The 144,179-nt window shown below is 45.0% G+C and overlaps 1 protein-coding gene across 3 annotated transcripts; it reads right to left on the bottom strand.

The window, feature by feature from the left end:
• Nucleotides 1–31,468: 31,468 nt before the first annotated feature.
• On the bottom strand, nucleotides 31,469–137,930 carry LOC144674167 (EVI5-like protein). Of its 3 annotated transcripts, XR_013574481.1 has the most exons (8): nucleotides 137,828–137,930; nucleotides 69,183–69,354; nucleotides 65,559–65,748; nucleotides 58,774–58,998; nucleotides 54,641–54,715; nucleotides 52,489–52,614; nucleotides 39,203–39,385; nucleotides 31,469–31,571 (listed from the first exon to the last, which is right to left on the bottom strand). XR_013574481.1 is itself a non-coding variant. In XM_078535655.1 (7 exons), exons 2-7 carry the CDS (start codon nucleotides 69,308–69,310, stop codon nucleotides 31,554–31,556), a joined length of 762 nt encoding a protein of 253 aa, XP_078391781.1. In that variant the 5' UTR covers nucleotides 69,311–69,354; nucleotides 137,828–137,930; the 3' UTR covers nucleotides 31,469–31,553. The 3 variants fall into 3 exon arrangements, 2 of the variants coding, with proteins under 2 accessions (XP_078391781.1, XP_078391780.1); XM_078535655.1 differs by lacking the exon at nucleotides 39,203–39,385; XM_078535654.1 differs by lacking the exons at nucleotides 31,469–31,571; nucleotides 39,203–39,385 and adding an exon at nucleotides 39,663–40,150.
• Between the last annotated feature and the right edge of the window lie 6,249 nt (nucleotides 137,931–144,179).

Below are 144,179 nucleotides of genomic sequence, written 5' to 3'. Positions count from 1 at the left end.
TATGAGGAGAGATTGAGTCGATTAAGATTATATTCTCTGGAGTTCAGAAGAATGAGGGGGGCTCTCATAGAAACCTATATAATTCTAACAGGGCTAGATATGGTGGATGCAGGAAGGATGTTCCTGATGGTGGGGGAGTCCGGAACCAGGGGTCACAGTCTGAGGATACGGGGTGGACCATTTAGGACTGAGGCGAGGAGAAATTTCTTCACCTAGAGAGTGGTGAGCCTGTGAAATTTGCTACTACAGAAAGTAGTTCAGGCCAAAATATTGTATGTTTTCAAGAAGGAGTTAGATCTATCACTTGGGGAGAAAGGGATCAAAGCATATGGGGAGAAAGCGGGAGCAGGGTTGGATGATCAGCCATGATCATAATGAATGGTGGGGCAGGCTCGAAGGGCCGAATGGCCTACTCCTGCTCCTATTTTCAATGTTTCTATGTTTCTATGACCCAGACCTTCCTGTCGCTTGCCATTTCAACACACCATCCAGCTCTCATGTCCACATGTCTCTCCGTAGCCTGCTGCAATGTTCCAGTGAAGCTCAACGCAAACTGGAGGAAAATCACCTCATCTTCTGATTAGGCACTTTACAGCCTTCCGGACTGAACATTGAGTTCAACAACTTCAGACCATAAACTCTCTCAACCATCTCTAATCCTTTATTAATCCCACTTTCTTTATTTCAATTTAATTAAAATTTTTCTTCTTATTTATTTTCATTTTTAGTTTTATATATTTATTTTTATTTATTTATTTTTATTTATTCATTGATTTTTCCCCCCACCCCTGCTCCCACAGGGCTTTCTGTCACTTGTTTCTATGTTGTGCTTTCACAGAGCGCTGACCCTTGTTCTGCTATTAACACATTCTGCCGCTATCAGCACCTCCTTTAGTCCTCACAAAAAAAGCAGCTCTGAAGAAGAGTCACACGGACTCGAAACGTTAACTCTGCTCCTTGCTCCACAGGTGCTGCCGGGTCTGCGGAGCTTTTCCAGCAGTTTTTGTTTTTATTTCAGATTTCCAGCATCTGCAGCATTTTGCTGTCATTTCATTGAAATGATTGTACCTGAAAGAACAAATGTTCTTTCAAAGGGAAGGTCTATGATATGATGGAAGGCAGGACAGATTAAATGCTAAAAGGATGATACTGAAATTGTTGATGATGTCAGTGTTGATCCAAATGCTCCTCTCCAGCCTTTCAATGTCTGGCTAAAATAATTAAAATTCCCCAAGCGCCCCCGGTAATGATGTAGATCCATGGACCGGAAACATTAGCTCTGTTTCTCGCTCCATAGTTTCTTCCAGCCATGCTGACTATTTCAACAACAATAACATGTTTACACAGCACTTTCAGTGTATTAAAACATTCCAAGACTCTTAACAGGAGCATTATAAAACAAAAGGTGACACTGGAGCCACACAAGGAGTCCACAGCATTAAGCTTTGTCTGAGTGCAGCGAGTTTAAGTGTTTAGCTCCGGGAATTTGGGAAGTGAAAGAATTTTAAGGATTGATTCCTTTCTAAAATCTAGTTGAGTTTGCATTTTATGTTTAACTTAAGTGTAACAGTAAATTGTAGTTTCTTTCAGTGTTAGTCATTTATTCTTTCATGGGATGTGGGCATCACTGGCTGGATCACCATTTATTGCCCTTCCCTAATTGTCCTTGAGAAGGTGGTGTTGAGCTGCCTTCTTGAACCGCTGCAGTCCATGTGGTGTAGCTTCACCCACTGTACTATAAGGAAGGGAGTTCCAGGATTTTGACCCAGCAATAGTGAAGGAACAGCAATATAGTTCCAAATCTTAATTGTGTGTAGCTTAGAGGGGAACTTGAAGATGGTGGTGTTTCTACGCATCTACTGCCCTTGTCCGTCAAGGTGGGAGTGGCTGTGGGTTTGGAAGGTGCTGTCGAAGGAGCCTTGGTGAGTTTGTGCAGTGCATCCTGTAGATGGTACACACTGCGGGCACTGTGCATTGGTGGTGGGGGGAGTGGATGTTGATGGTGGCGAATGGGGTGCCAATCAAGCCGGCTGCTTTGTCCTGGATGGTGTCCAGCTTCTTGAGTGTTGTTGGAGCTGCACTCACTTCGGGAAGTGCAGAGTATTCCATCACACTCCGGACATGTGCTTTGTGGATGGTACAGGCTTTGAGGAATCAGGTGATGAGTAACTCACTGCAGAATTCCGAGACCCTGACCTGTTCTTGTAGCCACAGTATGTTTTTGGCTGGTCCAGTTCAATTTCTAGTCAATGGTCAGCCCCCATGGGGTGGAATTTTCCATGCCCGCTGGCACTGGGCGTGATCGGTGGCATGAGCGGACAATATGGCCACGATGGCGGGAAACCAGTTCTCGACCGTCCGCTCAGCCTGCCGACAGCGGCCGTGTTTCCCGCCATCGGACATCGGGAACCTCATTGTCATACATCAGCCCATCATTTTCCGGCCAGGCCGCTGGAATCACCCTTCCCCCAACACCTCTCCCGCTGGATTGTGTGTCCAGGTCGGTGGGAAAGCACGCCGACGTGTTTCACAACAGCACAGAAACGACCTGCACTTGGCGGCTGCACTTTGAGGGGAATTCGGAGTTGAATACCTCGTATTAGGGAAACCTGTATGAAGTGACCATTCCTCTGAAATTCAGACAGTTCAGGCACAGCCACATTGATATGATTGGGGTCGGGCTCCGAGCTTATCTGCCCACTCAAGCAACGCAGAGGCATCAAAGAGCCACCAAGTTCTCCAGAGCTCCCCCCAGCACAGACTGCACATTCAGGAGCACTTTAGTGGACTGCAGAGCAGTTGGACTGCACACGTTGTACAATCTCCTCGCTAAAGCTGGCCATGGAGCAGTCACTGCTGGAGGTGTTCACAGCCTCTTGCAATGTAAACATCCCGGTTTGGACCAGCCTCCCCCATGGTTCAAGCTAACAGGGCAGCCATGCAGCGCACTAATCTCTGGCCATCCAAGTGGGGATCAGCTCTCTCCGGGAAATGTTAAGGGGCCGTCACACTTAACCAGGACAGGTTCTTAGTACACCCATGCTAACCAGGTGTCTCTCTCTTTAACCCAGCAGGAGGAGTACATTAGGATCAGGGAGCCTGGTGAACTAGCTGTATGCCTGATGGCCTACAGAGAGCGAAGACGACGGAGGAGAGAGTGACTGAGGCTCCTGGCTGCGCAGAGGAGGGGACCAGCAACCTCAGGAAGAAGTGGGGCTGTGGCTCCCGCACACGCAGCCCAAGAGCCAGAGCGAGCCCTGGCTGGTTGGCGCCTAGTGACACCCAGGGTCTATAGACGCCGCCTTTCATTCCTGCAGATGACCAAGAACCAATGTCTCCGCAGACTGTGCATTTCTAGGGAACTGGTTGGTCACATCTGCCAGCTACTGCAGGATTTGGCACCACGGGGACATGGAGGGCACCCACTGCCAGTGGCCATGAAAGTGACCACAGCGCTCAATTTCGACGCCAGTGGCTCCTTTAAGAGCTGCACAGGTGACCTCTGTGGGACATCACAAGCCTCCACCCATAAATGCATCCATGAGGTCACGGATGCCATCTTTTCGAGGGCACACAACTTTGTGCATTTTGCCCGGGACCAGGAAAGCCAGGATGCAAGAGTGATTGGATTTGCCCAGACCTCGGGTTTCCCACTGGTGCAGGATGCGATCGACTGCACTCGTGGTGCTCAGATATCCGTCACAACACATGGTGGACTACATCAACCGCAAGGGGTTCCATTCGCTGAATGTGCAGCTGGTGTGCGACCACCAGAAACACATCCTGCAGGTGTGTGCTCGGTTTCCAGGGAGTGTGCACGATGCCTACATCCTCAGTCGGTCACAGATCCCTGGAGACTTCCAGGATCCACTGAGGCTGCAGGGATGCTCCTCGGGGACAAGGGCTCCCCGCAGAGTCCATGGCTGATGATGCCGAGCGGCAGCCTCAGACTGCAGCAGAGCGACGGTATAATGAGGCTCATGCTGCAGCTCGCAACTTGCTGGAGGTAACCATCGGGATGCTGAAGGTGAGGCTCCGGTGCCTGGAGTGGTCTGGTGGAGCCCTGCAATACAGTCCACAGAGGATGTCACACATCGTCATCGTTTGCTGTGCCCTTTACAACCTGGCGCTCCAACAGGGAGACGAGCTGGCTGAGGAGGAGCTGGAGGAGCTGCAGATCTCCTCCGATGAGGAGGACGCTGAAGGGGATGAGACTGAGGAGGTCCTCGGAGGCGATGATGACGGGGATGAAGACCTCGCACAGGCTAGACGAGGCAGGCACGCTCGGGAGGCCCTCATAGTTGCTAGATTTGTGGAGGATGATGACGACATGCAGTGAGGAGACACCATAGTCCCTCACATCACACTTGTGAACGTTTGACTCCCGTCTGGCTTATGGCAGAATGTGAGAATGCTCCTGTCATGGAGACGCAGGGGAGGCCCTAATAGTCACTCAATTGCAGGAAGATGATGATGACCATGCACTGCGCACACTCCATAAATCTTCACACAGCCTCTAAGAATGTCTGACTCCTGTCTGGCCGAGGGCAGCTCACTTGTTCTTTGTGATCAGGGTCATATCATAGAGACGCAGCCATAAAACTGTTAAAGTATCTGATCCTTTATCCACCTTCAGCACCTGTTGCTGTTGCTGTCCATCCTGCGGCCAGAGCGGGCGTAGAGGACATCCTGGCAGGTCTCTACGGCATCCAAAAGGTTCTCGAGGAACGTGTGGCTGAATCTGGGGCTGCAGTTCTCTTTAGTTTCAGGGCCATGTCTTCCATGCAGCAGTGGTGGTCTGGATGAACTGAGATATGTGCTTGTGGCTGGACTTTAAACATGGCGCCTGGCGAGATGCAGCGGCTGGGTGATGGCAGGCGGGTGAATGGGAGCCCGTTCGCCATGGAAACGGCAGGTTTCCCAGGAATGCAGAAATAATGTGCCGGGTTTGGGATGATACAGTGTGAAAACCCGACATCGAGGCCCATGGGTAAAACATCATTTTACCCACCCGCTACCGCACTTAGTGCCATCCTGGGAAAATTCCACCCATGATGTTGATAGAGGGGGGCGGGGGGTGCAGTGATGGTAATGCCATTGAATATCAAGGGGGGATGGTTAGATTCTCTCTTGGTGAAGATGGTGGGCATTTGTGTGGAGTGAATGTTACAAGCTCTCTACTAAGAGGTAGCTTTACATACGAACATACAAGTTAGGAGCAGGAGTAGGCCACTCAGCCCCTCGAGCCTGCTCTACCATTCAATAAGGTCATGACTGATCTGATTGTAACCTCAACCCCACATTCCTTCCTACCCCTGATAACCTTTCACCCCTTGTTAATCAAGAATCCAGCTAGCTCTGCCTTAAAAATATTCAGACTCTTCTTCCACCGCCTTTTGAAGAAGAGCGTTCCAAAGACTCCCTACCCTCTGACAGAAAAACATTCTCCTCATCTCTATCTTAAATGAGCGACCTCTTATTTTCAAACAGTGACTCCTAGTTCTAGATTCTCCCACATGAGGAAACACCATCTCCACATCCACCCTGTCTAGACCCATCAGGGTCTTAAAGGTTTCAAGCAAATCGCCTTTTACTCTTCGAAATTACAACCTTTCCTCATAAGACAACCCACCCATTCCCAGTACTAATCTAGTAAACCTTCTCAGAACTGCTCCTAATGCATTTACATCTTTCTTTGGATAAGGAGACCAGTACTGTACACAATGCTCCAGATGTGGTCCCTCCAATGCCCTGTACAACTGAAGCATAACCCCCCTACTTTAGTGATCAATTTCCCTCACAATAAATGATAACATAGTATTAGCTTTCCTAATTACCTGCTGTACCTGCACACTAAGCTTTTGTGATCCATGTGCTAGGATTCCAAGATCCCTCTGAATCTCAGAGCTCTACCCTCTCTCACCATTTAGTTAATAAGCTTCCTTTTTATTCTTCCTGCCAAAATGAACAATTTCACATTTGCTCACATTCTAGCCCATTCGCCAGATCTTTTCCCACCCACATAACCGATCTATGTCACTTTGTAGCCTCATGTCCTCTTCATAATTTACATTCTTACCTATCTTTGTGTCATCAGTAAATTTAGCAACCATTCCTTTGGTCCTTTCATCCAAGCCATTTATATAAATTGTAAAAAGTTGAGGCCCAGCACTGATCCCTGGCACACCACTCGTCATATCCTGCCAACCACAAAAAGACCCATTTATGCCTACTCTCTGCTTCCGGTTAGTCAGCCAATCTTCTATCCATGTCAATATGTTACCCCCTACCCCATGAGCTTTTATTTTCCACAATAACATTTGATGTGGCACTTTATCAAATGCCTTCTGGAAATCTAAGTTAAGTTCATCCACTGGCTACCCTTTATTCACAGCATATGTGACTCCTCCAAAGTGCTCCAATAAATTGGTGAAACATGATTTCCCTTTTACAAAATCATGTTGACTCTGCCTGATTGCCTTGATTTTTTTCTAAGTGCCCTGCTGTAACATCTTTAATAATAGCTTCTAACATTTTCCCTATGACAGATGTTAACTGGCCTGTAGTTTCCTGCCTTCTGTCTCCCTCCCTTTTTGAATAAGATAAATAAATAACCTTTGTTATTTTGCAGTCTAATGGAACCTTCCCCAAATCTTGGGAATTTTGGAAAATTAAAACCAATGTATCAATTATCTCACTAGCCACTTCGTTCAAGACCTTAGGCTGAAGTCCATCTGGACATGTGGATTTGTCATCCTGCATTCCAACAATTTGCTTAATATCACTTCCCTGGTGATTGTAATTTTCCCAAGTTCCTCCCTCCCTTCCATTTCCTGATTCACAGCTATTTCTGGGATGTTACTTGTCTTATCTACAGTGAAGACTGAAGCAAAATGCCTGTTTAATTCATCCACCATCCATTATTTTCCACTAGCAATTCCTCAGACGCACTTTCTATAGGACCAATGCTCACTTTGTTAACTCTTTTCTTATTTAAATACCTATTGAAGCTCTTACTATCTGTCTTTATGTTACTAGCTAGCTTTCTCTCATACTCAAATTTTTCCATCCTTATTAATCTTTTTGCCATTCTTTGCTGTTCTTTATATTCTTTCCAATCTTCAAGCTGCCACCCATCTTTGCGTAATTATATGCTTTTTCTTTAAGTTTGATACTGTCTTTAACTTTATTAATTAACCACGGATGGTGGGCCCTCCCCTTGGAATTTTTCTTTCTCATTGGAATGTATATATTCTGTGTATTCTGAAATATCCCTTTAAATGTCTGCCACTGAACCTCTATTGACCTATCCCTTAACCTCATTTTCCAGTTCATTAACTAGCTCTGCTTTCATGGCCTAATAATTGCCTTTATTTAAGTTTAAAATACTAGTCTTGGACGTAATCATTTGTCCCTCAATATGGATGTAAAATTCAATCATATTATGATCACTGTTACCCAGGGGGTGCCTTCACTAAGAGGTTATCAATTAATCCTATCTCATTGCTCAATACCAGGTCTAGTATAGCCTGTTCTCTGGTTAGTTCCAGAATGTGCTGTTCTAAGAAACTATCCCGAGAACATTCTATGAACTCCTCATCTATGATACCTTTGCCCATTTGACTTTTCCTGTCTATATGTAGATTAAAATCCCCCATGATTATTGCCGTACCTTTCTGACAAGCTCCCATTATCTCTTCCTTTGTACTCTGTCCTACTGTGTGGGGGGCCTGCAAACCACTCCCACAAGTAACTTCTCGCGTTTATCATTCCTCTTCTCAATCCAAACTGCATCAACATCCTGGTTTCCTGAATTTAGGTCATCCCTCTCTAATGTGCTAATATCATCTTTAATTAACAGATCCACCCCTCTAGCTTTTCCTAACTTCCTGTCCTTCCTAAATGTCACACACTGTTAAATATTCAGATCCCAATCTTACATCATCCTGTAGCCATGTTTCTGTAATTGCTATCAGATCGTATTTATTTGTTTCTATTTACGCTATCAGTTCATCCGTTTTGTTTTGAATGCTACGTGCATTTAGATACAGAGACTTTAGTTTTGTCCATTTATTATTTTTGTAGTGTATAGCCTTATCTGCTGATTTACTCTGAGTGCACTCTTTGTCCCTTTCTGTCATGGATGGTTTATCATTTCCCACATTAATAGCTTTCCCTCTTGTCTTATCTCTACTCTTTGCTTTACCACATTTTCCCAGATTTGATGCCTTGACCCCACTATTCAGTTTAAAACCATCTCTACTTCCATAGTTATGCAGCTCACGAGGATACCAGCCCCAGCACAGTTCAGTTGTTGACCGTCCCAATGGTACAGATCAGACTTTCCCCAATACTGATGCCAGTGCCCCACAAACCGGAACCCACTTCTCACACACCAGTCTTTGTCCCACACATACATTTCTCTCATCTTACTTGTCCTAGGCCAATTTGCATGTGCTCAGGTAATAATCCAGCGTGTAATAGAGTTGATCTTTCAGACAATTTTCTTTGTGGACACAGTTAACTTTATTTATAAGACAGCAGCAACTACTTACAGATGTGTATCAAACTCCATAACTAAAGAGGAACTCTCTACTAGAGGTTCCCCGTGCTGCTCACACATTGGTTTACACAGGTCATGTGATCTTACAAAACAGGATTATTCTTAAAGCTGCAGTCCTATGTTTATCCAAACTATAATTGCTACATTCCTCCCCCTTTAACATTTCTGTACATTTTGCATTTACAAGGATATTTATCTCATGAACTTAGAATACTTACACAGGTCATGAAATTACAAGTTCAGTCTTTCAGGTGGTTTTCTGATCCATAGCTTTACGACTTCAATTCTTTTGCAGGGAACACATTCTCTGGAACTGCATTAACATCAGATACCTCATTAGGCACATGCAGTTCAGTGTCTTCCACTCTAACAGAGGCATTGGTCATGTCTGTCCTTGGTTGAGCGACTTCAACAGGAACCACTGGTTCAGTAATGGTTACATGTGGAACATTTTTTTTTGGGGTATCTCTCTTCTTCTTAAATGATCCACATGTTTACTGCTGATCCGGCCTTCCACTTCCACATGGTACAATAATGGCTCAGTGACGGAGCTCACTCTACCAGCTATCCACTTCAGTCCTCGACCGAAAGTCCTTACATATACTGCTTCTCCAACAGTAAATTGTAGCTCACGATTATGCAAATCATGAATCTCTTTTTGGATTCCTTGACTTTTCTCCACCCTCCCCTCCAAAATTGGGAAGTATCAGGCTTAATCTTGTTCGAAGACAACGCCTCATCAGTAATTCTCAGGGGTTGCTCCTGTTGTAGTGGGGGGGGGTGGGGGGGTTGTTCTGTCGTGAAATAGGAAATGAGCAAGTCTAGTTTCCAGTGATTCACTTTAACTTTTTCATTCCCACTTTAAAAGTTTGTACTGCCCTTTCTGCCAGTCCGTTAGATGACGGATGGTCCAGTGCAGTCTTCACGTGGTTGATATCATTGATGTTGATAAATCATTGAAATTCAGCGCTCATAAACGTAGTACCATTATCTCAGACAATTACCTCTGGCAATCCATGGTTGGCGAAGTTCTGGCGTTGGTGATTTTACCTCATAAACCATAGAACCATAGAACACTACAGCACAGAAAACAGGCCATTCGGCCCTTCTAGTTTGTGCCAAAATACTATTCCGCTAGTCCCATTGACCTGCACCTAGTCCATAACCCTCTAGACCTCTCCCATCCATGTATCTATCTAATTTATTCTTAAAACTTAAGAGTGAGCCCGCATTTACCACATCAGATGGTAACTCGTTCCACACTCTCACCACTCTCTGAATGAAGAAGTTCCCCCTAATGTTCCCCCTCAACCTTTCCTCTTTCACCCTAAAGCCATGTCCTCTCGTGTTTATTTCTCCTAATCTAAGTGGCAAGAGCCTACTCGCATTTACTCTGTCTATACCCCTCACAATTTTGTAAACTTCTATCAAATCTCCCCTCATTCTTCTACGCTCCAAGTAATAAAGTCCTAACCTGTTTAATCTCTCCCTGTAACTCAACTCCTTAAGACCCGGCAACATCCTAGTAAATCTTCTCTGCATTCTCTCAATCTTACTGATATCCTTCCTGTAGTTAGGCGACCAGAACTGCACACAATACTCCAAAGTTGGCCTCACTAATGTCTTATACAACCTCACCATCCCAACTCCTATACTCAATACTTTGATTTATGAAGGCCAGTATGCCAAAAGCTTTCTTTACAACCTTGTCTACCTGTGACGCCACTTTCAGGGAATTGTGTATCTGAACTCCCAGATCCCTTTGTTCCTCCGCACTCCTCAGTGCCCTACCATTTACTGTGTATGTCCTACCTTGGTTTGACCTTCCAAAATGTAACACCTCACACTTTTCCACATTAAATTCCATCTGCCATTTTCTGGCCCATTTTTCCAGTTGGTCCAGATCTCTCTGCAAGCTTTGAAAGCCTTCCTCGCTGTCCACAACTACTCCAATCTTAGTGTCATCAGCAAATTTGCTGGTCCAATTCACCACATTATCATCCAGATCATTGATATAGACAACAAACAACAATGGTCCCAGTACAGATCCCTGAGGCACACCACTAGTCACAGACCTCCAGTCTGAGAAGCAATCATCCACTACCACTCTCTGTCTTCTCCCACACAGCCAATTTCAAATCCAGTTTACAACCTCTCCATGGATACCAAGTGTCTGAACCTTCTGAACTAACCTCCCATGTGGGACCTTGTCAAAGGACTTACTAAAGTCCATGTAGACAACATCCACAGCCTCTCCTTCATCTACTTTCTTTGTCACCTCCTCGAAAAACTCTACAAGGTTCGTTAAACATGACCTACCACGCACAAAGCCATGCTGACTATTCTTAATCAGCCCTTGGCTGTCCAAATAATTATATATCCGATCTCTCAGAACACCTTCCAATAATTTACCTACTACTGACGTCAGGCTCACTGGCCTGTAATTACCTGGTTGACTTTTGGAGCCTTTTTTAAACAACGGAATAACATGAGCTTCCCTCCAATCCTCCGGCACCTCACCCGTGGCTAAGGACATTTTAAATATTTCTGCCAGGGCCCCTGCAATTTCTACACTAGTCTCCCTCAAGGTCCGAGGGAATATCATGACAGGCCCGGGGGATTTATCTACCTTTATTCGCTGCAAAGCAGCAAGCACCTCCTCCTCTTTAATCTCTATATGTTCCATGAAACTACTGCTTGTTTCCCTTCCTTCCTTATACACTATGCCAGTTTCCTGAGTAAAGACTGATGCAAAAAAACTGTTTAAGATCTCCCCCATCTCGTGAGGCTCCACACATAGACGACCACTCTGATCTTCAAGGGGACCAATTGTGTCCCTTACTATCCTTTTACTCTTAATATACTTGTAGAAACCCTTAGGGTTTACCTTCATATTATCTGCCAAAGCAACCTTATGTCTTCTTTTTGCCTTCCTGATTTTCTTTTTTAGTATTTTCTAACATTTTCTATACTCTACAAGTACTCATTTGCTTCTTGTTGCCTATACCTGCTATACACCTCTCTCTTCTTCTTAACCAGATCGCCAATATACCTTGAAAACCAAGGTTCCCTATGCCTGTTAACTTTGCCTTTAATCCTGACAGGAACATGCAAACTCTGCACTCTCAAAATTTTGCCTTTGAATCCCTTCCACTTACTGAACACATCCTTGCCAGAAAACAACTTATGCCAATCCACTCTTCCTAGACCCTTTCTCATTTACACAAAATTGGCCTTTCTTCAATTTAGAATCTCAACTCGAGGACCAGACCTATCCTTATCCATAATTAGCTTAAAACTAATGACATTGTGGTCACTGGACCCAAAATGTTCGCCTACACATACTTCTGTCACCTGACCTGTCTGGTTCCCTAATAGGAGATCAAGTATTGCATTCTCTCTCGTTGGTACCTCTACATATTGATTTAGAAAACTGTCCTGAACACATTTGACAAACTCCAAGCCATCCAGCCCTTTTACAGTATGGGAGTCCCAGTCAATATGTGGAAAGTTAAAATCTCCTACTATCACAACTTTCTGTTTCTTACATCGGTCTGCTATCTCTCTACAGATTTGCTCCTCTAATTCTCTCTGACTATTGGGTGGTCTATAATACAACCCTATTAGTGTGGTCACACCTTTCCCATTCCTCAGCTCCACCCATATGGCCTCTGTAGACGAGCCCTCCGGGCTGTCCTGCTTATGTACAGCTGTGATATTTTCCCTGACTAGTAATGCCACTCCTCCCCCTTTCATCCCTCCCCCTCTATCACGTCTGAAACAACGGAACCCCGGAACATTGAGCTGCCAGTCCTGCCCCACCTGCAACCAAGTCTCACTAATAGCAATAATGTTGTAATCCCATGTGCCAATCCACGCCCTAAGCTCATCTGCCTTTCCGACAATACGTCTAAGTGCTTGGAATGAAAGATGATTCCGAGGCAAGGACCAACGTAATCTCTGTGCAATTGCACCCAAGGTCTACCAGGACACTCCCATGGGTGTAACGGGACTGCCACTGGTAACTCTTGCAGCTGTTGACATTGCACACAGTGCTTTACCCCCCGTCCAATATCACCGTCCATCCCCGGCCACCAAAGATAACTTTGCGCTATCGTCTTCATGCGTGAGATTCCTGGATGGGCATGTGTAGCTCTACTAAGAGTGGTTCCCTTCCTTGTGAAGGAACTACCACTCGTACACCCCATAATAGAATACCATCTTGACTGCTCATCTCGTATCTTCGGTTGCAAAATGGCTTCAATTCATCAGAGACTGATTTCTGGGACCAGCCATGTAACACTTAGTCTCTCACTCGAGACAGGACTGGATCACAATTCGTCCAGTTTCTTATCTGCCTGGCACAGACTGGCGAGGAATCTGGGAAATTCATCACTAATATGAGTGCTTGAGGAATTGGGATGTGGTCATTGTTCTCTTGTAAAGGAAGGCGACTTAGGGCATCGGCATTTGCTATATGAATCCCTGGTCTATGTACAAATGTTATTCATATGCTGCCAAAATTAGGGCCCATCATTGTATATTCGTGCTGACGCTATGAGTGGTATAGCCTTTTCCTCACTAAAGACCCAAAAGTGGTTTGTGGTCTAATACGATCGTGAAATGTCGCCTGTGCACGTATTGGTGGAATTTTTTACGCCAAAAATAATGAACACACTTTCCTCTTGGAGCTGAGAATATCCTTTTTCAGCTGTGATAAGTGTCCTGGATACATAGCCTAATGGCCTCTCGGTGCTCTCATCCATTTTGTGAGATAGGACCGCTCCCAATCCATAGGGGGACCCGTCACAGGTTAGCACCAATTCCTTTGTCTGGTCATAATGCACTAACAAATTTGAAGAGTATAAGAGCTGTTTTACTTTCACAAAGGCTTCTTCTTGGGGTGACTCCCAAAACCAACCCTGTTTTTTTCCTAGCAGAGAATGTAGAGGGGCTAGAACTGTGGAATAATTTGGTAGAAATCGCCCATAATAATTTACCATCCCTGAAAATGCTTTAAGTTCAGAGATGTTCTTAGGTGCAGGTGCCTCTCTTATTGCTTTACCTTTCTCCACAACAGGGTGTAACCCTTGGGCATCTACCCAAAGGCTCAAATAAATGACTTTGTTTGCCTGAAAAGTGCATTTTTCCTTCTTCAGGAACACTCCTGCTTCCATAAATCGTTCCCAAACTTCCTCCAGGTTCGCCAAGTGTTCCTTTTCTGTGAACCCAGTTATCAGTACATTGTCCAGGTAGACCATTACTTGAGGTAGGCCCTGTAGTAAGCTCTCAATTGTCCTTTGGAAAATGGCACAGGCCGAGGAGACACCGAAGGGCAGGCATGTATGTTGATACCCTTTGTGGGTATTTATGGTCACAAATTCCCGGGAGGCATCTTCCAACTCCAGTTGCTGATATGCATGACTCATGTCAAGCTTTATATACGTTGTACTTCCTACTATAGGTCTTCAATCTTGGGAATGGGGTACCTGTCCAGTTTGGCTGCTCCGTTGATTGTTAGTTTATAGTCCCCGCAGATCCGGATGGTCTGGTTTGGTTTAAGGACAGGGACCTTGGGTGCTGCCCACTCTGAGAACTGGACCAATCTTGATACCCAGCCTCTCTAGCCGGTTCAACACAGCATCAAACTTCTCTCTCAGGGCGTATGGCACCGGACTTGCTTTCAAGAAGCGAGGGGTTGCTTCTGGGCCCACATAAATCCTGGCCTGTAGGCCTTGGATTTTTCCCAGTTCATCCTTGAAGACAGTGTCATATTCTATTAGCAGCTCGAGTGGTCTCCCTGCTCGTAACTGGAAGATTTCGGACCAGTTTAATTTAATCTCTTTCAACCAATCACACCCTAGAAGGCTTGGTCCTTCACCTCCTACCACCATCACTGGTAGCTGTGCCGATTGGTGTCTAGAATGAACAGTTGCTCTAGTGATACCTATTACCTGGATTTCTTCATCTGCATATGTTTTCAACTTGGCAGATGTTTGTTCCAAATTTAATTGTTGATCACCTTTATTTAAATATCTGAAAGTGTGTTCTCCTATAACAGAGGGAGAAATACCTGTGTCTCCTTCCATTTTTAATTGTTTACCATTCATTTGCACTGTGACAATAATTGGCTCTGTCTTTCCAACTTTCATGTTGAATAATGAATAAATGTCAGAATTGGTTCTTTCCGGCTCTTCTACACTACAGACTTCATTGAACTTCGATTGTTGTTTGGAGGCCTGTTTAAATCTCACTTTGCAATGTTTCAATATGTGTCCACTCCTGTGACAAAAATAACACTCGACTTTCTTAAATTGCCAATCGCTAGAAGAATGATTGTTTCCATGTCGATACAAATTCGTTTTTGATTTTGTTGCTGAGCGATTTCCTCGCATTTTTTGGTTTGCAGGGGCTGTTTCCCACTTCGTAGCAGAGTTCCGGCTTTTCACGCCACTTTCTGCTGACTGTTCCCGCCCAACTAGGAGGACAGTGCTATTTTGTGCCCCTTGAATTGCTTGTGAATCCCTTCCGGAGATTTCCATCACCAGCGCTATTTCTAACGCTTTCTTAAAATCAAGATCCACTTCAGCCAGCAATCTTCGCTGAATAGCATCCTCCTGCACGCCACATACCAAACGATCTCTGAGCATGTCATTCAGGGTTTCACCCAATTCACAATCTTCCGTTAGTTGTTTTAATTTCACCATGTAGATAGCAATGGACTCTCCTGGGACTCCATTCCATCAATTAAACCGGAATCTCTGCATTGTGACTGAGGGCTGGGGTTGAAAATGTCCCTGAATGAGGTCTATTAATTGAATGAAAGTCTATGAATCCAGGGCACTGGGGGCCTTCATGCTTCAAATTAAACTGTAGGTCTTGCCTCCACAAATACTCAAGAGAATCGCTCTCCTCCTTCCCACCTCTGTGATTTTGTTGGCTTGAAAGTAGAACGCAAGTTGATCTATATATTGAGAATAATCGTTTGTGATTGGTTCAAAGGGTTTGGTTCTGCCAAACTGTGGCATTTCAGATCAGAATATCTTCTTTTCTTTTTAATGAACTTAGATACCGACAATCTCTGGGCAAGTTACAGCAGCGCATCTGATGTTTCCTCATCACCAGTTTGTTATAGAGTTGATCTTCCAGACAACTTTTCTGAGTGGACACAGTGAACTTTATTTACAAGACAGCAGCAGCAACTTACATATGTGCATCATACTCCATAACTAAAGAAGAACTCTCCCCTAGAGGTTCCCTGTGCTGCTGAGATGTTGGTTTACACAAATCATGTGATCTTACAACACAGGATCATTCTTAAAGCTACAGTCCTAAGTTTATCCAAACTATAATTACCACAGAGAGATTATTACCTTTAAGGTTCTGCTTCTTAGTCTGGTGACTAGTTCCTCATACTGACTATGCAGAGCCTCCTTCCTCATCCTGCCTTTTTCTTGGTACCCACATGGACCACGACCACTGGAACCACCACACCCACTGCAAGTTCCTCTCCAACCCTGAGCAGATGCCAGAACCCTGGCACCGGGCAGGCAACACAACCATCTGCACTCTCGCTCTTTGCTACAGAGAACAGTGTCAATCCCCCTCACTATACTGTTCCCTACTACCACTATGTTCACTTTTGCTCCCCCAATTTGAATGGCTTCCTGTACTACGGTGCTGTGGTCTGTTTGCTCATCCACACTGCTGTCTCTGCTCTCATCCAAACAAGCTGAGTGAACCTCAAACCTGTTAAATAATTGCTGAGGCTCACACTCCTGCACTCCTGCCCTCTGGGTCCCCTTATCTTCCTCACTCGCAGTCATACCCTCCTGTCCCTGGCCACTGACCAAATCAGAAGACCCTGTCTTAAGAGGTGTGATTGCCTCCTGGTATAAAGCATCCAGGTAACTTTCCCCCTCCCTGATGTGCCGCAGTGTCTGCAGTTCAGCCTCCAGCTCAATGACTCTGAGCCAAAGCTCCTCAAGCTGCAAACACTTACTGCAGACGTGTTTGACCTGGATCACAATGTTATTCAGGAGCTCCCACATGCTGCAGCCTCGACACATCACCTGCCCTGCCATCCTTAATGTGTTTTAAATAATTACTCAATTATATTAATCATTTACCTATGTCATTTCCTTGTATATTTTATTAACTTTACCACACATTTGTGTACCTTTTAAAGCCTTAGGGATAGAATGGAGCTTATTCACTAGCCCGATACTCGCCAAATTGCTCACTCCTTTCCCTGGACTGGAGCAAGAACCAATTCCTATGGGATGAGAAAGATAGAAAGAGGAAATAAACATCTCCTTCCCTGCTTCACTGAACTTCCCCTCTCACCAATCTCCAAGTCTCCACTCAGTTAGCTCAGCTGAACTCCGTTTGCCTTGGCTGCACTAAAGAATCCTGAATCCATTGTAGACTGAACTGCGGCTTCAGTAACCAGGTTCAGGCAGCTAGCTAGTTAACTACTCAGCTCCTACAGCTGAGAGTGAGTTTACCTTGTCTCAATTGCCAGAATGAAAGAACTCAGCCTGCCTGCACAGTACTTTCCAGTTACTGCTAATTACAGACTAGATTAGCTTTTAAGAACAAAATTTAAGAGTAAAAATTAACACTTTAACACCCCCGCACGCCCAACCACCAAATTCCAAGTCTTCACTCAGTTATCTCAGCTGCACTCCACTTGCCTTTGTTTGTAATTTGTTAATTAGGTAGTTAGTCAGAACTAGTTTCCTAGCCATAAGTGGCTGAATCAGCTGACTAGGATTTCAACTGGTATAAATACAGGAGGTTTCACAGACCCATGAAGTAAGTAGTACAAAGGTGAAACTTTGTCTGAATGGAGTGAGGCTGAGAGCTGAACTCTGGGAAGTGAGGGAGGAGGTGCTTTCTGGTCTTGTACAAGAATAGAGTGGTCCAAGAGAAGGAGCTGGAGACAGTGAAATCATGTCAATGTATTTGCCCACTCACTCAAGCTGTCTAAGTCCACATCCTGGGAGTGGCTGGTTGTGCAGTTTACAATATTCTTAGAATCAAGGCTTCTGGAACATTGTTGATGCTGGAGAGACAAAATTCATGACCAAGAAAGAGAAGGAAAGAAACTGATTTTATAAAGAGGTTTGGATAAACACTTGAAGGGAAAGATATGCAGGAACATGGGAAATTAACAGGGGAATGAAACTAAATGGAGGGGAAAAGGCATGGGGAGGTTTGAACACAGGAATGGGAATATTAAAATTGAGGAGCTGCAAGACCAGGAATCGGTGGAGGTCAGTCAGCACAGGGATGATGAGTGAATGGGATTCGGTATGAGGTAGGACATGGGAAGCAGAGTTTGGGATGAGCAGTAGTTTATATGGGGTCATAAATCAGCTCAGGGTCGAATAGAAATCAAAGGTTGCATCAGCCTGGTTCAGCCTCAGACATTGGCCAGGGAAGTGGATGCACTTCATGGGTATGGAATGGAGTTTATAGTGGGGACCGATGACACTGACTTCAGTCTTCCCAAGAGTTTAATGAGAAAGAATAAGAGAATGAATCATGGTTTACAGAATTATCAGGGACACCAACTGCAACACAAGTGAAAGAAAATTACAAAACCAGGAATGCAGTTAGCAATGGGGTATAGAGTTAATAACTGATTATAGAGAGTCACCAGCAGCAACAGCAGCAAAGAGGGCAGAGTAAACGATGGGAACAGTAATACAGTTAAACATGGTGGACAGAGTTAATAGAGAGACTTACCAGAGACACCAACAACAGCCAGGATGGGATAGTAAAAGTACTGAACGATGTAAAGTGAATATTTGATCTGAATTTTTAACGATAGACGATCATAATATGTGGAAAGAAAGTAAAAATCCCAGGAGAAACTCCTGTCCATTGTTGTAACATTCCAGTCGATTGTTCTCAGATTCCAATCCATTGTTGTAACATTCCAAACCATTGTTCTCAGATTCTGATCCATCCTCTCCTCCTCTCTGGAGCCGCTGATCCCTGTCAGTGTTGGTGGTGAGGTTCCCGCTGATATTATGGGATAACACATTGAAAGGATTCCCTTTTAACAGAAGAGGGAAACCCTCCAGTGACACAATTAGGATCCGTGGAGAGTGACATTAATTACAGTCACTGAACAAACAAGTTCAGTTAATCCCTTCCAATCCAACACTTTTTATACCACAATAAAGTAGAACATTTACCCGGTCTGGATGTGATTTGTGAGGGTAACTGAGGGAAGGAATGGTGGAAATAGTGGACACACTGACCCTAACCTTCCAATCCTCCTTGGATATGGCGGTGGTGCCAGAGAACTGGAGAGTTGTAAATGTTCCATCCGGTTTAAAAAAGGAGGGGGATAAACCCTGTAACTACAAACCAGCCAGTCTCACATCAGTGAAACATTGGGGGAAACTTCTAACTTCTAAAATCTGCAACAACTTAAAATGTGGTTTGGAAAACATGAGTTAATAAATGAGCAGCAGCAAAGGTATGTTCATGGGAAATCGTGTCTGACCAACTTGGAGTTCTTTGAGGAAGTAATGGAGAGGGTTGATGAGCTCAGCCTGGTTCATGTTATGTATATGGACTTTCAATTGTCACATGTTAGGAAAGTGAAAGCCATAGATTAAAGGGGCAGTGACATTGTGGATACGACACTGGCTATGGGACAGAAAGCAGACAGAAGTGGTCAACGGTGAAATTCAGGATGGAGGGGAGTACACAGAGATGTTCCCCACGAGTCAGTATTAGGACCACTGCTCCTTCTGATACCGTTAAATGACCTGGACATATATAAAGGACAGAATTTTGTTGTTTATAGATAACAGGAATACAGAATGCAAACAGTGAGGAGAATTGGAATAGGCTTTAGGAGGACATAGATTGGTGAAATGGAGAGAGAATTTGTGGTGTCCAATGATTCAATTGTTCTGCCTTTGATTATGTCTGTCTGTTGACTGATCAATGCTCATGGTGCTTGATTAATTAAGCCTGAGTGTGGACTCAGAGAAAAGTCAATAAAGCTGAAGAAAGTGCTGGAAGCTGGAGCAGACATTTAAAACACTGCGAATAAAATCTGTTAGACACGTAGAAAATCAACATCAATGTGAGATATAAAATATAAAACATACCTGAGAAATGAAATTTAATGCAGAGCAATGTGAATGATTCATGTGGGAGGAAGAATGAGGACAGATGATATAAATAATATCAGGTGATTTTAAATGAGGTGCAGGGACAGTGGAGAACATGTACACAAATCCTCGAAGGCTTTTACACTCGATGGGTGTGAATTTCCAGCCCCATCCACCACCGGGATCGTCTGCTCCCATCGAAAGTCAATGGGCTTTTGGCTGGGCCACCAAATCTCCCGCAGCAGGTCCCACCATGGCGTGGCTGGAAAATCCTGGCCTCTGTCTCTGTCTAAACCAAATATCCTGCAGGGATTTTTAACAATTTGATCAACTTCTCCTGCCACCTTCAAAGATTTGTGCATTCCAGCTTGGAACAACTCACTGGATAAAAATGTTCTCTTTCTCTCCCCTCTGGTTCTTTTGACAATTATTTGAAATCTTGTAACTGAGTGTTGTTCCGGTGGGAACAGTTTCTCCTCACTCTGTCAATACTCCACATTAATTTGAACACCTCCATTCAATCTCCCCTTGACTTTATCTGCTCTAAGGAGAACAATCCCAGCTTCTCTGATCTCTCCGTATAACTGAAATCCTCATCCCTGGTACCATTCCAGTAAATCTCTGCTGCACTCCCTCCAAGACCCTCACATCCTTTCTCATATGAAACACCCAGAATTCGACACAATTCCTTTTATCCAGTGAGTTGTTCCAATCTAGAATGCACTGCCTGAAGACATGCTGGAAGCAGATTCAATAGTAAGTTTCAAAAGGGAACAGGATAAATACCGATAGGGGGGATTTGCAGGGTTATAGGGAAAGAGCAGGCAGGAGAGACAAAGCAAAATCGCTCTTTCAAAGATGGTACAGACATAATGGAGCAAATGAATTCCATCCAGGCTGTATGATTATCCAAACCTGTGATTACAGAATCCAGTGAGTCCACACCTCGTGTACAATTGACATTCAGCTGTTAACTAGTGCACCATCCAGATTCCATCACTTACTCATCAAAATACAAGGCTATGACTGTGACATACGCTACAAACTGGCTTGTTCCATGCTCACATCTGATCCAAAACTGCAGATATTTCCTTAGATCTGCAAGTGGATTTCATCGAAATGGAAATTGAAGACATCTTTCATATTGACCGGCTGAATTTCGGGAAGAATAGATGCCAGCAACTGCAACAAGAGATGTCCAATGTTCCTGTATTGCAACAGTTATGGAAGACTGTGATTGGAGGGTGGCCAGAGTCCTTCCAGGATGTTCCAGAGGCTCTAAGACTATTTTGGCCTCACAGAGATGAGCTTGGGATTCCCCAAGGGCCAGAAAGTCCTTGTTCTCTTAGACCTGACATCCTCCAGCAATTGCACCAAGTGTATATGTGGATAGATTGAACCAGGAAACAGGCTGGAGAACAGTATAGTGATCAGGTATGAATCTAGACATCGAATGATAAGAACGTAAGAAACAGGAACAGGAGTAGGCCATTCGGCCCCTTGAGCCTGCTCCACCATTCAATAAGATCATGGCTGATCTTCTTGTGTTTCGATTTCCACATTCCCATCTACTCCCGATAACCTTTGATTCCCTAGCCTAACAAGAATCTGTCTACCCCTGCCTTAAAAATATTCAATGACCCCAACTCCACCACCTTCTGAGGCAGAGTCCCAAAGTCGCACAACCCTCTGAGAGAAAAATGTTCTCCTCATCTCCATCCTAAAAAGGTGACCCCTAAATTTAAAACAGTGCCCCCTAGTTCTGGACTCTCCCACAAGAGGAAACATCCTTTCCACGTCCACCTTGTCAAGGCTGTTCAGGATCTTGTATAATTCAATCAAATCACCCCCCTCACTCTTCTAAACTCCAGTGGAAACAAGCCCAGCCTGTCCAACCTTTCCTTAAAAGACAACCCACTCATTCCAGGTATCAACCTAGTAAACCTCCTGTCAACTGCCTCCAATGCATTTACATCCTTCCTTAAATCAGGAGACCAAAACTGTGCAGAGCATTCGAGGTGCAGTCTCACCAATGCCCTATATAACTGAAGCAAAACATTCTTACTTTTATGTTCAGTTCACCCCGTAATAAAGGATAGCATTCCATCAGCCTTCTTAATTACTTGCAGTACCTGTACACTAAGTTTTTGTGGCTCATGTACAAGAACATCTAGATCCCTCTGCACCTCAGAATTATGCAGCCATTTTCCATTTAAGTCATACTCTGCTTTTTTGTTCTTCCTGCCAAAGTGAACAACTTCACACATCCCACATTAAACTCCATTTGCCAGATCTTTGCCCACTCACTCAACCTTTCTATATCCATCAAGAACCTCCTTATGTCTTCTTCACAAAATACTTTCCTACCTATCTTTGCGTCATCTGCAAATTGAGCTACCAGCCTTCACTCCCCTCATCTAAGTCATTGATGTAAATTGTAAAAAGTTGAGGCCTCAGCACAGACCCCTGTGGGTCTCCACTTGTTCGCATCCTGCCAGAGGGAATGTGAGGCGTGCCAAGTCAACATGCCCTGACATCAGAAGAATCATTATTACCTCACAAGGTACCCACACATCCAATAAACATTTGATGGTCCAGAACCTGAGTATTGCTGAAAAAAAGAGACAGTTTTTGTCAAAGCTTTTCATCTTGCACTGGTCAGGACAATTTGCAAGAATGGCAATATAAGGGAAAAAACAAATTTATACTGTGTGAGCAGAGAGTGCTGATTGGTTAGCAAGTAGACTCTGATGGTAGAGATGCTGCCATGGAGAATGCACCAGGTGATGGTGACTTACAGTTAACTGCTAAGAATTGTTTGAAATGTAAACCAGGTAGCTTGACTCTGATTGATCAAGACATTGCCCTGAGGAATGAACGAGTGAATGGCTGTCACTTATTTTGTTCAGTTAAACAGGCGCAATATGCGTACATGTTCTTTCTGTCTGCAATGAACAGGGCCCTGTGAATAAATATATGTAGCTTCCAGTACACATAAATGGGCCACACTGTGAGGCTGCCTGACAATCTTAAATTCTTAAACTGATCATCAGCATAATTCTTAGCACACTGCTGATTGTTTAGCAAATGTTCTCCAATCGCGAATCATATCTAATGTTGCACATTATGTTTTATGGGCTGGTTGGATCCAGCCTGTACCTTGCCCGTTGTGAACAGTGGATGGGACATGATGTTGATATGATCCGCCAGGTTTTGGGACTTACGGCCTACATACCTAGCATCACACTGGCACTGAAACTCATATACCACATTACTCATTTGTGTGATAGGCAAAATGTCTTTTTGGCTTGATGGCAGCATCTTGTTAGTGGCCAATAGCACTCGTGTTGCTATTGCATTGTAGCAGTGTGAAACAACTAGCTTCACCTGCTGCTCAAATTTTGAGATACCTTGCCCTTCTAGAGTAGTGTGAGGTAGATTGGGCACTTTTCACAGCCAAAGGAGACAGTCTTAGGCCCGTTCTTGAGTTTGCGTGATATACAGTGCGAAATAATCTGATCAGGGTAGCCATTGTCCTGCAGGATGCCTTTGATGAGCCCTATTTAAGCATCAAGCTTGCATGATGAGCAAATGGCTTGGGCCCTATTTTAAACTTCAAACAGTGCATGGCAGTTAAATGTCAATCACCATCAACTGGTGCATTCTCCATGGCAATGCCTCAACCAATCAGAGTCCACTTGACCAGCAATAAACACTCTGTTCTCATACAGTATAAATTTGTTGTTTCCCTTTCATTGCCATTCTTGCAAATTGACCTGACGAGAGCAAGACAAAAAAGTCTCCTTTTTCAGCGATACATCCAATAATTAGAATTTTAACCGATCTCTTCAGCATCCATGGGGTGATTTCTTGGTTGTGATGATTTCGCCAAATATTCATCAGTTCCATGATACATCCAGCGCAGCCACTGCCAACGCATTGGGTGGAATTTTATGCCGGCAGCATTTTACAGTCACGCCAAAGCTAAGGGACTTTTGAAAGGCTCCCGGCATTTTACAGCCCCACCCAGGCCATGACAGGGCTGTAAAATTCTGCCCACTGAGTTCAATCTTCAGCCTATTTGAGGCACCGTAAGAAGTGGTTTCGGACAACGGAGCCCAATATTCTGGAAAACCACTCAAGGTGATGTCTGAAAAGTGGGGAGTTGACATATTACCTCATCACCCACACTACCCCAGGCCCAATAACATGGCCGAATGGATGGTATGCAATGTAAAGTCTTTAATTATAAAATGTTGATCGAATCTTCCAGCACAGGAAGAGGCCATTCTGCCCACTTAGCTTTTCAGGCTCTTTGAAAGAGGGACCCAATTCATCCCATCCCCTCACTCCTTCCCTGTCGCCCTGCAAATTTTTCCTTTTTCAATAAATATCCACGTCCTATTTGAAAGTGAATTATTAAGTGATATTGAATCTTCTTCCATCCCCCTTTCAGACAATCATCATAACATCCTGTGAAAAAAAAAAATTTCTCCCCATCTTCCCCCCGGCACTTTTGACAATTGTTTTAAATGGAGTTGAAAGTTGTATTGGTGACTTCCTGATTCTGGTTGTGGACCTTGCCTGATGTTTGGGGAAGGACCGTACAGATTAACAATGACAAAAGGCCAATTACTGACCTACAGCTGGAGACTGAAAGGTCACCTTTAATGGTCAGAATCACAATGTCAGACCACAGAGCAAGATAGGATCAAACAGCACAGGAGGAAGTCATTTGGCCCATTGTGTCTGCGATGGCTCTTTACAACAATGAGCTGCAGTTCCACTACTTTAGAATGAATCAATATAAAAATATCCATATAATTCAGGAGACTGGAGGACCCTCTCTAGCCAATAAAAAATCAAAGCAGCAAGTTTGTACAAAGTGACCTGTAAAAACTCCGCTGGACAGAGCTTTGTAATGTAAACTCGGTTTCCAATTGTTGGCTTGTATGCAATGCTGAAAAATTTTATTCACTTAAAGAATGTAAAACGTTAATTTTATTGGATAGTGTTATGATTCCCATAGAGACTGGTAACTTTAAAAAAAGATATGAACTTCCCAGTAAACAACACAAAGAATCACATGACAAGATTTCATGTTTGAAAACCTTTGCTGTAACAAAACACCAAAATCAACCCAGACTAAACAGTACTTAGTAGGAAACTAATACTCCAAACTAGAGAAAAGGTATTCTCCATTAACATCTTAACAGAGCCAAAAACACCACACCACATTTATACATTACATGGATCTCTCAGCAAAAACGTAATCTTCTTTTTAAAAGCCCAAATCCTTCCTGGTTTTAACAAGATATTTCTCACTGCCCAAGATTTCATTGAAGTCACGTAGCGAGGTCTCCAGGCAGATTTCACAGGAGGTCACATCCCCCTCTCCAAATTAATCTATTTTATCTTGAATTAAAGGAGGAAGTTTAAAACATAACTATCTTCTAAAGTCCACCATTTGCACAAACAGACATGTATGGTAAGCACTTACCCAATTTCTCAACATGCACTTTGAGCAGTTGTGACTCCTCTCTGGGAATGTGCATCAGTAAAATATGATTGTATATGTGAACAGAACTGCAGTGACTACACATTGAGCAGGGTGATGCCGCACAGACTGTTTCACCACTCCTCCAACTACCTTCCACATGATCCATCCAGCACCGGTGTCCAGTGTCAGGAGTGTGTGACATCTGCAACATGCAGTGCTGCCAAACCCCTCGGCTTCCCTGTGAACCCACAGCCTCTACCACCGAGAAGACAAAGGCTTCAAGTGTAGTGGAGAAACTACATAAACATCCTTCCCTGGAACATACACGGCATCTTGACATGTGGGGAATCGTCTTTAGTCAGTGTATAACAGTCGCGTGTGGATGACTGCCTTCAACACAGCACTCATGGTTGAAGTGCACCTGATAAACTCCATCTGATCTTTGAGTCTGATCATTGATGAACAAGAAATGCTGCAAGGAGCAGCTCAATCCACAACCCTTGGTGTATTACAGCCTTATCTGAAGTTCTGGAGAAGCAAACAGCCTTCCACTGCTGGACATGCATGGGCACACCCTGGCTCCTGATGGTGTCAATGAGAGCTGGATTTCAGAATGCAGTCTTCAGTGCCAATGGTAAGGACCGCGTTCACTCTGTTAACATTCCCACTGAGGGTGCAAAAACAGACCCAAACATTCTTTGCAATAGATATGTGTGTTTACAACTTGTGTAATTGTGATGTTAGTGTGAGGTCATCCATTTTGGAATTGAAAAAATAAATTCCAAAATGTTCTAAATGGTTAGAAACCAGGAACTGGAGAGGAACAAAGTGGTTTGAGATTCCAAGGACATAAATTATTAAAAGCTGGTGGTCAGGTAAAGGTAGCAATAAAAAAACGATGAGTGGAATGTTGACCCTTACCTCAAGGAAGCTGGATTGTAAAAGGAATGAATTTCTGCTTCAGTTGTATTGAACCTTGGTCAAACCCCATCTGGATATTATATTCAGTTCTGGGCACCCAGCTCAGGAAGTGCCGGGTAGATTCACCAGAATGAAAACGGTGCTTCGAGGGTTAAATTATGAGGAGAGCTTGTATAAGCCTGGCTTGTATTCCATTGAGTTTAGAAGATTGAGCAATGATCAGATTGAGGTGTTTAGAATGTTAAAAGGATTGAAGAGGTCGATACAGAGAAACTATTTTCTCTGTTGGGGGAATGAAGAATGAGGGAACATATTGAGCTCAGTCATTTAGGAGAGAAATCAAGAAATAACTTTTCACACAAAGAAACCGGGAATTTACCCCCAGAAGGCTGTGGATGCTGGAACAACTGCAGATAACAAGACTGAGATTGAGGGATTTTTGGTGAGGAATGATTTCAAGGGATCTGGAGCTAAGGTGGGTAAATGGTGGTGAGGGACCAATCAGCTGTGATCTAACTGAATGGTGGGAGGGAAAACCACCTCCTCTTGTTCCAATGTTCCTAATCTTTATCAGTCCCTCCTCAGACAGGGGAAGCATTGCAGCAGAACGATGGTTAAACTTTGGTTTTCTATTAGTCAGGATTCATCAATTGACGTTAAATGTTTCTCGATCACCCTTATCTCCTGAGGTTTTGTGGATAAGCACAGACATTAAAAACAAAATGAGGAAAAAGTTCAGATTTTCAAGTGGAAAAGGCTTCGGACACCGATTTCCTTTACTTTCAATTTAGTATACGGTATTCACTGCTCCCGATGTGGTCTCCTCTACATTGGGGAGTTCAAATGCAGACTGGGTGACTGCTTTGCGGACACCTCCGTTCAGTCCACAAGTATCACCCTGAGCTTCCTGTTGCTGGTCATTTCAATTGTCCACCTTGCTCTCACTCTGACCTTTCTGTCCTTGACCTGCTACAGTTTTCCAATGAAGCTCAACACAAGCTCGAGGAACAGCACGTCATCTTTCGACTGGACACTCGACAGCCTTCTGGACTCAGCACTGAGGCTAACACTTTTAGATCAGACCCTCTGTTTTCATTTTGTTTTTTTTGCTGGTTTGATTGGGTCTCGTTTTTTTCTTTATTCCTTCATGTTACATTCAGACGGTTGCTATGCAGCCATTCACACCTCATCTGGACACATCTTCTGTTTCTTTCCTTTCCCAATTACCACTGCCTTTGGCTTTTGTTCCATGAAACCTTTTATCCTTTAATCTCTCCTGCCCTCCTCCCTATCACACACCTTCCCTTCTGTTCTTCCACACCTCTCCCCGACCACTTGCTCAAAACCTATTACATTTCGAAACTTCCTGGGATTTATTACAAGTTGTTGTTGTTGTTGTAGCAGTGTGAGAGTCTCCATTTCCCATCACTCCATTTATCAGTCTGCACGCCAAGCTCCCTGGGTCAGTGCCCACCAGTCATCCTCATGGATCAATGAACAAAACCACGTGAGATGATTGGATTAATGGTGCCTTCAACATGAGAACTTGTGGGGCTGAATTCAGTCAGGTGACACCAGAGCAACTCAGAGTGACTCCTATTGCTCCAAATAAAATCGGCCCTCCTGGTAATAAACCCATGAGTTCTGTCATTGGTGGAGATTGTAGAGGTTGGGGCTGGTTAATTGGTTCAACGTTGCTGCTTCTGGTCTCATTGGTGTCAGGTGAGTGCAGCTTGTGTGTATAAAAGGTGCTGCTCGGTGGCTGAAGGGATGGTGAGTTGTTTGGTATCATGGGGGATTTTGTAGTGAGGGCTTTGTTCCCAGGGCTGGTGTTAGTTGGAGCTGTTTGTGGCTCTGATACTTGGCAACAGTTTCTAGGCCAGAGTCAAAGCCACCCCTGTGCCTCAGACAGTCTCTCCTCCTGGGCCTCCCTTTGGTTCCCATTTCCGTGTGTCTGAGGGTGGAAGTGTGTCTCCACTGCAGACTGTGATGGTGCAGTGTGGAGAGGACAAGCTGCTGCTCAGGGTCCAGCTGGATTTATTTGGAACCTGGCACCTGATCAAAGCTGCTGACCTGACCCTGGTGGACAGCAGGTTGTTGGCCAACCAGGATCTACTCTCAGAACCACACTGTCCTCTTTGACTATGGACTCCATGAGTGTGGCAGCAGGTTGCAGGTAATGGGAATCCTCAGCTCTTGCTCTAAGTTTGGGCTGTTGGTTATTCCCCACTCTTCATTCCAACACTGGGTGAGATGTCAATGATATTGAGGAGATAGCTGTCTCCTGCTTTATAAAACTACAAATTAGCTTTCTAGTCTGTATTGTACTTTGCATTAACTGGTCCTTGAGTCTTTCCAACCTATGACATCAGCCCCATTGGTCTTGAACCTTCTCTTTGGATCCTCTAAGCTTTTCCTTCTGTTGTTTAGAGGAATTTCATCTCTATTCCCCTCATTCAGATCAATTCAACTGGAGACTTCAGTTTCAGTCCAGTTTAATCCAATTTGATTGTCTCTTAAATGAAGAAAATGGAATACGAATTAAGTCCTCTTTGACTAAAGAGTAACTCCACACTTCCCAGTTTCCCTGCTATTGGAATAAATGGGGCCCTGGCTTCAAACTGTTCTATTTCCATGCTCCATGTTATTGTCCACTTGTGGCTCCTTTTACTGTTAACTGAAGCTGTCCTTTTGTTGAGAGACTTCCCAATTAATGGACCATGATCTTGTGCTCATGATCTCTCTCCTTCGATAAGGGCTGAGGTTACAAAGCAACAAATAACCAAATGAGGCCATACGGCCCCTCGAGCCTGTTCCCCAATCATTAAGATCATGGCTGATCTTCTACACAACCTCCATGTTCCTCTCCCCTCAACATATTCTTTGATGCCCCAAAGTAAATCCATCTGTCTAAAATATACTCAATAACTGAGCATTCACAGCTCTCTGGGGCAGTGAAGTCACAAAGTGCATGACCTACAGGATGTTCTGGCAGTGTTACATGTGGGACTGAGCACGCTACTGCCGACAGTAATTTAAGGCCCATGATCCAGACCCAGGGTCGATTTGCTGCTGAACACAGATGTGGGAATACCAAGCTGTACCTGTGAAAATAATTCTAGTTAATGAAGACTTAGTTAAGCTACAGGAGACAATGGAGACTTCCTCAAAACACAGCATTCTCTGAACACCCTCAAACTGGGATAGAATTCCCAAGATTCTTTCCTTGCTGAATGAAGAAATTCCCTGTTAAGTTAATCCTAAATGACTGGCGCCTGACCTGAACTGACAGCCCCTAATAGTAAATTCTCCAGTGATGGGGTAGCAGTCTCTTCACACTGACCCTGTCAATCCCCCTCAGAATTGTTTTCAGGGGATGGGATGACTTCATTGTTAACCCCTGTGGAGAACATTCTCATTTCAGATCAGTTCTTCATTCCTTCACCTGATTCTTTCAGATGATTGGAGATTTCCTCATCTACACCACCCACCTGAACCACACCCCAGAGTATCATGGATCTGTCTTTGTGAGAACGAATGGAGCTGTCGTTCCCATTGAGTGTCGTTATTTGAGGTGAGAATCTTTATTCGCTTTGTCAATAAGATCTACAGCTGCTGGTGGTCTCTGAAGATGTCCTAAAATGACTCCCCTGCCTTTCCAGGAAGGGCAATGTGAGCAGTGACCCCATCAAGCCCACCTGGATCCCATTCAGCTCCACCAAGTCTGGAGAAGGGCATCTGTCATTCTCTCTGCGCCTAATGCATGGTATGTGATGGTTGGATGGGGAGTGATTTCCTGTAGTCACTCACTGGGAGTTACAGCCACTGTCTCTAACCCTTGTCCTCTTGTACTTCAGGTGACTGGCTTACAGAGCGCACTTCGACTGTCTACTACCTGGGTGAGCTCATTCACATTGAGGCCTCTGTTTCAATGACCAACCACATGCCCCTGAAGCTCTACATTGACCGCTGTGTAGCTACATTGAGCCCAGACAAGGACTCCACCCCGAGATACAGCTTCATTGACCACAATGGGTAAGGAGCTCTCTGCTTTCTCCAGCTGGTCCCATCTCAATGGCTTCACTTGATTCACTTCCTGTCCCTTTTTAATCTTTCTTCAGTTGCCTCCTGGACAGCAAAGCTGAGGACTCCTTTTCAACTTTTGTGTTGCCAAGAGACGAGCAGGAGCTGGACAAGCTCCGGTTTGACCTGGATGCGTTCCGTTTCCTTGGAGATGACCGTTCCTTGGTAAGAGGAAGCTGATCATTGGAGTCTCCATGTTGGGAGGGAGTCACTGAATCATGACGTGTGTTGAATGTGTCCCTCAGATTTTCATCACCTGTCACCTGAAAGTTGCTCCATTGGATCAGAGGGATTCCAGGAACAAAGCTTGTACTTTCCAGAAGGTGCAGAATGTGTCAGTTCCCTCTCTCTCCATCAGGGATGTGTTGTGTGGAGATGTGATGCACAACCTGGTTGATGGGCTCTTTCTCTTGTTTACCTGGACCCCATTGGAGGAATCGAGCATTGACATTTGTGCCTGTTGCCATGTGGGTAACTGTGGTGCCACAAGGGAGTTGTGGTTTGGTCCCAGAGGAAGGAGAGATCTTGTACCTGAAGCTGGTGGGACATTGATCCTCTAGATGTTGGACGTCCCCCTTTCCCCTCTCTAACTGGAATGTTTGATGTTGCAGAGAGTGAAGCTGGATTGAAGTGGGTGGGTGAGGCCTCACTTGGAGCCCTGCTCATTCTGGATACTGATGTGACCAAGCTGGCAACAGAGTCCCTGAATGAGGCTGAGCGAAGGATGCAGGAGAGGTCTCCAGGTGGTGAGTTGGCCGACTACTGGTTTCCATTTCCCCCTCAGTGTTTCCTTCACTAACCATTGGTTTCTCATTGCTTTGTAGGTGTGGAGTCTGAGGTGGTCCTGATCGTGGCCCTGACTGTGACAGCTGTCTCCCTGATCTCTGCTTCATTCTGGAGGTTATTAGCTATGAGGAGAGGTTGGAGAAACTCGGATTGTTCTCACTAGAGCGACGGAGATTGAGGGGCGACTTGATAGAAGTTTACAAAATTATGAGTGGCATGGACAGAGTAGATAGTCAGAAGCTTTTTCCCAGGGTGGAAGAGTCAATTACTTGGGGACATAGATTTAAGGTGAGAGGAGAAAACTATAGAGATGTGCGGGGCAAGTTTTTTTACACAGGGTAGTGAGCGTCTGGAATTCGCTGCCAGAGGAGGTGGTGGAAGCAGGTACGATAGTGGTGTTTTAGAGGCAGCTTGACAAATACATGAATAGGATGTGAATAGAGGGATACGGACCCCGGAAGTGCAAAATGTTTTAGTTGACGGGCAATATGATCGACGCAGGCTTGGAGGGCCGAAGGGCCTGTTCCTGTGCTGTACTTTTCTTTGTTCTTTTCTTTGTTCATTGCTGGCCTTGCTCCTGTACAGGAAACACAAGCAAACTCAGGTCAAACAGTGATCAAATGATCAATAAAGCAGAGACTCCTTCTACCTTGTGTCAGGGAGCTGAATGGTCTATGCATTCTCCTTGTTAGTTAAATATCTCCATGGACCTAATGACTGGTGTTAGTCTATCCAAGCACAGAACTAGGCCTCCTGAATGATGGGTTTACTGAAGGTTGAGAGAAGCAGGAATTGTTCATTTTTTTTCTGGGTGCTTCAGACCCCAGGCTTGGTATCTATAGCCACCCAGTGTGGGGGAGGGGGTGTGAGCAGGCCTGGCATGAGGGGGAGGGGATGTGAGCAGATCTGGGGCCTCCTTGTGGACCTGTTCCTGAGCCTGGCTGGTGTGGATGTTTACTCAGGCTGCCTCACTCTCTTCCATGGTGATGTTCACCCCCTGGAGAGGGGGATCACTGTATTGGAGTGTTTGAGGTTTGCTGTCATCAGTGGTGCCAGAAGGACCGAGTGGATGATCCATCTCAGCCTCCTCCTGAGGTCTCCAGCATCAGATGCCAGTCTTCAGCCGAGTTGATTCACTCCTCATGATATCAAGAAATGGCTGAAGAGCCCTGGATCTGCATCTGCACTGGCCCTTACAATATTCCAGCAATAGTACTGAAGGCTTGTGCTCCAGAACTTGCCGTTCCCCTGTTCAAGCTGTTCCAGTGCGGCTACAACACTGGCATCACCCAGCAAAGTGGAAAATTGCCCATATGTGACCTGTCCACAAAAAGCAGGACAAATCCAACCCGGTCAATTCCTGCCCCATCAGTCGACTCTCGATCATCAGCAAAGTGATGGAAGGGGTTGTCACAAGTGCTGCTTGTTAGCACTGTCGCTGCTCACTAACACTCAGTTTGGGTTCTGCCAGGGCCACTCAGCTCCTGACCTCATCACAGCCTTGGTCCTCAGGGCGGTGTCCAAACCCCAACCATCTTCAGCTGCTTCATCAAAGACCTTCCCTTCATCATAAGGTCAAAAATGGGGATGTTCACTGATGATTGCACAATATTCAGCATCATTCAGGACTCCTCAGATACTGAAGCAGCCCATGTCCAAATGCAGCAAAACCTGGGCAATATCCAGGCTTGGGCTGACAAGTGGCAAGTAACATTCGTGCCACATGAGTACCAGGCAATGAACACTTCCCACCAGAGAGAATCTAACCATCTCCCTTTGAAATTCAATGGCATTACCGCCACTGAATTCCCCACTATCAACATCCTGTGGGTTACCATTGACCTGAAACTGAACTGGGCGAGCCACATAAATACTGTGGCTACAAGGGCAGGTCAGAAGCCATGAATCCTGCAGTGAGTATTTCACCTCCTGATTCCATTAAGCCTGTCCACCATCTACAAGTCAGGAGTGTGATGGAATAATCTCCCCTTGACTAGACAAGTACAGCTCCAACAACACTCGAGAAGCTTGACACCATCCAAGGCAAAGCAGCCCACTTGACTGGCACCCCATGCACAATCATTCGCTCCCTCCATCACCAATACACAGTGCACAAGATGCTCTGCAGAAACTCACCAAGGCTCCTAGAACAGCACCTTCAAAATCCACGACCACTCCGATCTCGAAGAACAAGGGCAGCAGATAAATAGGATCACAACCAACTGGAAGTTCCCTGCTAAGCCACTCACCATCTGACTTGGAAATATATCGCCGTTCCTTCACTATCGCTGGGTCCAAATCTTGGAACTCCCTCCCTAACAGCAGTGTGGGTGTACCTACACCACAGGGACTGCAGTGGTTCAAGAGGGTAGCTCACCACCGCCTTCACAAGGGCAATGAGGGACGGGCCATAAACGTTGGCTGAGCCAGTGATGCCCAAACCTCATGAATGAATAAAATATTTTGTATCTGTTTTCATGGTAGACGACACGAACAACATCCCAATAATAGTGGAAGGTCAAGGGGCTACAGGGAGCAAGGGTCTTAAAACAACCACTATCACGAAAGAAAGTGTAATGGGAATACTAATGGGACTTAAAGCTGACAAGTCCCCTGGACCTGATGGCCTGCATTCTAGGGTCCAAAAGAAGTGGCTGCAGAGAGAGTTTATGCATGGGCTGTCATCTTACAAAATTCCACAGGTTCTGGAGATGTAATGAAGTCAGGAGCTGAGAGTCCCTGGCGAAATCCATACTGGGCATCAATGAGCAGGTTATTGCTCAGCAAGTGCTGCTTGATAGCACTGTTGATGACTCCTTCCATTGCTTTACTGATGATCGAGAGTAGACTGATGGGGCGGTAATTGGCTGGGTTGGATTGCCCTGCTTTTTGCGTACAGGACATACACGGGCAATTTTCCACATAGCCGGGTAGATGCCAGTGTTGAGCTGTACTGGAACAGCTTGGCTAGGGGCATGGCAAGTTCAGGAGCACAAGTCTTCAGTACTATTGCTGAAATATTGTCAGGGCCCATAGCCTTTGCAGTATCCAGGGTCTTCATCTGTTTCATCATATCACGTGGAGTGAATCGAATTGGCTGGAGACGGGCATCTGTGATGCTGGGGACTTCCGGAGGAGGCTGAGGTGGATCATCCACTCAGCACTTGTGGCTGAAAGTTGTTGCAAATGCTTCAGCCTTATCTTTTGCACTGATGTGCTGGGCTCCCCCATCATTGAGGATGGGGATATTTATGGAGCTGCCTCCTCCAGTGAGTTGTTTAATTGTCCACCACCATTCACAACTAGATGTGGCAGGACTGCAGAGCTTAGATCTCATCCGTTGGTTGTGGGATTGCTTAGCTCTGTCTATCACTTGTTGCTGATGCTGGTTGGTACGCAAATAGTCCTGTGTTATAGATTTACCAAGTTGACACCTCATTTTTAGGTATACCTGGTGCTGCTCCTGGCATGCCCTCCTGCACTCTTCATTGAACCAGGGTCAATCGCCTGGCTTGGTGATGATGGTAGAGTGGGGGATATGCAGGGCCATGAGGTTACAGGTTGTGTTCGAGTACAATTCTGCAGCTTCTGATGGCTCACAGCGCCTCATGGAAGCCCAGTCTTGATTTGTTAGATCTGTTTGAAATCTATCCCATTTAGCACAGTGGTAGCGCCACACAACACGATGGAGGGTATCCTCAATGTGAAGGCAGGACTTGGTCTCCACAATGACTGTGCAATGGTCACTCCTACCGATACTGTCATGGACAGATGCATCTGCGACAGGCAGGTGGGTGAGGATGCAGTCAATCATTTTTTTTCCCTCACCACCTGCCCCAGACCCAGTCTAGAAGCTATGTCAATTAGGACTCAGCCAGTAGTTGTGCAACCGAGCCACTCTTAGTGATGGACACTGAAGTCCCTACCCAGAGTACATTCTGCGCCCTTGTCACCCTTAGTGCTTCCGTCAATTGGTGTTCGGTATGGAGGAGCGCAAATTCTTCAGCTGAGGGAGGACGGTACGTGGTAATCAGAAGGAGGTTTCCTTCTTGTTTGACCTGATACCATGAGACTTCATGGGGTCCAGAGTCGACACTCCCTCCCGACAGTATAGCACTGTGCGGCCACCTTTGCTGGGATGATGACGGTGGTTTCTGGGACCTGATCTGTGAGGTATGATTCCATTGCTTCACTAGTCTGTGAGACAGCTTTTGGCACTAGCCCCCAGATGATAGTTAGGAGGACTTTGCAGTGTTGACAAGGCTGAGTTTGCCGTTGTCTTTTCCGGTGCCATGGAGAATGCTGGGTGGTCAGCAGAATTAGTTCATTTTCAAGTTGGCTAACGGTCACTAGAGGAGTGTCCCAGGGACCCGTGCTGGAATCTCAACTACTTACAATCCATATGAGCAACTTGGATGAAGGGACCGAGATTATTGACAAATTTGCATCCAATACAAGGATAGGTGGGAAAGCAAATTGCCAGGACACACAGGTCGGGATTTTCCAGCACCACCTGTCACCAGGATCTTCCGGTCCCGCCAAAAGTTAATGGAACTTTGGCTGACCTGCCCCATCCCCTGTGATGGGCACTGCCACATGGGGCCGGAAAATCACGGCAAAGGGATATCGATGGGTTAAGGGAGTCGGCCGATATTTCAGAGATGGATAAAAATGTGGGAAAACGTGAGGTTATCCACTTTGGCAGGAAGAACAGAATAGCAGAATATTATTGAAATGCAGAGAGACTGCAGAATGCTGCAGTACAGAGGGAACTGGGTGTCCCTCATACATGAAACTCCAAAAGTTAGCATGCAAGTCCAGGCAGGAATTAGGAAGGCAAGTTGAATGCTGGGCTTCATTACAAGGGGGACAGAGTGTAAAAGTAGGGACGTCTTGTTACAATTGTACAGGGCTTTGGTGAGACCACTCCGACTGCACCGCGGACAGATTTAGGCACCTTACTCAATGACAAATACACTTACATTGGAGCCAATTCAGAGAAGGTTCACCAGGTTGACCCCTGGGGTGAAGGGGATTGTTTATAAGAAAAGTTTGGGCAGATTGAGGGTATAAACATTGAAGTTTTGAAGAATGTGAGCTGACCGCATTGAAACATATAAGATACTGAGGAAGATTGACAGGGTAAATATTGAGCAGTTGTTTCCCCTGGCTGGGAAATCTTGAAACATGGGGGCACTGACTCAGGATAAGGGGCCCATCATTTACAACTGAAATATGGAGACATTTCTTCACTGAGAGTTGTGAATCTGTGGAATTCTCTACCCCAGAGGGGGAGTGGATGCTCCATCATTGAATATAGTTAACGCTGAGAAAGAACAGATTTTGGATCTCAGGGAATCGGGGGATATGTGGAGTGAGAGCAGCAAAGAGCTCCCAGAATGAGAGCTGCTGAAACATAGGATTGAACCAGGGAGCTTCAGATCCTCAATCTAACACTGTCCCAACTGAGCTATTTCAGCCACCATTTTGCTGTGTTTTTGTGCCATTCTTTTAGAAGAAAATATAACCCCACCTGCTGGAATTCTCCCTCCTGCTCATTCCTCATTTCGTGGCACTGCAACCTGACCAGGGCGTTTCATCTCTCCTCTCTTACACCCAATCACACACCTTCCCTTTTCTTCATTTTATCACCCTCCCCTCGCCTAAAGCCCATCACATTTCAAACTTTTCCCACTCCTCATCAAAACTTATCTGCCTGAAACTGCAACTCTCTTTCTCTCTACACACCCGCTGTCACACCCGCTGAGCATTTCCAACATCTTCTCTCTTCATTAAAAACAATTCTCTCTTACTCCATATCAGAAACACAATGGACATTATGCAAAATAAGTTCCCTCTCACATTCCCTCTCAACTTGTTTGCTTTAAAACTTTGCATTTTTATTCTTCTGAAATTGTCTCAAATTAAACACACAAACTCCTGACATGGACCCATGCATCCATTTAGCACGGATGGACGATCAGTTCACAGACATTTCACTATTAATCTGCTGCTGTTAATTGTTGCCATGGGCCTTTAAATTAGGCAGAGGGTGATGACATCATACAGACACACTTGGCCACCATATCAGAAAGCTCCCAGAGTGTAATCTCCGATCTAGCGCTTTGAAAGGTTGGAATTATTGATGTAAACTTGGAAATGTTTGACTTCACAGGCTGGGATTGCCTCAATCTCTCCCTACACTAGTCTTCCTCCCGAGCTGTTTGTGTTTGAGCTATCCCACTCGATTTGGGGCAGGATAGTGGGGGAAATCCAGGCCCAGGACAAAGAGACAAAACCTGAAAATCAGAGCCAGGTCATTGAGGAGAGAAGTTAGGAAACACTTCATCACACAAAGGGTGGGAGAAGGGTAGAACTCGATCCCACTATACAATCACAGAGACAAGCTCAATTAATCATTTAAAACCTGAGATTGAAGGAGCTTTGGTGGACCAGGGAACTCAGGGAGATGGGGACAAGGCAGGTAAATAGTGTTAGGATTCACATCAGCCATAATCTCATTGAATAGTGAAACTCATGTTGCTACGTTTCAATGTTTTTCCTGTAGCTTTGATGTGGATCATTTCGAAATAATGGACTCTTCTGATGTCATACAGTCCTCGTGTTATGATGTCATGAAGATAAATAAATTACAGCAGAGCCTTGGTAGCGGAGAGAGTTTTGTTTGAGACGGCAGCAAGCCCTTTGCTTAAGGATTTGTAATTGAAATACAGGACAGGGCATTGGTGAGACCACATCTCGAATACTGTGTGCAGTTTTGGTCTCCTTATTTAAGGAAGAATTAAGTATGTTGGAGGTGTTTCAGAGGAGGTTTACTAGATTGATACCTGGAATGAGCAGATTGTCTTATGAGGATAGGTTGGACAGGCTGGGCTTGTTTCCACTGGAGTTTAGAGGAGTGAGGGGTGACCTGATTGAAGTCTATAAGATCCTGAATGGTCTTGACAAGATGGAATTAGAAAGCATGTTTCCTCTAGTGGGTGAGTCAGAACTAGCGGCAACTGTTTTAAAATGAGGGGTCACCCTTATCAGACAGAGATGAGGAGAGTTGTGCGACTTTGGAACCCTGCGTCAGAAAGTGGTGGAAGTGGGGTCATTGAATATTTTTAAGAAAGATTCTTGTCAGGCAACAGAATCAAAGGTTATCAGTGGTAGGTGGGAACGTAGAAGTCGAAACACAAACAGATCAGCCCTGCTGTTATTGAATGGCAGAGCAGACTCGAGGGGCTGAATGGCCTACATCTGCTCTTATTTCATATGTTCATAAGTCAGCAATGGAAAAGAAAGCTAGACAGCATATGAACATCAGGAATATTGTTGTAATTGATGATGATGAACAATGTCTACACTACCGGCACAGTATGGTGCACCAAATATCCTGCCTCATTGGACGAACAATGGAAGAAGTCAGGGGAATTGTACACCACAGAGACAAAGAAACTTTTATACATCCCGAGGCGTCCCACTCAAACCAGACCCAAGTCCTGTCTCCAGTTCCGGTTGCTAAGAAACAACAGAAAGATTCAGTTGCTGGAGACGGTAACAAAGAAAAGGCACCAGTTACCAGATCGGTGGAACTTGGACCGAACATCAAGGTTGGCACAAAAAAGTCAGGAGAAGGTGGTCACTCAGTGGAATCGGAGGTCAAGATCCAGTGTATAGACCGTCCACTCTCTTTCACTCCTCAAACTCTTCCACTAGGTATTAGTTCCGGAGCAGCATTCACAGAAACCTTGAGAATAAGCCACTTGTCATCGTGACTAGGATTTGCCATTTGATCATTGTCCAGACTGCCATTGACACTCACTCCTTAAGAAATGCACACTTAACCCGTTCACACTCTCTCTGCAGCTGCTGCCCAATCTCCAAATTTTTCTCCAATCTTGGAAGATATTGTTGTCTCTCACCTATGCTGTCACCCCTCCCACTGATCCTTATTTGAAACCCTCTAATCTCCCGCCCTGTCTCTCACAGCACCGGGACCCCATTCATCAAAGTCACAGAGAACAGCTAGTGTGACAGCAACAATTACTGACATCAGAACCTGGATGTGTGAGAACTTTCTCCAAACCGTCCTCGGTTAAATTAAAGACAGCCTGTTTGGCTCCTGCCAGGACTCGTGTTTCTGGTTTTCACCCATCAGCCTCTCTGACTGCCGGGCCTGACTGCTTGGAATTATGCACCTACCTGAAGCAGAGCTCTGTTTCCTGTTGTGTATCCACAGTTACTTTTAATAATGAAATGTGTTCATCTGCAGGAACGACTGGATCAGGTAAGTGAGGAAAACCGAAGGCTGAAGACAGCGATCACCAGAACGACTGAAGAACTGAACCAGATCAGGACGAAGCTTCAGGAAGAAGTTTTGGGAACCTGAAAATTCAATTTTAGCCTCGTTTAAAAGCTGCCTCATTAACTTTGTCTCCAGTTTGTTTTGAAATTCTAAATTGTATATTCACCAAGACTCGGGAACTCCAACCAAGTCACAGCCCGAGCTCCCTCCGTTTGATTTCACTGAGTAGTGAGGTTTATGGTGTGTCATTGGTGAAAGAATTTGTTTTGTAATTTCAAATCTCTCACTCTCATAAGATTGTTCTGGAGAAAATGTTCCAGCGAATACATTTCAAGACAAGAAGCACAAAGAAATTCTGGGGTTAGCTATTTCGTGACTTTTAGTTTAAATGATTTTCACACAGCAACAAGAACTGGAACTGCCCAGCTCTTTCCAATCTGAACTACATGCAAAGAAGGAGGTGTCTCAGAAGGTGGGCGATTTGCAGGGGGGCGTCGCTGACTTGAAAGAAAAGGTATAAATTCCACCCAAAGTGCAACAATGTCCAATGATTTCCACTGGCCTTCTATTGTGTGCTTCTTAATCTCGTTGTAGTTTCATTTGAGGGATCATCATCCCAAATGGCTGCTATAAGCAGGGAGCTTGTATTAATATTACACTCTGCCCCTATTCCTTTTATTCAGGAGTCTTGTCCATCTTTTCAGGTGTCCTCAGTCTTTGCATCTTGGAGTGAATGTGGTACAATGGAGTATGTTAGACTCAGTCCCATAAAGGGTTAACTGTAATAGTCTGTGATGTCAGAGAAGGAAGTGACTTTCTCATGTGATGTGAGATTCTGGGACAATCTGAAGTGAAAGGAAAGCAAGTATGGTCAGAAGCTTGTAAGAATGTTCTCCTTAATCTGTGAATATGTGAAAATAAATGTTAGCGTCTTTATAGCTAGCAGTCTTCAGAATTCACTGAAACTGCTCCAGCCCAACAGCACAATCATATAGTGCACAGTTTGTCTTTGATGATGTGGAACTGGAGCATGTTCTTTGTAACAAGCTGAACATTCCCTGGAATGTCGGACTGGCTGGTTAATGTACACTGTGCAGCTGAACATTCCCAGTAATGTCGGACTGGCTGGTTAATGTACACTGTGCAGCTGAACAGTCCCTGTAATGTCAGACTGGCTGGTTAATGGACACTGTGCAGCTGAACAGTCCCTGTAATGTCAGACTGGCTGGTTAATGTACACTGTGCAGCTGAACAGTCCCTGTAATGTCAGACTGGCTGGTTAATGTATACTGTGCAGCTGAACATTCCCTGTAATGTCAGACTGGCTGGTTAATGTACACTGTGCAGCTGAACATTTCCTGTAATGTCGGACTGGCTGGTTAATGTACACTGTGCAGCTGAACATTCCCTGTAATGTCGGACTGGCTGGTTAATCTACACTGTGCAGCTGAACAGTCCCTGTAATGTCGGACTGACTATTTTTTGGAAAAATATACTTTATTCATAAAATATCTGGAACAACATTTCAAACCACTTCAAAATCACCATCACAAAGGTACAATCAGATTCAGCTTTTACAACATGTATCACCAGGTGCATAAGTACAAACAATGAATATTACAATCATTTGCAGACATTCATTTGAGCTGTACAGCCCGAGGGGATTTAAACATTTCCCAGTCCCTCGGTGCCCTGGCAGAAAGGTCTTAGACAGTGACCCTTCCCCATTGCGCCTTTGCGGCAGCTGCCCCAAGCTTTAGTGCGTCCCTCAGCACGTAGTCCTGGACTTTGGAATGTGCCAGTCTGCAACACTCGGTCGGGGACAACTCTTTGCGCTGGAAGACCAACAAGTTTCGGGCAGACCAAAGAGCGTCTTTCACCGAGTTGATGATCCTCCAGCTGCAGTTGATGTTTGTCTCGGTGTGTGTCCCTGGGAACAGCCCGTAGAGCACAGAGTCCTGTGTCACAGAACTGCTCAGGACGAACCTCGACAGCAACCACTGCATCTCTCTCCAGACCTTCTTTGCAAAGGCACAATCTACAAGGAGGTGAACAACGGTCTCTTCCCCACCACAGCCACCTCGAGGGCAATGTGCAGAGTGGGTGAGACTCCTGGCGTGTAGGAAGGATCTGACGGGGAGGGCCTTTCTCACCACCAGCCAAGTCACGTCTTGGTGCTTGTTGGAAAGTTCTGGCGTTGAGGCATTCTGCCAAATAACAGTCTGCTCGGGAAACCATCCCACAGGGTCCACCCTCTCCTTTTCCCGCAGGGCCTCTAAGACGTTACGTGCCGACCACTGCCTGATGGATTTGTGGTCATAGGTGTTTCTCTGCATAAATTTTTCCACCAGGGACAGGTGGTACGGCACGGTCCAACTACTTGGAGCGTTCCGCGGCAGCGTGGCCAGACCCATCCTTCGCAACACCGGGGACAGGTAGAACCTCAGCACGTAGTGACACTTGGTGTTTGCGTACTGACGGTCTACGCACCGCTTGATGCAGCCACACACAAAGTTGGCCATCAGTATGAGGGCGATGTTAGGCACGTTTTTTCCCCCTTTATCTAGAGGCTTGTACATCGCGTCCTTGCAGACACGATCCATTTTCGACCTCCAGATAAAGTTAAAGGTGGCTCGGGTGATCGCCATCGTGCAGGTGTCTGGAATGGGCCAGACCTGTGCCACGTACAGCAACAGCGAGAGTGCCTCACACCTGATGACCAGGTCCTTACCCGCAATGGAGAGGGAGCGTCGCTCCCACATGCCCAGTTTTCATTTCACCATAGACACTCGTACCTTCCAGTTTCTAACGCATGCCCCGGTCCCTCCGAACCATATCCCCAGCACCTTCAAGCTGTCAGCCCTGACGGTGTAGGGGACAAAGGATCGGTCAGCCCAGTTCCCAAAGAACATGGCCACGCTCTTCCCACGATTTACCTTGGCTTCCGAGGCCAGTTCGAACTGGTCGCAGATGTGGATCAGTCTGCGCACCGACAGCGGATCCGAGCAGAAGACGGCGACATCGTCCATGTACAGGGAGGCTTTGATCTGAGTGCCTCCACTGCCTGGGATCATCACTCCTCTTATGCCCGGATCCTTCCTGATGGACTCGGCAAAGGGTTCTATGCAACACACAAACAGGACAGGGGAGAGAGGACAGCCCTGCCTGACTCCAGATTTAATCGGAAAACGATCTGTTTCCCACCCATTGATTGAGACTGCGCTACTGATGTTAGTGTAGAGCAGTTGGATCCAATTTCAAATTCCCTCCCCAAACTACAGTTTGGAGAGCACATCCACCATGTAGGTGTGCGATATTCTGTCAAAGGCCTTCTCCTGATCCAAGACCTCCGTGATAGAGGACAGGAAGGACTGGGAGGCCGTGCTGTCTGTGGGCTTCACGTCATACAATCTGGCATAAAAGGATTTGCTGATCCTCAAAATGTCGGACTGTGATGACTTTACTGAGCCGTCTTCTTCCTTCAGGCTGCTGATCACAGAGCTCTCTCTGTGTACCTTTTGGAAGAAGAAACGTGAGCACGTCTCATCCTGCTCCACGGAGCGGACTCTGGAACGGAAGATGATCTTGGAGGCCTCCGAGGCAAAGAGCGAGGCTTGCTGGCTCTTCACCTCTTGGAGTTCCTCCTTGACATCGACCCCCATCGACTGCAGCCGGAGCAGATTCTGCATGTTTTTCTGGAGTCGAGACATTTCCCTCTGTTCCTTTCTAGCTTTCTGGGTGCCTTTGAGGATGAAAAACCTCTTGATGTTTCCCTTGATCACTTCCCACCAGTGTGTCAGGGACTCAAAGAGGGGTTTCACGGTTCTCCAACCTTTGAAAACCCTCTTGAGCTCCTCAATGTTCTCTGGGGTCAGCAGTTGCACGTTTAGCTTCCATGCCCCCCTGCCCACCCTCTGGTCTTCCTTTAAGTGACAGTCAGCCAGTAGGAGGCAGTGGTCAGAGAAGAACACTGGCTTGACATCGGTGGATCTGACTGCGAACGCTCGGGACACAAACAGCAAATATATCCTGGAACGGATGGACCCGTCTGGCCGCGACCAGGTGTACCTACGCTGCGCTCCGTCTGCAGGGTTGCTGAAGACGTTGTGCAGCTTGGCATCCTTAACTGTTTCCATCAGGGATCTGGACGTAGCGTCCAATCTGCTGTCGGCCCTGCTGGATCGTCCAGCCGCATCGATGATGCAGTTGAAGTCACCGCCCAGAATGACCGGCCTGGAGGTCGCCAGCAGCAGTGGGACTTGCTGAAAAACCTCCAGCCGCTCGGCCTTTTGTGCCGGGGTGTACACGTTAATTAACCGGAGTGGAGCATTCTTGTACATGACGTCTGCTACGAGGAGGCGCCCGCCCACCACCTCCTTAACCTCGGAGACGGTGAAGTTGCCTCCCCGCAGCAGAATACCCAGGCCGGAGGAACGAGAGTCGTTTCCTCCCGACCAGCTGCTACTTCCCCCTGCTGATTTTCCACTGCTTCCTCCTCCTCCATTGATTTGCTCTCCTGAGGAGTGGGAGGTTCAGGGGGCAGTGCTGTTGATCGGCTGTCTGTTGCCTCAATCTTTTCCTCCACCTTGTCTCTCTCTGTGTCCTCCTTTGTCCCGTTGTTCTCACTGGGGGCCATGGTGGTTGGAGTGTTGCAAGTGTCCTTGGTAGTAGTGACATGAAGCATTTCCCTGCTTCCCCCTCGTTGGCTTTGGCTGCCCGTGCATAAGTGAGGCAGCATTTGGGGCAGGTCCTGTAGAGTTGAGCTGCCTCGCCACACAGGTTGCAGCATTTAGTCTGTTTGCAGTCCTTTGTCTGGTGCCCTTCCTGTTTGCAGTTCTTGCAGAGGGAGGCGCTGCAGTTGGCCGCTGCATGAGCAGACTTGCCACATGAGCAACAAAGTTTGGGTTGCCCAGCGTAGACAAGGTAACCACGGCTTCCCCCGATAGCAAATCTGGAAGGAGGGTGGAAGGTGGCTCCCTGACCATCGGTCTTGAGCGTGACCTTAAACTGGCGTTTGCCTGTCCAGATCCCCAAATCGTCTCTAACCTCGGTGCAGCTCCCCACCTTGTCGAAGTACCTGGTGAGGAAGGTGAGCACGTCGATGACAGGGACGTGGGGGTTGTAGAGATGCACCGTCACCACACGGTCCCGTTGCAACGGCAGAGCAAAGAGCGGCTCCACCGTCAGGATCTTCATCTCCGGCTGGTCTCTCTTCTCCTCAAACACCTTCAGGAACTTGACGCAGGCAGCAACATTCCTGAAGCTCACGTCGAAATATCCAGCGCTGGGGAAGTGCTGCAGGGAGTAGATCTCCGCAGCTTCAAATCCACACGCCTTCAACAGGATCCTCCTGGCGAAGAAGGCCCGATTCATAGGTGCTCCTCCTTCGCTGTCCTTCACCGTGACTCAGACGGTGTTTGATACCCCATGGTATGGGGTTCGATTGGTTATAGCATTTGCTTCACGACCTTGCCCTGGCAGAACCACGATCATGGTCTCTCCCCTGCCAGGTAAGTAAGGGTTATGTTGGGCACGTTTTTCCCCCCTCATCTAGAGGCTTGTACATCGCGTCCCTGTGAACATGATCCATTTTGTAGTGCATTTCCACAGCACATCACTTCAGATTCAGGCTAGTGGTGAAAATCTGAAGAGTTTCATGCATTGCTAATTACAGAGACGCCTAATAGGTCACAATGTTCTGTAACTGCTCCCAGACATGCTACACCACAACGTAGCAATTTAAAGCCTTTTATTCTGCACTGGTAAACTGAAAGGAAGCAGAAATATCCAGATGCCAACTATGGCACATGGCCAATAAGACGTAAAGCTCCATCAAGCACTCACTTTGATTAGACAAGTACAAGAGGGCAAGAGAACAGGCTGCACTCCATTAGCTGCACTGTTCACTTCTGAACATTTAATTCAGTGTCTTAATTAGTTTCATTCATATTCAGGTATCACAGTTTAAGCAACTCCCTCTGTGCACTACAGAAAACTCCAGATTAAGCGTTCTGTTACCCTACATGGTGTAAGAAATCTAAAGCCTCTCTCTGCAATCCTACCCCCAAAAAAGTGATCTGTACACGCAACACGCCTACCTTCAACTTTCATCCCCTTCCTGTTTTAGATAAAATTCAAAACAACCTGACCACGTGTTAAATCCTGCCAGGATTGGGTGCTGAGTGATTACTCTCCCCATTGGGTAACCATGTGATCCTGCTGGCTTCTGCAGCCAATGCTCGTTTAACCAAAGTGGACCCGGCCAAGGGGGCCACGTGCGCGAGAGACTGAGCGAAGGGGGAGTGTGGACCTGCCATGGTGCATTCCACAAAGCAGCGGGGAGTGACGTCACAGGACAGCAAGGCACTTCCTTAAACTCGGAGTCAGGAAACGACCAATTTCAATCGGGGTGCGTGCAACAGTCACAATAATAATCCAAGCATTGGCACAGAGCAGGTCTAGAGGCATTCATTAAAGTCAATGACTTAAACATTTTACTCAATAGATTGTAAAAGAGGTAATCGAGGATTTTTTCTTCAGTCATGGATGGGCAGCTGAGAGCTGCTGCTTACAATCCCTGCGCGGTGTGGGAACTTCAGGACATGATTCTTGGGGGGGCCACGGGTGGAGGAGGAGTTCCAGCTGCTTGAGCTCGAGCCCAGGTTTTCCAAGCTTGAGGGGCTGCAGTCACTGTGGAGCATGAGGGAGGATGAGAATTCCCAGGATCATACGTTCCAGGAGGTGATCACGACACAGGCAGTGAGAGATCAGGACTGGAGACGGGCGGCCATCAGGAAGAGGCAGGAAGTGGAGACTTCGGGGTGTGCGCCGCTCTCAAACTGGGACTTGGGATTGGAGACTGCTGGGAGTGACGATACCTTAAAGAGGTGCAGTCAGATCATGGCACCAGAGGGCAAGGGACAGCAAAGTGTAGAAATGCAGTTGTCATAGGAGATTCTATAGTTAGGGGGACAGACCAGGTTTCGTCATCATGAGTTCCACATGCTGTGCCGTCTCCCTGGTGCCAGGGAAAAGTACATCACAGAGAGGAGACAGAACACTCTGCAAAGGGAAGGGAGGGAGTCACAAGTTGTGGCACATATCAGTGTCACCAAGTAGAGGGGGCAGATATTGAGGTTCTATGGTCAGATTTTCAGAAGCTAGGGAAGATGTTGGAAAGTATGACCCTGAGGGTACCATCACAGAATTAATCTCTGGATTGCTCCCAGTGCCAGGCGCTGGTGACAGTAGAGATAGGAAGATAGGGAGGATCAGTACGTGGCTTGAAGCATGGTGCAGGAGGGACGGCTTGGGACATTGGGACCGGTACTGGGGCAGGAGGAACCTAGTCAAAAAGGGACAGGTGCACCTCAACAGGACTGGGACCATTGCCCTGATGGGAAGTTCACTCGTGTGGTTGGGGAGGATTTAAACTAAATTGGCAGGTGGATGGGCACCAGCGTATAGAAACAGAAAAGATGAATAAGGTGCATAAATGGAGTGTTGGACTGTACCAGAGAATGGGGTATTTCCCTATTAGGAGAGCACGATGAAGCAGGAATACAAAGACAGGTTTGCGATGCATGTATGTAAATGCACAAAGTTGAGATATTTTGGTGAATAAGGTTGGTGAGCTACAAGCACAAACAGCCGTGTAGGAATATGATGTGGTGGCAACAAGAGAAACATGGCTCAAAAATGCTGAGGACTGGGCACTCAATATACATGGATATAAAATGCTCAGGAAAGACAGGGAAGGAAAACAAGGGAGGTGGAGTAGCAGTACTGATTATGGAAGACATTGTAGAATTAGAAAGAAAGGATATCCTTCACAGGGCAAGGGCAGAACCGATTTGATTCAAGTTGAGAAGCAACAAGGGTACAGATCACGCTACTGGGGCTATTCTGAAGGCGCCCAAAAAGAGAGAGAGATAGAGGATTAAATCTGCAGGGAAATCACAGAGATATACATGAACTATCGTGTAGTGATACTAGGGAGCTTCAATTACCCAAATATCAACTGGGATAATGCTGGAGTAAAGGGTAAAGAGGGGAAGGAATTTCTGACATGTGAACAGGAGAACTTCCTTGGCCAGTATGTTCTTGGCCTGACCAGGATGGTTGCAGGGGAGGCGATGGCGCAGTGGTATAGTCGTCGGACTAACAATCCGGAGACCCAGGTCAGTGCTCTGGGGACCCAGGTTCGAATCCCGCCACAGCATACGGGATTCAATAAAAATGTCTAACGATGACCATCAAACCCATCTGATTCACTAATCATCGCCCTCCCTTAGCTTAGTTGAACACCACTTGGAGGAAGCACTGAGGGCGGCATGGGCCAGAATGTACTCTGGGTGGGGGAATTCAATTTCCATTACCAAGTGTGGCTGACCAAGCCTTAAAGGACATGGGTGCTAGACTGCGTCTTCTGCAGGTGGTGAAGGAACCAACAAGAGGGAAAAACATACTTGATCTCATCCTCACCAACCTGCCTGCCGCAGATGCATCTGTCCATGACAGTGTCGGTAGGAGTGACTACTGCACAGTCGACGTCCCATCTCCATCATGTTGTGTGGCACTGTCACTGTGCTAAATGGGATAGGTTTCGAACAGATCTAGCTGGGCATCCATGAGAGGCTGTGGGCTACCAGCAGCAACAGAATTGTACTCAACCACAATCCATAACCTCATTGCTTGACATATCCCCCACTCTACCATTGCCATCAAGAACATCATTCAATGAAGAGTGCAGGAGGGCATGCCAGGAGCAGCAACAGGCAGACCTAAAAATGAGGTGTTGACCTGGTGAAGCTATAACACAGGACTACCTGCATGCCAAGCAGCAAGTGATAGCTAAATGATCCCATAACCAACAGATCTAAGCTCTGCAGGCCTGCCACAACCAGAATGATGGGGGACAATTAAACAACTCACTGGAGGCAGCAGCTCCACAAATATCCCATCCTCAATGATGGGGGAGCTCAGTCACACCAGTGCAAAAGATAAGCTTGTGGCCGTCAGCCAGAACTGCCGAGTGGATGGTCCATCTCGGCCTCCTCCAGAGGTCCCCAGCATCACAGATGCCAGTCTTCAGCCAATTTGAATCACTCCATATGATATCAAGAAATGGCTGAAGGCACTGGATACTGCAAAGACTATGGGCCCTGACAATATTTCAGCAATAGTACTGAAGACGTGTGCTCCAGAACTTGCCGCACCCCTAGCCAAGCTTTTCCAGTACAGCTACAACACCGGCATCTAACCGGCTATGTGGAAAATTGCCCAGGTATGGCCTGTACACAAAAAGCAGGACAAAGCCAACCCGGCCAATTATCGCCCCATCAGTCTACTCTCCATCATCAGTAAAGTAATGAAAGGGGTCATCAAAAGTGCAATCAAGCGGCACTTGTTTAACAATAACCTGCTCACTGACACCACTCAGCTCCTGACCTCATTACAGCCTTGGTTCAAACATGGACAAAAGAGCTGAACTCCCGAGGTGAGGTGAGAGTGACTGCCCTTGACATCAAGGCCACATTTGACCGAGTGTGGCATCAAGGAGCACTAGCAAAACTCGAGTCAGTGGGAATCAGGGGAAAACTCTCCACTGGTTGGAGTCATACCTAGCATAAAGGAAGATGGTTGAGGTTGTTGGAGGTCAATCATCTCAGCTCCAGGACATCACTGCAGGAGTTCCTCAGGGTAGTGTCCTCAGCCCAACCATGTTCAGCTACTTTATCAATGATCTTCCTTCCATCATAAGATCAGAAGTGGGGATATTCGCTGAAGATTGCACAATGTTCAGCACCATTCGTGACTCCTCAGATACTGAAGCACTCCATGTCCAAATGCAGCAAGACCTGAACAATATCCAGGCTTGGGTTGACAAGTGGCAAGTAACATTTGTGCCACACAAGTGCCAGGAAATGACCATCTCCAACGAGAGAGAGTCTAACCATCGCCCCTTGATGTTCAATGGCATTACCATCACTGAATCCCCCAATTTCAACATCCTGGGGGGGGTTACCATTGACCAGAAACTGAACTGTTCTAGCCATATAAATACTGTGGCTACAAGAGCAGGTTAGAGGCTAGGAATCCTGCAGTGAGTAACTCACCTCATGACTCCTCAAAGCCTGTTCACCATCCACAGGGCACAAGTCAGGAGTGTGATGGAATACTCCCCACTTGCCTGGATGAGTGCAAGCTGCAAAGCACTCGAGAAGCTTGACACCATCCAGGACAAAGCATCCTGCTTGATTGGCACCATATCCACAAACATTCACTCCGTCCACCACGACACACAGTAGCGCCACTGCGTACCATCTACAAGATACACTGCAGGAATTCACCAAGGCTCCTTAGACAGTACCTTCCAAGCTCACAATCACTGCCGTCTAGAAGGACAAGGGCAGCAGATAGATGGGAACACCATCACCTGGAAGTTCCCCTCCAAGTCACTCACTATCCTGACTTGGAAATATATCGCCGTTCCTTCACTGTCGCTGGGACAAAATCCTGGAACTCCCTCCCTAACAGCACTGTGGGTGTACCTACACCACATGGACTGCAGCAGTTCAAGAAGGCAGCTCACTACCACCTTCTCAAGGGCCACTAGGGATAGGCAATAAATGCTGGCCCAGCTAGCGAAGCCCACATCCCGTGAATTAATTTTTTAAAAAAAATCTGGTGCTGGGAAACGAGGCAGGCCAAGTGGACTAAATGTCTCTGGGGGAACACTTGAGCAAGAGTGATCATCATATCGTAAGATTTAGACTAGTAATGCAAAAGACCAAGAAGCAATGTAAGGTAGAACATCTAAATTGAAAGAGGCTATTTTCAATGGGATCAGAAGGGATTCAGCCAAGGCAAAATGGAACCAAAGAAAGACAGAAATAACTGTAACAGAACGATGGGTGATCTTTCAGCAAGAGATGCTTCAGGCACAGACTTTGTACATTCCAACAGGAGGGAAAGGCACAGGAACCAAAACCCAGGCTCCTTGGAAGACAAGAGATATAGAGAAAACGAAGAAACAAAAAAGGAAGGAGGGTGTATGATGCATGTCAAGTGAATTCTTCAAGCAAGAAACAGATCAAATACAATAGGTTAAGGGGAAGTGAAGAGGAAAATATGACTGACAAAGAGAGAGTATGAGAACAGAATGGCAGTCAACGTAAAAGGAACCCAAAAATCTTCCAGTAGCACATAAATAGTCACCGGGTAGGAGATGGAGTGGGTCCGAAAGGCACTAAGGGTGATGTATGCTCAGAGGCACAGGGTAAGGCTAGAATACTTAATGAGTACTTTGCATTAGTGTTTATGAAAGAAGAGGAAGCTGACAAAATATTGGTAGAGGTAACGAATGGGGTGAAAATTGAGAGACAGGAGGTATCGCATAGGCTGACTACATTTTGAGTCGATAAGTCATCTGATCTGGACGGCTTGCACCCCAGGTTGCTAAAGGAAGTGGAGGTGGAGATAGAGAAAGGGCTTGCCATAATTTTCCAATCATCCCTTAATATGGGTGAGGTGCCAGAGAATTGGAGTGTGGCAAATGTGACACCCTTAGTGGAGAAAGGCAAGGTCAGTCCTGACAACTGCAGGCCAGTCAATTCAACATCAGTTATGAGGAGGGTTTTAGTGACTGAAGGCACTTGGAGATGTTTGGGTTAATTAAGTTCCAGCACAGATTTGCAAAAGGCAGATTGTGCTCGACAAACTAACGGAATTCTTTGAAGTAACAGAGATGGTTGATGAAGGGAATGCAATGGTTTGTCAGCTATATGGGTTTTAAGAAAACCTTTGACAAAAGTACCAGATAAAAGACTGGTTAACAAAATTGTGATGCATGGAATAAGAGGGTCAGTGTCTAATTGGATAAAAAGTGTCTTAAGGTCAGAAAAAACTGATCCTTATTAGCTGATAGTGCAAGGACTAGGGGGCACAGGTTTAAGGTTTTGGCTAAGATATGCGGGGAAACGAGAGGAAGAGCTTTTGTACACAGTGAGTGGTCATGACCTAGAAAACTCTGCTCACAAGTGTGGTTAAAACAGGGACAATGAACTATTTCAAAAAGGAAATTGGACGAGCATTTGAAGGAAAAAAACTTGCAGGGTTTGGGGAATAGAGCGGGGGAATGGGACTGAGTGCTCCACGGACAGTCAGCATAGACTAGATGGGCCAAATTAACTCCTCCTGTGCCGTAAATTGACTCTATGGCTCTTGTAAATAACTGGGAGTTATCAATTCAGTCTTGTAATCCTACCCTGCTGCGGGCTTGAAAGGATAAATTTGTTAGGAAGAAAACAGAAGTCAATTGCCCCGTACATCCATTCTGTGGTGCACCGCATTACAGTAATTTTACATCTAATCTCATTTAGGAGTTCAGATTTCTAACATAGCTTGCAATCACTTCCAGGCATTCATTATTCATTATTTCCTCCTACTAAACATTGGCAAGACTGAAGCCATTGTTTCTGGTCCATGCTCCAAACTCCATCCCTCACCCTGGCAACAGTCTCAGAATAAGCCAGTCTTGTTCACAGCTTTGGTGTCACATGCAGTGAACTTCCAGCCTCTCATTCCTGCATCACTAAGACCACCTATCTCCACCTCTGCAACATTGCCCGACTTCACCCCCAACTCAGCTCATCTGCTTTGGAAAGCCTCATTGATGCCTTCACTAACTCTAGAATTGACTATCCCAACCCACTCCTGGCTGCTCTCCCACGTTCCACCCACCGTAAACTTGAGGTCATCTAAAATTCTGCTGCCTGCCTCTCAACTCACGCCAAGTCCCGTTTCCCTATCACCCCTGTCCTCGCTGACCTGAACCTTGACTGTAAAATTCTCACCCTTCGTGGTCTCGTCCCTCTCTACCTCTGCAATGTCTTCCAACCCCACAGCCCTCAGATATCTGTCTTCATCTAATTCCCTTGTGCGTTCCTGATTTTAATGCTCTGCCGTTGGTGGCCAGACCTTCAGTTGCCTCAGCTCCAAGTTCTGGAATTCCCTCTTTACACTTCGCTGCTTCTGAACTTGGCTTTCCTCCTTTAAAATGCTACTTGAAAAATACCTCCAAGCTTTTGTGAGTGAGCAAGGATTGCTCAGTTTACTCCAAGTGTTTCTCTCTCAATTCTCTCGAATGCAACGCCTGGCTTTGTAGGAATCAGCTGGTTACCTGTATTAAGTACTCAAACTGGTAGATGCAGAGTCCCAGCTCTGCCATACTGGGTTTGAAGAGCTCCCGCAATCGATATTCTTGCATCAAACGCACAAACACACAAAAGGCTTCTTCCTCGGGCATCTATAAAAGGAAAGAGAAATTTGCTGCAGGCGAGGCACCGGGAAAACGTGCAAACAATTTCATTTCTGCACAGGCTCAAATTAAACCATAAGGCTATTGGCTAAAGAGCAGCGATTATTGAGGAAGATTTCATTGTCAAAGAAGCAAATACAGAAGGTGTAAAAGAAGCTTCCAGCTCTTTACACAATCCCTTGGAAGAGCTGTGGGAAATAGTTATGGCGAGAATAAAATGTGGGTTTTAAATTCTTCCCCTGAGGCTATTCTGTTACTCTATTTGAAATGGGATTACTAGGTCTACAAGATTGCTATAACATTTAACAGAATAAACACCTGGAGCACTCACAGGGCTCCTAGAATGAGATTTTTAAAAGATCCACATAAAACTGGTTGTTACATCCTGACAATGTCAATGAATAAATATTCGACTACTCTTTGACAGCATTTCAGTTTTATGATGGTGTAGTTCAGGCAGCATCTTTCACAGGATGCCTGCTGTGAATAATAATGCCCTAAAATTAGGCTGACTACCTGGCAAGTTTCTGATTGTTTGTTTAATCTCAATGGGCTAGATGGATTACACACTCTACACACTGCTTTCATACAGGAGCATCAGTCAAGGCCTGTTCACTGGGTTAATACTGCACAAAGCAAGTTCCATCCTGTGTGCAGAACACCTGGTTATGTGAATCACAGAGCAGAAAAGACCCTTCGGCCCATCGAGTCTGCACCAACACATGAGAAACACCTGACCTTTCTACCTAATCGCATTTACCAGCACTTGGCCCATAGCCATGAATGTTATGACATGCCAAGTGCTCATCCAGGTACTTTTTAAAGGATGTGAGGCAACCCACCTCCACCACCCTCCCAGGCAGTGCATTCCAGACCGTCACCACCCTCTGGGTAAAACATTTTTCCTCACATCCCCCCAAACCTCCTGCCCCTCACCTTGAACTTATGTCCCCTCGTAACTGACCCTTCAACTAAGGGGAACAGCTGCTCCCTATCCACCCTGTCCATGCCTCTCATAATCTTATACACCTCGATCAGGTCACCCCTCAGTCTTCTCTGTTCCAACGAAAACAACCCAAGTCTATCCAACCTCTCTTCATAACTTAAATGTTTCATCCCAGGCAACATCCTGGTGAATCACCTCTGTACCCCCTCCAGTGAAATCACATCCTTCCTATAATGTGGCGACCAGAACTGCACACAGCACTCCAACTGTGGCCTCACCAAGGTTCTATACAACTCCAACATGACCCCCTTACTTTTGTAATCTATGCCTCAATTGATAAAGGCAGGTGTCCCATATACCTTTTTCACCACCCCACTAACATGCCCCTCTGCCTTCAGAGATCTATGGACACACACGGCAAGGTCCCTTTGTTCCTCAGAACTTCCTAGTGTCATGCCGTTCATTGAATACTTCCTTGTCAAATTACTCCTTCCAAAGTGTATCACCTCACACTTTTCAGGGTTAAATTCCATCTGCCACTTACCTGCCCATTTGACCATCCCATCTGTATCTTCCTGTAGCCCAAGACACTCAACCTCACCGTTAACCACCCGGCCAATCTTTGTGTTATCCGCAAACCTACTAATCCTACCTCCCACATAGTCATCTATGTCATTTATATAAATGACAAATAATAGGGTGAGCACAGATCCCTGTGGTACGCCACTGGACACTGGCTTCCAGTCACTAAAGCATCCTTCTCTCATCACACTCTGTCTCCTGCAACTAAGCCAATTTTGAATCCACCTTATCAAATTACCCTGTATCCCATGCACATTTGCCTTCTTTATAAGTCTCCCATGTGGGACCTTGTCAAAGGCTTTGCTGAAATCCATATGGATCAAATATCTGAAATAAAAGATTGCTCTAACAAAGCTGATCCTTGAAACACCAGGGAAAGGGTCGAGACCTTACACTAAGATACTTAGACACAAGCGCCATACCATTACAATGTTCAGCAGGAATTGCTGACCCTGGTACATCACTGGAGAAATTATTCACACTAACCTGCATGAGGAGCAGCCCCACAATGAATGCACTTCCTTGGCAATATCCAACTTCACGGTCAACTAGAGAGTATGCCTGTAACAAAGCAACTGAATGCAGTCTCAAACCTGGGAGAAAATTCAGATACTTACACCACATGGTGACTCAGCAGCACAGTGATGGTTAATAGACAGTTATATTGCTGCTTAACAATAATGGGAATGTTGGAAGCTCTGTCTGTCAAACTAACAAGGGCCTATAGAACCAACCTATCCAAGGTCTTGTTCAATTATTTGCACTACCTGGTATACATGAACGAGATTGCACTATAATGGATCTTAAGAGTACAGCTTAGTAAATGTTAAGTTTTCACCTTGCAGGTTATGACGATGCAAAACCCTCCATGGGTTATTCCTTGACAATTGTCAATGTGACTATTATCCGTGTGCTAATAATAAAGTGATAATGAGTCAGACATACCTCCATTGCCCATAGCCCATTGTCGCAGTATGTAACATGTCAGTCAGGCTGCTCAGTCACACGTGACAGAATCTAGGGAAAAGGCCATCCCTTGGTACACTGAGTTCCTTGGGTACATTAACCATTGTATATTTTCTGGAATACCGTCAACCCGTGAGGGTGCACAGGTAAGAGTTACACACACCAGCTTTTAAGCTTAAATTTACTGCTTTTGATTCAAATTCATTGAATTCGACTTCTTTCAGTGCTAACTTCTCTATTTGGTGTTGTCGATGTAATTCAAATCGAGTATAAAAGTACACGGGGAAGTAAAAGTGAAATGAATTATGGCTTGAACGGCTCAAGTTCAAGAATTGGTGAACAGCTGCTTTCTCTGCTGCAAATTAAATGACTCTAGTCTTGTTTGTCTAGTGTTTACTCTAAGGGTGAAATTTGTTTAATTTGAAATGACATTGCAGCCCTCAATGAGATCCCAACATCGAATTCACGTCCCCGTATCCATCATTCCATTTCCCAGCACTGAGTCGATAATTTAAAGATGTGCTGTATTATTCCAATCCCAAGCCACTTGAAGAAGTACGAGGCTAGACACTAATACTTTTCTTGATAATAGGTTTATTTACAGAATGCAGCATTCCATCCGTCTGCTTCCTATCTACTGTAGGCCTGAGGACAGCAGCCACTAATTGTTGCAATTTTGTATTTTTGCATTTTATTTCTGCTTTGCTCTTGATTTTAAGTCTAGGTTGAATATTTAAAGTTATTTTGTATTGAATCATACTTTGGAGACATTGATCTAAACCTAGCTGTGATTATTATTGATTAGTTAATCAAAGCACAAATCAGTAGGGACGTGTTTTCCCAAGACCTTGTTTTCCATGTTGGGCCATCCACAGCTCTTGTTTGGTTTACGACTCTGTTATTTTAGTAATCTAATGGGGAAAAAGTTATTTTTTTATTCATCAGAAGTCCCTTTACTTACTGTATTCGATGATCCTTGAACTACAACCAGGACAATGATTAGGCTTACATGGGGCGGTCAACTATGGTGTGGAATCAGGAGATGAAGTTTGATTGATGGACATGCAGCCTGACTGATGGCAGTTCAAAGGATGTGTAAACAACTTGAATAGGCAAATTTGTTGAGAGCCTGCAGTGCCTGTGAGGAGAATTGATAAGGACATGTGTTTACCAGGCCTGTTTTGAGAAGATCTGAACAAGGTCGCGAAAGACTGGAGTGGAGCAAGAAATCTGGCTTAAAAGGGACGCTGCTTCCAGGATTCAGTGCTGCAGCCAGAGTGGGATAGTCAACCACTGGAGGCTGCTGGGGGAATGGCCAGGAACAGAGTGACTGACTGCAGTACCCATCCACTGTGAGGTTATTTGGAGACTTTGAGATGTATGAACCAAAGGGAATTTTACCGAATTAGGTTCCTGTCGTGGGACAGACTAATTTGCAGTTATCCATTCTGGGGAGTTGTTGTAAGCAGACCAGTTTGAGGTTAACATTCGTAAAATAATAAATATATATAATATATAAATAATATATATGCCTGTAATATAGTATTATTAGAGTTGCCTTTCTTCCTTTTAATATATAAAGTGCTTTCTCCTTTCAATAAAGTTATCTTTATTTTTACTTTTTTTTTAAATCAATTATAATTGTTATATCACTATCATTATCTTAATTTTCATTATTCAATAATCATTCATTATTCAATAAAATTGTTGTTTTAACACGTTACTTGGCATTGTCACTCATTCCTGTTATGTCTGGAGTACAGCTCCGAACCCAAGTGAGACTCCGTAGGGATACTTTCATCCCCCTTACACAACCAACCAAGTGTCCCAGCAGTCTCTCTTTATAAGTGTTCTAAGTACTTAATTAAACAATGCCCTTCATCAGTGCATCTTAATATAATTAGAACTTCATTTACATGCCGTGGCATAGCACATAACCCTTTGTAGCCCACGGTGTAAGCATGAGTCCCCATATGATAAGTTACCATTTTAGAGCAGCCTTTAGGGAGCTATCTAACAGAAAGGTAGATGTTCCTTGCACACAGAGGCAAGACAACATTGAGGGGGTGTCAGTGATGGCCTCTTCAGTGTTGGGAAATGTAGTTCACTTTCCAGTATCCGTTATTTCAGGTTGGGATCGAATTGAGGAATGCAAAGTCTTGTGACTTTTTTTTAAAAAGTAGGATATCCTGAGAAATTGCAGACCTGTCTGAATTAGGACTGATGTGGTTCTAATCGGATCTGTGTCTTAACTTCATTTATCCACCTTTGTTCCAAACACGAACCTTACCTGACAAAAATCTATCAATCTCAGTTCTGAATAGCCACAGTGGCCTCAACAGCTTTTTGGGGGAGAATGTTCCAGATTTCCACCATTGTGTGTGAACAAGGCCTTCCTGATATCACCCCTGAATGCAAAATGCTGCAGATGCTGGAAATCTGAATTATGAACAGAAAATGCTCAGCAGGTCCGGCAGCATCTGTGGAGAGAGAAATCAAGTTAATATTTCAGGTTGATGGCCTTTCTGAGCCAGTTCTTGTGAAAGGTCATCAATCTAAAATGTTACCTGTTTCTCCCTCCACAGATGCTACCTGACCTGCTGAGTATTTCCAGCACTGTTTTATATCACTCCTAGTGGCCCAACTCTAATCTTAAAGTTGTGGGCCCTTGTTCCAGAGTCCCCCACCAGAGGAAATAATCCTCCACAGTTCCCAGTTTCTCGCCTTTAGTAAATAATCCGATTTAACTTTTTCAGGTCCAAAGTGGATGACCTCGCACCCACCCCACACTGAACTCCATCTGCCACAGATTTTCCCCACTTCCTTAATCAATCAATGTCCCTTCACAACTTCTGCTCCCATTTACTCTATTACTGTTTCACCACGGGAGAGATTCTCTTGGTGAATTTATAGAGCAAATCTAAACCACACATCCTTTTTGGCCAAAATGTTGTAACTGGGGAAGTTACAAAGGTCACAAAGTGAAGCTTCACTCAACATCCAGGCCAAGCAGCTGCTGTACCTGGAAACAGGCTTCAGGGTGTGCATGCCTGCTCGTTGTGAGGTGTACTTTTAGAAATTCAATCAATCCAACATGAATAATTTACAAGACACTGGACTCCCCAACAAAATGTTTCCATAACCCAGCAACTTGCCTTCAAAAGCTTGCATCTATATAGTAAACCCAGGAGAGATCGGAGAACCAGAGGGGTTTAGGGAGGGAATTCCAGAGCTTAGGGCCAAGACAACTGAAGACACAGACAACAGTTGTGAGATGGAGGAAGTGGAGGATGGACAAGAGCCTGAATTGAAGGAGTGCACAGCTCTCAAAGGGTTGTTGGGGCTGGAGGAGGATATGGAGATAGGGAGGAGCGAGGCCATTAAGGGGTTGGAACATAAGATGAGAATTTTAAATTTGGGGTGCTGCTGGACCCATGAGACGATTTAAGTCGGTGACCACTGGGGTGATGGATGAATGAGACTTGATGTGAATTCAGATATGGGCAGAGCTTTAGATGAGCTTAAGTTTACAGGGGGCTAAAACTGAGAGGCCAGCCAGAGGAGAATAGGAATAATCAAGGTTGGAGTAAACAAGTCTTCAGCAAAGGGATGAGGAAATCATAACTGGGTTGGAGTTAAGTCTCATCTCTCACCTTCATGACATTGAACAGCACCTCTTGTCCGAGACTGTCTTGTCCTTTAAAGAATTCATGCTCTGGGTACGTGCGAGCAATGTCTCTCCGGATCAACTTCTCACAGGGAGAGGTCATCTTTAGCAACTCTGAATACTGATTTTTCACCGGCATGTCAGTCGCATTGCATAGTAACTGCCAGACAATCCCCCGGAAATGGTGCGGAATTCCTTTCCGAATAAGCTCCTGAAAAGAAGAGACATTTCTTTCATTTCTTCCCCCTCTTATCCAATTTCCCTTCTACCACCTGAAAAGGCACTGGGCTAATGTTTCCTGTGCAGCGAAACCCTGCAGCCCTTTGCCCAAGTAACTACTCTACACAGAAGCCCAAACACCGAGCAAATCAACCACATTGAGCAACTCCAGCAGAGGTTACTGGACAGCTTTAAGGAGAAGACCTGGCCATTTTCCCCTCCTTAGCTTAGAGCCACTGAGGACAGCTACAGCATCAGTATCCAGAGAAAGGGTTATTGCTATTGGCTTCAGTATGCCAACCCAGAACCCTTCCATTCTGTAATTACCCATTAAGACAAAAAGAAAGGCCTACAGAGAATGACATATTGTTTATCAGATATGAACACAATGTTCAAATCACAACCAACCATGCAGTCAGCAAAATCCTTCAGAGCTGCCCACGGGGTGGGAGAATAGCATGTGCTCATTAACCCCTCCAGCTTTTCCCTCCCGCATAGTGCTCAGCACCTTACTAACCTGGCAAGATCACCTCTACACTTTCTAGATTTGACCTTCAACCAGAAATAAAATGAAGTGACGTTTTGAACTGAAGCTCATTAAGTCTTTCTATTATCGGCGTGGTGGGGGAACTTTGGAGCATGAGCATCCGCAGGCAACAGTCAGGTTAGTAACTTGCTCAAGAATCTTTCACTGCAGTCCTGAGTACCCCAATGACAACATCATCTTTCCCTTGTGCATGATACTCGAGCTCTGGTTGGCACTTTCTTACAGCAGGGGCCACCGAAGATTGATAACTCCAGAGTTGGTAAGAATTGAAACTGTATCCCTCACTGTTACACAGTCTGATGGTTCTCAAACTCACTGTGTAACACTTTACTCCAAACCCTTCCCATCCCGACTCACCCCACCACCCTCCTGGGTGCATTAGGAATAAGAGTTATTTCATCTCAAGTCTATCCCCTCTCCCACACACCATAATACTGTTGTTAGGGCAAGGGAGAGTGGGGAAATTAAACTCCTTTATTTTTCTCGCCCTATGTCCTAAGCAGAGGTGTTTTAATTTTTGAAATAGGCTTTGGCGTGTTTCCCCAGACTTCTGTTTGTGAAGTTAATTTAAAAGTGACTCGCAGCAAACTCTCTTTAGGGTTAAATCAGAAGTATTGTTTATTCATGCATTCAAACACAGGGGAGATTGTCGCAACTGCATACACAGGAGATAGGAAAGAAAAGAGTTTTACAATTAGGAATAACTTAAAACAAAAAAAACAAAGATGTGGATATTAATTCACATGAATGTCAAGAGTCCAGAATGTCAGAGTCCACTGAGGGTTCCTTCACCTTAGGAGTTAAAGTTCAGGTGGGTTTAGCTAGCTGAAAGCAGGAGTTGCAGAATTCCTTTAAAGTTGGTGCTGACGCAGCAAGTTGGGGTTGGTATCCAGAGACTTGGTCCACTCTACAGGCAATGGCAGGAATCTTCCAGAGAACAAGGTTTTGACTTGAGACAGGCTTTGTTGTCAGCCTGGAGTCCTGCTTTGATGTTGACAGGTTGGATGTTAATAGCAGACTGCCCTTGGAGTTCAGGAATGTAACATTAAAACTTTCCAAAGGCTAAAGAAGTTTAGGTCATGTGATGTTGCCCATTGATGAGACATTTTCAGGGTAACAATCAGTTTCTATGCCTCTGGTCAAAATCTATCATTCACCTTAGGAGATAGATGGTGGTTATTAGCACCTCCACACATATAGCAAGTTTCGATGGCTCTCTCTTGTTATAAGTCCAGGCTGGGCAGACAGAACATATGCTGCTGCCTTATTTCATTGACTCTAATGGGTTCACACAATGATAGGTGAGAGATTCCATGAGGATGAGGGTTGAGCTTTGTCCTCTAATTGCTGCTGGAAGCTTCCAGAACTGTAGCCACCGTACAAATCATGTGACCTGCAGCAGCCATGTTTTTTCTCCAGCAAAGTCCATTATTAAATGTGCAGAAAGTACAATTTGATTCAGTTTAGGATCTCTTTCATGTCTTATGGACATGACACTGTCTTTATCAAAGATCTCTGTATGGTCATTCAGTGACTAACTCTGTTAGGGTAGGGTGGATGTGTGATGTGTGTCAGTGTTGGGGCAGGTGACTAAGAGCTGTGAGCCGACTGTAAGTATGTTTTAGCAAACAGATCTCTGCACAAGGTGCTAAAGCTTTAGGTCATGTACTCATCAGGACAAACACAAGGATGTCAAATTTCAAATGATCACGAGGAGAAAAGGATGCTGATTGGTTGGTAAATTGAGAAAATTTAAACAACAGGTTAAGGAAGCCATTTTATACTGTTACTATGCCACAGCTACGTATTTTCCACGAACAGAATACTGCCGTCAGTCCAAAAAGACATTCTGCCTGCCACACAATTGAGCAACATCGTGTCAGAATTTCAGTGCTGGTGCAACACAAGCCTTTCATCCCAGCGATTAGCTGATCGAATCACACAGCACCTTCCTTCAGTTGTTCATAGTAGCCAGTGCACAGGCTGTAATGTCGAGCTCGCAATATGGCTCATTTACACTTGTGAGAAGCAACATATATTTCATAAGCAGGGACCCATTGTCTGCAAACAAAGCAAATATGTTCAAGCCTTGTGCCATTTTTCAATTACCCAGGAGCTTTGGGAGCCTATAGTTCCCTGTTACTTTCTCCACAGCAATGCCTTGGCCAATCAGAGTTGACTTACCAACCAATCAGCACCCTCTTCTCCTGTAGTTTACAATGTTGTGATCATTTGAAATTTGGCATTCTTGTGTTTGTCCTGATGAGTGCAGGGTGAAAAGCTTCTGCTCTCTTTTCAGCAATATTCAAGCTCTGCACTACAAAGCAACTGCTAGCTACTGTTGTACACGCAGAAGACTATAGTGTGGTAATGCTGACAGACCCTGGAATTTCAGCCTCATGCGAGAACATTAAAAGGATCCCCTCCGCTGAACGTCATCCCAAGTGGTTAATAAATTCAGAATTTTTCTGAGGAATACACAAATGAAAGGTTAAACTATTGTGTTTTGGACAACAGCTGTAGGATTCCTGGATATCTGATTTTGAAAGAGATTTTCTCTCCCTCTCTCGCTATATCCCCAAAGCCAGCAATCCACCCTTCACATTCGCCACCCCCCACCCAGCCCCGATGCCACTCGAGCCAGTCTCCAGGAGGCAAGTGACAGCAGGTAGTTTCCATTCTCAGTGCGTAAAGCCAGGTGCTGCTTCCTGTAATACCACAGGATATAAAATACAGACAAACACCCGGATACAAACAGCTGCATCTCTGAGCAAAAAACTCACTACAAAAAAAAACATTTAGAGCTAGATTCCCACCCATGCAATTGCTGGACTTCCAATTCCCAATCTGCACATTAACAGCAAATGGGTTATTCAAGGAGCAGTGGGGCTGAGTAGGGATGAAAATGGAGATCAACTGGTGGACGCAGAATGCATGGTTGAGGTGTTTTCCAAGAAAGAGGACTTTGCCAAAGCTAGTTTAACTAAGACGGGTCTTGTGGTGCAGTGGGTAGTGTCCCTACCTTTGGGCCTGAAGCTCCAGGTTCAAGTCTCACTCCAGACTTGATGGCCACAGAAGGCATGTTCATAACATAGCCAGATTATCAGCTTGTAAATCCTTCCAATACACCTGATGGCAGGCTGTAAGAGTGGGAGTGTTTCCTGGTCAGCCATACTGCAGGAGGCAACAGTAAACCACTGCAGTTATTTGCCAAGCACAGTCATGGACCAATCCAATGGGAGTCCATTGTCATCAACACCCTCTTAGAGCATGGTACCTGAAAGAGTAGGAGATTGCCAGGATATTGGGTGAGATGAAACAAAGGGGAAGCATCAAAATGGCTGGCAGCACTCACTGAATAAGTCACCTCACCCAAACAGGATGCATCATAGGTTCCAGAGGAAGACCAGGGTAGAAATTGCAGAGGCGCTGGCCAAAATTTTTGAATCTTCCTTAGAATGTGGTGCCAGAGGGCAGCAGGACTTGTTCAAAAAGGTGGAGGAGGAGAAACCTGACAATTACAGGTCAGTCACTTTAATATCAGTGGCTGGGGAAGCTTTTTAGAAACAATAATCCAGGAGAAAATTAACAGCCATTTGGATAAGCATGGATTAATAAAGAGGAGCCAGGACAGATTTATTAAGGATAAATTATGTTTGACTAGCTTGATTAAAGTTTTTAATGAGGTAACAGAGTGGATGATGAGACTTTAGCTCACGGTTTAAATATGAACTTCCAAAAGGCAATTTATCAAATGCCACAAATTAGGCTCGTTAGCAAATTGAATCCATGGGATAAAAGCGACAGCAGCAGCAGCACGGACACAAAATTAGCTGTGGGATAGAAAACAGTTGTAGTGAATCAGACTGGAGGGTAAGTGTATAATGTTCAGTATGAAGGCCGCTGCTGTTTCTAATATACCTCAGTGACTTGTACTTGGAGGTACAAGGCCTAATTTCAAAATTTGTAGTTGACATAAAACCTGGAAGTGTAGTGAACAGCAAGAAAGACAATAATAAACTTCAAGATGACACAGACAGGCTGATGGAATAGGCAAACCCATGGCGGATGAAAGTCAATATAGAAAAGTGAGGAGTGGTAAGTCTTGGTGGGAAGAATGAGGAGAAACATTCAATCCTAAATGAAGTCTAAAAGGCGGCACACCTGGCCAGGGTGAGTGTGTTTGTGGACAAATCTTTGAGGGCAGCAGGACAGGTTAACTAGGCAATTACTAAGGCACGTGGGATCCCGAGTTTTAGAAATAGAAGCATACAGTACAAATGCCAGGAAGTTACCACCTAGAAGGACAAGGACAGCAAGTAGATGGGAATACCACTACCTGGAAGTTCCCCTCCAAGCCACACATTATCCTTACTTGGAAACATATCGCTGTTCCTTCACTGTCGCTGGGTCAAAATCCTGGAACTCCCTCCCTAACAGCACTGTGGGTGTACCTACACCACAGGGACTGCAGCGGTTCAAGAAGGCAGCTCATCACCACCTTCTCAAAGGCAATTAGGGATGGGCAATAAATGCTGGCCCAGCCAATGACACCCACATCCCATAAAAAAAGTTATGCCAGACCTTCAACACAAGTTCACCAGTCCAATTCTGAACACCACACTTTGGGAAGGCTTTGGAGAGGGTATAGAGGAGATGAACTAGATTGGATCCAGGGATAAGGGATTACAATTACATGGTTAGGCTGGAGAAGCTGCGTTTTTTAAAATTTATTCTTTAATGGGATGTGGGTGTCACTGGCAAGGCCAGCATTTGTTACCCATCCCTGATTGCCCTTGAACTGAATGGCTTGCTAGGCCATTTAGAAGGCATTTAAGAGTCAAGTCTGGAGTCACATGTATGGCAGACCAGGTAAGGACAGGTTTCCTTCCCTAAGGGGCATTAGTGAATAAGACGGTTCCAGTTTCATGGTCTTCAATACTGAGACTAGCTTTATATTCCAGATTTTATTAATTGAATTTAAATTCCACTGGTGGTGGGATTCGAAACCCCACCCCAGAGGATTAGCTTTAGCCTCTGGATTAGTAGTCCAATGGCATTACCTCTACACCACCATCTCCCCTTAACCTGGAGCTGTTCTCCTTAGAGCAGAGAAAGGCAAGAGGAGATTTGATAGAACTGGTCAAAATCATAAAGGCCTTAGATTGTTTATCTTGATTTGCTGTCTCTCCAATGGCCGATGGGAATAATCAGGGACACGGATTTGAGGTGAATGGCAAAAGACCGGGACCAACATAAGGACATATATTTTTACACAAGTGGCTAGGGTTTCGAAAACTCTGCCTGACAGCGGTGGACAAAGCAGCCTTCAAAAGAGGATTGGGTAAACGCTTGGAGAAAAAAGGGGTGTGGAGGAGTGGCACAAACTGCATTGGTCCTTCAAACAGCCAGGGCAGGTTTGATGGGCCGAAGGTCTCCTGTTCTGTTATACTCTATGAACAGTCTTTCAACTCTATAACCATTTAATGCAATGATATGGAATATAATGAAGTTTGTAATTTCTTCAAATTTCCCAAGTTGATCAATTGAAACCAGATTGGAAGGGAGGGTGCTGAGCAGGAGTTAAGTCCCACTGCAAAGTAACGGGGACTTTATGGTTTATGGGGTCTGATAGGCTGAAGGAAAAAAATGAACGTTGGAAAGCCATGATAAGAAACTGAAAACATCTGGAATGTAAAGCAAGCCAGTTAGCTTCTGGAGGAGGATGAGGTAACATTTTGATGGGCTCCACCAAACTTTCAACTACTTCTCCCTTCTTTTAGCTGCCTGATATATTGGCCCAGCATTTTCTGCTCTCATAAAACTGCCAGGCCCTTGACCTGATTGATACCAGCAAGATCTGGAGGCTGATTATCTGCTTTACCATTTTGGAAACGGTAAAATTACATGGTGGTTCTGGCAGCAGGCTGGTGAACAGGAATTGCCACAGGCCTTTCATCAATAATATTGGCAAAATAACAAGCCGCACCCCCCGTGTCACTCACCCGCAGCAGTTTCTCTTTCTTTTTGCGCACTTCCTCCCATTCGTTGATCAGCCGGCCCCACAGGATCCATGTGTCTTCCTCCAAGTGGCTCAAGTTGCTCGAAGCTGAGGAGCTGGAGACCAGTGAGCCGCTGCTGTTCCGTCGCGACCCATTCACCGACCGTAATGACTTACTGTCGGCCTCCAGCAACCTAGCAAAAGTCGAGAGAGACAATTCCAGTGGGGGTTTCTGGACTCGTAATGGGATATTACTGTTTTGTAAAATGCACACCACGTCTCAGTAATTCCCCTCACACTAGAAACTGGTGCAGCAGTCACAACGGCCAGTCCTTCAATGAGAATGTTGTGTCGCATTAATGACAGGAATCGGCAGTCAACGTAAAAGTTGAAGGAAACCACAATAGTGAGTGCCAGTAATAGGGAACAACCTGCGGCTCCTATCTCACCTGCATGCCCACTCAAACATATCCCAAACAAAATCCTCTGACAACTTGCGCAGCTTCAGCTGAACCCAGTATCAGCTATTTCATGGCTCACCATGGAGGCGAGGCTTATAGGTGCTCCCAATAATGTTTGGGTCTATATTATCCGGCTCAGAAATATGTCAACGCACTGGCTCACGGAGAATAGATCAAAAATGAAACCGCCCAGGTACAGTATGTTTTACACTGAAGCAGTACTGGATTTCTGTCACCAGAGGGCCCCTGTCAGCTAAAACGCGAGAGGGGTCAAAAGATGGGCACTGCAGCATTTTAATTCCAGGGAGGGGCAGGATTAGGGGAACACTGCACACTCTAGATGGACAGTCTTAAATAATACCTCCCAATGTCTGCTGCCTCAACATCTACCCAAATCTTCCTCGGGTTTTCCTGCAGTATCAGCCTCCCTGGGACGTTCACTCTATGCTTTCACCAGCCTCTGCGTAACATTTATCAAGGTGTGTGTGTGCAGCACTCTCCAGGTTTGAAGCAATGCAATACAATAATGCACACCCAGGGTCAGATTTTCAATTCCTTCCCCAATAGCAATGCATTTTGGAAGGAAAAATTAGGAAACGTAATATAAACTAAAGGATAGTTTTAAAGGGAGAAATGGACTGCGTAGGGGGAAAATCACATACGCAACTGTTCATGCACAACAAGTTAGTGAGGCTGTTAAAGATCTTTGCCTTTATCAATAGAGCAAAACAAGTTGCGATAAACTTTTATAAATCACCGAATCATCCCGAGCTGGAGGATGGAGTTTAAATTCTGGGCACCGTGCTTTAAGGAACTTTGTCAAGGCCTTAAAGAGGGAACAGAGCAGATTTACTGGAAAGGTACCAGGGGATGAGGAACTTCAGATACTGCATGTCAAAAGACTAGAGCTGAAGTTATTCTCTTTAGGGCAGAGGTGGTCAGTGGAAGGCTTAGACATTCAAAGTTACTAAAGGGGTTTATTAGAGCAGGCGGCTGCCACAAGGAGGGTCAGCAACCAGAGGGCACGGATTTCAGAAAATTAGCTGAAGGATTAGAGGAGCAAAGAGGATTTTTTTTTAAAAAAATGTCGCGAGTTATGATGATCTGGAACGCACTGCCTGGAAGGATGGTGGAAGCAAATTCAACAGGAACCTTCAAACAGAATTGGTAAATGATTGCAAAGGGAAGATTGGCAGCACTGTGGAGAAGCAGCAGGGGAGTGCAACTAATTGGACAGCTCTTTCAAAGAGCCAGCAAGGCAGGCACAGGGAGCTAAATGGCCTCCATCTATGCTATATGATTCTATCATCGCCACACTGCACAGATTTCCCAATCTATCCCACATAAATCGAGCCTACCAAAACATCTGGTGCTTAAATTGATGATAAAGTTCATGGCTAGGTCCTCCTCCTGACCTTCTGACTTACAGCGGGTACTCTAGATTCCTTCCCATCAATGTCTCCCATCTTTATTCACAAAGCTTTGTATTTGTTTTCTTCAAACTCAATAACCCAATCCAACCATCCGCGATGAAGTCAATATCCTGTACTGGCCGCTCGCCATACAACTGTGAAACAATAAACGAGGTGTACGATGGTCAGATGGTACTTAGCAACATGTCTCAGTTCATGACATAAGAATGATTATGAGGTAAACTCTCCTTTGGGGTATAAGGCGGGAAAATGTGAACTTGTCCACTTTGGCATGAAGGAGCAGCATATTATTTAAATGGAGAGAGATTGCACAACTCTGCAATGCAGAGGGGATCTGGGTGTCCTGCTACATGAATCACAAGTAGTTAGCATGCAAGTACAGCAAGTGATTAAGAAGGCAAATGGAATGTTGTTTATTGCAAGGGGAATGGAATATAAAAGTGTGGATTATTTTGCTAGAGCTGTACAGGGCATTCATGTGACCATATCTAGAGTACTGTGTACAGTTTTGGTTTACTTATTTAAGAAAGGACATAAATGCATTAGACGCAGCTCAGAGAAGGCTCACTCGACTGAGTGGGATGGGGGAGGCTACCTTACGAGGAATAGTCGGACAGGCTGGACCTATCCATTGGAGTTCAGAAGAACAAGAGGTGATCTTATTAAAACACCAGGTCCTGAGAGGACTTGACAGAGTGGATGCTGAAAGGATGTTTTCCCTTGTGGGAGAGACTAAAACTAGGGGACACAGTTTAAAAATAAGGAGTCGCCCCTTATAAGATGGAGGTGAGAAGAGTTTTTTTTTCTTTCAGGGGGGTCATGAGTCTTTGGAACTCTTCCCCAGAGACCAGCGGAGGCACAGTCATTGAATATGTTTAAGGCAGAAGTAGATTGACTCCCTTGCTAGTCAGTAACTAAGGCTATCGGGAGGTAGGTGTAACATAGAGTTGAGGCCACAATCAGATCAGCCATGATCTTGTTGAATGGCAGAGCAGGCTTGAGGGGTCGAATGGCCTACTCCTGCTCCTAATCCGTGTGCTCGTATGTTCCTGTTGCACAAACAGTGTACAGTGCATCTCCAGGACACACACTGTACCGAGCTCAGGAGGATTCTTTTCCTGACTGTCTTATGGAGAATAATTTAATTTAGGATAATATCAGACTTTCACACTAAGAATTGCAAAACAAAGTGCCAAAATAAAGTCCTTGACATTTCATGACTGTAAAGCAACATTAAATGTTGCAAATTGTACTTCACCGCTAGAAAATAATCAGCGAACAGAATCACAATAGAAATCACAGAATGGAGACAGCGGAAGCCGTTACTGCAGGTTACCCCGGACAGTCACCCTCACTGGTATAATAAACCTTGAAGGAAATGCACCAAAAATTATGAACAGGAAAGATACTGCAATCGTAGCTCACATATCATTCTGATGAAGAAAATCTTTCAGCACACAAGCTAATAGGGCTACCACAGGGGATAGCAAAACACCTACCGTGGCAAAGAAACAATCCTCAGAATCTCCGGAGCGACCAGACTGCCCTTTTATTCCATGCTTTTTAATCAAGAACGGGCTTAGAAGAAATAAAGATTCAAGCCACAGGCTTGACCCAAATAGTGAGCCCAGCTTAGTTCTAATTCAGAAAACACAGCTCTGGTTAAATTGCAGCATTGGAAGCTTCCTTGCTACAATGTCACCCACCTTGTGTTCTCCTACAAACAACCCTCACCTGTTTTGCTCCTCCAACTTCGCCAGTAGTTCCAGCTCATCTGGACTGAGGTTATCAGAGGAGGAAGAATCAGGACTGACTGCCGGGCTCGCCATGGGAACAAGGCTTTGCAGTGTTAGGGTCTTCATCCATCAGAAGGTAAAGCACTGTTTCCCGGCAAAATTTATATCATCTAGGAGAGATGGAGAATAGAGAGCTTAACATTGACAACCATCAGATAATCTCTGGTATATACTAGGTGCAGCCAGTTTACCCCAAAGTAAAAGAGATGCACTCCACACCAAAATTAGTCAAGTTAACAGATTTCTTTCCTCAACTAGACCAGGCAAGTAAATAAAAAAGACCTACATTTATATAATGCCTTGCACAACCTCAGGACAATCAAGTGTTTTACATCCATTGAAAGTACTTGTGAACTGTAGTCAATGTTATAACGCAGGGAAGGCAGCAGCCAATTTGTACATGGCAAGGTCTCAAACAGCAGTTAATGGCCAGGTCATCGGCTTTGCCTCGGATGCGGTATAAATATTGGCTCCTGACACCTGTTCTTCTTTGAATACTGCCATGGGTTCTTTCACGTCCATCTGAGAGGGCAGAGCCTCGGGTTAACATCTCATCTGAAAGACAGCACCTCTGACTGTGCAGCACTCCCTCAGTACTGCCCCAAAGGGTCATCCTGGATTATATGCTCAAGTCCTAGAGTGGGGTTTAAAAGCACAGCTTTCTGACTCACTCACACAGGCAGGAGTGTGATCACGGAGCCTTGGCCACCATTTAAAGCCTCATTTTCCCTTATCCATGACTGCAAAAGAGTCCCCTGAATTGGTGCGGTTACTATTACTGCTGGGTACCAGCACACGTGGATTTGAAAATAGCCATGTGGGGGTGAACTATTTTGAAGTCTTTCATAACAAGTGCAAAGTGAACCAATTTTAAATATTAATGCACTGAAGCTTGCAGCTTTCATAGAATAAAGTGCTGAACATTTTTCAGCACTTTCATTGCACAAGTAGTACAGCCATTGCCTTCAGGCATTCTTGCAATATTGATGTGGCCTAGTCTATTTGTATCAACAAGGCCCACACTACCCATTCCATTGCTGGTTAAGTGATGTATTTTTGTTACTTCCAGTCCAAGTTTTTTTTTGCCCAGATTACACTTGGTCCTATTTCCAGCCCTGACTCCATTTGCTGGAAGGTTACACCCAGGAAAAAAGGTAGCCAGCTGACAACAGAATTACAGCAAGTTTAGCAAATGGACTTAAACCGTTACATCTCAAATCGCATGTTGAGCTGGCACAAGGCAAGAGTACAATGTATTGAGCCACTGTGGCAAAAGATAGACTTATAGCGAGAGCCAGAGCCACACAGCCAGAGTTCCTGGCCACAGAAACACCATCAAAGGGACCAGGCAATAATTGTTCCAAAACATGGAGCCTGATTAGAGAAGCCATTCCTATATAAGGCAGTATCTATGGATGGTAGAGACTAAAATTGGATTGTTTTCTTAATGACTTGAGAACAGGAACTGTGTGCAAGCAAAGGGATTTTGGCGTGTATGAATACAAGTCACTAAAAACTACAGCATGAGAACAAAAAGCAATCAAAATGGCCAATGGCGTATTGGCCTCTTTCTCGAGAGGGTGGTAATATAAAGTGGTGGATTGAGGAGTGATTGAAGTCCCATTGGGAATCCACATTCTGTCAGCAACATACTTCAGGAAGGGGCGCAGCACAGATTCAGTACAATGGCATAGGGGCTTAATGGGTTAAGTTAAGAGAACTGGTTGTATGATCTTGGGGAAATCTCACCGAGACATTTCAAATGATAAAAGCATGCGATAGGGCAGAATGGTGAAATTATTTCCTCTGGTGAGGGAGTCCAGAACAAGGAGGCACAACATTAAAATTATAGCAGTCAGGAGTGAAATCAGGAAGCACTTCCTTCCTTTCCCCCATAAATGTCAGTGGAAATCTGGAACCCTCTCCTCAAAAGGCTGGGGATTCTGGGGCTCAAATGAAATTTTGAAGACAGCAATCGTTAGAGGTGTTTAGGTCAGAGTATCAGGGGCAGGTACATGGAGATTAAGTACAGAGCAGGCATGATCTAACTTAATAGTGGAATAGGCTCGAGGGGAGGGGTGAATGACTGACTTTGGTTCTTTAATTCACGTTCTGATAGCTGCATCAATCACTTTGAACCAATTCTTTGACCAGCGGAGCTGCGGTTCAGGAGCAGAGAGAAAGGAAGAGCAGGTACTGAAAAAACGTCCATTCATTTGGAGTATTTAAAAGAGGGGGCATTCAGGCAAAGTAGCCGATCGGGAATAGAACCTTTGACTGTTAACTGCACCGTTCCAAGAAATTCAGGCCACAGAAAACATACCTTAATTTATTTCTGACGGGGTTTAAAGCTCATCATGTGGGAAGAAAGTAAATTGCCAGCAGATCTGAAGACTGCAAGCTGCTCCCAAGGCAGGTCCTTCACACAAATTAAACATTCACTCTCCATTTTTGTACAAGTCAGGTCAGGAAGCAATAGTCTGCACACTGAAAGCACGGCTGCACGGGTGATTGCACTGGTCACAGGTACGTGCTGCATCACAAAGCCTGGACAATCCACAGGACAGAGGTCAGTGTAAGATGCAAGGCTGGGTTTAGCACCCCCTGCCTTTTCTGCTGTATTTGGTTCGTCCCCACATTATGTGGAATGTTCTTTGGTGGCACATCATATTAATCTTAGCGTGAAGACTAGAACTAGAAGAATAGCCCTTTGATCTGTTCTGAAAGAATGTGATGCACTATGCACAGAGAGGAATAACTAGGGAGCGGGTTGCAGATCAAAACCAGCTGCAGGATTCAGTGCCATGAAAAGACTGACTTGCGTTTATACAGCACTATCCAGGACCAGCAGAACTCTCAAAGTGCTTTGCAGCCAATGAAGTGTTTTGAAGTGCGGTCACTGTTATGATGCAGGAAACACAGCAGCTAATTTGTACACAGCAACGGGATAATCACCAGGTAAACTGTTCCAGTGATGTCGCCTGAAGGATAATTAATAGTTAGGGAAGGACTTCTCTTGTCATCTTCAAAATAATCCCATGCAATCATTGGCTCAAACCTGGGCCAACTCCCTCGTCAGCAGGGATAGGGAGTGTGGTGTACACACCCCTCCCTAGCAGCGGTTGGACAGGATTGTACACACACCCACATCCCCCACCAGCAAGTTTTAGGCAGGAGAAACTATCTGCCGTGCTTGTGCTACACACATATGCAACATGTTTGACTACCTGGTTACGTAACTACACTGAGTATGGTGGGAAGAAACTGCACAGGTAGTTAGGCTAAATAATTATCCAGTTATTTAAAAGAAAACAACATTTGATTGTTGCTAATCACTTTGCGCCATGTTTATTCAGAGCCTTCGATGAAGCTAGTCCTATCAGTATCCATGCTATTTTGGTCTCATCCATTTACACCACAATATTTTTGAGCCGTTTGGCTCACTTGTATACGCTACAAGCTACATATTCACACAAAGGGCCTTGTCCTTTGCAAACAGAACGAGCATGGTCACGTATTGCGCCTTTTTAACCTAAAGGAAAGCTTGGGGGACAGCCATTCCCTTGTTCATTCCTCTTGGCAATGCCTTGACCAGAGTCGACCTGCCTGGTTTGAATTTAAACAAAAGCTTAGCAGTTAACTGGTCTCTGGTGCATTCTCCATGACAATGCCTCCCTCACTCAGTCCACTTGCTAAACAATCAGCACTCTCTTCTCATGTCCCATTACATTGTTGATCCTGTGAGATTTGGTATTCTAGCAAACCTGTCCTGATGAGTGCAGGACGCAAAGCTTCAACAGCACGTCTTTTTTCAGCAATACTCAAGCTCTGTACTGCCAAGCGACTATATATACTCTCAGCGAAAGAGAAATAAAGTATCAGCAACAGCGGGGGCAGGATGTTGCAGGAAATCTCGCAGTGTGTGTCAGTAAAGATTCCTGTCAGCTTGAAGCTAAGTTACTGGAAGTGTGAGGGCAGTGGGGCACCTGGGATCTCAGTGAACAAGCAGACTATTAATCTATTTCCTTAACCAGTGAGAGTTAAAGATTAGGTAACAGGGGAACAGAAAAGAGAGTGAATGAGAATCAAATCTGGAAAAGGAATGAAAAATGAAAGTAAAAGGGGAAACGAAAGACTGATGAATAGAGAGTGTAAAATGGACCAAAAGGGAAAAATAAATTTCAGAACGACTTCAGCATTTTCAAAAGGCGTTTGATAAAATGCTACATGTTGGACTTCTGGCAAAATTGAAGCTCAGGTGATGAAGTTGACAATAGCAGCATGGATACAATAGATACACCTGGTCGCGGCCAGACGGGTCCATCCGTTCCAGGATAGGCTTCCTGTTTGTGTCCCGTGCGTTCGCTGTCAGATCCACCGACGTCAAGCCAGTGTTCTTCTCTGACCACTGCCTCCTACTGGCTGACTGTCACTTAGAGGAAGACCAGAGGGTTGGCCAGGGGACATGGAAGCTGAACATGCAAATGCTGACCCCAAAGAACATTGAGGAGCTCAAGAGGGATTACAAAGGTTGGAGAACCGTGAAACCCCTCTTTGAGTCCCTGACACACTGGTGGGAAGCGACCAAAGGAAATATCAAGAGGTTTTTCATCCTCAAAGGTGTCCAGAAAGCTAGAAAGGAACAGAGGGAAATGTCCCAAATCCAGAAAAACATGCAGAACCTGCTGCGGCTGCAGTCGATGGGGGGTCGATGTCAAGGAGCAACTCCAAGAGGTGAAGAGCCAGCAAGCCTCGCTCTTTCCCTCGGAGGCCTCCAAGATCATCTTCCGTTCCAGAGTCCGCTCCGTGGAGCAGGATGAGACGTGCTCATGTTTCTTCTTCCAAAAGGTACACAGAGAGAGCTCTGTGATCAGCAGCCTGAAGGAAGAAGACGGCTCAGTAAAGTCATCGCAGTCCGACATTTTGAGGATCAGCAAATCTTTTTATGCTGGATTGTATGACGTGAAGCCCACAGACAGCATGGCCTCCCAGTCCTTTATCACGGAGGTCTTAGATGACAGTACACGGGAGAGCCTGGACAAACCGCTAACTCCTGACGAACTGACTAAGGCCCTTGAGTCCTTCGAGTAGAGTAAAACTCCCGGAAGCGACGGCTTGCCGGCGGAGTTGTATTCGGCTCTGTGGGACTGGATGGGCCCAGACCTGCTAGGAGTGTACGAGAGTATGCTCCTGGCTGGTAGTATGTCAGAATCCATGAGGAAAGGCATCATCACCCTCATCTACAAGCACAAGGGGCCAAGGCAGATGCAGGGATATAGATAAAGAGGTGAGTGGGCCTCACTGGATTGCCTCTTCGAAAAAGCCAGCGTAGAATTAATGTGCTGAAACTCTTTCGAGTTATCAACAGTCACAGATTGCAACTCTTTCGAGTACAATCACAGTTCTTGCTTTCCGGGAGTGGGACATGAACCCACAACCCTCTGATTCAGAGGCGAGGGTGCTATGAACTGAGCCACAGCAGCTCACCCTGTGCTCTACTGGACATGGTTACATGCAGGAATGCGACTCAACAATTTAAATTGCTGCCTTTCAGGTCTGGGGTGTGAATTGCATTAACAATCATCAGGTCATTAAAAGGGTACTTACACTCTGAGCCCTAACTTTTGGCGGTGAGTTTAGTGGGCAACCAACATGCCAATTTAGCAAGTTCTTAAAGATAACAGGGGGGGCCAAAGGCAAGATGCCGTTTACAGGAGGCAAAATGGCAGAACAGCTTAAATCTATTAGTAAGTTATAGAGATTGAACTCAAGATTTCTCTCTTCACCCCCTCAACCGAATTGCACAGTAATAATGGTGTGGACAGGAACTCACTGATATTTTTCCAGCCAGATTTGGCAAATTGTTTCCATTCTTTAGCTGTCAAGTTAAGAGTGAAAGGAAGTTTCCAACAATATAGCAGTGACTACACTTTGCAAGTACTTCATTGGCTGTAAAGCACTTTGAGGCATCCAGTGGTTGTGAAAAGCTCTAAATATAAATGCAAATTTCTCTTTTTCTTTTAAGCTGATGTTGAGCCTGACCGATAAATACAGGAAAGGCCAACAGCCCCTCATCCTGCAAAAATGAAGCTCATTCACAAACAGAGGTGGAGTTAAAATAAAGTTGCTGTGTGACTTTCTGACCTGTGGCTACTTTGATGATCAGCTGCACAGTGAACCTGCTTTGGTCACAGTGACCTATTCTGCAAAGTCTGAAAACGACACCTGTCAGGCAATTGTACTGCACCCCATCAGCAAGGGTTAGAAAGGCAGCAGTCAGTAAGGCCGCAAGTTCCATACCTCGAGTCCTGGGCTCCCTCACTGTACGCATTGTTAAGGGAAGTGATTTTTTACAAGGTCCTTCATTCAATACTCAGTACAGTATACTCAGGACGAAATATACACATCTCAAAACCATATTAAGGAACAATGGGGGAAATAACAAGGCATTAGCTCCACATGGAGAAACAACGCCCCTTCCAGACCAGCGCTGCAAGCTTTACCTATCAGGATGCTCAGCCTTTGCTCGGAGCCCCACATCTTTGTTGAAAATTTCCTTTATAATTCAAGCAAACAATCTGATAACTGGGTGCAGAGATCAATTAACTTCCTAGTTCCAAAACTCAGCCCAAGATCATTTTAAATATAAATATCAGCTTCCTCCCTTGAAATGTGGTCCCTTATTCACTTTCAATTTGGTTAATCGAATAATAAAATCATTTGAAAGTTCCAGCCAGGCTGAATAATATTTCACTGCCACCTGCACATATTCTACAGTATCTAAGCTGTAAACACAATACTTACCACAATGATAACGACATAAATATTTAAAAGCCATGTCCAGAAAACGCACATTACACAAAGCAGCATGACACAAACTACAACCATCAGGTTTGGGATCAGCACAGTCATCATACAGTCCAGCATTTCTTTAAATCTCGAGTTGGATTTCTGTATGTACTGTAAGATCACAATTTGATATCAGTGAGCAAAGGGTTAAAAAAGGTCAACACCTACAACAGTGATGTCCAGCCAAATGCCAGTTTGGTTCAGTTTGCTGTACTCTGGCTATAGTCACCAGGTTTCACAAAGAGTTCATCTAAGCTGATAATCCAGTGCAGGCCTGAAGGCCGAGTGCTACATCGCCAGAGGTTCCACTAAAACCTCAACTGCTAAAAACGGGTGGGTATGGGTCAGGAGAGAGGATATTAGGTTAAAAATCTGAAACACAAACCCAACCTGCCACTTCCCCGCCCACATCCAGTTTTAGCAAAGGTGAACGAAAGGCAGGCAACAGAACTGTTTCTCAGGAGACGGTTCACTCATTTAAATCCTCCGAGGAGGCTTTGTGCTTTCATTTGAACAGTGCTTCTGTTTCCAAGCTCCCAGGGCCGGGTGTCCCAGGCCTCAGGAAGCCTGGCAGATAAAAGGAGGTGAGAAAGTTGGAATCCAGAAGGTAAGTTCCTTTACAGAACTGCTTGCAGACCAAGAGCAGGAATGCTTCCTGCAGGTCCAGCAACCAAATCTGTAAACCCACCCCCCACCCCCTCCAGCCCTAATTCAACAATCTCCTTCCTACACCCCAAAAACGTCCCCCCCTCCACCACCCCATTACCCACAAACCCAATGGTCGCTGGCCCTCAGCAACTCCAACTTTCACCTCAACCTCAAATTCACCTCCAATCCCCGAACATCCCCTTCCCCCATAAACACCTCGTCCCCCTTCCACCATGCACCTTCTCCCCGCACCCCATCACCCCTCCAAAAAAAACTGATCCTGGGCTGCACCCTTTTCTGAAGGCTTCCCCACCCAAGACACAGGCAAGCTCATCAATCTAGCCGCTTCCTCACAAAGAAAGCCCTTTTGTTTTTGCATTTAGGACGGTCAGACTTCTGGTTCCCTCTATAACTCCTCTCCCCCGTGCCCAGTAAATCAAGGCCCAAAAGGTCTGGTCCAGTCATTCATGTTAAAGATCCCATGACAACATTGACAGAGCAAGGGCACTTCCTGGTGTCCTGGCAAACAATCCTCTTTCAACCAGCACTAACAAAAATATATATATTGACACTGTGTTTTCAGATGTTTTCGACAAGGGGCATCTCATATCTTTGTGGATACTACGCTAACAGAGTGAAGATTCTGTGATCCATTATCTATTAATGAAAGGCCAACAGACATTCAAAACGTTCTAAGCTCAGTGAGGGAATCTGATAACATTTTTTTTTAAAACACAAGAGCAAAGCTCAGCTCCATCAATATTTAAGCCCTTCAAATGAATATATTCCCAGGCAAAGACAAATCAATACACTCAGTGTCGATGCGCTGAAACCTAGGAGACAGCTGAGTGGAATGAAACAACTGAGGGAGCTTTGGCTTGAAGGGAAACAGTTTTAGGTGGGAACCGCCAAGCTCACTATTGATTTTAAACCTTGTGGAAAGCATATGACCTAGTTAATAGCAGAAAACAGGTTCACCAAATACAAGTATGTGATTCATGTAATAACATTGCTTTTCTCACCATATACACGGTTTCTCTTCCTGAGTCATGTTTGCATAGGTGGTTGATTGTTCAATAATTTGATCAATTTACATGTTGACAATTCACGTGAGTTCATTAGTTTATATGGTTTCACTGCTTAATTTATAACAATTAAAATATGAAGTAGAAATAATGAACTTTCATTGACAGAAAGCCTCTCACATCTTCATGTCACCTCAAATGCCAATGAAATACGTTTGATGTGGTCACTGTTGTACTGTAGGCAAACACAGCCATGGCAGTCAATCTGCACCAAGCAGAATTTCACAAAATGTAATGATAATAGGCAGATGATCAATTCTAGGTTCTCTGTGAGGCACAGGGTACAAACGCAAAGTTATAATGAACCTTCATAAAACTCTTCCTTGGTCTCAACTGGAGTAGTGTTCCCAACTCTGGGCACTGCACTTCAGGAATAATGTGAGGTTTGAGAGTGCACATGAACTAGGTCACTAATGAAAGAGAGCTTGGAAATAACTATTATTGTAGTCCTGTCTTTTGAGATAAAGGTCAGCCAAAGCATAACTGAATGGTTTGAGGAGCTGAGTGCCTTTCCTCTATGTGATGACTGTATTTTCTTTTTGTGTCATAGTCCCTTAAAGACCAAGGTGAAATGGGGAGTATACCGAAAAACAGGGCAAATTGTTTTCCTGATTATGATAATTAGGTTCCAAGAAATGCTCATTTGACCCAAGGTTGCCATGGAAATGAAAAGCTAAAAGGCAAAGGATAAATAAAAAGCTAATTGTAGTGGTGTTGGTACAAACTTCAGCTTGTGTTTTGGTTTGGCACTTCAGAACACACCCAGAATTTGAGGGGGGAAACAAGCAAGGATCTCTCCAATTCAATCAGTTTTCTGTTTGGCAGTTCAGAACAGATCCAAAAGAACTGAAGATAGGAAGAGCAAGGAATTGTGGATTGGACAGACCCATTGCTGCCGTTTCGATGTTGCTCGAGCCCACTAGACTGTTTAAAAGGGTTGGAAAGGGGGGTCTCTTGGGGTCCTGTGCCATTAAGACTGTTGTGACCCAAATGAGAGGGGCTTTGTAGTTGAGCACCTTGTCGGTGTTAGCCATTTCTGGTGACTTCTGATAGAATACAGCTGTGGATGAATGCAACACAAAGGCTGAAATGATTGCGTGGGAACTGCCAGATCCTATATAATGAAGGCACAGTTGTAAAGACTAAGATTGCACATGGTACCACATTTACATGCAAAGTAACACAAGTGTTTGTAACTTAGTGAAGCGTATTTTTGTCATATCAGCTATTGGAAGTGAAATTTACTTCATTTTTAAATATCCTTCACTTGCTAATTTATGTTTGAATAATGTTGATTTTAGTTGGCTTGTCACAGTAAAAGCTTTAAAAGGTGAAATCTTGTCCCGTGGTTTTCTTTCCATTGACGTGAAGGGGATTCCTTTTTTAAAAATATTTATTAGTCTCTACGGGAGTCATAACATCTTCTTCCTATGTTCCTAACATCATAGGAATAGTGTCATTATCAAATTCCTGTATATTAAGTGTTTGCACACTATTACAGCAACAATTTCAAGCTGAGCATTTTGGAAGGAGTACTTCAGAGGCACAACTTAAGGAAAAAATACTGTCAGTTAAAAAAAAAATCAGATGGCCAAATCAGGTGGGGGGTGATCTGCAAGAGTGAGCACAACAGTGTAGTAAAGACAGCAAAATATCTCCAGGTTATATGAATATTTCTTACAGGTGTCAACTGTAAAGGATAAAAGCAACTCACCAATTTCTGTAGCATACAGAGCATCCTAAAGGATTTCATAGTCCGTGACCCCCGATAAATTGGGGTGGGGCCGGCTTAGGGTTAACTTGGATATGGATCAACAGATACAGATCAAAGGGTGAACAGCATATGCCTTAAGGAGGAGACAACCAGGGAGGAAACCAGCAACTCTAAAGGAACATTCAGTTAGCTCTGGGGTGAGGGTGGCAGGGTCAGAAATAGTCAAAATACACCCATATTGAAAAAGACCTGCAACACCAATCCAGGCAACAATAGGTCACAAACAGGTCAGTTACAAGTAAAATGATGCCCTTTATTCAGAGGGACAAGCTGGGGGGATACTTGGGGAAGCAGTCAGTGGGGACCTGGAAGGGGAACATCCTGCTTGGGAAATCTCCCTAGCTTCTGTAACTGGATATGAAACTAGTTGAAATAAGGAACAGAACATTTAAGAGTTAATAGATCAAACAGGAAGAGGAAGACAGGAGAGTCCCATGGGGTTTTGTGCTTCCAATCCTATTGTTTTCAACCTGCAGAACTGGCCTAGAAACCAAAACAAATAAGAAGCTGGTCAGAATTTGCTGTTGCCACAAAAATTAATAAAGAATAAAGCAATTTAGATAGTGAGGTAATTGATGAAAGATACAAGTGAATTAGATCAGTTATGGAACTGGGAAGGCACACGGCAACACCATTTATATCGCATTTTTAACACAAAAACATCTCAAGCCACTTCAAAGAAGTGTCATCAAAGAAAATTTGACACTGAGCCACAAAGATCTTACAGCAGATGCTCAAAAACTTGGTCAAAGAGGTAGGTTTTAGACAGCATCTTAAGAGTAGGAAAGACAGGTGGAGGCAGAGAGAATCCAGGAGAGAATTCCAGAGTTAAGCAATTCCGCAACTGAAGGCATGGAGCAATTAATATGGGGGCTGCTCAAGATGTCAGGGCTAGGAGAGCGCTGATGTCTCAGGTTGTAGGCTGGAGGAGATTAGACAGAGGGAGGGTGAAGCCATGCAGGGATCTGAAAACAAGGATGGGAAATCAAGTCATTGCTTAACTGGAAACCAGTGTAGGGCAGCAAACACAGAGGTGGTGGCCGAATAGGGCTTAGTGCAAGCTAGGACACGGGCAGCAGAGTTTTGGATAACCTCAAGTTTCCAAAGGTAAAAGTAGGAGGTCGACTAGGAATGCATTAGCAGCATTCAAGTCTAGCGATAAAACAATAGCATGAATGAAGTTTCAGCAGCAAATGAACTGAGGCAGGACAGAATCGCACAACCTTACAGAGGTGGAATCAGGCAGTTTTAGTGACAATGTGGATGTGCGGTCGGAAGTTCATCTCGGGGTCAAAAATGACTCCAATTGCAAATAATCTGGTTTCGCCTCAGTCAGTTGCCAGGGAGAGGAACGGAATCAGTGGATAGTGAACTGAGCTGGTGCTGAGGACCTGGAGGCAATGACTTGAGTCTAACTCTAACCTAACATCTAGAGGAAATTTCTGCACTCAATGTTGGACAAGCAGTCTGACAATTTCAAATCAGCAGATATTGATAAATGGATAGTTGAGAAGTCAATAATATAAGTAACAAACTGGATTAACGCAGACAGACCTTGAAGTACTACAGGCATCACTTTAACGTACAGACAACGTCAATGTGCCTGATAGGATGGTAAATACAAATTCAATAATAGCCTTCCAAAGCAATTTGGATAAATGCTTGAAGGAGAAAGAATTGCAGAGGTATGGGGAGAGAGTGGGACTAACTGTGTTGCGCTTGGAATGAGCCTCTGCAGGCAATATATAAAACATGCATCATTCTATATTTATCCATCTATAAATATAGATGAGGAAGCCAATGCGCTAACTGTGCCACTGGGCAGACCCCATATAGACTGGTTGCCGCTTAATAAGAGCGCTACGCAGTTGAAAAACAGCCACTAGAAACTATACTCAGAAAAGCAAGACAAGTCCTGAAATGCTAACAGGGTGAGCTAAGAGATTGGATAAACTTGAGCTCTGGAAGGATGAGGTGGGGTGTGGGCCAGGGCAGAGGGAAACCTTTCCCCAAATCTATAAAACCTAAAAACTGCACAGATAAAATAAACCCTGAATATCAGAGTAAGCTGAGAAGGAGAGCGAGAGAACATGGAAATGTTCACTGATCTATCCCCATTGTCTGGGAAATAGCATATCCCAGGATATCAGTCATGCCCCTTTGTCAAATGTTTCTCCAGGGACTCGATCAAGTTTTCACATTGTTGGGTAGATGCCAGTGTTGTAGCTATACTGAAACAGCTTGGTTAAAGGCATGGTTAGTTCTGGGACACAGGTTTTCAGTACTGCAGCCAGGATGCTGTCAGGGCCCAGAGTCTTTGCTGTATCCAGTGCCCTCAGCCATTTTTGATATCATGTGGAATGAATCAAATTGTCTGAAGATTGGCATCAGTAATACAGGGGACCTTGGGAGGAGGCTGAAATGGATTATCCACTTGGCAGTTCCAGCTGAAGATTTTTCTAAATTCTCCAGCCTTGTCTTTTGCACTGAGGTGCTGCCTCTACCATCAATGAGGATCACCTCACTCCCAAGACTTAATGGGCACTTGGATAAATGAAGTTGTTGAAATTACACACAAAGCACTACAGGAATAAAAGAGCAACACCAGATATATCTAGTTTGAGTGCTTTTTTGTATCTGAGCTACTTTACTGCCTATGAGCATATTCGAATCTGCAAGTTTCAATGTGTTCAGGCATTTGGGCCTGTGATCTATGTAGGATTGGACACAGACAGACACACAGACAGACACACAGACAGACACACAGACAGACACACAGACAGACACACAGACAGACACACAGACAGACACACAGACAGACACACAGACAGACACACAGACAGACACACAGACAGACACACAGACAGACACACAGACAGACACACAGACAGACACACAGACAGACACACAGACAGACACACAGACGCCCCCTGAGAAATACAGTCACACTCGAATGGAAATCGCAAGTTCAAACAAATCCCACAAAGCACTGAGCTTGCTAGTCAGTGCTCCTTGCTTTGTGAATATAACTATTTATAGACTCAGTAACTTCCCGCCAGCATTCATACGCATCACTGTCTCCTCTCACCTTGTTCAATATGGTTCTCTCAGTTCAACATCTCGTTTAGTGACACTCTTACTGCAGGAAATTGTGGTGACAAGTGAAGGAACTATCCAAACATTTGCCACTGTCTGGACAGTCAAACGACATGTTCAGAATCACAGCAGAGTAAGCTGGGCCCATGGAGAAGTAGGAACAATTTCGGTGCCAAAGCGATGAAGCCAGTGCTTTCGCTTGCATTCATCCTGTTTAACTTAAATTAGGTGGAAGTACGATCACAGCGCCATGTTCACCTATGAAAACCAGCATCTCCATTAACCTACCCAAGCAGATGCAACTGCTCGTGCAATGCTAGCCTCACAGGAAACAGCTTCTAAAGCTAGGAGTCCATTTCCATCTCCCAATTTTCCAAATGAAATGACATTTTCTTGGATAGCTTGGCAGGGCCGAACCCAAAGTCAAAACACCGCAAGTACAGTGAAGGCTGAAAATTCATAGGAGCTGTCCAATCAGCACCAGCTCAAAGATGCAGGTCAGTTTTAAAGGTCTTCAGAAATCTGCCACACTCAATCAAGTCTCTCTCCCCCCACCGCCACCCCCACAACAAACTGCCAGTTTATATTCAAAGTGGCCTCTCAACTCACCAAAATCCATAGCACCGATATAAATGCTGCACTGAGTCAAAGACAGAATTGTATGAAATGCCACTGTTACTGTACCAAAAGCAACATTCAATAAAGCTCCAGTAATCAGGCTGCATTTTCTTACAAACCAACTGGGATGACGACAGCTAGTAATACACAGAGAAAAACATACTGCAGCCCCATTTTAATCAACACCTATAAAACTTCAGTTTCCTCATTTCAGGGACTAAGCAATAGGCTTGTTAATTCACTCACAGGCAGATTTCATACTGCAGTTCAGAATAACCACCTTTTGAGAGTCTGTCACTTTCAGGTTGGCAAACATGAAGCAGCAAAACTCCTCCACATATCCAGCTAACACAAGCTGAAGAACAGCTGCTTTGGAGTGTGATCTATGTAGGACACTGTACCCGTGATATCAGGTTGTGAAACACTGAAGCGCAAGCAATTCATGCGCAGTCTAGGCAGGAGTGACACTGTCTCACAGCAGTGAATTAAAATCAGTTTTGTACCATCACAGGCGTGGATGTTCTTTTATTGCAGAGCTTTTCTTAGTGCTGCTTCCTCCATATTTCCACCATTTCACACCCAATTGGGTTCAAAGTCTGAATGTGTAACACAGCTTCTGTTAAGTGATTAATGCTGTCACAAAGAGAGAGCAAACCAGTTCATTCCAACAACTCCAACACACTGAGCTCCTGATTTCAGCCAAAAGTCAATTTAAATAGATTCACAATAAATTATCTTTAAACATGCAGGGGGGCTGGAATCTCAGCCAGCACAATGACAGAGGCACAACATTTTCTGCAGTCCCCAGATTTGGGAGGGCACGACCCACCTGCTATAAAGGTGGATAGGAGCCTCAACCATATCATCTTTAGCAATGAAGCACCTCTTCCCTCGCACACCAGTCCTGCAATAGCTTGCAGACATTGACTGCAAGGGTTCACCAGAGTGAGTAACTGCTGTGTGGGTGAGATAACCGAGGGCAATCAGCATCTATGGATCAGTATACCAGCAAGAAGTGAACACCTCGAGCGAAGGAGAAAGAGCAGAAAACTTCCAAATCAAAAGTGTCACCTTCACTTCAGCAAACATGCCTAGAGAAAGTGGATGTGGGGGAGGGGGAAAGGGGGATCTTCCAATTCTGGATTACAATGATGGTGTGGTCAGTCTGACTGAATCCAAACGGCTGAATGGTGACAGCTCAAGAGACCAATGGTTTCTGCCTCTTCTGCCTTTTCCCCAGAATGACTGCACCTGCAGATTGAATTATTCAGAACAGGAGTGAGCCAAAAACAAATCAATACATTTACTCCAGATTGGATAGGAAAGGAACTTCCAAGCTGATGTTAAAATTACACTGCATTGCAATTTTAAAAGGCTGAAATGATAACAAATCCATAGTGTCTCTCAGTTGAAATCAAACAGTCTGTCCTAAAAAGTTCACTTTGAATTCTTGGAGATATCAGTGACTTATTTTTAACTGGACAGTTGTTTTGAAGTTCTCCCATTAATTAATCATCTGCCCATTCTGAATTACCAAAAAAAAAACACTCAGAACACAAATATAAGCTTTGATCCAAAGCATTACCTAGCACACTTCCCTTTGGACACAGGACAATCCAGGAAAGGAATGCTTCTAATTACTCATCATTTAAGGATGCCCACTGGAGTACTATAAGCACATTAGGCAAAAATTGTACCCTATGAACCGGAGTGTACTTTGACCTGCTCAATAACTAGATAAATGTGGTGAAACACAGGGGTCAGACAGAGAACCCTTACACTATATTCAGCTTACTGAAACATATCACATGCTGCCATTTGATAATATATATTTATCTGTATCAGTCCAAGGCATATAAACCGACAGGGATTAAACTGGACCTCAAGTGCACTGGAGTAAACCAAGTATTTTTAAATTAATTCAAACTTTTACTATGCTCCTTTAAATGTCAAAACTACACTAACCAATGAAACAAAGGGTTCACCTAAGACAGTGAAACCTGAACTGAGGCCTTTGATTTAGTTAGTGCAGAGTTCCTGCTGCTTATAAACTGATTGTATAATGTTAGCCACAAATGTACCATTCAACTTGCTTTGAAGACACAGAGAAACAACAAGCATTACATAAATATATCCATCCACATCAGATTAACAGCCACTCAATGGAAGATAAATGCATTGTTTGTCTATGCTGTAAATCTCCAAGATATCTCGATGCCAATATGTAAATGAACAAATCGAATAACTAGAGATAAATTCCATCAAGTTATACTTTTATACCTTTGACTAAAAAAAATGACAATTCTAACACCCAATAACCTTCCCCCACCCCACCCCTGCCCACCCTTACCTCACAGAACCTAATTTACAACGTTATGGACATTGCAAGCAGCAGATTAGAGAATATTAAAAAATCTAACAAAGACAAAATGATTCATTATCACTGTGTACTCTCCAAGTTAGAAATAGGTTGATTGTACAGGACCAGATGTTGTATATCCACTGGGGTCAGTCAGTCAGGTACTGGTTGGAAAAACTTACACAACTTCAGTCAGATACTGCCAGGTTTAGTTTCTGTCCAAACACTCTTGCTGCTCAACTAAATCTAAACAATTCTTCATCGTAGTCATATTCTCCTAGTCTTAAAATTTAAGCCAAAGAAAGACCCTTCCCCCACATCAAATTCACCACCATGAAATCCATCTCCACTACTTGACTTGTACTTTGACAAACTTCAATCCAACTCCTTACTACATAACTACATTTCTTTGATCTACGACTGGTCAATATCAACAGCCCCAACTCCTCAAACATTGCCACACTCATCTCAAAAGCTGCTGTTATCATCCCCTCTTCAAAACAGCCTCACCTCTCCATCCTCTTGACCTATTAACATTCCCCATTCCTTCTTAAGGTCCTTAAATGCATTCTCATCCCCCATCCAAACCTCACCTCTTCATTATTCCTGTTCAAATCAGAGTCACAGAATTGTTACGGTGTCAGCGGCCATTCAGCCCATCGTGTCTGCACCAGCTGTCTGAGCATTTTAACTTAGTGCCAATCTCCTGCCTTTCCCCCATAACCCTGCACATTATTTAAATAGAAACAATCTTCCAATGCCCTCTTGAATACCTCAGTTGAACCTGCCTCCACCACACTTCCAGGCAGTGCATTCCAAACCCTAACTACTCACTGTGTGAAAAAGTTTTTTCTCACCTTGCATTTGCTCCTTTTGCAAAACACTTCAAAACTGTGCCCTCTGGTTCTCGATCCATTTACGAGTGAGAACAGTTTCTCCCTATCTACTCTGTCCAGGCCCCACATGATTTTGAAAACTTCCACCAAGTCTTCTCTTAGCCATCTCCTCTCCAAGGAAAACAGTCCCAACTTCTCCAATCTTTCCTCATAATTGAAGTGTCTCAACCCTAGAACCACTCTCATAAACCTCTTCTGCACTTTTTCCAATGGGTTCACATCCTTCCTATGGTGTGGTGCCCAGAACTGTACACAACACTCCAGCTCAGGTCTAACCAGTGTTCATCTAAGAATTCATGCTTAGTGTTCATATTCATATTCAGTACCCTATATAAGTTCATAACTTCTCTGCTCTTGTACACTATGCTTCTATTAATGAAGCCTAGAATACTGTATGCTTTAGAAACACCTCTCTACCTGTCCTGTCACTTTTTTGTTTATTCATTCACAGGATGTGGGCTTCGCAGGCTGGGCCAGCATTTATTGCCCATCCCCAGTTGCCCTTGAGAAGGTGGTGGTGAGCTGCCTTCTTAACCGCTGCAGTCCATGTGGAGTAGGTACACCCACAGTGTTGTTAGAGAGGGGTTTCCAGGGTTTTGACCCAGCAAAAGTGAAGGAACAGCGATATATTTGCAAGTCGGGATGGTAAGTTACTTGGAGGGGAACCTCCAGGTGGTGGTGTTCCCATCTATCTGCTGCCCTTGTTCTTCTAGGTGGTAGTGATCGTAGGTTTGGGAGGTGCTGTCTAAGGAGCCTTGGTGAATTCCTGCTGTGCATCTTGTAGATGGTACACACTGCTACTACTGTGCGTTGGTGGTGGAGGGAGCGAATGTTTGTGGATGGGGTGCCAATCAAGCAGACTGATTTGTCCTGGACGGTGTCCAGCTTCTTCAGTGTTGTGGGAGCTGCACTTATCTAGGTAAGTGGAGAGTATTCCATCACACTCCTGACTTGTGCCTTGTAGATGGTGGACAGTCTTTGGGGGAGTCAGGAGGTGAATTACTCGTCGCACGATTCCTAGCCTCTGACTTGCTCTTGTAGCCACAGTATTTATAAGACTAGTCCAGTTTCTGGTCAATGGTAACCCCCAGGATGTTGATAGTAGGGAATTCAGTGATGGTAATGCCATTGAACATCAAGGGGCGATGGTTGGATTCTCTCTCGTTGGAGATGGTCATTGCCTGGCGCAAATGTTACTTGCCACTTGTCAGCCCAAGCCTGGATATTGCCCAGGTCTTGCTGCATTTGGACAGGGACTGCTTCAGTATCTGAGTCGTCGCGAATGGTGCTGAACATTGTGCAATCAGCGAACATCCCTACTTCTGACCTTACGATGGAAGGAAGGTCATTGATGTAGCAGCTGAAGATGGTTGGGCCTAGGTCACTACCCTGAGGAACTCCTGCAGTGATGTCTTGGAGCTGAGATGACTGACCTCCAACAACCACAGCCATCTTCCTTTGTGCTAGATATGACTCCAACCAGCAAAGAGTTTTCCCCGATTCCCATTGACTCCAGTTTTCCGAGGGCTCCTTGATGCCACACTCGGTCAAATGCTGCCTTGATGTCAAGGGCAGTCACTCTCACCTCACCTTGAGAGTTCAGCTCTTTTGTCCATAGTGACTTATGTACATATACACTCAGGTCTCTCCGCTCCTGCACATCCTTTAGAATAGTATCCTTTATTTTATACTGTCTCATCATGTTCTTTGTACCACAAGTGTATCACCTCACACTTCTCAGCATTGAACTTCATCTGCCACTTATCTGCCCACTCCACCAATGTGTTAATGTCCTTCTGAAGTTCTACACTGTCGTCCTCACAGTTTACAATTCTCCCAAGTTTTGTGTCATCTGCAAACTTTGACACTGTCCCCTGCATACCAAGATCTAGATCATTCATATATATCGGGAAAAGCAAGGGTCCCAATACCAACCCCTGGGGAACTCCACTATAAACCTTCTTCCAGCCCGAAAAATACCCATTAACCATTACTGTTTCCGACCCCTCAGCCAATTTTGTATCCATGTTCTACTGTCCCTTTTATTCCATGACCTATAACTTTCCTCAAGTCGAAACGCCTTGCTCACAATAACTTGCTCGAGCAGCCGATAAGGTAGGCACTCTTCCATCATTCAGCTTCTCTTTATTCACCAACCCACAGCGAATCCAATATGCCGAGACTCGAGATCTGACCCAGGCTTGTGCCAATGGTGCATAAGGAATCAACCAGGAAAAATTTTGTGACGTTATTAAAACTAACTGTGATCTACACTACACTCAGCACTGAGAATACAGCAATAGGGGTCAGCCATAGCACAGTTTGAGCATGCTTCCCTTCAAGTCAAAAGGCCACTTAAAGAGAGAGTTCTAAATTTCCAACAACTTTGTATGAAAACCTGGGGGCTGGATTTTCATCCTCGAGGCAGGTAACAGGATTCAGGAAATTTCCCGGCTCGGCCCGGCTGCCTTGGGAGAAAATGCCTGCAAAGGCAGGATTTCTGTCCGGGGTGGGAATGAAGAGGGGGGTGGTGTTGGGAGTCAGACCCACTTCCATTTGGATGAACTGCTTTAAAGGCCCATGTCAGTGCTCTTGGACTTCACCCCAATTGTAATAAAAACAATAAAGCAGAAAACAACCCTCTAGCCCACACACCGCCTCACACTCCCCATGCAGCCGCCATGCCAACTTACGCCCCTCCACCCATCCCCCATGGCCCCTCACCCTCCATGCCAAGTTATGCCCCTCTAAGCATTCCCATGGCAACCTATGCCCCTTCACCTACCCAAGGCCCCTTGTACCCTCCATGCCAATCTACAGCACTTCCGTGCCCATTCACCCAATACACACGCTGTACAGAACCAGAGAGCCCCGTGAAGTGTGAAAAAGCTTTAAAAGTCATTCATTCGTAACTTTCTTAAAAACAATTATTTTTACTACAGCCCTGTAAAAGTGTCAATCAACCAGACCTTTAAAGTATCAATAGTAGGAACTGCAAGCACTTGACACCTCTATCTTGTGTAAATAAACACTGAGCAATAGACTTAAGAGAAAAAGTTGTCAATCAAGTAATGTTTTCCCTTAGGCGCAACTGCTTCAACAGACTAACGGATGTCTGGGCTATCAGCTAAGCCTCATTATGCAGAAACTTTCCTCTGGTGGGGAGTCCAGAACAAAGAGGTACAATTTTAAAATAAGAGAGTTAGGCTGTTCAGAGGTGATGCCAGGAATCATGAGCTGGATTTTCAGATTCGGAAAGACTCTGTCAACCTTTAGAAATGGCAGCTGGGACCCAATTCCAGGAATGTTTTTCTCAACTAACCCATTTAGTCATCTGAAACACCTCATTTAGATCACTCCTACATCTTCAACATTCAAGAAATCATAAGCCTGATCTACACAACCTTTTAGTCCAAGTTCTGGTGAATCTGGCCTGGCCAATATACACTTCCTGAGGTGCAGTGCCAAGAAACCTAGGATGCAGTTACTACATTTATTATGTTTTTAAACTTGGAATCATATTTTCAATTTGCAAATTTAAATATTATATTAACCTTTTTCACTGTTCACCAGCTCAATGATTTCTGTACCTGGATCCTTCTCAGCTCATACACAGTTCTTAGCTTCTAACCATTTAGAAAATACTCTGTTCTATCTTTCTTAGATAGAAAATGAATAACCTCACAGCTTCCCACCTTGAATTTGATCCGCCACAGTTTTGTCCAGTTCCTTAATCTATTAATGGCCCTTTGCAATTCTGCTCCCAGCTACACTGTTTATTGTGCCACCAGCAAACTTGGATATATAGCTCTATGTTTTCATGTCACATCCAGACAATTGGAGTGCACAGATATAAACATCGAGTCAGGTTTTACAGTCGGTGGGGATGGAATTACCCACCGAAAATGACCGCAATAGACCAGTACAGAAATTCTGAATTTGTGGTTTGTGACTCAGGGCCGAGGCTGATATAGGCTGACTTTGGAAGCAAATCGGCAGCAGTTCTGAACCATCACGTAGTCTTGCTGCTTCAAGAGAGCCTATAAAACACTAACCCTAACTACAGCAATCGACACTGACATATTATCAGGTATGCATCGTAAAGGTAGCAGGCTTTCTGCATCCTCACCACACACTAGTGTACGGAGTACAGACAATCAACATGGTGGCAACATGCCAGTAAAGGACATTAAACATGGAGCCAGCACTGGCTGGTGTATCAATACTATCAGACATAAAATATCTCTATACTAACAGGGGCTTGAGAGAAGGAACAGAACTGCAAACCCAGACTTGCAGCTGAGACTACGTAAGGAGGTGCACTAATTTATAAAATAGCTACGTTGGACTGGTCTTCACAGGATGAGGATAAAGTACCGGAAAATTAAAGATCAAGGGAAGGGACTACATAGATGAATTCAAGTTAAAATGGTAATGCAGAAATCAATGACATTAAAAATAGACACATCTCCAGAAACCCAATGGCTCCAACCTCGGCACATTAAAATAGGCAAGACATTGCTGATGAGTCAGTTAAAATCTTCCAAAACACTCTTGGCTCAGAAACTTGTCTCCATGGATTGTAAATCTGCCAATGTCACTCAGCAACAGTGACCACGAAAGTACCAGATTATTGTAAAAACCCATCTGGTTCACTCATTCCCTTTAGGGAAGAAAATCTGCCATCCTTACCCAGTCTGTACTACATGCAACTCCAGACCCACATAATGTGGTTGGACTCTTAGTTGCCCTCTGAAATGGCCACGCAAGCCATTCTGTTGTATCAAACTGCTACAGAAAAGTCAAAGAAGAATAAAACCAGATAGGCCATCTGGCACCAACCTAGGCACCAGAAATAACAAATGCACACCCTGGCCAATCAACCCTGGCCAATCAACCCCACTCACTCCGGGGGCTCGTGCCAAAATTGGAAGGTCTGTCCCACAGACGAATCAAGCAACAGCCTAACAAGGTTGCACTCTCAGAATCATACCTGAAAGTCAATGTTGCAGACTCCTCCATCACCATCCCCGGGCATGTACTGTTCCGCCAGCAGGACAGACCCAGCAGAGGCAGTGGCACAGTGGTGTAGTGTGTCCCTGGATGTCCGGCACAGTGGTGTAGTGTGTCCCTGGATGTCCGGCACAGTGGTGTAGTGTGTCCCTGGATGTCCGGCACAGTGGTGTAGTGTGTCCCTGGATGTCCGGCACAGTGGTGTAGTGTGTCCCTGGATGTCCGGCACAGTGGTATACAGTCAGGAGAGTGTGTCCCTGGGAGTCCTCAACATATACCCAGGAGCCCCATCAACCGTGGTTCAATGAGGAGTGCAAAGGACAAGGGTCAAGCCACAAGGACGACAAATCCAACTCAGCCAATTACTGCCCCATCAGTCTGCTCTCGATCATCAAAGTGATGGAAGGGATCGCCGACAGTGCTACAAAGTAGCACTTATTTAGCAATAACCTGCTCACTGACACTCAGTTTGGGTTCCACTAGGGCCAACAGACTCCAGGCCTCATTACAGCCTTGGCCCAAAAATGGACGAAAGAGTTGAATTCAGGAGGTGAGGTGAGAGCAACTACCATTGGCATCAAGGCAGCATCTGACTGAGTGTGGCACCGAGGAGCCCCCAAAATAGGTAAGTCAATTGGAATCAGGGGGAAACTCTTCACTGACTGGAGTCATACCTAGCACAAAAGATGACGACTATTGTCATTGGAGCTCAATCATCTTAACTCCAGAACATTGCTGCAGGAGTTCCTCAGGATAGTGTCCTAGGCCCAACCATCTTCAGCTGCTTCATCAATGACCTTCCCTCCATCATAAGGTCAGAAGTGGGGATGTTTGCTGAAGATTGCACAACTTTCAGTACCATTTACGACTCCTCTGATACAGAAGTAGTCAGTATCCAAACGCATCAAGACCTGGACAATATTCAAGTTTGGACTGAAATGACAAATAACAGGCGTGCTACACAAGCGCCAGGCAATACAACTATAGAGAATCAAACCATCTCCCCATGACATTCATACCATTGCTGAAGGTCCACCATCAACATCCTGGAAGTTACAATTGACCAGAAAGTGGACTGGACTATAAATACCGTGGCTACAAGAACAAGTCGAAGGCTGGGAATTCTGCATTCCGCAGCAAGTAACTGACTCCTCAAAGTCTACCATCCATCTACAAGGCACGTGTCAGAAGCATGAAGGAATACTCTCCACCTGCCTGGATAAGCACAGCTCCAACAACAGTCAAGAAGCTCAGCACCATGCAAGTTAAAGCAACCTGCTAGATCAGCACCCCGTTAACTACCAGCAGAGTGATTTCAGTCTGTACTATCCACAAGATACACTGCAGCAACTCATCAAGGCTCCTTCAACAGCACCTTCCAAACCTGCAAGCTCTACCAGCTAGAAGGACAAGGGCAGCAGGTGCATGGAAACACCACCACCTTCAAGTTCCCCACCAAGCCACTCACCACAGTGTCACTGGTCAAAATCCTGGAACACTCTCTTCCTAACAGCACTGTGGGTGTAGCTTCTCCAGATGGACTGCAGTGGTTCAATGTGGCAGCTCACCACTACCTCAGAGGGCAATTAGGGATGGCAACACATGCTGGCCTTGCCAGTGACTCACACATCCCATGAACATAAAACAAAATTTAAAGATAAGAAAGATACATGCAAAAATGCAAGCCTATTAGTCCAATGTCAGTTTAAGGAAGTTACTAGAATCTGGTATTAGAGACAGAGTGACTGAGCATGTGGATAAATATAAACTGATCAGAGTGAACTAGCATGAACTTGGGTAAGTCAAACCAAATGAAATGAGTCAAAATTTTTAGGTAACAAACCTGGTATATCAGAGTGTGTCTATGGATGTTATTTATCTGGATTTCCAGAAGGCACTTGATAAGTTGCCACATAGCAGGCTTAAAAATGAGAACACTTGGAATTGAAGGCAATCCATTGGCTTACATTGGAAATTGGTTAGGAGCAATGCTCCCCTGTAACTCCCTGCGCTGTGCAAGCCCTTCTGTTGCACTGTGCAGTCCCTTTAAGATTGCTGCTCAGTCACTCCATCTTAAAGGGACCACTGCTTGTGCTCAGCCTGTTTGTCCCGAGTGACTCATTCCCGAGTACTGTGTGGGAGGCAGGAGACAGAGAGTAAGGAGATTCTCCATCTCAAGTTGACAGAATATATACAGAATATATAATGGTATACCCCAGGGATATGTACTGGGGCCTGAGGTTTTAAACATATTTGTAAATGACTGCGGGGTAATTTGTAAATGACAACTTTAGGCTGATTAATTGTTAGGCCAAGGTATTAACGGTTACAGGGCTGAGGAGGGCAGGTGGAGATAATAAACAGGTCAGCCATGATCGAATAGTTTCAGCAACTTAAAACTTGCATTTATATAGCACCTTTCATGACCAGACATATCAAAGCACTTTACAGCCAATGAAGTGCTTTTGAAGTGTAATCACTGTTGTAATATAGGAAACTTGGCAGCCAATTTGCACATAGCAAGTTGTGATTGAGGGATAAATATTGGCCAGGACACTGGGAAAAATTCTGCTGCTCTTTTTCAAAACAGTGCCATGGAATCTTTTATGTCCATCTTAGGAGACAGATGAGGCCTCGATTTAACAGCTTATCTAAAAGAAAACTTCACTCTCAGCAGAGCACTGGTATGTCAACATTGACTTTTTTTGTGCTCAGGTCCTGGAGTGGTAACCCAAAAAACTTGACTCAAAGGCAAGCCTGCTACCGACTGCGCCACAGTTACTACATGTGGGAATCCTTAAAGCAGTGATAACTGTCTGCAAATAATTAGAACATTCCATCCCTATTCACTCTTACGGTGTTCGTAAAAATTCAAGTCAGGAATACCACGTCCACGTTACTGACTACGTCACCTCGAATAATGTTGGGATTTGCAAGAAAAGCCAAAATGGGCCAAATGGCCTCCTCCTGTGTGGGAATGACTATAAAATGAGGGATTTCAATCAAGGGTCAAGCATTCTAATCATCAGAACAAAAATAATTTTGCAATTGTATCAATTTACAATACAACTATTACAACCATCTCACGCAATAAATACCACCATTGTAAGCAGTCTGAAAGAAGCCATTATTCTGCAATTCTCTGCAAGCAGTCCGTTACTAATGCATGTGTGCTTTCTACACCAGGAGACGAATATGCATCAGCCCCATAAATAGCCACCAGAAGTCAAGTAAAGATTATGGTGCCTGGAACACAGTAACAGCAGAATTGATGGGGTAAAGCAACCGAGCACATGCACAGGAACTGCAAATCTGTATTAAAAAAGTAGTTTTAAATCATGAGTGTGTAAAGCCCATTAAGCGGCACATCCATACAGTATTAATTGAACTAAACAGTAGCTTCTATTTACTTTTACAAAGAAGGTGCAACACAATGTTACATTAACTCTGATGTATATACAAAACCTGCATGAACCACAAACTTATAGAGCCCCAGATTGTTGGCTGAATGGGGCACGAACTGTAGGAGACACACAAATTACCTACCAATATTCACTATAAGCCCACTGACTTCCACAGCTACCTTCACTACATGCTCTGCCACCAGGCTTCCCTTAAGAATCCTGTTCCATTCTCCAAGTTCCTCTGCCTCCGTCACATATGGTCTGATGATTCAACCTTCCATACTAGTGCTTCTGATGTCTTCCTTTTTCCTCAACCAAGGATTTCTCCCCACTGTGGTTAACAGCCCCAGACTCTGTCCATCCCATTTCCTGCGCTTCTGCTCTGACCCCTTCCCAAAATCATGATAGGGTTTCCTTTGTCCTCACCTTGCACAACACCAGCCTCCATATTCAACTGATGATCCTCTGCCACCACCAAACACATTTCCCCTCCATATCCCTTTCACCATTCTGAAGGGGCCATTCCCTCCTCGACACCCTGGCCCCTCTCCTCAGTCCCCTCCAATACCCCCTCCCTTTCCCATGGCACTTTGCTATGCAAGCATTGCAAGGAGAGGCAATGCCTGCTCTGTAATCTCCTCCAATATGCCCCATAGCCCCAAACACTCCAAGCTGAAATACTGATTTGCTAGAACTTATTTCAATCTAGTCTACTGTATTTGCTGCTCACAATATGGTCTCCTCTGCACTGGGGGGGACCAAACCACCCAGGTTGGGTGACTTTAATTCTTCACTTTGCTCTCACTCTGGCCTTTCTGGAACACTGCAGGAGAGCGAGAACAATGAAGCTGGAGGAACAGCACCTCATCTTTCGACTGGACACTTCACAGCCTTCTGGACTCAACACAGAGTTTGACAATGTTGAATCATAGCCTTTGCTCCCCTTTTTGTTTCCCTTTTCTCTGCTGGATCAGTTTCGCTCTCACTCATTTCGCTTTTTCTTTTACTCTGTTTTGCTTTCAGATGGTAGTTGCCCATGATCCTGACATTCACACCTCCTCTCGGCACATCTTTTGTCTCTTTACTTGTCCCATTACAAATTTTTTTTTTGTAAAAATGTACTTTATTCAAAAAATATCTGGAAGAACATTACAAAACATTTCTAAATCGCCATCACAAAAAGTGCAATCAGATTCAATTTTGCCACGTGGATCATGAAGTGCTTTAATACAATCAATGAATATTACAATCATTTCAATATGGTCATAACAGACAATCAGACAATGATACTGGAGTTATCAACATACATCATGTTGCTCTCTGAGGTGCTTCAATACATTTATAATACAATTAGTATTCAATGTAGACATTCATTGTGAGCTGGACAGCCCGAGGGATGTAAACAGTTCCCAGTCTCTCGGTGCGCTGTGGCAGAAAGGTCTAAGACAGCGACCCTTCACCATTGCGCCTTTGTGGCGGCTGCCCCAAGCTTTAGTGCGTCCCTCAGCACGTAGTCCTGGACCTTGGAATGTGCCAGTCCGCAACACTCAGTCAGCTACAACTCTTTGTGCTGGAAGACCAACAAGTTTCGGGCAGACCAAAGAGCGTCTTTCACCGAGTTGATGATCCTCCAGCTGCAGTTGATGTTTGTCTCGGTGTGTGTCCCTGGGAACAGCCCATAGAGCACAGAGTCCTGTGTCACAGAACTGCTCGGGATGAACCTCGACAGAAACCACTGCATCTCTCTCCAGCCCTTCTTTGCAAAGGAACAATACACAAGGTGAACAATGGTCTCTTCCTCACCACAGCCACCTCGAGGGCAACGTGCAGAGGGGGTGAGACTCCTGGCGTGTAGGAAGGATCTGACGGGGAGGGCCTTTCTCACCACCAGCCAAACTACATCTTGGTGCTTGTTAGAAAGTTCTGGCGATGAGGCATTCTGCCAAATGACTTTGACAGTCTGCTGGGGGAACCATCCCACAGGATCCACCCTCTCCTTTTCCCTCAGGGCCTCCAAGACGTTATGTGCCAACCACTGCCTGATGGACTTGTGGTCAAAGCTGTTTCTCTGCATAAATGTTTCCACCAGGGAAAAGTAGTACGGCACGGTCCAACTACTTGGAGCGTTCCGCGGCAGCGTGGCCAGACCCATCCTTCACAACACCGGGGACAGGTAGAACCTCAGCACATAGTGACACTTGGTGTTTGCGTACTGAGGGTCTACGCACCGCTTGATGCAGCCACACACAAAGGTGGCCATCAGTATGAGGGCGACGTTGGGCACGTTTTTCCCCCCTTTATCTAGAGGCTTGTCCATCGCGTCCCTGCGGACACGATCCATTTTCGACCTCCCGATGAAGCAAAAGATGGCTCGGGTGATCGCCGTCGCGCAGGAGTGTGGAATGGGCCAGACCTGCGCCACGTACAGCAACAGCGAGAGTGCCTCACACCTGATGACCAGGTTCTTACCCGCAATGGAGAGGGAGCGTCGCTCCCACATGCCCAGTTTCCTTTGCACCATAGACACTCGCTCCTTCCAGTTTCTAACGCATGCCCCGGTCCCTCCGAACCATATCCCCAGCTTGCCCCATTACCACTGCCTTTGGCCATGAACCCTTGCATCGTTTAATCTCTCGTGCCCTGTACCCTATCACAAACATCACTTCAGTTATTTTTCCCATCTTTTCAGTTACTAAAACCTATTATACTAACTTTTCCCTGTTCTGATAAAAGGTCACGCATCTGAAACATTAACTGTTTTTCCCTTTCCACAGATGCTGCCAGACCTGCTGAGTATTTCCAGCATTTTCTGTTTTCATTTTAGATTTGCAGCATCCATGGTATTTTGCTTTTACAAAAATCATAGGTCCCTGGATTACACTCCCTCACCCAGTAACTTTTCTACCCAGAACTCAAAACAAATGATGAATTGCACGGTACCTAACTATAACCCAATATGCACCTACAAGAGCAGAGTCAAGAGAGCAGATAATAAGCGAACTGATTTGTCATTTGGAAAACAAGAGATAAGAGTAAAGTGAGTGTGAATCAGCATTTTCCTGGTAAACACACATTTCCATAAACATAAAAGCATGAGATGTGCAGCATGAGCAACAGAGAATCACACAGAAGCAAGCAAGATGGACTCCAATCATTGCAACTGTTTAATTGGCCTCAAACAATCCTAATTCCATCTGTTTGGTGTAAATTCAACATTTCTGGATAAAAAGGCAACAGTTCACTCCGATCCAGCTCTGGGTGTCTTTTACAGTCAGCTTGGTAATAATGTTTGCTTTAACTTCACTTACCTGTTTCATTAACTACTTCAGTTAACACCCGTCCAACACTTGGTCAGAGTCGGAGTCCTCGGTTCACATTAATTAAGGTGAGATAACAGATCGTGGCGGAGTTGCAGCTGCTGAGGCTTGGCACACCTACCGCTCCAACTGGGGTGCTGGCACCCAGCTGCCAACACTGCACCTCGCCACTCTGGTGCCAGCTTTTAAACAACGCAAACAAAAAAGTGGAAAATATCTCAACACTAATTAATTTAAGCGTAACTTAATGACTTAAGAATACATGGTGGCGATAAGGTGCAAAAGCTGCCCAATTCGCAATAAGGCCGTACTTCCCCCCTCCCACCCAGGCAAGATCACTCGCCATTTAGGATTTTGAATTGTATACTGATGACAAGTTAGTTGCCAATGAGCTACAATGTGTGTGTGTGTGTGTGTGAGAGAGAGAGAGAGAGAGAGAGAGAGAGAGAGAGAGAGAGTGAGAGAGAGAGAGGATGGTGCAAGACATTGTGTGACATACCATATGGCAGATCTCCTGGTCGGAGTAGCTACAAGCAGCAGCAGCTGATAATTCTACAGCGTCCTTTATACACGGAAGGATCTTTCTTGGGGTTCTTTACAAGATAGGTAACAAAATAAAAATGCAACAAAAAGAGTGGAAGACACAAAAGCATGCTCAAAGCAAACTTTGTAAGGTAGCTTTTGAGAAAAGGAGGAAATTGTGACAGATCAAGGAGGGAGTAGTGATAGAATGGGGGTGGTTAAGGCAGGGGGGGGCATCCCCTAGCAGGGGGCAGTAACAGTAAGAACTGCCAGTGATGGAAGTAAACTGTTGTTAGAGCAGGTGGTGCTTGCAGGCCACGTGCTTGGTGGAAAGGAGATTGTCCCTAGTAGGATGGGGAGTCCACATGGAGGCAAAGGAGAGAACAGAGGCTTTAACATCAATTCACTGGGACACAGAGGACTTGGATGTTGCGAGTACAGTGCTTTTGTAGACATGAGAATATGTGGCAGTGCGCTACAAATAGGCTGCAATTTGTGCATGGTGGAAACCAGCAAGGGGAGCATTCTTGAGTCGAACTTTGAAGCGATACAAGAGAGGACAGGGTTTCTGCAGGGGCGGGGAGAGTGGTGGAGCCCGTGACAGGTGATACTTCAGAGGTGAAGGAAGGTAGTCTTAGTATTGGATCACTCTTGGAAAAGAAACTGGGCTCAGAGAAATAATTGGAAATAATGGGAGAGTTGAGGGTGACTCTACAGAGGAGACTGAAAGGATGTAGGGATAGAGAACCATGTTAACTTTGCAAAACACAGGATGAGGAACTTAGTCAGGTGCTCAGATGCAGTAGGGGGGCAGAGGTGGGAGGGGGCAGGTAATTGTAAAGAATGGCAAAGAAATGGAGGAGAAACTACAGAGAAAGACACTGTGAAGGCAGAATCAAGAGGAGGGCTGTGGGGATTGGAGTGGGGAGGCATCTAGATACAGTCGTTTTAATTGTGAATACTCAAATCTACATGGTCCTAACATTTGATTTCCAAAATACAGGTGAGGGTATCCAATTTAGCATCTATTCTTTCCTCTTGTCTGATAAATCGAGTCAACCACTAATTATTCCCCTCTCTTGCCTCTTTCCCCCAGAAATAGCACATTTAATTGCAGCATCGTGCTTCACTCAGCGATGGGCCTACCACTCAAATAAAAGCAGAAAATGCTGGAAGTACTCAACAGCTCCAGCAGCATCAGTTCTGCAGAAAGCCAAGCGAGCTGAAACACAAACTGTTTCTCTCTCCGCAGATGCTGCCAGGCCTGCGGAATACTTCCAGCATTTTCTGTTCCTATTCCAGGTTTCCAACACTCAGAAAGCTTCTCTGCTTTGTCTCAAGAATCTCAGCCCCTCCAGACATATCACGGGTAACCAAGACACAACGTGCGTTCATATTCAACACCTCTCACATGGGATGCTTGCCATTTGATTTAAACGTACTGTTACATAAGCCTAAAATACAGTCTCGAGAGTGTCATTCCAAATTAATTCCTTGCTCCATTCTACACCACTCAATCTATTCATTCAGAAAGAGGATTTCAAGCTGACTGTAAATCTGAACCGAATCCAATTGAACAAGTCTAATAGTTTAATGCTCACATTAAGTTAAAATGTAAATAGTTTATAAAATGGGCATCTAACAGCCCATTAACTCATTAAAAAAGACAAAAGGCCAGAATTCTAATTGGAGAAAACCAGCCGTGTGGAAGTGTCTCGCAACAAATGGAGGCAGATAAATGCTAACGTGCAGTGAAACTCAAAGGGCAGAGGAACTCAACCAGTTCAGCTCCCAGGTGCTGTGCGCCATTCCTGAACACTTAGCCTGAAGGATCTGCCGCCAGATAAACATTTGTAACAAGAAAGGTGAACCAAAGAGCAAAGTCCCCAGAACCTAGGAACTAATTTTTAACCCACCACTTTGGAAAATTATAAGATGACCCCGCTCACTCATTTTTAAACTTTGGAAAATTATTTTCTACCCTTTTTAAAGAGATCACCACACCGTGCACCTGATCCAAGCAAGATAAGTTAACAACCTTTACCCAAATCTATAGCCTTTTTAAAAGGCAGTGCAATCTGTAACTAGATACACAGCCATTAGAATTTAGGCTCATTTCTCATACTTCCTTACTTATTGAAGAAAATGCCCCTGTGGTCTACAGCTTAACCTTATGTTTCATAAATAGGGTGCAGCACACCACAGGTTAAACACTCCCCACCCTTTTACTGTAAATTTGTTACTGGGGTACGACACAGAATTCTATCATGTCTCATGTGACTTAAAATAACTCAGCCAATCACAAATTCAGAAATAAATTTTACAGTAGCAAGTAATGTAGGTGAGATAGCAAAGTGTGATACAACACTAGGTGTCTAGAGATGAGCAATTTGCATTTGTATCATAATTAGGCCACATTCGTGCACAGTTCTGGTCTCCATAAGATAAAAAGGATACAGAGACACTGCAGAAGGTGCAAAAAAGATTCACAGGGCTGATACCAGAGCTGAGAGGATACACTAATCCCCTCTGAGCCAGAAGGTTGTGGGTTGAAGTCCCACTCCAGGGCTTGAGCACAAAAATCAAGACTGACACCCCAATGCAATACTAACGGGGTGCTGCGCTGTCAGAGATGCCGTCTTTTGGATGAGATGTTAAACCTGTAAAAAGATTCCATGGCATTATTTCACAGGGGTATGTCAAAATGTTGTGCGCCCTTCAAACAGGACCTGAAAGCTACATAAATCCAATATTTTGTCTCAAAGTAAATACACTGAATTAAAGATGTGATCTCTATTTTGGGTGTGGGGTTTAAAACACAGAAAGCCAAGTGAAAACAAGGGAAACTATGACCAAAAGTATCATTTTTGGCATGACGGAACACAGTGGTGAATGCACAGATTTCATTTTAACAGATGTCTGAATTGAAATGTTGAAGGAACTGCAGAGCAAGGGTTGCTGTTGACATGCTTGGAAGCAGCTAGTGAGCTAGTTAATGTGGGGCAGCTGAATAAGCATCAAAATATGGTACAATGGACATGTTCTCTCCTCGTCACAGCAGCAAACAGCAGTCTCTCTCTCTACTGCTCTTGGAGCATTTCACATATTTAAAATAGGCAAAACCTTCTAAATGATTCACACCCCATCGGCTCCTTGTAACAAAATTCAAGAAATAAAAATGGGAATGGGTTAGAAGTGGATCAGAACATGGTCGTTTCAGGTCTGGCATATTGACTCAACAGCCACCCCGACAAATGGGCTGATGATCTTCTGTCTACTGCAATATTCCTGCAGAGCTGAGAACACAGATAAGCCCCTGATCGAGCTCCATTTCCACAGCTTCATAATTGCTGCCTCAGGAACAATGCCAAGTGTCAACACTTCATCAGCACTTTATCTACAGAATTATGCAGATTCAGGCTAAAAGCTGTTTTAAAGCAGGCAATATTAAACAGAAAACAGTTTGTGGCTTCCTGTTGATTTTTTTTTCTGTACTTTTAGAAGAAAGACTAAATGTCAACATGCTGGGGAGCCCCTGAAAACCATAAACTCTTCTTTTAAATGTCTCTTTGGAAACGTTCTCACTGCTGAAGCGCACCCCACCCCCCTCCCCTCCTTCTCTATAGCTGAAGCAGCAACAGGCAACTGAAACTCGGGTGCGGTGCTCAAACGCTGCCAAGCCTCATCTCCTTTCCAGACACCCACAGGCTTCCCAGCAGGGCGCTGGATGTAAAATCAGCAACTGGAATCCTTCCGATTGTTGAGGCAACGGGGATAGTCGGTGAGGGTAACGCAACTGATGCGGTGGATACAGATTTCCAAAAGGAGTTTGATAAAGTGCCGCACAATAGGCTTGTCGCAAAGTTGAATACCATGGAATAAAAGGGACAGACAGTGGCAGCAATGGGTACAAAGTTGGCTGAATGACAGGAAACAATGGCGAACAGTTGCTTTCCAGGTCGGAGGAAAATAGTTAGCGGGATTCCCCAGGGGCCAGAACCAGGGCCTCTACTTCTCTTGTTCTAATCTTAATGGCCTGGACTTGGGTGGACCAGGCAGAGTTTCAAAACTTGCAGATGACATGAACCTTGGAGATTGTGATGAGCTTCAGGAGGACATGCTGGTGGAATGGGTGGACATGCGACATGTAAAAAATTATGCAGAGAAGTGTGAAGTGATACGTTGTGGTAGGAAGAGCAAGATGAACCAGGCGATAAGAAATAAAGGTTACAATTCTAAAGGGGGTCTAGGAACAGAGACAGCTGAGGGTATGCGTGCACAAAATCATTGAAGATGGCAGAACAGGCTGAAAAATGGTTAAAAGGGCATACAGGATTGCTGGACTTCATAAATAGAGGCAAAGGATAGAGATAGGAGGCGAAAAGCAAGGAGGGCATGAGGAACCTCTACAAACACTGGTTTAGCCTCAACTGGAGCACTGTGTCCAAATTCTGGGCATTGCACTTCAGGAAGGATGTGAAGGCATTAAAGGAGGTGAAGAAAAGATTCACAAGAATAATTCTGTGTTCCGTGGATAGATTGGAGAAGCTGGGGCTGTTCTCCTTGGAGTAGTGAAAATTGAGAGGAGGCTTAACAGGTGTTTAAAATCATGAGGGGTTTGGACAGAGCAGATAGGGAGAAACTACTCCCATTGGTGGAAAAGGCCAGAACCAGAGGGCACCAATTTAAAGTAATTTGTAAAAAGAAGCAATGGCGACATGAGTAAAAACTTTTTTATGCAGCAAGTGGAAAGCACCGCCCAGTATGTGGTGGTGGCAGATTCATCGAAGCTTTCAAAAGGGAACTGGATAATTATCTGAAGAGAAAGAATGTGCAAGGCTACAGGGAAAAGCCAGGGCAGTGGGACTCAGCGAGCTGCTCTCGCAGAGGCTTAGCAGGGGCTCAATGGGTTAAATGACAACCTTTTATGCTGTAACCATTCTATGATTCTATTATTGTGAACAAATAATGAGGTAAACTAACACCAGCAGCAGAATCTAAAGATTTCGACAGTACGGGAGCAGAATTCCAGAGAGGTGGCTGTCCTTCATGGTTTTACAGAACACTGTTATTTCCTACAATGCAGTTTTGAGGAATTCACATGCATAACAAAAAGAAAATGAAAAGGTAAGTCACCTGAGCAACCTGCTGTATTGGCTTTGACCAATAGGAAGTTTCTCTCTCATAAAAGGCACACTGCACTGAACAGAGGCCGATTGAGTAAAGGAAGCTAACTCGAAACAAGGTCAAAGCTTGGGCAAAATGTAAAGGTGCAGCTGAGACCTACACAATTTCACCTGCTCCACATGGAAATATACGTGTTTAAACTCATCCTATTGGCCTTTTTCTTTGCAAAGTGATGAGATTTTGCAGATTAAACACACATTCTTTATGTACTGTCCCTTACACCAGCCAAAGCTGGCATTCATCCTACACATATATTTGACAGTACAATTCTCCCTACCCAATCACAGACCAAACAAAGGGATCTGGAGAGAAAAAAAGATATCAGAACCTTTGATGTAAATCATCAGTTTATTTACATTAACTGCAGTCCACCTAATTATGTGACATCGCTACTCCAAACCAATTAGCTTTCATTTAGATCCTGAAACAAGCACAAATAAAGATTGCCTGAGGATTGGGAGGTGAAATAAGAGTGACTCTTTCATATCTGCAATCTACGATTAATTCAACTGGTGGGATAGGAGAGACATTGCTGTGACAGGGTAGAGGGAGCTTTAATACTGTAAAGAATAGTGCATGCAATAGTGCTCTAAACTGGAGGCTAAAAGAACATCTAATCTCAGATGTTCCGTCCCCTGCGCCAAGAGTCCTCTCCTCCATTCATTATCCATTCCCCAGGACTCATATTGCAAAGCAGCATCATGTACACAGGGCTCAGCGAATGTCTGTTCAGAATGCATGTTCATTTCAATGGTGTATAAATTCATCTGAGAAACTGAAGCAAGCGTAATGAACATACATATACCTGGACTAGGAGAAGCAGCTTGTTCAATAAGTTTATCTAGCTTTCTACTATTACTTTTTAGCGATACGTTCCCCCTTTTCAATCTGGTAAACCTGATTATTAATATGGTTCCATATTCTATCTTTATTAATAACTTCTGTTATGGTGCACAGTTATGATATTACAAATTTTTAGAAAAACTGTTTTAAAAGTTAAATTAAAACCTTGGACTGAGTTTAAAGACTGTTTCAAAATGGCTTCAAGCTACCAGACAGAATTGTACATTCCAGGCTGGGTCTCCTCTTCTGAGAAAATAAAAGACAATCCTCAATTTAACTATCGTTCACTGCGGTCTCGTCCAGCAGATAAAGTTTCATTGACACCTCATTGTAAGAATGTAAATTGTGCCTTGGTCAGGACAACAGCTAAGAACCGCTCTGAAGAAGGGTAATATGGACTCTCTTTCTCTCCCCACAGATGCTGTCAGACCTGCTGAGTTTCCCCAGTATTTTGTTTTTGTTTCAGATTTCCAGCATCCTCAGTATTTTGCTTTTAGCCAAGAATCACAGGTGGGAGAAAGGTCATTTGAAGTGTCAATGCCTTATTCAGGAGATGACTTGGCATTTTGTACAAGTCATATCATAGCAGCAGCCAGCTTAGCTCCAGCAAAAGGCACTGAAAAGGGCACGAAGCTCAAAGACAAAAAACATCATCAGAGAAGCAGACAAGAGCTTCAACGCGGGGAGAGTGTGACCAATAAGAACAGCCAAACTGCTGGAATCAGCTAGGCTAAAAAAAGGGCCACACTGCAGTTCCTTGAAAGAGAACTAAAGGAACCCCTCTCTCCCCCACCTGGTTCCACTTATTAAGCTGTTAAAGCAACCTCTGGCAATTCAACAGTGGAAGCCATCGCAGCTGCAGAGACAACTCTGCAACCTCAAGACCTTCACTTCAGACAACACAGCACCTCTACTTTTAACAAACCAGGCCTACGCCGAATATGGACTAATCTCGATTTACGTTTAAGTATCATTTTATCTTCATTTTTAACTAATCTCTGTTTGTAACTTGACCTTTTAAATAACTTCAGAGCAGTAGAGTGAAATAAACTAACTTTTTAAGTAAAAAGGCTTTGCTGCTGGGTTATTTTTACATTGAATTAATCACTCCGAGGGTAAAAGATGCACACTCACACAAATACACAGTTCACAGCTACTTTGAAAAACACCTTTTAAAGCGTCCATGACACCTGATGAAGAGACCAACTATATTCTATCAGCAACAAATTTGGCTACAAAGATAGGTAGGAAAGCGAGTTGTGAGGAGGGTACAAAGGGTCTGCAGAGGGATACCGATAGGTTAAGTGAGCAGGCAGAAATTTGGCAAGTGGAGTATAATATGGGAAAATGTGAGGCTGACCACTGACAGGAAAAGCAAAAAACAGAATATTATTTAAATAGAGAGAGACTACAGAATGCAGCAGTACAGAGGGATCTGGGTGTCCCTGCACATGAAGCACAAAAAAGTTAGTGTGCAGGAACAGCAAGTAATCAGGAAGACAAATGGAATGTTGGCCTTTATTGCAAGGGAGATGAAGTAAGGAACCACTACTGCTAAAACTACACAGCGTATTGGTGAGACCTCATTTGGAGGACTGTGCACAGTTTCGGCCTCCTCATTTAAGGAGGGACATGCTTGCATTGGGAGCAATTCAGAGAATGTCCACTAGGCTGATCCCTGGGATGAAGGGGTTGTTTTATGAGGAAAGATTGAGCAGGTTAGGCCTATACACATTGGAGTTTGGAAGAATGATAGGTGATCTTAGTGAAACATAAGATTCTGAGGGGGTTTGACAGGGTGGATGCTGGGAGGATAAACAAAATACTGCAGATGCTGGAGGTCTGAAATCTGGGTCCTGAAGAGGAGTCATATTTGACCGGAAATGTTAATTCTGTTGCTCTCTTTCCACAGATGCTGCCAGAGTTCGTGTGGAATAGAGCCAGATGTGAAATAGAGCCAGCTGTCGCTGGTCATCTGTAAAAGGAAGAGCAGTAAAGCCTTCTGTGGGAGGCCCATAACTAAGATTTTTCAGTGCGTGGTAGCTTCATGATTTTGGACAGTGTGACTAAGTTATTTTAAAACATACTACTATTGTAAGTATTTCAGCTAAAGCCAAGGGCAGTGCTGAGTCCAGTAGTAGGAAATAAAGAACAGAAAGTATGAGGAGAGGTATATAAAAGTTAAATTCATGAAGCTCAGTGATGGGTGGCTACAATCTGTCATGTGCTTAGAAATTTTATCCAACCAAGGAACGAAACCTGCAAAACTGAAGTGATATCTCACTACGAGGCATCAGAACATAAAGGTAAATTGATAAAGACTTGAATGAATGAAAGAAAGCAATAGTCATCAGTAAATCTAATTCAGAAAAGGCCCTGAAAGCATCCTTTCTAAAGTGCTTCAGATTGCTCAAAGCAAGAAAGCCCGTACAATCGGGAAGGGCCAATTTTGCCAGCTGGTGTAAAAATCTGCAAAGTGATGGGTCACGAAGATGCAGCATAAAAGCTGGAGGCCATCCCACTTTCTAACAACACGGCTAGTCGATGAATCGAGGAACTTTCCAGAGATATGAGATGCCAATCAACAGAAAGGCTTCACAAATGCGAGCAGTTTGCTATTCAGGTCAATGAGACGACAGACGTTGGTAGGGCGGTGCAATTATTCGTTTATGGCTCATTACATTTGTTTGGGAGAAATTTTCTTAGAAACATAGAAAATAGGAGTAGGCCATTCGGCCCTTCGAGCTGGCTCCGCTATTCAATACGATCATGGCTGATCCTCTATCTCAATGCCATGCTGCCGCTCTCTCCCCATACCCCTTGACACCTTTAGAGTCCAGAAATCCATCTATTTCCTTCTTAAATATATTCAGTGGCTTGGCCTCCACATTCCTCTGTGGTAGAGAATTCCACAGGTTCACCACCCTCCGAGTGAAGAGGTTTCTCCTCATCTCAGTCCTAAATGGCCCATATCCTGAGACTGTTACCCCCTTGCTCTAGGCCCCCTAATCAGGGGGAAACATCATCCCTGCATCCAGTCTGTTCAGCCCGCCAGAATTTTATACGTTTCAATGAGATTTCGCGCCCCCCCCCCCACCCCCCACCCCCATCATTCTTCTAAACTCCAGTGAATACAGGCCTAGTCGGCTCAATCTCTCCTCATACGACAATCCTGCCAACCCAGGAATCAGTCTGGTGAACTCCCTCCATTCAAAGTATATCCTTTCTTAGGTAAGGAGACCAGATCGGCACACAATACTCCAGGTGTGGTCTCACCAAGGCCCCGTACAGCTGGTATTAAGACAACCTTGCTCCTATACTCAAGTCTTCTAGCAATGAAGGCCAACATATCATTTGCCTTCTTAACTACTTACTGCACCTGCATGCTTGCTTTCAGTGACTGGTGTACAAGGACACCCAGGTCCCTTTGTACATCAACATTTCCCAATCTATCACCATTTAAATAATACTCTGCCATTCTGTTTTTTCCTACCGAAGTGGATAACTTCACACTTTACCACGTTACACTGCATCTGCCATGTATTTGCCCACCCACTCAACCTGTCTAAATTGTCTTGGAGCCTCTTAACACCCTCCTCATCGCTCACAGTCCAGAGTGAGTAGCAGGTGAAGAAATATTCAAGTTATTGCGATTTCATGGAATCAGAATCACTTAGGTAGGAGAACAGTGTTCTGGTTTGTACAGACAGTGCTGCCACTGACTGGTGTTATTACAAGAGCCATAAACCCACAGGTAATCATCACAAATTGTATGTTGCATCACTACGCCCATAATTTAAAAAGAATGGAAGCTAAATTACATGCTGTGCTAAATACAGCTGTGAAAGCTTTCACAATTTGTGTCCCCACATGGGAGACTGACCGGAAATATAAGAGCTCATGGGAACCAAGGGAAAGTAGCAGGTTGGCACTAAATGTGGCTCAGTGACAGGAAGCAAAGGGTAATGGTCAATGGGAGCTTTAGTGACTGGACAGCTGTTTCTAATGGGATACCACAGGGCTCAGGACTGGATTCCTTGCTTTTTCTGATATAGACAAATGTAGGAGGCTCAACTAAGAACAACACAGATGATACGGAGGGGCATGTTAGTGGGGTGGTGAAAAAGGCATATGAGACACTTGCCTTTATCAATCGAGGCATAGATTACAAAAGTAGGAGGTCATGTTGAAGTTGTATAGAACCTTGGTGAGGCTACAGCTGGAGTACTGTGTGCAGTTCTGGTCGCCACATTATAGGAAGGATGTGATTGCACTGGAGGGGGTGCAGAGAAGATTCACCAGGATGTTGCCTGGGATGAAACATTTAAGTTATGAAGAGAGGTTGGATAGAATTGGGTTGTTTTCGTTGAAACAGAGAAGACTGAGGGGCGACCTGATCAAGGTGTACAAGATTATGAGGGGCATGGACAGGGTGGATAGGAAGCAGCTGTTCCCCTTAGTTGAAGGGTCAGTCACGAGGGGACATAAGTTCAAGGTGAGGGGGCAGGAGGTTTTGGGGGGGGGGAAGAATGTGAGGAAAAACTTTTTTTACCCAGAGGGTGGTGATGGTCTGGAATGCACTGCTTGGGAGGGTGGTGGAGGCGGGTTGCCTCACATCCTTTAAAAAGTACCTGGATGAGCACTTGGCACATCATAACATTCAAGGCTATGGGCCAAGTGCTGGTAAATGGGATTAGGGAGGTAGGTCAGGTGTTTCTCACGTGTCGGTGCAGACTCGATGGGCCGAAGGATCTCTTCTGCGCTGTGATTCTGTGATACAAAAAAGGCTGCATGGTTGATTGTGAGGAAGAAAGCTGTAAACTACAGGAAGATAGCAATGGACCGGTCAGGAGGGCAGAAGTGGCAAATGGAGTTCAGTCCAGAGGAGTGAGAGGTTGGGGAAAGACAAACAAGGTAAAGGAATACACAATAAATGGTCAGATATTGAGAAGTGTAGAGGAACAGAGGGACATTTAAAGTGCATGTCCAAGAGATCCCTGGAGGTCACAGAACAGGTAGACAAGGTGATTAAGAAATATGAGGTACTTTTCTTTATTCGCCAAGACATCAGCAGGGTAGCTATGTTAGAACTGCAGAAAATACTAGTTTGGCTTCAGCTGGAATACTGCGTATCGTTCTGGTCACCACATTATAGGAAGAATACAATAACATTAGAAACACAAGTTCTGTAGGCAAGACTGGAGAATTGAGTTCTGAGGGAAGATTGGATAGGTTGGGACTGTATTCTTTGGAACAGAGAAAGGCTGAGGGGTGATTTAAATTGAGATGGATTAAATTATGAGGGGCACAGAGTGGATAGGAAGGACCTATTTTCCTCAGCAGAGAGAAGTCATATATTTAAATTAATTAGTAGAAGAATCAGAGGGTAGTAAGGATCCAGAACTCTGCCTGAAAGAGCAGTCAAGGCAGAAACCCTTGTTACATTTTTTTTTTTAAGTACTTGATTAAGCAGTTAAAGAGCTGTTACCTACAGGGCTACGGAGAAAGAGCTGAAAAATGGGATTAGTTTCTTTTCTGGTTGGCACAGACATAATGGGTATCCTACTATTTATCGTGTAATCCCTTGCCTTGTTTATCCTCCCAAAATACATTACGTCACACATCTCTGGATTGAATTCCATTTGCCTTTTTTTATCTACCCACCTGACCAGTCCACAGATATCTCTTTGCATCATCCTACAGCTTTCTTCCTCACTAGCACTGCCACTTCCTTTGTGCTGTAAAGTCTCTAAGTTCTGTCCAACTACAGACCTGTGATTTCAAGCCTGTTCTCAAAGCAGTGTTCAGAGATGGGTGCATGATCTGAAAAATGGTTTCACGCTGAAGTATTTTGGTTAACTCGTGGCAGGCCTCTTGGGAAGAAGTTTTTTGAGCTTCAGAGGAAGCTGGTGACTTTTCATTGTGCATAATCCTGCATTCATCGAAAACGTCCCTAATTGTGGATAAAGGGAGTTGCGTAACTTGTCGACATTATTAATCTGTGAAATACACAATCTGTCAATGCAAGGGAGCAATGCAACCATTCTTGAAGCAAGTGACAAAAGTGCCACATTTCGGAAGAAAATTGAGGTTTGGCAAACTGGGCTGAGCAACGGAGTTTCAGATCTGTTCCTGCGACTGACTGAGCTTTTGAATGCAAACACAATGACGGTCGAATGTGTGAAAGGAAGGGTCATTGCTCAGCTTCCAACTTTAGCAGAGCGTCTCAGTGTTTGCTTTACAAATAGAAACACAGTTAAATACGACCTGATTCAGCATTCAACACTTGTGCCATCTTGTTGCCCAAGTGCAGAAACAGGAGAGGAGCGGATAGAATTGTCCTGTGAGGAATTGTCCTCACTGAGAATTAAATTTTAGGAGCAAACACCTTCTGGTTTTAACCATCTCCTGCTGTGAAGGATCTAGAACGGTCATTTCTTTTTCTTTCGTGGGATGTGGGCATCACGGGCAAGGCTGGCATTTGTTGCCCATCTCTAATTGCCCTTGAACGGAGTGGCTTGCTAGGCCATTTCAGGGGGCAGTTAAGAGTCAAGCATGTGGGTCTGGGCTTTCATGTAGGCCAGACCAGGTAAGGATGGCAGATTTCCTTCCCTAAAAAGGACATTAGTGAACCAGATGGGTTTTTGCGACAATCGATGATAAAGGTCACCATTACGGAGACTAGCTTTCAGTTCCAGATTTATTAGTTAATTGAATTTAAATTCCAGCAAATTCGGTGGTGGGATTTGAATCCATCTCCCAAGAACACTAGACTGGGCCTCTGGATTACTAGTCCAGTGACATTACCACAACACCACTGCCTCCCCTAAAAGAAACAATGCAAAGTAAAAGAAGCAATGGTAATATTGTGACCTTTCCCAACAACATACATTTGTGAAACATCATTTTCTGCCATGAGAGAAACAAAGACAGGCAGAGATCCTGCCTGGAGGTGGAGAAGGATTTACAGGGGTCATTGTCAGACAAACATTACACCGACGATAGACAGATTCTGCAGTGAAGAAACAGGCACACCCATTTCAGGCATTTGTATATAAATACTAGTTTTCTTAAACGCATTGTTAAAAACTCTTTACAGCACTTTTACATTATGAGTATTGTACAGCATTATAGATTAGATGGGGGAGGTCTACAATTGCGACTCCATTTGAAAAGGGGTCCTTTGACTACTGGGCTAGAGGGTCAAAGGAAAAGGCATTGAATGGACATGGGAACAGTGTGGGTAAATGTGATCAGGACTATTTACTCCTTGTGAATAAATGCTGTCATGGACTAGTTAGGCTAACACTTCCATGTATTAACTTGTGTATATTTGAGATATCTTGTATGAACATCTCCTCACTGGAATCAAAACATCTGACTAATCACACTCTAACAGAGTACCTGCCCAAGACAATAGTCTCCAAGCCTTACTGACAATTTGCTGTGCTCACAAACATATCTTAGACATAGCTGGATGGAAATGTTTTAGGCCTTTCTGCCATAGTGCACCAAGGGGCTGGGAATTGTACAGACCCCTCGGGCTGTATGACTCACAAGGAACGGATGCAGTGAATACTAAATGTATCATAATTGTATTGAAGCACCTCAGAGTGCAACATGATTTATTTCGATGGTTCGAATACCATTGCACTGACTGTAATGGCTACATTGAAATGTCTGTAATGTTCATTGATTGTATGGGGAAAAGTTGAATGTGATTGCACTTTTTGTGACGGCCATTTTGAAATGTTTTGTAATGTTCTTTCAGATATTTTATGAATAAAGTATATTTTTCCAAAAAAAATGTTTTAGAAAGTGACAGCCAAAAAGAAAAGTTAACTCTTTGTTGGGCCCCTGATGGCAGGTTTTGAAAGTTTGGGTATTTCAGACTGCTGCCTTTCCAGAGCAGTTAACAGTCAGAGAGATCAATCAACAAGCCCTGCTAAATGAGATGACAGATAGAAGCAGATGGCTGGCTACTTGATTGCTTGTCAAAAAACAGATAGATGGCATAACACAGTAATGGATGGATAGTGAAAGAGGCAGGCAGCTGGAGAATAAGCAGACAATGAGAAAAAGTCTTCATCTGTTTCATGAATGATCTTCCTTCCATCATAAGGTCAGGAGTAGGGATGTTTGCTGATTGCACACAGCACCATTCACGACTCCTTGGATAGTGAAGCAGTCCATGTCCAAATGCAGCAAGACCTGGACAATATTCAGGCTTGGGCTGACAAGTGGCAAGTGACACTTGAGCCACACAACTGTCAGGCAATGACCATCTCCAACAAGAGAAGATCCAGCCATCTCCCCATGACATTCAATGGCATTACCATCACTGAATCCCGCATTATCAACATCCTGGGGATTACCATTGACCAGAAACTGAACTGGACTAGCCGTTTAAATACTGTGGCTACAAGAGCAGGTCAGAGGCTAGGAATCCTGCAGCGAGTAACGCACCTCCTGATTCACCAAAGCCTGTCCATCTACAAGGCATAAGTCAGGAGTGTGACAGAATACTCTCCATTTGCCTGGATGAGTGCAGTTCCCACAACACAAGAAACACCACCCAGGACAAAGCAGCCCACTTGAATGGCGCCCCATCCACCACTGACACGCAATGGAAGCAGCATATGCCACCTACAAGATGTGCTGCAGCAACTCATCAAGCCTCCAACAGAACCTTCCAAACCTGCAACCTCAACCAACTAGAAGGCCAAGGGTATCAGATGCATGGGAACACCACTACCTGCAAGTTCCCCTCCAAGCCACTCACCATCCTGACTTGGAAATATATCACCATTTCTTCACTGTCACTGGGTCAAAATCTTGGAACTCCTTTCTTCACAGCACTGTGGGTGTACCTACACCACATGGACTGCAATAGTTCAAGAAAGCTGCTCACCACCACCTTCTCAAGGGCAACTAGGGATGGGCAATAAATGTTGGCCTAGCCAGCAACACCCATATCCCATGTATGAATACATTTTTTTTTAATTAATAAAAGGACACTAAGGCAAAATAAAACCAGCTCAGAGTTCCTGCTGGGGTTTTTAATAAGTCGGAGATAATAAATTGGTATAAAGGGTCCAAAGTAAGCATAGGAAGGCAAAGATCTATGAACTTACTTTGTAAAGGGTTGAAGGGAATCAGAGTACAACAGGGGCAACCACTGGATAGGGTCAGATGACAGAGGGGTAAAACATGAATGTGGAAGTCACTTTTACCAGGATGGGACAGAATCTAGAATAAAACAGAGTTCTTATTTTTTTAAAAACACATTGAATTCTCAATCCAGCCAGGACATGGACATAAAAACTTGCACTTAGCAGATCCCATTGGGTCTGACAATTAGATCAGGGAACGACTTAAAACAGATTGAACTGTCCGCGTCAGGGTATCTCATACTGTAAGGTGACAGCGAGACCCCCAGTCTCTGTCAGGGTATCTCATACTGTGAGGTAACAGCGAGACCCCCAGTCCCTGTCAGGGTATCTCATACTGTGAGGTAACAGCGAGACCCCCAGTCCCTGTCAGGGTATCTCATACCGTAAGGTGACAGCGAAACCCCCAGTCCCTGTCAGGGTATCTCATACTGTGAGGTAACAGCGAGACCCCCAGTCCCTATCAGGGTATCTCATACTGTGAGGTAACAGCGGGACCCTCAGTCCCTGTCAGGGTATATCATACTGTGAGGTAACAGCGAGACCCCCAGTCCCTGTCAGGGTATCTCATACTGTGAGGTAACAGCGAGACCCCCAGTCCCTGTCAGGGTATCTCATACTGTGAGGTAACAGCGAGACCCCCAGTCCCTGTCAGGGTATCTCATACTGTGAGGTAACAGCGAGACCCCCAGTCCCTGTCATGGTATCTCATACTGTGAGGTAACAGCGAGACCCTCAGTCCCTGTCAGGGTATCTCACACTGTGAGGTAACAGCGATACCCCCAGTCCCTGTCAGGGTATCTCATACTGTGAGGTAACAGCGAGACCCTCAGTCCCTGTCAGGGTATCTCACACTGTGAGGTAACAGCGATACCCCCAGTCCCTGTCAGGGTATCTCACACTGTGAGGTAACAGCGAGACCCTCAGTCCCTGTCAGGGTATCTCATACTGTGAGGTAACAGCGAGACCCCCAGTCCCTGTCAGGGTATCTCATACTGTGAGGTAACAGCGAGACCCCCAGTCCCTGTCAGGGTATCTCATACTGTGAGGTAACAGCGAGACCTCCAGTCCCTGTCAGGGTATCTCATACTGTGAGGTAACAGCGAGACCCCCAGTCCCTGTCAGGGTATCTCATACTGTGAGGTGACAGCGAGACCCCCAGTCCCTGTCAGGGTATCTCATACTGTGAGGTGACAGCGAGACCCCCAGTCCCTGTCAGGGTATCTCAGCCACCGCAGAGGTGCAATGGGGAAAGGTTGCTGTCTAAGGCCTTTCAGCCAAAGTGCACCGAGGGGCTGGAACTGTGTCGATCTCCTCTGCTGTATGACCCTCAATGAATGTATTCTCTAAATATTACACGTTTCACAATTGTATTGAAGCACCTCAGAGTGTAACATGATATATGCAGATAATTTGAATAGCATTGCACTGTGAAGGCCATTTTGAAACATTTTGTAATGCTCTTAGGTATTTTATGAATAAAGTATATTCTTGAAGGAAAAAATCTCATACTGAGAGGTTACAATGATATCCATAAACATATGCAGTAACAGGACGTTCAATTCTTTGAGCTTGTTCCACCATTCAATTCCTTCATGGTTGATCCACATCTCAACTCCATTCACCTGCCTGTCCCTCAGCCCCCTCACCTCATAAAATCGTCTTGAAAATTTCAATTTTGCTGTCTGGATCTCTCATTCTAGGTCTCAGGATTGTTTTTACACTGCACTCAATTAGTGCTAATGACATGTTGAGTTGATCTGAACTTCTCCAAGGATGTAACATTGCAGCTGAAGACTACAAGTTAGACAAGTGAGCAATAGGGGGACAGAATGCTAAAGAAATATCAACTCCGTAAACTAGCACAACGATGCAGGACAGTGAAAGGTTTTGATGGAAGATCACAGACTTAGAACGTTAAGTGTTTTCATTTCGCTTCTGCAGTATTTTGCTTCCGTGTGGTAGTGATACGAGGAGGACAGTTTCAACCCGTGTATAATGTGTACTGACCAGTCAGTAACATCAGGCATTTAGTGAGAGCTACTGAAAATACTGCATCCCCATTGGCAAAGACATGGTGTTTTCCCTTGTCCGTGTACTGGCTGAAGGGACAGGTGACCCACTGACGTGACGATGTAACTAGCCAACTGGCAGTGATAACACCAGTAGTGCATACACTGAGAGGACACAGCTGGCCTTTACTACATTCCACTCACAATGAAACTCAAAATCCACTAGCCCCCACCTCCCTGCCCCCCAATTTCAGTGAATGTCAATGAGTCTGCAGTGAGTAATATTTGATATTACTCCCTAATTGATACTTTAATCACTTCTCAAACGTGTCTCAGTCAGGCATACACATAACATCAGTAACTTTACAGCCTGCATATGTACTGTCCTGCCTTGTGCTCCTGATATTTAAACATTAGGTCATATATAAATTGCCAAGCCTTCACAATTGAGGCCAGGGCTATAATGCCAGTCTGTGCATTATTTATTAATACACGTGTAACATTTCTTTTCCCTCAAACAGGTTATTACTGGAAGCTACAATTCCACAACACATTTGAGTAAAATTGAAATCTTCCAACATATAAAATCATATATATGAACATATATATATCCACATAAAACATTAGAAGCAAAGGGTATAGGACCGAAGCAGCTCGTGCCAGAGAGAGAGAGAGAGAGACAGTTCCAGCAAGGCATTCATTTACAGCATTTTTAAAAAAAAATCAAATATTTTTCTTCAGTTGAACTATTCTGTTCTACTCTAACCTAGTCATTCAGATACAAGATTAATAAAGGTATAGACAGCATTTGACATGTTTCTATCTGGTCATTCACACTGTGACTAGCATTCCTACAAGCAGCGAAAGGTTAGGCTGGAGACATGGGTTTGATTCAGGTTAAATTTTGAAATTCTGACAGATAAAAACTAGCCCCAATTAAAACCTCAGTATGAAACTGCCCTTTCGACTACGTCAGGGATCCAGAAAGACAATGGCTACTAGGAGTCCACAGCAGCTACCATCTAGAAGGGCAAGGGCAGCAGATCGATGGGAACACCACCACCTGGAAGTTCCCAAGTCACTCACCATCCTGACTTGGAAATATATCGCCGTTCCTTCACTGCCGCTAGGTCAAAATCCTGGAACTCCCTCCCTAACAGCACTGTGAATGCACTTACACCACATGGACTGCAGCGGTTCAAGAAGACAGCTCACCCACCACCTTCTCAAGAGCAATTGGGATGAGTAATAAATCCTGGCCCAGCCAGTGACGCCCACATCCCATAAATAAACAAAAAGCTTGGGAAATAAATTCAATTCATCAAATCTGTCTGGGGTGAAGAAAAGCTACTCTCGGTAATGGTGACCATGAACCTACTGAATTTGTGTAAGAATCCAGCTGGGTCACTAATGTCCTTCGGGGGGAAATCTGCTGTCCCTACCTGGTCTGGCCTACATGTGACTCCAGACCCACTGCAGCTCGGTTAACTCAACCACCGTCCAAAGGCCTAGCAAGCCACTTGGTTATATCAAACCAGGGGAAAGGTTGTAGACTAAAACTGAACAGGCCACCCTGGTAGGCACTAGATATAACAAAGGCACACCCAGTCCAGTCGACTATGCAACTTTGGTCATTAGCCACTCTAGCATCTGGCTATCCCACAGACTGACAGCCATGCTCACCGAATCATACCTTACAGCCAATGTCCCAGACTTCTCCATCGCCAGCCCTGAATGTGTCCTGGTCCCACCAACAGGACAGACCTACCAAAGGTGGCGGCACAGTGGTACACAGTCAGGGGGGAGTTACCCTAGACGCCCTCAACATCAAATCCGGATTCCATGAAGTCTCATGGCACCAAGTCCAACATGGGCATGGAAACCTCCTGTTGATTACTACGCACCACCCACCAAAACCCCACACCCCACCTCCCTCAGCTGATGAATCAGTACTCCTCCATGTTGAGCACCAATTGGAAGAAGCACAGACGATGGTAAGGGCAAAGAACACATGCCAGGAGGGGGGCTGCAAAGTCCATCACCATGAGTAGCACCATTTCTGACTGAGATGGCAGAGCCCTGAAGGATATAACTGCCAGACTGGATCTGTGGTACATGACAACGGAACCTGTCACAGATGTATCTGTCCATGGCAGTATTGGTAGGAGTGACCACAGCTAAGCCCTTGTGGAAAATGTGTCCTAATTTCACACTGTGAACAGCCTCCATTTTATTGTACAGCTCTACCACTGTATTAAATGGGTCAGATTCAGAACAGATCCAGCAGCGCAAAGCTACACATCAATAAGCAGCTGAGGACTAGCAGCAGAATTGCATTAAACTACAATCTGTAGCCTCAAGACCTGAAAGCCTGTGCCCACATGCAGCAAGACCTGGACAGCATTCAGGCATGGGCTGATGTGTGGTGTTAATGTTACTTGCCATTTAAGTGCCAGGCAATGACCATCTCCAACAAAAGAGAACTTACCATCTACCCATGACATTAAACAGCATTGCCAATGTCAAATTCCCTACCATCAACATTCCAGGAGTTACTATTGATCAGAAGCTTACTGGAGCAGCCACATAAACACTGTGGCTACAAAAGCTGGAACTTCTGCAGTAAGAAACTCACTGCCCAACCTGATTAGCACCCCATCACCATTCACATTCACTCTCTTTACCACCAACGCACAGTGGCAACAGTGAATACCATCTACAAGATGTGCCACAACAACTCAACAAGCCTCCTTAGACAGCACCTTCCAAATCCGTGACCTCTACCACCTAGAAGGACAAGGGCAGCAGACACATTGAAACACCCGCACCTGCAAGTTCCCTTCAAGCCACACACCATCTTGACTTGGAAATATATCACCGTTCCTTCACTGTCTCTGGGTCAAAATCCTGGAACTCCCTTCCTAGCAGCACTGTGGGTGTACCTACACATCGACTGCAGCGGTTCAAGAAAGCGGCTCACAACCACCTTGTCAAAGACAATTAGGAATGGGCAATTATTGATGGCCTAGCTCGTGATGCTAACATCCCATGAAAGAATAAAAAATACTTTTCTTGCCTCCTCTCTCACACTAGTAACTGCAGGCGTGGAACATGCTGAAGATATCAACTGCTGACCGAGCTAAATGGCACAAAAGACGAGGATTGTCTCCCTATTTTGTCACGTATTGATGTGTAGTTTTGAGCTGCTGGATCTGTTCTGAATCTAACCCATTTAACACAGTGGTAGAGCTGTACAATAAAATGGAGGCTGTTCACAGTGTGAAATTAGGACACATTTTCCACAAGGGCTTTGCTGTGGTCACTCCTACCAATACTGCCATGGACAGATACATCTGTGACAGGTTCCGTTGTCATGTTGTCACATTTGAGGTAGCAAGCAAAGTGAGAATCATCGCTCTATCCCTTTCCCAAGCAGTTAAACAGTTCATCATGAATTCAATGCAGGAAAAATAAACCCACCAACCATTCTATGACAGCACTGGTTAAATTATCTTTTTAAATAAAGGTCTGGGGTGCTTACATGCTCATTAAGGTGAGGAATGTTAAAGTTGGAAATATCAGAACAATTTTTGCCATATTGTCAGTTTTCAATTTCTCTCAAAATATATATTATATAAGATTACATACGGTTTACGACAGAAACAGGCCAGACAAACCAGTGTTTCTGCTCCACTCGAACCTCCTCCCACCCTTCCTCATTTAAATTTATCAAGGTAACCTTCAATTCTTTTCTCCCTCTTATGCTTGTCCAGCCTCCCCTTAAATGCATTTATGCGATTCACTTCAACCACTCCCTGTGGTAGCGAGTTCCACATTCTCACCATTCTGAGTAAAGAAGTTTCTTCTGAATTACCAGTTGGACTCCTTGCTGACTGTCTTATAGCGATGGCTTCTGGTTATGCTCCTCCACACAAGTGGAAACATTCTCTCTGTATCCACTCTATTGAAAGCATCTTCGAAGTAAGTGACCTCCCTATTCTTCCTACCAAAATGTACTGCCTCAGTTATCTGTGTTGAACTTCTTTGCCAATGATTTGTTCATTCTGCAAGTTTATTAATGTCCTCCTGTAATTTGTTGCAGTCCTCCTCAGTATTGACTATTCCCTCCAACTTGGAGTCATCCATGAACTAGAGGTTGTATTTTTGATTCCAAAGCCCAAATTGCACATGTAAATTGTGAACAGCAGTGGTCCCAACACTGATCCTTGTAGAACATCCCACCCTCTGCCATTTTGAATAACAACCCTTTAGTCCCTCTTTGCTCTGTCTTGAAGCCAGTAATCTATTCTGCCACTTGTCCCCTGACTCCATATTCTCTAATCTTATTCATTAGGCCATTATGGGGCACCTTAGCAAAGGTCTTTTGAAAAGCCACATAAATTACATCCACCACATTATCACTGTCTACTCTGTTACCTCCTCCAAAAAAAAATCAAAGTTGGTGAAGCAAGATTTCCCCTTTTGAAATTTTTAAATCCATTATTACATTTTTCATTTCTAGATATTCTTCTATTACCTCCTTTAGAAGGGATTCTTACCACTGATATCAAGCTGACTGATATACAATTGTCTGGACCTTTTCTGTCCCCCTTCTTAAATATAGGAATTACTGTCCATGTGCTGGTCCTCTGGCACTACACATTTCTCTAATGAATTAAATGAGTAGTAATGCCTCTGCTATCTCTTCTCAAAATCTTTCAATATATGTGGATGCAATCCATCTGGACCAGCAGCTTTCTCCTCTGAATGCGTTTAGTTCGTTCAATACAGCTTGTTTTGAAAAAAAAACTTTAAGTGCACTTATTGCATTGCTCATCTCATCATTCAATGTCAGGTCTGCATCTTCTATCGCCCTGGTAAATACCAAAGCTAAATAATTATTTAATCTTTCTGCCACCTCTCCATCATTACCTGCAATATTATTGTCTATGCCTTAATGGTTCTATTCCCATCACAGCTTTCCTTTTTTATTGATGTGCTTCAAAATATATTTTATGTTCGTTGATAATTTAATTCTATAGTTCCTCTTGGCTTCCCTATTATTTTTTTTGACTTCTCTCTCAATTTCTTCATATTTTCTTACCAGGCACCACTCTGCTATGTACTAAAGGTTTGCCTCTTTCCTAACCCTCAATTGTTCCTTTGTCTTTACTCACCCATGGAGTCTCACTAATGTTTAGTTTGTTCTTTCCTTTTGGCTGAATACATTTTCCCTGCACTCTGTTGAACATAGTTTTAAATGTTTCTCATGGTGATTCCACATCATTGTTTGCCAATATTGTTGCTCATTTTATTCTCAAATTCTATTCTCAGCCCTTCACAATCAGTTTTTCTCCAATCTATTTACTTGATTTTAATCACACTTACCTCGTTCTCTGCCGTAATCTTAAAGCATATTGGATTATGGTCACTATTGCCCCTACTCTTACATCTCTTAACTGCTCTGGTTCACGCCCATTGTTAGATCCAATAGCAAATCATTCCACATTGGACTTTTTACTTATTGGGTTAGAAAGGAATCCTGTACACATTGTAGGAACTCCATTCCCTGATCCCCTTTACCTACTTCTTCTGTGCAATTAACATCAGGGGTGTTGAAATTCCCCCATAATTATTATTTTATGTTTTTTATACTCAATTTCCTCATTTGTCTGCATACTGCTTCCATTTCCCTTCCACTATTAGGTGGTCTGTAGACGACACCTATCAGTCTGACTGATCCTTTATCTTTTACCCCTATCCATTTGGGTTCTATTATTTTCTCACTGATAGCTGTGTCCATATTTTCTATTCCAAAGAAGTGCAGCTACTCTACACCTCATTTTCCCCCTCCATCTTTTCTAACCATATTATGCCCTGGAACGTTTAATTCCAGTCTTGATTCAGTAGACTTGATTCAGTAGCCATGACTCAGTAATCCCGACTACGTCTGGCACCTCCCAACACGATTACCTACACCTCCCCGGGACAATTATTTATTATGGACAATGTGTGTATTGCCATACAGACATGAACTTGTTTTTACTAGGATTTCCTTTCACTTTATATTTAACCATCTTTTTAGGCTCCTGCTTTATAATTTACTATCTCCATGCCATCAATGTCCTCGTTTATTTTACTCTTTCCTATGTTTAATGGGCCGAATGGCCTAATTTCTGCTCCTATGTCTTATGGTCTTCTCCTGCCCTGTTTTGTGGACATTCAGGCTGCCCTCATTTCTGATCGATCCTCACCCTTGTTGCTAGTTCAAAATTTTTGCCACCTCCCTATTTAGTCTCTCTGTTGGGATATGAGTCCCACCCCAGTTCAGGTGGAGCCCATCCCATTGATACAGCTCTTTCCCGCTCCCGAACTGGTGTCAGCGCCCCATATAAAGGGGTTCCTCTTTCCCACACCGGCTCTTTAACTACACATTAATGCTCTTGATTTGTCTGCTCCTCTGCCAATTTGCACGTGGCTTGGGAAATAATTCAGAGGTTATTATCCTTGAGGTCCTGTCTTATAATGAGCCTAACTCTGAATGCTCTTTCAACATGGTCTCCTCCTGATCCTACTTATGTTGTTTGTTCCAACATGGACCATAACCACAGGATTTATTACCTCCCTTTCTAAGTTCCTCTCCAGCTGCCATGAAATAACCCTCACCCTGGCAACACACCCTCTGGGATTCCAATTTTTTAAAATATATTCATTCACAGGACGTGGACTTTGCTGGCTGGGTCAGCATTTATTGCCCATCCCTAATTGCCCTTGGGAAGGTGCTGGTAAACTGCCTTCTTGAATCGCTGCAGTCCCTTGGTGTGGGTACACCCACAGTGCTATTAGGGAGTGAGTTCCAGGATTTTGACCCAGTGACAGTGAAGAAACAGCCGATATATTTCCAAGTCAAGATGGTGAGTAACTTGGAGGAGAACTTACAGGTGGTGGTGTTCCCATCTATCTGCTGCCATTGTCCTTCTAGATGGCAGTGGTCATGGGTTTGGAAGGTGCTAAGGTGCTTTGGTGAATTCCTGCAGTGCATCTTGTAGATGCTACTACTGTGCGTCAGTGATGGAAGGAGAGAATGTTTGTGGATGTGGTGCCAATCAAGCAGGGGCTGTGTCCTGGATATTGTCCAGCTTCTCGAACGTTGTGGGAGCTCCACTCATCCAGGCAAGTTCCATCACACTCCTGACTTGTGCCTTGTAGATGGTGGACAGGCTTTGGGGAGTCAGGTGGTGAATTGTATGACGCACGATTCCTAACTTCTGACCTGCTCTTGTAGCCACAGTATTTATGTGGCTAGTCCAGTTCAGTTTCTGGTCAATGGTAACTCCCAGGATGTTGACAGTGGAGGATTCAGTGATGGTAAAGCTATTGAATGTCAAGGGGCAATAGTTAGGTTCTCTCTTGTTGGAGATGGTCATGGCCTGGCACTTCTGTGGCACGAACGTTACTTGCTACTTGTCAGCCCAAGTCTGGATATTGTCCAGGTCTTGCTGCATTTGGACATGGACTGCTCCAGTATCTGAGGAGCCGCGAATGGTGCTGAACATTGTGCAATCATCAGCGAATATCCTGAAGGGTTCTCAAAATTCCCACATTTTTCATATCAACAAGGATATGACTTTTGGACTGAGGGGACAGAATACGCATTCTTCCCTTTAAAGCAATCAACCCAGGGAAAGACTTAAACTAAAGCCCATTAAAATCTTGCATAAATAATCGCTACTAACTACTAAGGCAGGAAGACCACAATCAATGCAATTATGCAAACCCATCAATACTCCACATATACAATGGCTTTCAGTTCAAGACTAGTTACGGGGGCAGGAAGACAATGATAAACATCATGCAAGCCCATTAAAAACAACAAGACAACAATCACCTGGGGAAGCCCACCAAAATCAAACAAAGAACTAACCTTGATTTGGATTGAGATAAGAAATTCGAAAAAAAACAGTATAACTGGGCCAGGAGATCTGAAGTGTTTGTTTTGGGCAGGGACACAGAAGGGTGAGCAGTTTTGAAAGCTGACACAGGGCACTGAGCAGTTGGGAGTGGTTGAAGCCGAGTTTAAGCAGGGAGCTGAGCCAAGCGGAGGAAGGAGATCTGGAGGTTTGCAGGTCCGCAGGCAACATCACGGCGAGGGGCATAGGGTGGCAGGCTCAACCGAAGACAAGGCGTAGTCCTCCACGAAGATCGACCACCCAGAACCGCGCCCTCCACCCAACTGAAGAACTTTCGCAGATTCCACAGACCAGGACCACGTGGGGACGGCAGGCCCCAGAGGACACAAAGAGCGTACCCCAAAACTGCAACCGGCTTACCTGGCTGGATTTAGAACTGTCAAGGAATCCTGGTTGGTGAGCATGATCCCTGACCTCTCCCAGTTCAATTTAGTTAGGTTTTGGGGGTGGGACAAGGGTAAGGGGATTAGTAGCGTGATTTTCCCTTGTTATGCCGTGTGTTCCCCATTCTTAACTAAGTGTACTTTGTAGGTCTGTATAATCTCAGTGTAATCCTAATGTTATAAATTCATATGTGACTTCAATAAACCCAGTTTTTTGCTTGCACCAAAACCAGTTGTCTGCTGCACTTTGTCACAACCCCCAAATAAGTCCAAGGTCTAGAACCCAGGGAGTGGGAGCGATTCGAACCACTCAGAAGTCAGAGGTGAAGCTGACACACACCACCACCCCCTACAATCCCCACTTCTGACTTTATGATGGAAAGAAGGTCATTGGTGAAGCAGCTGAAGATGGTTGGACCGAGGACACTATCCTGAGGAACTCCTGTAGTAATGTCCTGGAGCTGAGATGACTGACTCCAACAACCACAACTATCTTCCATTGTGCTAGGTATGACTCCAACCAGCGGAGAATTTGCCCCCTGATTTCCATTGGCTCCAGTTTTGCGAGGGCTCCTTGATGCCACACTCGGTCAAATGCAGCCTTGATGTTGAGGGCAGTCACTCTCACCTCACCTCGAGAGTTCAGCTTTTTTGTCCATGTTTGAACCAAGGCTGTAACGGAGATGAGTGGCCCTGGCGGAACACAAGCTGGGCGTCAGTGAGCAGGTTATTGCTAAGCAAGTGCTGCTTAATAGCACTGCTGATGGCCCCTTCCATCACTTCACTGAAGATTGAGAGTAGACTGAAGGGACAGTAATTGGGCAGGTTCGATTTGTCCTGCTTTTTGTATACAGGGCATACCTGGGCAATTCCCCACATATCCGAGTATATGCCAGTGTTGCAGTTGGCTAGGACTGCAGCAAGTTCTGGAGCAAAAGCCTTCAGTACTATTCCTGGAATATTGCCAGGACCCATAGCCTTTGCAGTATCCAGAGCCTTCAGCATCTCAGGTATCAGCATGCTCAGATGATTAAAGAACATTGAAGCGCAGTGACTGTTATTTAAGAAAAATTAACAGAACATTTATGCATGGCAAGATCCCACAATAACTGAACGAATTCAACTACAAATGGTAGTTTTATTGAGGGAAGAATATTTGCCAGAACACTGTGCAAACTCCCTACACCACAAGCATGACCATGGGCCCAGCACTATCGACAACAAAAAATATATAATCAACAGTAACCTTTATTTCACCTACGGTGCAAAACACCAGCATAGATTTGACTATTTCACAAGTTAGACAAGGTTGACCCTGGGAGATCGAGAATGAATATAACCATCTAAACTTCATCAATCTACCTTTGATTAATGTGCATGCAAAACAGTGAACGGATAAAAATTCAAACCAAATTTGCTTTCTTGCCCAGAGAGAGCACACTGACACATTGCCCGAACTTAGATCTCATCTAACACAGCACAATAATACACAGCGCCAAGTCAGACGTCATTTAACACTCCGCCCCAAGCCAGACCCCGTTTAACACAGCACACTAACTGCCCCAACCCAGAATCTATATCTCACAGCACACTGACACACTGCCCCAGACCCCATCAGACACAGCACACTGACACACTGCCCCTTCCCAGACCCCATCAGACACAGCACACTGACACACTGCCCCTTCCCAGACCCCATCAGACACAGCACACTGACACACTGTCCTGATCCAGACCCCATCTAGCCCGGCACACGGCCGCCACACGGCACACGGCCCCCACACGGCACACGGCCCTAACCCAGGCCCCATCTACACAGCACACTGACACACTGTCCCAACCCAGACCCCATCTACACAGCATACTGACACACTGCCTGAAACCCGGACCCCATCTAACACAGCACACTGACACACTGCCCCAGCCCAGACCCCATCTACACAGCACACTGACACACTGCAAATACCCAGACCCCGACTAGCACAGCACACTGACACACTGCACTAATCCAGACCCCATCTACACAGCACATTGCCCTAACCCAGACCCCATCAAACACAGCACACTGCACTAATCCAGACCCCATCTACACAGCACATTGCCCTAACCCAGACCCCATCAAACACAGCACATTGCCCTAACCCAGACCCCATCAAACACAGCACACTGCCCTAGCCCAGACCCCATCTAACACAGCACACTGCCCTAACCCAGACCCCAGCTACACAGCACACTGACACACTGCCCTAGCCCAGACCCCTTCTAACACAGCACACTGCCCTAGCCCAGACCCCATCTACACAGCACACTGACACACTGCCCCAACCCAGACCCCATCTACACAGCACACTGCCCTAACCCAGACACCATCTAACACAGCACACTGACACACTGCCCCAACCCAGACCCCATCTAACAAAGCACACTGACACACTGCCCCAACCCAGACCCCATCTAACACAGCACACTGACACACTGCCCCAGCCCAGACCCCATCTAACAAAGCACACTGACACACTGCCCCAACCCAGACCCCATCTACACAGCACACTGACACAGCCCCAGCCCAGACGCCATCTACACAGCACGCTGCCCTAACCCAGGCCCCATCTACACAGCACACTGACACACTGCCCCAGCCCAGACCCCATCTACACAGCACACTGACACACTGCCCCAGCCCAGACCCCATCTAACAAAGCACACTGACACACTGCCCCAACCCAGACCCCATCTAACACAGCACACTGACACACTGCCCCAACCCAGACCCCATCTACACAGCACACTGCCCTAACCCAGACCCCATCTACACAGCACACTGACAAACTGTCCTAATCCAGACCCCATCTACACAGCACACTGCCCTAACCCAGACCCCATCTAACAAAGCACACTGACACACTGCCCCAACCCAGACCCCATCTAATACAGCACACTGACACACTGCCCCAACCCAGACCCCATCTACACAGCACACTACCCTAACCCAGACCCCATCTACACAGCACACTGACACACTGTCCTAACCCAGACCCCATCTACACAGCACACTGCCCTAACCCAGACCCCATCTAACACAGCACACTGACACACTGTCCTAACCCAGACCCCATCGACACAGCACACTGCCCTAACCCAGACCCCATCTAACACAGCACACTGACACACTGCCCCAAACCAAACCCCATCTACAGAGCACACTGACACACTGCCCCAAACCAAACCCCATCTACAGAGCACACTGACACACTGCCCCAACCCAGACCCCATCTACACAGCACACTGACACACTGCCCCAACCCAGACCCCATCTAACACAGCACACTGACACACTGCTCCAACACAGACCCCATCGACACAGCACACTGCCCTAGCCCAGACCCCACCTAACACAGCACACTGACACACTGTCCTAACCCAGACCCCATCGACACAGCACACTGTCCTAACCCAGACCCCATCTAACACAGCACACTGACACACTGCCCTAACCCAGACCCCATCTACACAGCACACTGCCCTAACCCAGACACCATCTAACACAGCACACTGACACACTGCCCCAACCCAGACCCCATCTACACAGCACACTGACACACTGCTCTAACCCAGACCCCATCTAACACAGCACACTGACACCCTGCCCTAATCCGGACCCCATCTACACAGCACACTGACACACTGCCCCAAACCAAACCCCATCTACAGAGCACACTGACACACTGCCCAAACCCAGACCCCATCTAACACAGCACACTGACACACTGCCTTAACCCAGATCCCATCTAACACAGCACACTGCCACACTGCCCTAACCCAGACCCCAGCTACACAGCACACTGCCCTAACCCAGACCCCATCTAACGCAGCACACTGACACACTGCCCCAACCCAGACCCCATCTAACACAGCACACTGCCACACTGCCCTAACCCAGACCCCATCTACACAGCACACTGACACACTGCCCTAACCCAGACCCCATCTACACAGCACACTGACACACTGCCCCAACCCAGACCCCATCTACACAGCACACTGACACACTGCCCCAACTCAGACCCCATCTAACACAGCACACTGACACACTGCTCCAACACAGACCCCATCGACACAGCACACTGCCCTAGCCCAGACCCCATCTAACACAGCACGCTGACACACTGCCCTAGCCCAGACCCCATCTAACACAGCACACTGACACACTGCCCTAGCCCAGACCCCATCTACACAGCACACTGACACACTGCCCTAACCCAGACCCCAGCTACACAGCACACTGACACACTGCACTAACCCAGACCCCATCTAACACAGCACACTGACACACTGCCCCAACCCAGACCCCATCTAAACAGCACACTGGCACATTTCCCCAACCCAGACCCCATCTACACAGCACACTGACACACTGCCCTAACCCAGGCCCCATCTAACACAGCACACTGCCCTAACCCAGACCCCATCTACACAGCACACTGACACACTGCCCTAACCCAGACCCCATCTAGCACAGCACACTGACACACTGCCCTAACCCAGACCCCATCTACACAGCACACTGACACACTGCCCAAACCCAGACCCTATCTAACACAGCACACTGACACACTGCCCTAACCCAGACCCCATCTACACAGCACACTGACACACTGCCCCAACCCAGACCCCATCTAACACAGCACACTGACACACTGCCCTAACCCAGACCCCATCTACACAGCACACTGACACACTGCCCTAACCCAGACCCCATCTACACAGCACACTGACACACTGCCCTAACCCAGACCCCATCTAGCACAGCACACTGACACACTGCCCTAACCCAGACCCCATCTACACAGCACACTGACACACTGCCCTAACCCAGACCCCATCTACACAGCACACTGCCCTAACCCAGACACCATCTAACACAGCACACTGACACACTGCCCTAACCCAGACGCCATCTAACACAGCACACTGACACACTGCCCCAACCCATACCCCATCTACACAGCACACTGACACACTGCCCAAACACAGACCCCATCTAACACAGCACACTGACACACTGCCTTAACCCAGACCCCATCTAACACAGCACACTGACACACTGCTCCAACACAGACCCCATCGACACAGCACACTGTCCTAGCCCAGACCCCATCTAACACAGCACACTGACACACTGCCCTAACCCAGACCCCAGCTACACAGCACACTGCCCTAGCCCAGACCCCATCTAACGCAGCACACTGACACACTGCCCTAACCCAGACCCCAGCTACACAGCACACTGTCCTAGCCCAGACCCCATCTACACAGGACACTGCCACAACTCAGACCCCATCTACACAGCACACTGACACACTGCCCTAACCCAGACCCCATCTACACAGCACACTGACACACTGCCCTAACCCAGACCCCATCTAGCACAGCACACTGACACACTGCCCTAACCCAGACCCCATCTAGCACAGCACACTGACACACTGCCCTAACCCAGACCCCATCTACACAGCACACTGACACACTGCCCAAACCCAGACCCCATCTAACACAGCACACTGACACACTGCACTAACCCAGGCCCCATCTAACACAGCACACTGACACACTGCCCTAACCCAGACCCCATCTAGCACAGCACACTGACACACTGCCCTAACCCAGACCCCATCAAGCACAGCACACTGACACACTGCTGCAACCCATATCCCATCTACACAGCACACTGCCCTAACCCAGACCCCATCTACACCGCACACTGACGCACTGCTACAACTCAGACCCCATCTACACAGCACACTGCCATAGCCCAGCCCCATCTAACACAGCACACTGACACACTGCCATAGCCCAGACCCCATCTAACACAGCACACTGACACACTGCCCTAACCCAGACCCCATCTACACAGCACACTGACACACTGCCCTAACCCAGATCCCATCTACACAGCACACTGACACACTGCCCCAACCCAGACCCCAGCTACACAGCACACTGCCCTAACCCAGATCCCATCTACACAGCACACTGACACACTGCCCTAACCCAGACACCATCTAACACAGCACACTGACACACTGCCCTAACCCAGACACCATCTAACACAGCACACTGACACACTGCCCAAACCCAGACCCCATCTAACACAGCACACTGACACACTGCCCCAACCCAGACCCCATCTAACACAGCACACTGCCCTAACCCAGACCCCATCTACACAGCACACTGACACACTGCCCTAATCCAGACCCCATCTACACAGCACACTGACACACTGCCCTAACCCAGACCCCAGCTACACAGCACACTGACACACTGCCTTAACCCAGACCCCATCTAACACAGCACACTGACACACTGCCCTAACCCAGACCCCATCGACACAGCACACTGCCCTAGCCCAGACCCCATCTAACACAGCACACTGACACACTGCCCTAACCCAGACCCCATCGACACAGCACACTGCCCTAGCCCAGACCTCATCTAACGCAGCACACTGACACACTGCCCTAACCCAGATCCCATCTACACAGCACACTGACACACTGCCCCAACCCAGACCCCATCTACACAGCACTCTGGCACATTGCCCCAACCCAGACCCCATCTACACAGCACACCGACACACTGCCCTAACCCAGGCCCCATCTAACACAGCACACTGCCCTAACCCAGACCCCATCTACACAGGACACTGCCCCAACTCAGACCCCATCTACACAGCACACTGCCCTAACCCAGGTCCCATCTAACACAGCACACTGCCCTAACCCAGACCCCATCTACACAGCACACTGCCCCAACTCAGACCCCATCTACACAGCACACTGCCCTAACCCAGACCCCATCTACACAGCACACTGACACACTGCACTAACCCAGGCCCCATCTAACACAGCACACTGACACACTGCCCTAACCCAGACCCCATCTAGCACAGCACACTGACACACTGCCCTAACCCAGACCCCATCTAGCACAGCACACTGACACACTGCTGCAACCCATACCCCATCTACACAGCACACTGCCCTAACCCAGACCCCATCTACACCGCACACTGACGCACTGCTACAACTCAGACCCCATCTACACAGCACACTGCCATAGCCCAGCCCCATCTAACACAGCACACTGACACACTGCCCTAACCCAGACCCCATCTACACAGCACACTGACACACTGCCCTAACCCAGATCCCATCTACACAGCACACTGACACACTGCCCAAACCCAGACCCCATCTAACACAGCACACTGACACACTGCCCAAACCCAGACCCCATCTAACACAGCACACTGACACACTGCCCCAACCCAGACCCCATCTAACCCAGCACACTGCCCCAACCCAGACCCCATCTACACAGCACACTGACACACTGCACTAACCCAGAACCCGTCTAACACAGCACACTGGCACACTGCCCTAACCCAGACCCCAGCTACACAGCACACTGACACACTGCACTAACCCAGACCCCATCTACACAGCACACTGACACACTGCCCTAACCCAGACCCCATCTAACACAGCACACTGACATACTGCCCTAACCCAGACCCCATCAAACGCAGCACACTGACACACTGCCCTAACCCAGGCCCCATCTACACAGCACACTGCCCTAACCCAGACCCCATCTAACACAGCACACTGTCCTAACACAGACCCCATCTACACAGGACACTGACCTAACCCAGACCACATCTAACACAGCACACTGACACACTGCCCTAACCCAGACCCCATCTACACAGCACACTGACACACTGCCCTAACCAAGACCCCATCTAACACAGCACACTGACACACTGCCCCAGCCCAGACCTCGTCTACACAGCACACTGACCTAACCCAGACTCCATCTAACACAGCACACTGCCCTAACCCAGACCACATCTAACACAGCACACTGACACACTGCCCTAACCCAGACCCCATCTACACAGCACACTGACACACTGCCCTAACCAAGACCCCATCTAATACAGCACACTGACACACTGCCTTAACCCAGACCCCATCTAACACAGCACACTGACACACTGCCCTCACCCAGGCCCCATCTACACAGCACACTGCCCTAACCCAGACCCCATCTAACACAGCACACTGCCCTAACACAGACCCCATCTACACAGGACACTGACCTAACCCAGACCCCATCTAACACAGCACACTGACACGCTGCTCCAACCCAGGACCAATCTAACATCACACAAACACACTGCTCCAACCAGGCCCCATCTGACTTTGCACCCTAACACACTGCCCCAACCCAGTGATAAAAACAAAAAACTAAAAGCTACTGCGGATGCTGGAAATCCAAAACAAAAACAGAATTACCTGGAAAAACTCAGCAGATCTGGCAGCATCGGCGGAAAAGAAATCAGTCAACGTTTCGAGTCTTCATGACCCTTCGACAGTTCTGCAGGCCACTGATTTCACCCTAAATCCCACAAAGACCATGTAAACTGCACATTTCTTAACTTGCAGTTCAATTCAACCTTCCACAAAACAGCAACCCTGTAGGGTGGTGTAATAATGCACTACCCCATAAACTGATAGGAGAATAACACGTACAATGCCTCCAAAAAAGCTCAATCTCAGCATTGTCTGTTGGCACAAGGTTAAGGTTCACAGCAGCTATGCTGTAAGAGAGAGTGCAAATCAAAAGATAATGAACCCTTGCAAGAAAGGTACCTCAATCAGCTTGGGAGGTTTTCATCTTCATATAGATTGGACAAATCAAATTGGCAAAGGTAGTCTGGGGGATGAGTTCATCGAGTGTATTCGGGGCAGTTTCTTGGAACAATATTTTTCTGCTACCAGCCAGGCAACAGTATTTTAAGCATAGATGGTAATGTGTAATGAGACAGGATCATTCATTAATGGTCTCAGTGAAGGATCCTCCAAGCCAAGTGTGGTCATAACATGATAAAATTTCACATTCATTTTGAAGGTAAGAAACTTGGGTCTGAAAATAATGTGTCTTAAACTTAAACTTAAATAAAGGCAATCACAAAGATATGAAGATAAAGTTGACTCAAAAAGACTAGGAAAGTAATTTAAAAGGCAAGGTGATAGAGAAGCAGTGGCAGATATTTCATAACTCTCAGATATATTCCATCGAGAAAGAAAGCATCTAGAAGATGGATGCATCATCTGTGGGCAACTGAAGTAGCTAAAGATGATATTAAATTGAAAGAAATGGCATATAATGCTGAGAAGATCAGTGGTAGGCCAGAATGTTGGGAAAACTTTAGAAATCAGCAAAATACACTTAAAAAAAGATTAGAATGCAAATAAACTAGCAAAAAATATTAAAGCAGACAGTAAGGGCTTCTGTAAGCATAAAAAAGGAAAATAGCTTCAATGTTGCTGTGGTACAGAGGGATCTGGATGCCCTTGTACATGAATCATAAAAGAGTTAGCATACAGGTACAGCAAGTAATTAGGAAGGCAAATGGGACATTGGCCTTTATTGCACAGACTATAAAAGTAGGGATGCCTTGCTACATTTGTATAGAGCGTTGGCAAGACCACATCTAGAGTACTGCAACCAGTTTTGATCTCCTTACCAAAGGAGGTATATGCTTGCATTTGAGGGAATTCAGCAAAGGTTAATGAGATTGATTCTAGGGATGAAACAATTGTCTTATGGGAAGAGGTTGAGCAAGTTGGGCCTATACTCATTGGAGTTAGGAAGAATGAGAGGTGATCTTATTAAAACCAGACTAGATTCTGAGGGGCTTGACAGGGTAGAGGCTGAAAGGACCCTTGTGAGAAAATCTAGAACTACAGGGCACGGTTTCAGAACAAGAGGTTTCCATTTAGAGGCAAGCAGGAACAACTTCTCTCAAGAGTTGTTAATCTCTGAAATTCTATACCCCAGAGAGCAGTGAAGGCTGGGTCATTGAATATATTCAAGGCCAAGTTAGACAAATTTTTGATCTATAAGGGAGTCAAGGGTTACAGGGGATTGGCAAGAAAGCACAGTTGAGGCCACGATCAGATTCGGCCATGATCTTATTGAATGGCGGAACTGGCTCGAGGGGCCGAATGGCCTACTCATGCTCCTATTTCTTATGTTATGTTTCTTATGTAAAACAATTCAAAGGTAGCAACAATTAAATTGCATGTTAAAAGAAGAGGGCAAAGAGCTCATTTTTAATTGTGGGAAATAGAAATTTTACTTCAAGATTGCATTCTTGGCAGATGCAATGAATTCAGAAGTTATAACTCTATTTCCCAATTTTCAGTAAAACTGTTTATTTTGAAGAAAGGTATTAATACTGTACTTCTGATATCTCACATGCCCAATCACCACTAGTCACCACAAGGAAACCAGACATTCCCCAAGGGAAGTAGGAAAAGGAACCTAGACTGGTGTTAACTCAACTTGCTCACATCACAAAATACGATGTCAATGGGCCAATAAAAAAAATTAATTATTCCCCTGCCAGCCCCACATACCACAGAATTATTATGGCACAGGAAACCACCATTTGGCCCATCGTGTCTGCGCCTTCTCTCAGAATGAGCAACTCATCTAGTGCCATTCCTCCACCTTCTCCTCGTAACCCTACACATTCTCTTCTCAGATAACAGTCTAATTCCCTTTTGAATGCTTCAATCGAACCTGTCTCCACCACACACTCGGGCAGCACATTCCAGGCCCTAACCACTCGCTGCGTGAAAACATTTCTCCTCATTTTTCTTAATTTGTTCATGGGTTGTGGGCATCGCTGGCTGGGTCAGCATTTATTGCCCATCAGAACTGAGTGGCTTGCTAGGCCATTTAAGAGTCAACCACATTGCTGTGGGTCTGGAGTCACATGTAGGCCAGACCAGGTAAGGATGGCAGATTTCCTTCCCTAAAAGGACATTAGTGAACCAGATGAGTTTTGACAACAATCTACAATGGTTTCATGGTCATTATTAGACTTTTAATTCCAGATTTTTTATTGAATTCAAATTTCACCATCTGCCATGGTGGGATTTGAACCAGGTCTTCAGAGCATTACCCTGGGAATCTGGAGCACTAGCCCAGTGACAATACCACACCCCCCTCATATCAACAAACCAGGGGCACAAAAATAATTTTAGCCACAGTTACCATAAAATAATTCTCCTCAAAGTTATTTCATTCCTGGCTCTATTACAAATTTTACCACCTGCTGCACCTTCAAGAGAAGTCAATGATCTCTGCAAGGATGTCAAATTTTATGATTTACATTGTTCCAGTTGTACCAGAGAACCCTACAATCTCACTGAACCTACATCATTTAATGGTGAATTTGATCATTCATGTCTCTACATATCTCGAAAGCCTTGACTAATTCCATATCTTTAATCCGACGAGGGATTGATAGTTTGTGTCCGAGCGATAGCCTATCTTAAAAGAAAGCTGGCATTTACAGAAATCAACTTAATAATGGGCAAGCATTCCCTAAAGTCATGACACATGATTTCAGGCCTCCTGGGGCAACAGGCCATTTTCAATATATTTATTACACATTTATGCTTCCCATTACATACTTGCATGTTAATGCCATGAATAGCGGGTGTGTCAAATGCTCGTGTTATATCAGCTTGAATTGTGAAAATCAACCAGCAATACAATTTTGTTATTCCTTGTAAGTTGACAGGCTTGAGCTGTAGGGTACAAACGGCAAGTATTTGTAATGGTTCTAGTGTTTTTTTTTCATTTATTCTTTCATGGGATGTGGGCGTCACCAGCAAATCAGCATTTGTTGCCCATCCTTAATTGCCCTTGAACTGAGTGGTTTGCTTGGCCATTTCAGAGGGCAGTTAAGAGTCAACCTGGAGTCACATGTAGGTCAGACCAGACAAGGATGGCAGATTTCCTTCCCTAAAAGACATTAGTGAACTAGATGGGTTTTTACAAGTGATAGTTGCCATGATCACCATTACTGAGAGTCGTTTTCAATTCCAGATTTAATTAATTTAAATTCCACCAGCTGCCATGGCGGGATTTGAACCCATGTCCCCAGAGCATTAGCCTGGGTTACTAGTCCAGTGATATTACCATTAATCCACCGTCTCTCTCTAGTGTGATGGACAAAGTAACATACAACATGACAATACCTTGAAATACATGGGATTCTTTTTCCCCGATTTAAGTTTTAAGAAAGCTGTTGCACGTGTCTACCTGATAAACTACAAGCTGAAGGCACAGCTCCCGATGGTGGGCTAAATCAAGGGGGAAGTGCAAAAGAGGCCAGAGTCAGGAGAACAAAGAGTTCGGGAATGAAAGATGGGTCTAGGGCTGAAGTAGGTTACGGAGATAGGGAGGCACAAAACCATGAAGAAATTTAAACATGAGGTTCAGAATTTTAAAACTGAGGCACTAAAGAGTCAGCCGGGTCAGGGTACTGGGCAAGCAAGACAGGATAGTGCAGCAGAATTTCAGATGAAATGAAGTTTATGGAGGGTAGAAGATGGCAGGTGGGCTAGGAGTACAGTGAAATAATTGAGTCTGGAGGTGATAAAGATTTCAGGGGCACATAAGCTGATAGTTCTTGGAGGTGGAAGTAGGCAACCTATGTAATGGATAGAATACAGGTCACTCAAACTCAAGTTGTATAGGTTACCAAGGTTATAACCCCACGCCTGCAGGCTACGTAATCAAGGTGCAGTGTGTAGAGAAGGAAGAGAAGGGGTCCAAGGACACATTATTGGAAAATATTAAGTATGGTACAGGAATAGGAAGAGAAGCCAGTGCTGAAGATGCTCACTCTTACTTCAGGGTAGGTAAAAGTGTAACCAAGGGAAATGACAATAGGAAAGCATTGTATGGCCGGCCACAAAGGCAGCAGGTTGAGGACAATGACAAATAGTGCATCACAGTCAGAGAATGTCAGAGAAAAGCAACCAATTACTCCAGAGTACAGAATAATTCCCACCTGTAGAAAATAATTCATTAACTTCAGGAGTCATTTAGAATCCTCTAATGTTCTGCAGAATCTGCTCAAAAATAATTAGCACGTAAGTGACTCAAGTGGGGCATCGCTAACACAACTCAGACCCTTACAGGAACACATATGGTATAAAGCTCCTGTCCTTCTGAAACATCCTCTGACTGACTATGGGCAGCATCACAAGAAAATAAGCTCAATAAAGCTAGTGATAAATAGCTCTCTAAACTGGAAGCTCTCTAAACATCAGACAAGGTTTGAACATTCAAATCAAACACAGGATTTGTGGCAGTTCATTAAATCTATACAAATAGAGGTGAGCTGTAAACAACTCTCTGCCCATCTATTTTAATTATGGGTGCCATTTGGTGTTACGGTCTGAACTGTGACTGATCGCTGGTACCTCTTCTGTTTGGTTCCTGTCATCCATGTATACAAAAAGAACACTGCTCATGTCAGAAACGTACTTGCTCACTCACCATACAGACTCCACATTCACATCTGTCCAGCTTCCCAACATACGGAGCTTGAAATCGGAAAACCAGGTCTTGCCCCCAGGACTCAACCACAGGGAAAAGCTGCAAGAAATCAAGTTGACTTAGTTACTATGAGGAGTTTGAGGGAGCATCAATAAAGAATGTGTGCAATAATGTCATTTTCCATTCCACACAGGTGTACTAAACTGCTACACAAATGCAGCTTTTAGAATTACAACACATAGTATAGCTCACAGGAGAAAACCAGCCTGAAAACTTGCACCTATCAGCTCATCGCTCAAACTGCCCATTATAAAATTAGAACACACGGCAGTTCCCAATAGCCCTTAAAAAGATTGAATGCTGAACGTGGAGAGTGTAATAGATTCCCATCAGCCAGCAGACACCAGGCGTTCCCTCAAAATGGTGGAGGTGGAATGAGGGATGGGAGGGGGCGGTGGCACTATCAAGGACTGGAAGACACAAAGAGAAAAATCAGAGTGTCAAAGCCTTTGACTAATTGTGCTGGTCCCCTGCCAGCCAATTCAGAGCCACAGAGAGTTTCCAGTGAGTGGTCCAGACACCAAAGGTAACAGGAATATTACAGAATCCTTTATTGTACAGTATGAACAGAATGGGTCAGTACAGAGGGTTACAGTGGGGGGAGAAAGCAGTCAGGGTTTAGTCCACAATGTACCCACCAACCACTGAACATGGGCAGGATAGGTTTCGTTTATACCCTTTGTCCCTTACCTAATCTTGAGTTGAGATTAAATTAGTGGTTTAAATCAACTTTAAACCTTCTTGTCTGGTTTCCTATTGCCAGAAAATAATTGAAAAACAGCTGGAGCCTGCAGAACATCTCCAGTGGCAGGGTTTGCAAGATAGGGTAGAGACTCTAGAAAAAGTTATTTATTGACAGGTGCATAAATATTTCCACCAAAAGCAGTTTTTTGCTCCTATTCCACCACCTTTTGACACCATAGGGGAGCTTTGAGCTCAACGCTGTGCCGCCCCACCCCTTCCCCAAAATCACTAGACCCGTCTCTCACACACAGACACCATTCCTGGGTCTCACCAGTCGATTCATCAGATAACTCTTATCGACTGGTACTTTCAATATCAGCAGGCTGGCAGCAACAGAGCACATACCATCTCATAGGTCATGAGCTGTCAGGTAAAGTCCACAGCACAGAACACCTTGCTGCTTCAGGTACTGTTTGATTAAATCCACACAGTGGGACGAGGCTGACACTTGGAGGGCAGGAGGGTTATGCTCAGTCATCCATCATAATTTTAAAAAACAACACATTGATTCAAGGCTGCATCTTAAATTGGTAACCACCATTTATAAAGGGAGAATTAATGTGGCAGCACTTCACGCGTTCTAGTAACTGGGAGATGGAGCTTCTCTGTTACAATCATGCCATCTTTTACCTAAGTATTGGTCAGAAAGAATGTGCTATATTCAGAGAGCATAAAACACATGGGGTCCACCTACAGGGATGAAACTGAACATGAGAAAATGGCTGGTGTTAAATACCCACAAACTGTAACACTGATCACTGGGACCCAGAACAGGAAGCTGGATAGCAAGGAGTTGGAATGGAAGAACACATTCAGCAAGGCTGGAAAGGTCTCCGATCCTGTCCCATAACTGCGCAGAGATAGCTGATTTCAGCCAGATGATTTCAGAAGTGTGTTCATCAGAATTTCCTTAATCAGTATGTTCCCAGCACAACAGGGAAGGAGACATAGCTGGATCTGGTTGTGGGGAACAAAGTGGTTTCAAGTGGATCAAGTGTCAGTAGGGAAACATTTAAGTGACAGTGATCATTGTATCATAAGGTTTAGATTAGCTATGGAGAAGGACAAGGAGCAATCCAGAGTAAGAATACTTCATTGGAGGAGGAACAATTTCAAGGGGGGCAAAAACGGATCTGGCCCAGGTAAGTTGGAACCACAGATTGGCAGGCAAACGTGCAACAGTACAATGGGCTACCCTTATAGCCTAAATAGTTCAGGTACAGTCGGGCTAAGGCAGGGCAACAAAAGCAGATGGATGATAAGAGAAATAGAGTACACGGATGAAGCACAAAAAGGGTGCGTATGACATGCCAGGTAGATAATGTTAATGGTCCGCTACTTATATTGTGAGAAGACACAGTTGAAGATCATTACTAATTAAGCACTTGGAGCACATCAAATTAACAGGTCCAGGCATCAGGCCATGGAGCGGGTCACTAGACCAGAACATCTGCCCTTCTTCCGCAGTTACGTTCACGCCCGGGTGTCCCTGGAGAGGGGGCAGGCGGTTTCCACTGGCGCACTTGAGGTCTTCCGCGACCAGTGGGTGTTGCAGAGGCTGGAGTTTATCATCGGTCCCAGGAACAGCTTTTTGAGTTTTGTTAAAGTGCCCCTTTAAGGGGCATTAATTTGTTTATTTTATTGGTTTCAAAACGAGCTTATAAATAGGGGATAGCTGGGACACTGGGTGTGTGGAAGCAGAGCTGAGAGACTGAACAAAGTTAAACAACTCTCAAAGAAAAGCTCTGTGTCTTGGTTTCAACTTCACCAACTGGTTTTAACAGAAAACAGAACAAGTTGAGAACCAGGCTGAATATAGAAAGTTCAGAGGGGAAGTGAAAAAGGAAATCAGAGGGGCAAAGAAAGAGTAGGAGAAGAGACTGGCAGCTAACATTAAATGGAATCCAGACATCCTCTATAAGCAAATAAATAGTAAAAAGGTATTGAGAAGAGGAGAGGCGCTGGTTAGGGACCAAAAAAGAGATCTACATGTAGAGGCAGAGTGCAGGGTTGAGGTACTAGATCCATCTGAATTTACCAAAGAAGATGCTGCCCAAGTCAGTGGAAGAGGTGTAGTTGAGATAATGGATGGTCTAAGAATTGATCAAGAGGAGATAGAGGAGATATCAAAAAGGCTTGTTGTAATTAAAGTCACAAGGGCCAGATGAGATGTTTCCAAAGATACAAAGGGAAGGGAGGAAAGTGCGGAAGCACTGGTCAAAATCTTCCAATCTTCCTTAATTAGGGGCTTGTGTCAGAGGATTGGAGATTTGCAAATGTTGCACCCTTGTTCAAAAGGAGTTACCCAGCAACAACAGGTCCGTCACTTAAACCTAAGTGGTAAGAAAGCTTTTAGAAATTCTAATCCAGGACAAGAGTCACTTTAACAAGTGCAGGCTAATTAGGAAAAGCCAGCATGGATTTGTTAAAGGCAAATCGTGTTTAATTAACTTGATTGAACTTTTTAAAGAGGTAACAGAGATGGTTGATGAGGGTAATGCAGTCGACATGGTATAGATGGACTTCCAAAAGGCAACTGATGAAGTGCCACATAATAAACTTGCCAGCAAAGTTGAAGCCCATGAAATAAAAAAGAGACGGTAGGAGCATGGATACAAAGTTAGCTGAGTGACAAGAAACAGAGCAGTGAACAGTTGGTTTTTCAGACTGGAGGAAGGTACACAATGGGGTTCTCCAGGGGTTAGTACAAAGCCAAGTTGACATGCAGTGCCCCAGATAGTAGCACTCCAACCTCTAGGTTACAAGGTTCCAAGTTCAAATACCACTCCAGAGCAGGAGGGCAAGGATCAAGATTGACATTCCGGTGCAGGTGGTGAGGGGGTGCTATACTGTCAGAGGCACTGTCTTCCAAATGAGACATTAAACTGAGGTCCCGTCCGTCCTCTCGGGTGGACATAAAAGATCCCATGGCACAATTTCAAAAAAGAGCAGGGGAGTCACCCCCACTGGCCTGGCCAATACTTATCCCTCAGTCAACATCCCGAAGACTGATTACCTGGTCATGATCACATTGCTGTGTGTGGAACCTTACTGGCCAAGTTTCCTACATGATAACAGTTACTACACTTCAAAAATAATTCACAGTAGTCATGAGAGGTGTGATATAAATGCAGGTCTATCTTTTCATAATCAACATTAATAACCTAGACTTGGATGTACAGGACACAATTTCAACATTTGCAGATGACAAAACTTGGAAGTATTGCGAATGTGAGATGAATAATGAGACACTTGTGGAGTGGGTAGACATGTGGCAGATGAAATTTAATGCAGAGAAGTGTGAAATGATAATGCTTTGGTAAGAAGAATGACCAGAGGCAATAGAAAATAAAGACATAACTCAAGGGAATGCCAGAACAGACAGACCTAGAGGTATATGTGTGCAAATCATTTTAAGGTGGGGAAAGTGGTTAAAAAGACATACAGGATCCTTTACAGACAGGGGTATAGAGTACAAAGCAAGGAAGTTACAATGAACCTTTATAAAACACTGGTTCAGCCTAAACTGGAGTTTTTTTGTCCAATTCTGGGCACCACAATTTAGAAAGTATGTGAAGGTGTCAGAGAAGGTGCAGAAAAGGTTTACAAGAATTGTTCAGGAGGTGAGGGATTTTAGTTATGTGGACAGATTGGAGAAGCTGGGATTGGTTCTCCTTTAGAGGAAGGAAGGTTGAGAAGGAGAATTGTTAGAGGTGTTCAAAATCATAAGGGGTCTGGACAGAGTAGACAGGGAAAAACTGTTCTCATTAGTGGAAGGATAGTGAACCAGAGGGCACAGATATGAGATAATTGGCAAAAAGAAGCAATGGTGACGAGGGAAAACTTCTTCGTGCAGCGAGGGGTTAGGATCTGGGATGCACTGCCTGAGAATGTGGTGGAGATAGATTCAATCGAGGCTTTCAAAAGTGAATTGGACAATCACCTGAAAAGGAATTGCAGGGCCTCATGGAAAAGGCATGCGAGCGGGATTAGCTGAGTTGCTCTTGCTGAGGGTTAGCACAGATACGAAGGGCCAAGTGGCCTCGTCCGGCACTGTAATCATTCTATGATTCGACAGGTGGTGGTAAACCACACTGAGCCCAACACACATGCACAAGCAATTTGGAGGGGAAAAAAAATCAGCTAGAGCTTCCAGCCCCTACCCTGCCCAGTCAAACTGCTGGTTAACACTGTTGGCTGAGGTTTCTTTAGGATAAGGTAGGAAAATAAAAGAGGGAAAATACTCTGTCTAAACTCCAACATTGGCAATAAGCCAAAGCCTACAGAGAAAAGGCAGCTGAGAGGAGATTTGATAGTGTTCAAAATCATGAGGGCTCTGGACTTATAAGACAGGGAGAAACTGTGCCCATACGTGAAAGGATCGAGAACGAGGGGGCACAGATTTAAAGTAATTAGTAAAAGAGGCAAAAGTGATATGAGGATAAACCTTTTTACTCAGCAAGTGGTTAGGGTTTGAAATGCACAGCCTGAATGTGGTGGAGGCAGGTTCAATTGAAGCATTCAAAAGGAAATTAAGACTGTTCTCTGAAAATAAAGAATGTGCAGGGTTACAGGAAGGCAGTGGGGGAATGGTGCTAGGTGAGTTGCTCATGCGGAGAGCAGACATGATAGGCCGAATGGCCTTCTCCTGTGCCGTAACAATAAAGAAACAGCCAGTAACAGAGGTGCTGTTTGTCGTAATATTGCACAATTGCAGCAAAAGCATAAAATGAGCAAGATCCAAACATCATCATCTCTTCCCAAATCCAATGGACACTCTCTGAAGTCCAAGTAGACAAAGGATACTGAAAGGGTTACACGGGCAACTTCAGGATTTCTCCACATGATTTCTGCTACAATTTTGCCTCCATCAGTGATGGATTCATTTTCAAATACATTCGTCAGAAAGGACACATACATTTCTCTCTGAAACCCACTATCATGTTCTACATGGTGCATGTCAAGGCCAATCTCAGTACAACATATACAGGCAGGTACAAGTAGTAGCTAACTGCAGCCCTCTCCTCTCCTCTGTAAGCTTGCTCCTGCTCACGCCACTATCGCCTCGTCCGCTAGTTACAATCCTCACACATGAATGCAACTAAATAGGCAAGGTGGCACAAACTGATATGTTTCAAAGGAATCGGTTTTCTGTATTGTAACCACATTGGCTTGTATGTTGGAGAAACATGTCTTTGGCTCCCACAAATACAACCAGGTAGAAATCTCTCAAGGTCTTTAACCTGCGGAGGCTCGCTTGTCAAAAGGCTTTCCTTTATTGAGGAGGAAAATTCAGCCAAGCGAATGGAATAGGAAAGAGGTTTCCAGCTCAGACACTGCAACAACATGACCTCAATGCAGCATCACAGCCTGTCTCCTCGCCACAGGACGTGCTAACAGTGCTTCATTCCAAGAATCACCTTCACTCCTCTCAGTACTAACCGTGGGTATAAGCATGCTTAAACCAATCTATTTTAATGCTTTTGTGATAGATTTTTGTAGGATTAAAAACAAGAATTTGCACATCATTCTCAAAATGGCCCAAAGC

This window comes from Cetorhinus maximus, unplaced genomic scaffold (genome assembly GCF_964194155.1).
Source record: "Cetorhinus maximus unplaced genomic scaffold, sCetMax3.hap1.1 HAP1_SCAFFOLD_578, whole genome shotgun sequence".
In the NCBI taxonomy this organism is placed as follows: Eukaryota; Metazoa; Chordata; class Chondrichthyes; order Lamniformes; family Cetorhinidae; genus Cetorhinus; species Cetorhinus maximus.
Note: the sequence above shows the minus strand (reverse complement) of the source record. Positions and strands in the feature narration are given on the sequence as shown.

Bases quoted from the DNA above. Each gene is read 5' to 3' on its own strand.
- LOC144674167 (XM_078535654.1), bottom strand. From the start codon at position 69,310: ATGAAGACCCTAACACTGCAAAGCCTTGTTCCCATGGCGAGCCCGGCA. The intron at 65,749-69,182 runs GTGAGGGTTGTT...GACTTTTGCTAG, and splicing joins AAGTTGGAGGAGCAAAACAG to GTTGCTGGAGGCCGACAGTA. The intron at 58,999-65,558 runs GTGAGTGACACG...TCTTCTTTTCAG, and splicing joins AGAAAGAGAAACTGCTGCGG to GAGCTTATTCGGAAAGGAAT.